This window comes from Phaenicophaeus curvirostris, chromosome 18 (genome assembly GCF_032191515.1).
Source record: "Phaenicophaeus curvirostris isolate KB17595 chromosome 18, BPBGC_Pcur_1.0, whole genome shotgun sequence".
Taxonomy (NCBI): Eukaryota; Metazoa; Chordata; class Aves; order Cuculiformes; family Cuculidae; genus Phaenicophaeus; species Phaenicophaeus curvirostris.
In genome coordinates, this window is record NC_091409.1 from 14062991 (window position 1) to 14207169 (window position 144179).

Genomic DNA, 144179 nt, shown 5'->3' on the forward strand with positions numbered 1-144179 from the left:
CCTATGCTGTGATGACAACTCAATCACATATACTGAAGCCAAGCAATAACCTGGTTTCACATTTTTATTGTGCACCCCATTATCTACCATTAACATGACTGCTGTTAGAAAAAAATTGCATTAAAAAAAAAGCTTCCTGCTAAATATTCTAAGTCTGAACTGTTCTAGCCCACAAATCTATTATTTTGACTCTGAGAAGTTGTTATGATATCTCTTGGGAGCTTCTGTTTTCCCTTCCCAGTATCACTTACCTTGGGTCAGTGACTGCCCTCAGGGCTCCAGCCACATCACCCAGGTCTACAGTCTTTTTCCCACTGCTGGTGGTTTGGCTGCCTGTGTGCTCATGGATAGCTCTGATACGGTGCGATTCCAGCCTTGGATCAGACTGCTGAGGAGAAGGTAAGTGGGTACCCCTCAGTCTTATTACAAGATTTACAAGAAGGAAATGAAGCCTCTGCAAGTGGGAAGCTTGATGTCTCTCCCATTTCTGGCTGTAAGTCTTAAACCACTCTCTTTTTTAATCAATGTAAGAATATCTTCTGTTTAAGGTATCGAATATCTCTTTCAAAACAAATTGCTTTAAGCTCAGATCAGCTCCTAATGAAATTGTATTAGCAAAATTACATCTGATTCCTGAATCATCTCTGGCATGATCGGCACTCCATTGCGCTGTCTCCTTTCTAAGCTACTCATAGAATTATAGAATCACCAGGTTGGAAAAGACCCACAAGATCATCGAGTCCAACCATTCCCATCAATCACTAAACCATGTCCCTCAGCACCTCATCCACCCGTCCCTTAAACACCTCCAGGGAAGGTGACTCAATCCCCTCCCTGGGCAGCCTGTTTGAGTGCCCAATGACCCTTTCTGTGAAATTCTTTTTCCTAATGTCCAGCCTAAACCTCATGCTCGTCTTGGTGGCCATTTCTATCTTTGTCCAGGTCACTTAGGCTCCAATATAGTAGCTGTGGCCTGAGTTGAACCAGAACAATTGATGTTGGTGTGGCAGCACTTGCTGGTGCTCAAAATGCCAAAATGCTCAAAATGCCAAAATGCCATCAAAACCACCAGAATAGAAGACACACCGGAGAACTGCCCAGCACAAACCAGATTACCCCACCTCCCTGTACAGAGTCCACACCTTGACATGTACTTCAGCACTGTGCACGTGTGCTGACAGGGACAGATGTCTAAACACACCATGACCACATGATGGACAGAGAGGTGTCAAGAGCCCTTGAGCAATGCCCAGGCAATCCTCATCGCTTCTCTTTCACCAGCTGAAACACAAAAGCACAGGACAGCTGTTTGCCTCACACCATCTGAGATCACCAAAAGCACTGAGCTGGAAGCCCATCAGTCTATCACCAAGGACAGGGCCCCTGAAGACAAGACAGTAACTCTTGCCAGCTTTCATGAGTTGGGTCCACCCACACCAAAGACCTCTAGCGACAACCTTTCCACGCCGCTTTGGCTTCCAGCTTTCAGAATGGGTTTCTGGCAGCCCCATGGGTTGTTGCATCCTTTCCCCAATCGCTGCATCCCTTCCTGCCCATCCTGCTCCCTGCTGTGCTGCCCGTCCAGCGAGTCCCACTGCTGCAGGCAGAAATACTGTAATTGTTACTGCTGGCACTATTTTCTGTCATACACAGGAACTGGTGATGTTAAACTGTCCCTTCTGGACTCCCAGGACAGGAGTCTGGTTAGAACCACTCTCCCCCCAGGGAGAATGACACCAAAAATCTTTCTTCTTTCCTCTGACTGCATCTCTGTAGAGCATCTCTTAACAGCGGGAGCTGTGCAAGCAGTGGAGCTGTAAAGCAGTTTGCATTGTATGACAGTCACTGGAAGTAAACACAGATTTCCTCTGCTCACAGACTCGTCCTCAGTTATCGAATCAGCAGTGCAAAACAGTCTGATGGAGCAGGAGACAAATGCATTTCCTGCACTTACTGTGCTGGGAGGGATGTGTGCGCAACGCTGTGCTACAAGGAAAGAAATGAGAGATGAAGATAAAGAGAGGACCCCCCAGGGAGAGTATCTGAATTGATCGGCTTTTCAACAGGAGCACAATTTAGTGTCAGGGCCCCAGAGGCTTCTGGATTGCATCTTCTCACTCTGTTCATGGGGAAACCAAACTCATAGAGAAGCTGTTTCTTTGGAAAATTCAGCTGTTGCTTGGAAAGTACTTGAAATTTAAGGGCCGCATGCTTAGGTCAATGAGTGTATGGGCAACATCAAGTTCCTCTTTCTGCTTCTGACAGGTAAATCAAGCGGAGGAAAAATGAACTAAAAAGCAAAGCCTCTCACGCCTCCTGCATTGCTGCTGGTCAAGGGTTTGTGAAGAGGCGAGGTGGCAGCAGGCTGCTGGTTCTGGGAGCTACAGGGGAGGCTGATAGGTGCCATTGCAGACAGCTTCTTCGGTTTAGATACATCCCACGTTCTAAATATTTAGAAATTTCTAAATATTTGTTCCCTCAGCTGGTGCACAAACATGCAATGGGCACTCCCTGAGTCCTCTGCTGAAAAGGAACAGTTTAACCTGTAAATTGTTGCTTTCCCACTATTTACTCAGACACTTGAACTCTGTGAAATTGAGCAGAAAAGGAACATCTCTCAGTGCTCTGCCCAAACCCTCCTCTCCTCTGCTAACAGGGAGCCCCTGGGTGTCAGCACCCTGAGCTGCGGTCACAGAGGTTGTCACTGCCTTTCCCATCTTTGCTTGTGCCACAGAGACGATTGCATGAGGGAGAAAGCATGTCCTGAGGGTGTTTGTGCGCCACTAAGTCTAAACAACCTCAATATGATGACAATTTGCTGAGCGAGGGCTCAGAATGTGATGAAGGCGATAGGCACAGGAGTTTTCAAATCAGGATGCTCATCATCGAAGTCTCCAGTGTCCATAATATGAAGGCTGGTAAAATCAAAGTATATACTATGCAAAGCTATTTTTAGCCTGGTACAGCAGCCCCTGAGCAGCTGGGAATAATCACTTTCCTTTGTGCATGGATTAAATATACTGTTAATTAAAAAATGTAATTACCCTGGAAATACCAACATCGAGCCATACTCTCCTCCACTGTGAAGCCTAAACTTGCAGAGATGGGCTTTCAGCTAAGAGACTCTCTAAAAATATTTAGCTCAAGAACCTGTTTTTTCAGCTATTTAAGATTCCTATGAATTGTTAATAAGCATTTAAGTGCAGTAATAAAGGATGTATATACACCATTACAGAAAAAAAAATTTAGGCACTGCAAAACTGGTTGCCAGGAAATAGTTCAGGGCCCGGTTATTTTGTTGGCAAATAAATGACTTGAGATAGGAGCTGAAAAGAGCAATTTCAAAGCAAATAAGAGAAATATACAGTGGATCGTGTACTGTAACTGTGGTATCAAAATTACAGCCATAAATAAGAGACAAAACGGAATAGCTTGGTGAGGCAGATGGATGAAACCAGGAAGAAATCTCTGCAAATGGTATTTTCTTGTGCATGTGGAAAGTATTAAAGTTTCTGATGAGCTCTCTGCTTCCAGAGATTGGCACGATATTCCTATGATCCCATTAAAGGGTCTAAATAAGTTTGCAATAGATGTCCCCTCAATTAGAAAATAACGCGTCTGTCTTTTGTGCTGACTGAAGTGTCGTGCTGCTACATTTCTGGCAGGGCGGTTGGGAGAATTATACCACACGTCAAGATTTTATTAATAAAGTGCAGCCTTGCTCTTGCTCTGAGGGGTGGCTTTTTTGCTTACGCAGGGGTTTTCGCTTCCCAAGACAGCTGGTGTCAGGCAGCTCCAAGGGTCTGAAGGTTAACATCGTAATAAAGTGGGGTTTAATAAGCATAAAGCAAACGCCACAATTGGTTGATGTTAACCAGTCTTTTTATCTGATCTGAAATGAGGAGATTGCATGGTAAATGCTTTAGCTGAGAGTGAGAAATGCCATCTGCTTACCACAGAGGGCAGGGAGAGACCCGACAATTACAGCTGGTGCTGGGAATGCATGTTCTCCACTCTCCCCTGGCCCTGCTTGGCAGGGCAGGGTCATGGGCAGGTGGAGATGGGCATCATTTAAACGTCTGGAAACACAGTGTTTGTTTAGAGATCCCACATCACAGAATATCACTCCCTTCTTGAGGTTCACACTGAGTGATGCTAATGTCTTGTGGTGGCACGTGCTCTTAAAGTTCTACCCCCACGGTCCCAAGCTGAGGTTGGAGTTGGATGTGTCCATGGAAGATCATAGAACCATTGAGGTGCAAAGAGCTAACACTGACCAAGCTGAGTCCCAGCTGGCCAGCTGGGAATGGTCATACTTTCCCAGAACAGAAATCTCAAAGGCCAGATAAATCCAGATGAGTCAAACATCTTCACAACCTCCATTGATTCTTGCTAAAGCGAGAAAAGCACATTTGTCTTACTGTACCTGCAAAACTATTTCATAGAATCATAAAGAATGGAAAAGAGGAAAAGACCTCTAAGCTCATCCAGTCCAACCAACAGCCCAACTGCACCATGCATGCTAAACCACGTCCTCAAGTGCCATGTCTACATGCTTTTTGAAGGTGTCTCTATGGAGACACTGTCCCTCCTGGACAGCTAGCCCTCCCACTCACATGCACAAGGGATGGGTGGACGAGGCACTGAGGGACATAGTTTAGTGATTGATAGGAATGGTTGGACTCGATGATCCAGCGGGTCTTTTCCAACCTGGTGATTCGATGATTTTGGCAACAGCAGACGTCCTCCCCAGCTCCCAGAAGGGAGGCAGCCATTGGTGGGCACTTCTGGCTATACTAGTTCAGCTCCAGCCCTGCCGCTGAGCTTGACTGAGCAAAGAAGACCAGAGAAGAGCTTTGCTCAACTTGGTTTCCATAGGCCACTCTGGATGTAAGCTCCCAGCAAAATGCACTGCCGGGCAGAAGGACCCAGGGCAGCTCAGACACCAGAACAGTCCATTTGGGGCAACCGGGACACCCATCGTGCCAGTGGGGGGACAGCAGCTCCCAGCACCGCTCTGTTTCACATCCATCTTCATGGCCCAGTACTGTGAATGGTATCAAAGTGGTGAGACCACCTGCCTGGTCAGAGGGCAAGAGATGAAAATAGTGCTTTCTGAAGTCAGAAGCTGCCTTCTGCTGCTGTCATGGGCTTCATGGCAGCACCAGCACAGGTCAGTGGTGGGACCCATCAGTCACACACAAGACTGCAGCCGTACAAACCTTTCCCTGCAACATCATTAACCCGCGAGCTTGGAATTGCAGGGAGCTGCTGTTTAGCACAGGAGCACAGGCTGCCAGGAAACCAGCAGAGAGGGCTCAGCAAAAACATCCTTTGGATGCATTTAACAGTCATGTGGTGGATTTGCATGGTTAACGAGAAGAGGAAGGGGCTAAAATAACTTCTGGCCCTTTGTCCATCTCCACAAATGCTCACAAAATAAGCCTGGGACACCTCCTGAAGTATAAGGGCTCATTTATATTGCTTATTTCACACATTCGGCATCTCATGGAAATAGCTGGTATCTCAGTATTTCCCCATTTCTGTTTATGAACTGTAGAAACCAGTAAATACGGGTATGCAACAAAGAGCTAAAAAGGGAAAATAATTCCAAAAGCAGCTTCCAAGGAACCTCAAGTTTAGAGGTTTTCCACACAGATTCTATCAATAGATCTAAAATATGGAAGTCTATCCTCTCCCTTTCTTGCTACCCTGCTGATGAGCATAGCAGACTATCGCAATGCATCATGATTTTCCTTTCTAGGAGGCTCCTGACAGCCAAACTATCCGCTGTGTTTCATTCAACCCTAGCTTGCCAACTCACCACAGGTACCCAAGAGTCAGATTTTCAGACAACTGCTTCAGGAGCCCCCCTGAGCCTCTGACATCCACCAGCATTTCACATCATGGAACTGCCAGACTTCAGCAAATACTGCCCTCATTTACTTGACCGTAGAAAGTTTAAGCATTTATTTTTAGTATCATTTTGTTCAGTCTCCTCTCCCATAGGGGTTGTGGTAATGCTTCAGCTTCTCAAGTGATGGCAGGGGGACGTCAACTGGATGACACACACTGACTTTAATGGAAGCTGGATGGTTAAATTCACCTCCCATCTGTGACATTTCAAACTGGGAACAGTCGTTTGCTTTTAGAGAAAACAAGCACTTTGATAACCCATCCAGAGTAAATACCTTTCACCCTTTGAACAACAGCATTTCTGACTACTCCAGGTATTCCTTCCACAGCCCTTACTGAGCTACCTTTGAACTAGGCACTCAGCATCACATCTGGGAAGGACCAGGCGTGCAAAAGCAATATATATTTTTCTAAACTGCCCAACTCCCCATTTTCTGTGTAAACTGTTTATAATTCACCAAACAACCTTGATCCAGGCTGAAATGTTTGAGCACAGGTATCCAGTTCAAGAGGGATGTTTTTAAGAACAATTTTGACCAAACATGAGCATTATGAAAGAAACAGAGTGGTGACATTTTGCAAGCCTTTGAAAATTATCAGCTCCCTCATGTTCAGTGGAGCCTTCAGTTCTCTGAAGGTTTGCTGTGCATTCACCATGACGCTCTGACACCGAGAGAAACAAGAACCTGAACAGGTTACACTGGTGAAAGTTATAAGCAATGAAACAAAGGGTTTTATTAGGGACCAAGATGGAATACCATAATTAAATCATATTATGTGATGTTATAGACATTGATTATGATAATGACATCAAGATTTAGCTTCAGAGTTGTGGAACTGATGTTAGGGAAAATGTTTTGACCAGGAGGCCACTGTGGTTCCAAAACAGGTCAGTACAGAAGAAATCTTCTTCCTTGGAGGGTTGCAAGATTTAGATAAATAAAGTCATAACTCATTTAGCATTGGCCAGGTCTTCTCAGGAGATGTCATAGAATGATTAAGGCTGGAAAACACCTCTAAGATTATCAAGACCAGTCATCAGACCAACACCCCTGTGCCTACTAAACCATGTTCCAAAGTGCCACAGTTACATGTTGTTTGAACCCCTCCAGAGATGGAGACTCCACCACTGCCCTGGGAAGCTGGCTCCAGTTCTTCACCACCCTTTCAGTAAAGAAATGTTTCCTAATATCCAATGTAAACCTCCTCTGGCACAACTTGAGGCCATTTCCTCTCATCCCGTCCCTTGTTCCTTGGGAGCAGAGCCCAGCACCCACCTCCCCACAACCTCCTTCCCTTCCAGGAGCTGCAAAGAGTGATGAGGTCTCCCCTCAGCCTCTTCTTCTCCAGGCTAAACAGCCCCAGGGCCCTCAGCTGCTCCCACAACCCCTGTTCTCCAGACCCTTCCCAGCTCCATTCCCTTCTCCGGACTCACTACAGTCCCTCAAGGTCTTTCCTGGAGGGAGGGGCCCAAAACTGAACCCAGGATTGGAGACTGAGCCCAGGGGGACGGTCCCTTCCCTGCTCCTGCTGGCCACCCCATGGCTGCTCCAAGCCAGGATGCTGTTGGCCTCCTTGCCCACCTGAAGCTCAGGTGTCATGGCATCTCATGCTTAAAATCTGGCAGAACCATTTGTTTTGTAGGTTTTCAGAAGTACAGAAGTTCTCGCCCTCCTTTGAAGTGGCTGGATTATCCTGTTGAGGTGTGACTCAGAGAGCAGACCCTAGACCAGGTTCACTTGAGCTTTATTGCTTCCGTTTGTCAGCCGTGTCTCATTTTTATTCTTTAAATTTGAGAGCTCATACCTTTACAACATTATCAGTGATCCTTAGCCCACAATCAGCAAACAAGGACTCTAGAATCCTCAGGAAGTGTCTTTTGAAAGCCATGATTATGCACTGACCTCCGCATTTACTGTATGTGCCCTAATTCATTGCAGTTTCTACAAGATTGTCAGAAAATCGATCATCATTTACATTGAGAAACTCTTTCTCACAGCAAAAATACACAGCAGGTGTTGCCTGAGCTGTATTTATGCCTGACCTGTAGTTTATTTGTTGCACACATCTTACAATGCTGCACCATCCCGGCATGTTTAGTAGGCATCTTCACCGATGTGGCAATTTCTAGCATATGCTTTAGGGTCAAGCCAGCCTCTGTAAATAACCATTTTTAGATTGTTTAATTCTGCAGAGTACATACCTATAGAGTGCAGCCCCCTCGTGCCTCTAATTTCTCTTCAAATTGACAATGTACCACTAATTCCACCACATATGGGGAAAGAGTTTTTCCTTTCTTTATTCAGTTGATTAATCAGAAACTCTCCAGCCACTCAGGCTTCAGGCTTTGGTCATTCTGCAGCATGTTCAGACTTCCTGCCAAGATTCAGTCTTTTTGGTTTAATAGTGCTATTAAACTGCACAATAGGTTATATGCTTTACTCTTCATTATAATAAAGAAAAATGCCATATTTTTTCCCTGTCAAGTCCATCATTCAAACACATTGTTCGAGTTTTGCTTTGTGAGTGGGCAAGATTATTAGTATGTTATTAAACAGATCATAGTTTCCCCAGCTTTACCCAATTTTCCAAAAGAAAAAAGAAAAAATAATAGAAGCCGCATGGGATTGCACTGCATGTCTGCATCTGTCAATTCCTGCCCCTTTCAGTGGCTTTTGAGCTCATCTGGCTCTTCATAGCAATCCTTAGGAAAACAGCCCATTTTCAAGTGCTCGTCTCCAAGTAGAAGCTCTTCTAGACCCCAGCACCTTCCTGAGATGTTCCTGCTTCTTTGGTCTCTATTAAAGGAGGAATCATGACTTGCTAGCAAAGGTCTTTTCTCCTCCTCTAAAAGCCATCACACACATCTGATTATATGCAATTAGATAAAGTCTACAGCTATATAGCAGTTTCTTTGTCTGGTTATCCTGTGAGTACTTCAAAGGAGCTCCTATACTACCCAAATGCTTCCATCCATCCTGCTTCTACATAGATCAGCACATTGTCTTGTGTGAAAGATCTTTTACATGTCTAAACAAAGCAAACAATTCCTGTATTGGTACCCTACTGAAAAAAAGGCTTGTTTTTTTCTTTCTGGGACTCATCCATTGTTCCTGCTTTCTCTGGAAGGAAAGTCAACGACAGCATAAACAACTTGGATTAAAACTACTATTTTTATAAAATGAATGCTTAGCCTTTGAGGGTTTTTCAAGCAAGAGTCTATCTATCAACACTGTTCTGCCTCACACGGGTTCCACAGGTTGTCAGAGTGAACTCCCTGCATATTGATTTTGAGACTGGAGGGTGATTTGTTTGGTTTGGGTTTGCTTTTGCTTTGCTTTTAAAGCAAACCATTGTTCATGCTCCATTTTTTTACCTGCTCCCAGCCTTTTCTAGCCTAAAAAGGGGTTGCAAACGTATCCTCAGGGAGTTAAAATTCATGGTTTCAAACTACCAGTTTGAAACTACTGAAGTACCATCCGCTCACTGATATTAATATTCTTCTCACCCAAATTTGTGATCAGGTTCATGAATTTGTGATCACACATCTACCAGAGTCAGTGAAACCTATCATCGCTTTTTGAATTCACCACTTCACTTCCCTGTGTCTGCTGGATTAACGAAATGGACAGTGTTTTATCAGATGAATTATCAGATCTAACAATCTGGGGGGAAAGAGGGAGTGAAAAATAAATGATTAGTCAGTGAGCGATATTGGGGAAGGCAAATATTGAACTGAACGATTTTCTATTTATTACAAATGGAGGGTAACAAGTTAATAAGAGTGGAAGCAGAATGTGGGTAATAGCCATCACACTGCTGAGATGAACTGTCTTATGTGCATTGAATATATTTGTTAAAGCTATAATGAGCTGTGCTGAAAAATGTCTTGTGGAATTTGGATGTTGGTAGTTAGTGGTATTTGTGTCTTGCCTCGGCAGCTACCAGAACCAGTCTGTTCATCGACTTGTACAGTACTTATTCCTTCTCTTCCCTATAGGGTAGGTTTCCGAGAATCATCAGACTAAAATCCAAGCTGGGTTTCTGGAAGATGTTGCTGACTTTGTAAGGACAATGATCTGCTGCTCCGCACCCAGGCATCCACCCTGCCATCTGGGGCAGCATCTGAGAGTTCTGTCCCCAGCTGGGAAACGGGTCAGGAAGCAGTCACAGCGCCGAGCTTGACAATATTCCAGAAGCATTTGGACAACCTCCTCAGAAACATGGTGTGAATTTTGGGTTGTCCTATGCAGGGACAGGAGTTGGACTCAATGATTCTTGTGGTTCCTTTCCAACTCAGGATATTCTATGATTCTCTGATCTCTGCAAAAGACTAAATGTCTTTTACATGGAAGAGTATAAGAAGGCACTGCTTTACTGCACAGTATTGGAGAACACCAGCTGATGCATTTTCATTACAATTCTCTCTCTGAATTTAAGGCAGAGAAGAAGATAGATTTGCTAGCATTTGAACTCTCCACAGTATCTAAGCGCTCCAGGCACCGATGGGACTTAATTATCTTCTAAACAATTTTAGTTAAAAAATTAAAACAACTAAATGTAATAAAAATATTAATAACAGGGTTTTACTTAAAGGCTGGAACTGACCTTTCATTGACAGCAGTTAATGTCTCATTGATATTGAAATAATAGGTAAGTCTCGTCCCTTTGAAGTAAAGTGTTGATAGAGCTGCCTTGTGGGCGAGATGCCAGCCAGAACACAGCAGTGAGCAGACACTTGCTAACCCCTAATTATAAGGCCTGCCATTGGCAAAAGGCTGTCTGAAATCTTCCTGACACATTACAAAACACATTGTAGTTCCATGAGACATGCCGAAACTTTGATCTATTTGCAGGTGGTCATTTGCATCAGAAATGTCCATGATGATTTCTGTTCCTTTCTCATCTCTTCTCCCACATGCACCCTTCTCTTGCCTGGCTAATAGCAGCACTGTCAAGTCCAAGCACTTGAAAATCATGGCTCAGGTCTAAAAAGCATGAGGAGAGTGGCTTGAAAATCACGGTACTTCTAAAAATAGTACAAATGGGGAGTTCTTGAATTTGCTCTCTGAAGCCCAGCAAGATTAAGGTGACTAATGTGCACTTATTTGCATTAACAGGCACAGAGCTCTTTTTTTAATCGCTATAACCTTGTTGGCTAGCAGCTCGCTTTTCTGAGAAATTCCTGCATCTGCACGGGGGCTGTGCAAGACCACGGAACTTCATTCAGAGTTAGCAGCTGTGTAGGACCAGCTGCTCACTTCCATATGGCTCACGACCAACATGGGGTTTACTCCTGTTCTCTGGCCTCACTGTCAACAGGTCTGCACTGGTATAAAGCTCTTTGTATGCAACTCACAGGGCCGGAAAGATCAGCCAGTCTTGAAGGATTGTTGGTCCTAGCATTCTGCATATAGATCCAAGCCACAGGAAGTTGTGAGGGACACTTGGCTTTCAGAAGAATGCAAACACAGACACTCAGCGCTGACCTTCTGATGCCTTGCTGCCTGGTGGATTCAGCAGCTCTGATAAGCACTTAGTTGACCTCAATGATGCCTTTCGGATGTACACCAAAGCCCTGAGTCACTCCAACTCACTTTGTGAAGTCACAGAAAGACTGAAGGTAAAGCTCTTGCTCACTACCAAGTCAAGTTAGATAAGGATATGTTGACCTTGGACTACTACTCTATATACCTGCTTTTCTGGACTTCTTAAGAAGGTCCAATGTGCCTCACAGTGCCAGCTTTTATTAAGTGGTCAATATAGGATACCAGGTTTTGTGCAGCAGGTAATTCTTGAGTCTCTCCAGAAGATCAGTAGGTCACAGGAATAGTCCCTTCACTGGCTGGATGGTAGAAGACCTACTATCGCATCCTTGATTTCTACCCTTCCAGGGCAACACAGTACAGGAGACAGACATCAAGGTACAGCTGGTGTGTCTAGCCAATGGTTCAAACCCAGGTTCTACCTAAGTGCAAGACTAGCACGTGAGTGGGAATCCTCAAGACCCCAAGGACAGTCGTTCAGATGGGAACAGAGCAACCTGCACTGACAGCTTGAACCTGCAGAAAAACTGAATCACCTCAGAGGAGCAACTGCTTCCTCCCCTTCATCTGAGGCACCACCTCCAACATCAGCAGCATTAACTATTCATTCGCTGATCATTTCAACCATGCAGAATGAGGGAAGAACTGTAGTGAAGCCCTTGGAAAGGGCACAAGGCACACGTTGCTTTGAGGAAGGATGTCAGTTGGCAAAGAGAAAGAAAAACAACAGAAAATCAGTGCAGCAAGGATGGAAAAAGAGCAAGGACAGAAACAATACTGGCCTGGCCTGCAGTGCTATCTCTGGGCAGAGTGGATCAGAAAGGATTTTTTTTTCCTCCTTGCACAAAGTTTTGAATTTCCACTGAGAAAAGAAAAATCTTTAAAAGGGAACTTTGTTTTCAACAACTGCAAACAGAAATCACTTGAAAACATAGTCTAGGAGAGGAAGAAAATAGTTGAAGAATGGTACTTTCTATGGGAAAGAAAAACATCACCAAGGAAAACACATGTCATAAAAACTAGTGGAGGTGTCTGCTGGGGCCTGTCCTCTCCTGGTGGGCAGGAGGCTTTTCCAGCCCCCAGGCTGAGTAGCTTCTAAGCATCAGCTTATCATGCAGCTCACTGCTGGCTACCCAAGACCCAGCTCCAACCCATATCCATGGGCAAGAGCAGCCCTGACCACAGGCAAGGTTTTATGTGGGGTGGTATGAATGGAGTCCTTAAGCTGCAGCAAAGCTTTAGGCAGGAAAAAAAGAGAGCACCAATTTTGAAGCAGGGATAATCTTTCAGCCTTGGAACCACCCCAGGGTGTAAAAGTTGAGCTGAGCCAAGAGGGCTCTGAGTTCAGGAGACAAACTGAGGGGCAGAGGCAGATACTGGGCTACCCTAATGAACCTGGTGTCAATACCAGAAACACTTCATAGAACTTAAAATCTGAACCCCCTCAAACAAATGGAGAAAACCGTGCTACCCTTATTATTACACACAAACCACGGGCTTCACAAGCTTCTCCCTGAAAGGGCAACTCTGTTGGTGTATGCTGCTCGTGTTTGTGGACAGGCACGCCAGGAGAACTGGGCAGTAGGTACAAAGCTGTTGTGTTAGGAAAGGGTAAGCTTAGACTGGATGAGCACGTTGCTGCCAGGGAAGGACAAGTATCACCTTGCAGCAAGGAGGAGTCTGACCAAAAAAAGGACCTGAGAGCACACGGAGAGCCAAGGCCCCTCACCACAAGAAGGATGTTGAGGCTCTGGAGCGAGTCCAGAGAAGAGCAACGAAGCTGGTGAAGGGGCTGGAGAACAGGCCTTATGAGGAACGGCTGAGAGAGCTGGGGGTGTTTAGCCTGGAGAAGAGGAGGCTGAGGGGAGACCTCATTGCTCTCTACAACTACCTGAAAGGAGGTTGTGGACAGGAGGGAGCTGGGCTCTTCTCCCAAGTGACAGGGAACAGGACAAGAGGGAATGGCCTCAAGCTCCACCAGGGGAGGTTTAGGCTGAACATTAGGAAAAAAATTTTCACAGAAAGGGTCATTGGGCACTGGCAGAGGCTGCCCAGGGAGGTGGTTGAGTCACCTTCCCTGGAGGGGTTTAAGGGACAGGTAGACGAGGAGCTAAGGGACATGGTTTAGTGATTGATGGGAATGGTTGGACTCGATGATCCAGTGGGTCTCTTCCACACTGGTGATTCTATGAAGGCTGGGCAGTGTTCTGTCTGCATCTCAAGGGCTGGACGTACTGTGAGGCAGGAGACGATGCAGGACCCGAATCCACGACAGAGCTAGGGGAAATGCTATAAGTTATCCTTGCCATGACAGTGGATACAGTTTACCAAGTTCATAGAGCTGTGGCTCAGAAAAAGAACATTGCACAAATTGTCCACAAATATCCTCTGTGCTACAAAATCTGAAGTAGCAGCTGAGAGCAAACCTCTGATGCGCATGGGGGCAAGACATTAAATACAGAGGTCACAAGTGAATGCCAGTGTTGCTACTGCAGCTTTTCTATCATCTCTAAGTGCATTGAGGCCAACACGGATAGAAGCAAGCTCTCTAGCAGCTGTCAGAAATGAAGGAACACGACAGAATGATAGACTTGCTAAAACTCAATCAACTTTTTGCTGAACAGAACACCTAGAAGACTATTTTATTTTTTTTAAGGCTTTTCCAGGACAAGTTAAAAAAGCAAGAAAAGCAGTGCGAGGACAAGCCCAGCACTCTGCAGTTCCCAAGCAAATCAGGTATAACTTCTTGCTGCCTGTGGCTGTTCTACAGGCTGTGCTAATGGAAGTGTTCTTCAGTAGCTTTGATGCCAGCTACAGGTGAGGTAATGCCCTTGGGGTACCCTGAAGCCTAGCTCTGCACCCATCCCACCACACAGAAGAGCAGCTGTACTTCTGGAGAGCTGCTGTCAGACCCTACCCATTCCCAGACCATATCCTGGACATCTTTGTAAGGTGGGATGGATGCTCTGACAATCCAAAGACTTAATTAAGTCACTTTCAGAAACTTGGAGACAGGTCAGCACTAACCTAAATAAGTGCGCAGGAAATAAGACCTGAAATAGCAAACAAACATGTAAATCAAACAAACCCAAGTGAATTAAAACAAATAATGGCTGTGCTGCTGTCTGGGGGAAGTTGTGCAGTACTATAATTATATTTTATCCTAATGCATCTAAAGAAAGAAGATGAAATGTGGTCGCAAAGAAGCATTTAAGCTTGGCACAAAATCTCACTTCTGAGTCTGGTTTTCCATCTTCAGTAAAATTGGCCTCATATGGGTTCTTTGTGTGTGTTTTCATTTTTCTTAAGCTCTTAAGAACTCTAGAACAGACACTTCATCTTGTGCCATCATCTTTGATCTTCTTAGGGCTCATTAACAGAGCAGGGATAGTTGGATACATTACTCGAATATCTGCCATGGGAGCTCTGAAGAAGACGATAACCAAAACCAATACCGAGTTTTTAAGCTCTCTCTGTGGGGCAGCTCTGGAGATGAACAAGTCATAGGCACAGTCACCTGATTCAGTCTCTGACTCAGTCTGCATCTCTGCCATGCTGAGAGTCTAGCTTTTGTGGCTTACTGAAAACCTTAGGCTAAAAGGAACCTTTGGAGATCTTTGGCCCAGAGCGGAACTGAAAAGGGACGAGGTAGATCAAGTCTTTGAAGGTCTTATGTTTAACTCCAAGAATGGATATTTGATATTGAGCCCCTGCTCTAATATTTGATCAATCTCACAGGAAAATACTTAGAATCATAGAATAACCAGGTTGGAAGAGACCCACCGGATCATCAAGTCCAACCATTTCAATACTTCTAGCATTTAAAAACTTGTGCCTGTGATATAGGTGTTGCTGAAGAGCAACAGGTTAGAAATGATGTATGAAAACAGATACAGGTTCTGCCCGGTATATAGAGAGGTCTGGTAAAGCTTTAGTGGTCACTAATAATCTCCCAACCTGCTCAGTGCAGTCACTGAACATGCGTGCGGAAAGAGCCTTTCGCAGCAGCAGTGAGATAGAACCTCCTCCCTGATAAATAGCCATGAGCAGACCAGCTCCTCAAAGCCTGAACTGGATCAGCTTTGTGTGAGCAGAGGATGGGTGCCAGGATATGGAGTTCCTCCCACCACCAGAGACACCAGGGTAGCTGCTTAGCAATGAGTTCTAAAGCCGTACCTGCACTGCATTCATCCTCTGCAAGCACAGAAAGGCAAAAGCCTCACCCCAACCTGGCTCTTCTTCTCACCCCTTTTAACTTCTCACTCCTTTTTACTTCTCACTCTTCGTGAGCTGGCGTCTGTCGCTCTGTTACGTGCTGGGGCACCTGCCCCCCGCGCTGGCAGGACCAACCCGAGACGGGATGGAGAGGCTGCAGGACAGCCTGTTCTCTCTGTCCTTCCTCCACCAGCAAACAAACTTGAGCCAAGTACTTCTTCCCAGCATGTTGCGTGGGGTGTTTGCTGCAGCTAGCTAGCAACCCTTTCTGAGTCAGTCTACTGGAAAAACAAAGCAAGGTAAAAATTCTCAAGTTGTTTTTTTATTGATTGGCTCCTCACAGGGCTAAGGGGTGAGATTACCAACTCCCTGGTGGGAGGGCTGCCAGTTCAAGGTAAGTACTGTTTATGCAGTGCAGCAGAGAGAGCAAACACTTTGTGCTGGGTCAGAAATGTCCCTCTGCATGTTATCTGGACTGGATTGTAAAGCGCAGATCTTAAAGAAGTGTGAGGTAGCACTAAATGTCTCATCTAATAAAACATCTGCCATGTACCTTCCTACAACTTTCACTTAAAGTTAGCTGTAATACAAGGTTATGTTCTCTGAGATCCTGGGAGAAGAACGTCCATCCTTCATTATTACTCTGCACAGATTGTCTTGATGGTTTGGTAAGTGAATTATGTAGGAGACATTACACTGTGAAGAGCTGACCTTGTCCTTAACCTCAGCACATTCCTCAATTAATGCCCTGCGAGATATATTAATTCTATTAATCCACAGAGTCCTCCAAGCCGCTGAACTGGGATTTCTCCATTTCTCACTAAACTCACTTTTCCCTTCCCCTACCTAATGAATTTTTACTTAGAACCAATAATTAAAGGTTTAGCATTATTTGAAAGCAAAAATAAGCAAACCGGTACTTACAGCCTGGTTGCTACCTGAAACCTTGCTGTGAAAGAGCACGGATCCTGAGAAGCTGATATATATTTTTCTATCTCTAACAGGCTCTGCAGCTTTTCCTCACGATTGTTACAATGAAAGCCAACAGCAAGAGTCACTCCCAGAGCCAGCAGCCTGCAGGATCTGCCCAAGTGAGCAACCTGACCCAGCGGGAGGTGTCCCTGCCCATGGCAGGGGGGTTGCAATTGGATGATCTTTAAGGTCCCTTCCAACCCAAACCATTCTATGAGACTGTCATTCCATGCTTTGCTTACTCTGCCTGTAGTTTTAAGCAACTTGCTCTGCTGTCAGATGTTAGTGCAAAGGGAAAGGGTGGTCCTGTAAGGATTTGGGGATGGAAAACGCAAAGGTCATTGGTTTGGGGATTTGCCAGGGAGTCTCTGGCAGGTGTGTTCCTTGCAATGAACCCCCAGTCAATGCAGAAGACCCTCTAAGCACGCCTGTGTCTGCGTGGCTTGTCCAGAGCACGTGGAGGCAGTGACATGTTTGATATCTCATCCAATAATCTAGCATCAGGGCAGGGGGTTGTACTGGAAAGTTTCAGAGGGTCAAGCTGGAGGTGAAAAAGCTTCAGATTCAGTGCACTTGGAAAAGCTGTCAGCAGAAAAGGGACTAGAGCAGCTTTTTATTATGCCAACAACAAGCAGCCTTGTGAATGCTGCCCCGCACCTGCCACCTCCTGACTCTTAAACTTTTCTAAAGACCATCCTGGTGGCTCGCTAGAATATGCCTGCAGGTACAGGCAGTTCAGGGAGCACTGCTTCCCTCTGGCTTGCTGCTGGTATGCAAACAGGTAGTGCAGGCAGCTAGGGAAGAGAAAGGAACAACTTTGGGTGCCTGATTCTTGAAAAACACCAGAGGGAACCTAAACTTCACCCGAGGTCCTTTGCCCACCGATTTATACGGCAAGCATGTCCCCATGCTCTGCTTTGGCTCCTACATCACCCTTCAGAGAGGTAATCCTCTCCACTACCAGGGCATAGACCTTGGAGAAAATAGGGCTGGCTGAACACAGGGCAGGTGTCCAGCTGAGATCTCCAAGCACAGATGCAGTGCTCAAGGTGCTGGCTTAAGTGTAGGGACCTTGAGAAGACTTTAATGTTCTGTGGCTGTTGCTACCAGTGACATGCTGAGCACTTGTCCATTGAGTGACCTCAGTGTTTTCGTTTATTTTATTCCATTTTATGGCTTAGACATGGCAGCAGTGAGTACTGATAGTATCTAGGATCTGTCAGTGATAACGAGGGAGGCCATTTCTTATGGCATAATAATAATGATTAAAGATAGGATTTTTCAAAAACAATCAGGGAAGTCAATGAGAGTCAATAAGAAGTGGGCGCCTCATTTCCTTAAGGTGCTTTTGAAAATCCTAGCCTAAAACACTGCTATTTCATGCAGACACATTGAAGTTTGTGTGGGAGAAGTCTCAAATCCTTTTTGAAAAGTGATATGCATATTGTAATTGGAACAGATTAAATATGAATATCTGCAGCAGCTTAACCTTTTATTCTCCTTATTTAAAAGAAAAACACTAGGTATTTTAGTCATAAGCAACTGTATCTTGCAGCTAATAACAGACCAAATCCAGACATGTGGGCTGGCAAGGCAGCCCAGAGCAGAACAATCCTGATCTTCCGCAGCCAGGGATCAGAGGCTGAGGATAAGAAGAAACCAAAGCAACATTATCAAGTTGCAAATATATTCAGAGAAGTGCATGTTATCCAGCGCTCAGCATACATAATGTCTCTGTAGGCAACCAACATCCAGACTAGAAATAGGTCAGACATTTCCAAGAGCAGGGGTAATTAACTGTTGAAGCGACTTAACCTGGGAAGGCAAGGGATTCTCCATGGTACAAAATTCCCAGGCAGGGGTGAAAAACCACTGAAAATACATGCTCCAGAGCAAACAAATAGGGTACTATGTGCAGTAGTCATGAGGGAAAACTCGAGTTTGAGTAAAAGAAGAGTTTGAACTTCATTACCATAGTTTTCTAGCCTCTTTGCTGGATATCTGTGTTATCTGGCTGCTGCCGAGCAGGCAACCCAGCAGCCCGGCTTCTGAGGGCACAAGTGAATTTTTCCTTTCCTCTGCAATCACTCCTGCTCACTGATCACATGTGCCTCATTTCTGATGGAACTCAAAGTCTCAGTAGAAAGCCTCATGGAGAAAATCTACATTTTGGGTGGTGTCACACCAGAACTATTGCAACCAGCCGGTGTCATCTGCTTTCTGTGTAAGCACATCAAATGGCTTGGGAATATTCCCTCGACTTCATTAGAGTATCTGGCTTGCAACAAAACCTCAGCACAAATGATTTACCTATAAATATATGTGTGCTTTTTGACTTTTTCACACCATCCTGTCAGCAGACTTGTAAAGTGACTTCCCACATGATACATCAGTAATGAGGAGGAGGGAAGAGACAGAGACAGAGGAAGAGGTGGTATTTGGGCTGATTAACGAATGCTGGGTGAAAATGAATTTACACTTGAACGCTGACAGACTTACTGCTAGCTGCTGACAAGCATAACCTGTGCATTTTAGAGGGTGAATGGTTTGGGTTGGAAGGGACCTCAAAGCCCATCCAGTTCCAGGGTTTCAGCCCCTCTTAAGGGTTGTGGGAGAGTGGGTATGGGTGAAAGACATTGTTCTCTGTGGCAGAGGCTGGTGCGGGTCACACTGGAGATAGAGCAATCCCACTGTTCTTTCTCTGCTCAGGGAAGCCCTCCAGAATAGGGCAAGCATATAGTGATGCTGTACCATAACATATGGCAACACTGCAGCTCATCACAGCAATAAGTTATAGCAAGATGAAGGAGTTAGTCAAGCACGTGCTTCAGGAAAAGCAAACTGCTCCTATCACCTGCCCGTTTAACTAAGCATCTCTCAAAGCACTGAAGAACTGCACCACCTTGGAGCTGAACCCACTGGCGATCCTGATCTGGATTAGTTTTCTCCTCCTTTGCTATGTTGACCTGGGCTGCCCAGCACAGTCAAGCTCCCTGAAAATTTTTGTATCCTAAGACCCTCTGGATCAAATCTGCCTACTGCATCTCCTCTCTCATGCCAAACCTTCCTCCTCGATGTCCCACCAAGTTCCTCACACCTCCTCTGAGCCAATTTCCTGGTCTTGGATCCTTTATAGCATATTATCTATCTACTTTCCCTCTTCCAGGTGTGGTCTTTCAGGTACCCCAAACACAATAAGCTGGTCTACAACCTCTTAACCAGAATCCTGCTGTCATCAGCCCCATATTAATGCCACTGGGACTCTGGGGACAGGTCTGTGCTGTTTCTTGCAGGACACGAACCTTGCATTCTCCCTGCTTTGCCATTCCTCTGCAGCACACCGGAGACAACACTTCCTTGGACGGTGCAACTACTGAGAAGAAACTGCTTTAAAAGGAACTCCTGGACTTTAAACAAACAGTGATGGACTCTGTTGATAAACCCACCCCATGTAAGCACCATGAAAGGCAGCAGTCAGTCAGGTAAGGTCTGGCTTACGTATCAGTTATCCTGCAAGAAAAGCCAGACAGATCCTTGCTCTGCTTTTACATCAGGCTGAGCTCCAGGGACTGGAACATGATTTACTCCAGCATGAGTAAGAACAGAGCTGGGCTAGGAACTTAATTTCTGTCTCTTTCTGGTTTTGTCATTCTTTGAATTATTTTAGGGGCTGTGAGAACATTTCCCATTATGTGTACGTATCACTAGCTTCTTCTCTTTGTATTTACGATTTAATAATTTCTGAATCTGTCACAATCAGTGTTGAAAAGAGCAGAGCTGGATATAATGGAATAATTTGAAATGAAATGCTAAAGCGCAGGAACAGTCTGCATTCTTTTCAGCAGATGCAAAGTGAATAATATTTAGAGATGTGTTTATAAATCAGTACACCCTTTAATTAAGCAAAACATTTTGCTAAGAAAGAATTAATTAGCAATTCATGGCACAAGCCCTGGCCTATTATCAAAGAGCTTGTACACGATAAAGCACAATTGCTTGTGTGTCTTTAGAGCTAATTATCAGTAACTTGTTTTATTTTTATTTCAAAGCTCCTTGTAAAGAGACAAGATAAAGATCTACACGAGGAGTGGTTTGGCTTTCTCTTGATTCTCTCTCAAGTTTGTACTAATTGTCACAAGGGGGAAGGAGCCTGTGGCTGGGATGCAGTCCCAGGACTGAGGGATAAGGGATGAAGGGCCACTGTAGCCCAAGAAGAGGCAGAGCTGCCATCAGCCCTTTGCTGATACAGGCTCACCCCATAGCTTCACACAAACCATTTTAACATCTCACTTTCCCATCTGCAAAGTGAGGACAGCAGTGCTGCTGGCCTGCTGGAGGTTTGCTGGGGATGAACGTGCAAGGCTCCGAGATGTTGGATACTGAGGATGACGCAGAGCAGGACCACGAGTAGATGGAACAGAGCGAGTAGCGCTGGAGAGTCTGGTGGCTTCCAGCCATTCAGAGCCCCGGGCACAGGGGAGGGCTCACCCTGGGCTGCAAGAGGGGGAAAAGCTACCTGCTCTGTCATGAACTCAAGGGACACGGCAAAAGGAGAGAAGGGGATGTTGCTGTAAAAGCTACAAATTTTTGTGTCTCTTGGGCATGTGCCAGCACAAGAGCTTAAACACGCCATACTGGCACAAGTGACAGGATTATGAGCAGCTTCAATCCGATGCAGATGGTCTTCCCATTTGCTTCCTTGTTTAAACAGCAATTTGGCAAGTTTGTCATTCATAAAGCTTTTATAGTGCTCCATACGCTTCTCCCCTGTGGCCCACTAGGAGCTGCCTGAATGTTTGTCAATGCCGGGGGAAACAAGCATTAGTCTTTAACGAGGTTGCATTCGTATTGTTTCCTTTGGTCAGAGGAGCCTTGGGAATTCCATGTTATGGAACATATTTCCATTTAAAAAGTGCAGCTACTCACCTAAGTATCGCTGTGATGCTCAACTAACAGTGTTACCAACCTAGATATCACAACCAACGTACAGCATTTACAGGGAAGAAGGAAGAGCTTTGAGGTCTACAGTTCGCTGAGGAAAAGCCATATGGAGCCACAGGTGTTGCTCAAAGCAGAGGAGTTGGAGATGGCCAGTGACAAGGGCCCTGTGGCTTCTTTGCAAGGGATGGCTCTCAGTCTGCAGGAATAGAGCAAGTAGAAGGTATCACCCTTCATGATTTGGGGAGATTTGTGTAATCACATCAGGGGATGATGTTTTAGAGCTTCATACACACTGGATAAGCTGCCTTTTCATTAACTAGGCAGATGGACTGTAGGAATACTAAAGGGTTGTGCCCACAACTAGTATCTAAGTAAAGCACAATGGAACTCTAGTCAATTAATAGCTTTCATGCGGTTTCATTGACTGTATAATAACAAGGCATCATGGCTTGCATTGGCATAGGTTGCTTAGATCTTAAGGTGAGTAAACATTTATCCAATAATTCTGATTTTTTTTTTGGCAACAAAATGCATCTTCATTCTTCATCTGCTTACTCGTGGTTTTAATTGCAAGGGTAAGATGCACGAGGATATCGGACTGTAACTCTCCTGTGGTAGGGCATCGACTGTCTATGAAGGAACTAGGGAGAAAGCCTTTGGCTTCAAGATTTCCACAGAGTAGATTATTTGCTCTGTAACTATCAACTGTGGAGCTGCCTATCCTCACGTATATCAGTAATGGTCATTGCTGTAAGCAGGACCCACTGCTACAGGTGAGGTTTATGGACAAGGATGCCTCAATTATTTTTCAGTCCCCTCAGAGGAGCCCACCTTGTTCCTCTGTAGATCAGTGTGATCTCTATGCTTCATTCTATGATAAACAGGGTATATTTAACCCTTTTCTCATTTGGATATACTTGCTTGGAAAGAGCTTTTAACGGGACTTACAAGACAGGTGTGACAGAGAGGGTGAGGACACAGAGGGGCAAGGCAGCTGGAGTTGGACAACTAGAGGCAGGTACTCATAAACTAATCTTGCTCTGGGACCTTAGACAATACATTTAACTCTTAATCTTATTTCCTCAGCATGTTAGAAGATAAAACAACCCAACCAGGAGCAGGGCAGGAGCCCTAAGAAGCAATTAGCTAATGAGTATCGCATGACACCTGGATGATGGAGGATCAGGTTTCACTGAGTGACACTGGTGTTGGCAGTTAATCCAGGTGCATGGCAGGGTAGCTCAGAGTGATCCTTTGCCTCTGGAATCCAAATCAGCCCATTTTGGACAGTAGCAGCAGTCAATCACTGGGTAGGCTTTTCAAGGAGATAAGAACAGTTGTACTCAGAAGAGTGGCCAAAGATTCCTCTGGTATCCTGGCTCCACCATAACTATGGCCAGAGGAAGGACATGAGAACAAGGGTGGCACACATTGTACTGCCAACCAGTTTCATTCTAGGGTTTGACTGAGCTGAAGAAACTCCTTAGTCCACTGTGCACAAGGGAGAGCAACTTGAGAGCTGGGACATGTTCATAGAATAGCTCGGGATGGAAGGGACCATCTAGTTCCAACCCCCCACCATGGGCAGGGACACCTCCCACTGCATCAGGCTGCCCAAAGCCCATCCAACCTGGCCTTGAACACCTCCAGGGATGGGGCAGCCACAGCATCCCCTGGGCAACCTGGGCCAGGGCCTCACCACTCTCACAGTGAAGAAATCCTGCCTTATGTCTAGCCTAAATCTGCCCCTCTCCAGATGTTGCTTGTGTCCTGTTTCAGGGGGCAGATGTCCAAGGCACCAAGGTGCAGTTCTGTGGCATGAGTACAGTTCAGCACAATTACTGATCCTAACTCACTGATGGAAGTTCTGCTGTGGGTGTTTCCTCCTGTGCCAGCTCAAATCTCTGCTCTGTGCACCGAGAAGGGCTGGGAGGGTAAAAAGAATGGGGGAAAGCAACTTTTTCCACATTGACATACAAAAGCTACTCATAAATTCATGTCATAGCTCTGGGGTGTCTGCTGGCATACAAATGCCTCTCTTTTTCTGCGGTGCCTTTGTATAGCTCACAGGGAATGTATTATCAGGAGGATGTATAGTGACATTTTTGCAATACCATCCTCTGTAGCATATGCCAGAGCATCTCCTGACAATGGATTTCCTTCACGTGCGGCTCCTGTTATTAGAGCCGTGTGCCCTTCCCAGACAGACATTCTGAGGAGTGATGGGTTTGAAAAGCAGTGACAATATGGAAGTTATAAAGGGGGATGAGAGGTTATACAGTCATCTTAATGGATTTCAGTGGAGACAAGGTTGAAAGCACCACAAGTCTCCATTACTGGGAAAACAGCCCTAGAATTCAGACGCAGTCTGTGCACTTTCTTTTTTTAACATACTATTTCATCTCATCACTGTCATTTACTCTGAAAGCAAATTTGGTTACAATGTAGAATTGACAAGATTTTTCTGTTTATCTGTATTTTGTGTCTGTTTTTCTTCCAGATAAAATAATACAGTTATTAAATTTCATTTTTGAGAGCATCATAGAAATGTCATGCACACACAAACTCTGAAAGACAAATTCCTTGACTGTACATAGAAATATCAAGTTCATAGGGAACCCCACAATGGAAAAGATCTTCACTTCTGTGCCTCTCTGGTCAATTCTTCCACAATAACTTCTCCTGGCTTAGGACATTGTTTTGTGTTTGTGAACAACTGTGGAGCTCCAAACAAGTTCCAAACTTTTTCAGGGCTGCTTAAGAATAACACAAATACATTTTTGTTTTTCAAGTGTTTTTCTATTGTAATCATTCTATTATGAATTTTACACTGGGAGCTGCAAAGACCACAGCCTGAAGAATTCTTCACTCAACTAGGCAAAACATGGGTTCTGGCCACCAAGCAGCACACAGTGTCTCCTGCCCAACCCACAGGTAAACCAGGAGCCCTGTGAGAATTAAGTGATTTTGGAAAAACAGTGATTGTTGACTGAAGCAAGTGAAGAGACATTAAATTGCTCCTTGGGATAACATAAAAGAAAGAGAGCACACACTGCCAAGGAAACACGTGAGGCAAGAGATGGATACTCTCTTTCAGCATATACCCTTGTTGCAGTTTCTCTACAAGCACCACTGCCAAAAAGCACATTATTGCTAAGGAAAAGTCTAAGGGGAATGAAAAATCAAAGGGGAATGAAAAGAAAAAGTCAAAAAAGACCTGTCCAAGAACAAAGGATTCTAAAAGTCACCAAGTAACAAAAACCAAAGCCATCCTAGGATGTGGGAAGGGAATAATCTCCAGCAGTCTTCAGGAAAGGAAGGTATCTGGACCTGCCCCGTCCCAGTGTTGCTAGACACTTAATTGTTTCCAGTTATATGTTTGTACAACGTCAGTGATAATGACTAGGTAAAGAGATGAGGTGTTTTGTCATATCAGAATTCAGCTTCCTTTGCATTGCCATGGCAATGCAAGAAAGATTTTGATCACTAGCTGAGACACTTCAGTTTATATTAATACAGCTTTTGCCAAGGAGAGCGCTGAATGACATCTATGTTTGTAAGTCTGATTTGAACCTTCTGCTTTTTACGCTGTATCAAAAGCCATGTACCCAGACAAATGGGAAGGAAAAAAAAATAATCTTACTTATGGCAGCTTAACAGAAATGCCTGAAGTTGAGAGAATACGTTTAATTCTTACTAAATCGGCATCAACATCTTTAGCTGACTGCAAGGCAAGAAAGACCAAACTCCCTTGAGGCAGCAAGTTCTAAAATAACCTTCTACTGCAGCACTTTGCTGTCAGAAGTTCTAACTCGTGTTTCTGCTCGGCTGTCTCCTTAACATCTTCTTGCTCACTGGGGCAGGAACTGCTATTTTATCCCTTATTTGTATAAGGTGTGACATAATAAGAACACCAGACCCGTGTCTGAGGCCCCTCAGGTCAAGAGAAGTATGAAGAGCCCCAGTTTGTACATCTAATGGATTTAATTTTCCCCTCTTCCTACTGTTTTATAATGACAAGAATGTTCACTATGTCCCTAATGAATATTTTAGGTCTGAGCAGAGAACGCAGCCGATCGTGGAGGGCAAGTGGAAGGTGGCAGGAAACTAGGTGAACAGGTACTCTCAGCATCACTGTCTCAAAAGCAAAGGGTCACAAACCTGCTCCCTGCAGGTTACTAAAGGAAGAGAACATGCTAAGAGTGGTTTCCTAGCCCCAGTTCCCACCCAGAAGGTGGCCAAGTAGCCTGTGTTGTCCAAGAGTCCATATACACATTTGTCCATGATGACCAGGAGTCAGTGGGGACAAGAAGCAGCAGCAACCACAAGGGCTGATAAGCACCACAAGCAGCAAAGGACCTCAGAGAGTCGCAGGAACCTGAGCTAACACAGCCAAAGGATGTTCCCACCACAGCACAGAATTTCTCTGCCCTGATTATTCTAGAATAATTGAGGTTGGCTCAACAGCTGGAGGCAGAACTCCTTTGACAGTAAGATAAAGGCTCTCCAAAAGGTCCAGAGTATGGTAAAGTCAGCGATGCAGGTTGACATCAGCGTGGGATGCAGTGTTCATACCCACAGAGCTTTCCCTTTGGCCATAAACCAGGGTTAAAATGGCAGCAGCGACAGAACTTTTGCCAACAAAAAGCCTTTAAATGTTTTGAGTTGGAGCCACTTGAATAACTGCCGCACATGAAGATGTGCTCCTTGTTCTCTGTCAGATTAGACAGCTTGCCACCCATTTCTTGGTGGCATCTTAGCGTTCCCCAGGTCGACCCTCTAATGGTTAACACACCAGGATCTGCGATCCAGTTTGCTCATCTGGAACAAAGCCACAGCCTGTCCAGCCCATAACTCAGCAGCTGTGACAGCGCTTGAGAGCCAGACTGACATCTCTCTAACTCAGATACACATTCATGTCAGACTTTGTAAGGTTTGCACACTGGGGATCTTTCTCTACAGATGATTCCTATGGGCACAGAGACTTTTGCTTGCAGACTCCTGCCAACCTAAAAAGCCAAACGCGAAACAACAACAATGCCAAACCGAAAACCACAGTGAGTTTTGCTTTGTTTTCCAGATGTGATTTCTTTCTTTTTCCCTACTTAGCACTTCATTGCGAAAGGAAATGTTCCGTAAGGCCACTCACCCAATTAAAAAGATTGCATTGAGTTGCTGTTCTGAAATAAGTGCATTTTGAGTTAACTGTACATGCAAACCAAAAATACATGCGTATGTCTTTCTACAGCTGTTTCCCTAATTTTTGCTAAGTGAGCATATTTTGGGGTATCAAGATGGATTCTGATCTAATGCCTAATTGGTGTGCAGAACTCTTCTTTCCCAAGGAAGTTCAGTTGTGAGAAATGGATGTTTAACTGCATAATCAGTTTGCAAGGGGACTCCCTGCACTGCCAAGTGCTGAGCAGGAATTATGTGGAAAAAAAAAAAAATTCCAAACGTGTACAGCTAAATCATAGAATGGTTTGGGTTGGAAGAGACCTCAAGGATCATCCAGTTCCACTCCTGCCATGGGCAGGGACACCTCCCACTGGATCCAGTTGCTCCAAGCCCCATCCAACCTGGCCTGGAACACCTCCAGGGATGGGGCAGCCACCACTGCTCTGGGCAACCTGGGCCAGGGCCTCCCCACCCTCACAGCAAAACATTTCTTCCTGAGGTCTCATCTCAATCTCCCCTCTTTCAGCTTCTAACTATTCCCCCTTGTCTCATCTCTGCAATCCCTGATTAAAAGACCCTCTCCAGCTTTCCTGGAGCCCCTTTCAGCACTGGAATGGCTGCTATAATCCCTTGAAAAATCTGGTTCAAACACTGGAGACAACGCTTGGATTGACTGACTTCTGTATCCACAGACTCAGCTCTGCAAGGATCGATTCTAAGCACATTAGAGAAGAGAAACGGCAAGAGGAAGTTCCGATCTAACAAAATGGAACTGAGTCACCCAGTATCCCCAAAATATAGCTATTGAGACTTTAAGGGAAGCATTTCCTATTTTGTTCAGCTTTATTAAGATGGAATCAAGCAGTGCCACTATTGTAGCACAGGAATAGAGCCCTGCAATTTCACACATATCCTGATATGCGAGTTAGAGGTTCAGACTTGAGGTTGAGTCTGCTTGGGGATTGATTGAGCTTTCCTGCCTTGCCTTTCTAAAGAACTACCTACGTAAACTCTTAATCCAGACTTGGTCTTATCCTTTATTGTCCAGAAAGTTCCTAAGTCTTACTCGGTGGGAAAACAGACACTGGCCGATGGTACCTGATAGCAGCTGAAGCCATCACCCCGTGCTCAAGCATGAATAGAGTCTTTATGCCAAAGCTCAGCTTTAAAAAGGTTTGGTGGGGAAAGAGTTGTTTCTCTTTTTTCATGTTCTGAAAAACTGAGGTCTTTGGTGAAATGACAACTCAAACCATCTCATTTTGCTCAGCCCATCAAACATGTCAGCACCATCACAGCAATTTGTAAAGCTAATTGACTGATGAATATAAAGTAAGCACTTGTTTGAAACGTGTAGATGTTTCATAGATACCTTTGGCTTCATCCAAGTTGGTAGTGCCTAGAAGACAGACAATGTTCTCTTACCTTTATGTTGTTTGACAATCACTGTCAACCAGAGTTAAAATGACTTAAGTTTTTCCATGACAAAGCCCTGCTTGTCACTGTGTTTAGCTCTGAATTGTGTAAATAAAGTGGAGAACTACAAATACAAAGACTAAGATACAGAGATTGACAAGTATGGAAAGAGCCATCAGAGTCATCTGGTACAACGATCCCAAGCAGTCATGGAGTTGACCACTACTCCCACCAGATCCAGAGGTCTTCCCTTCTGTACGTTCCCACCACCTCTATAAAACATCCTTCAGGAAACTCAGGAGCCCCACTAGTGACAGGATTCCCTGAAATCAAGTAGATCTTCCTTGTCAGAAAGAAGCAGGGAGAGCTTCTCCCTTTCTCTGCTCCTTGTATCAACATGTCACCCAGTCATTGCAAAATACCAGGAATAAGTAGGTAACCATAGAGCACAGGATGCATTTGTCTTAAAATTATTTCTGATGGCATACAAGACATTAACTACCTGGAGGTAGCATAATCAAAGTAACAAACATTGACCCTGGTCATCTTAGACCCTGTTTGCATGAAAGCATGGGTGTTGGTAGAAACACTGCTGTCCAAAGGGAAGGGCAATTAGAAATGGTAGAATTCAACAGTAGGTGGCTCCTGTTTGAGACGAGGAAAAAACATCCCTACTTCATTTTTGCTAGCGTAAAGGTGGCGTATGTAAAAGTCACTGAGAATTCCTTCCAGAACTTAAAGTGAGCCTACAAGAAATCTGGGGAGGGGGGCTCTTTATCAGGGAGTGCAGGGATAGGATGAGGGGGAATGGTTTTAAGTACCACCACTGATAAAATTTGTGGTCGCCCTGTGCAACAGGCATCTCAAAGAGGCCAAGATGAAACGAGCACAGAGGTTGCAGACCCAATATTTCCTTGAAGGCTGGTCCTTTCCTTCTCCCAGGTCCAGCTGGGGTGTGTGGCAGCAGGCAGGACAGGAGCCTGCAGGGATAAATAGCAGAACTTTGGCTAGAGGTCTTTCATTCCAGCAATAAAACCCACATTGGCAATAAATCAAACGGCAGGCAAATGTGTCAATAGATCCTGCCAAGTCATTTTAAACTGCAATTGTCGGGTCTTTTCTGTAACATTTTGATGTATATATTTGGCCTATTAGAAAAATAAATTCATTTTCAACCACACTTTCTGTAATGGAATGATTCCCTACTGCACTGCAGGTTTCTCTGTATAACCAGACCAAAAATGCACAGGGCTTGGCTCAGGACAGAGGTAAACAAGCTGGCACTGCACAAAAGTCTGTTTCTGAGAGCACTGGCAAGACAGTTCAGCCTGCTCTGAAGGGCAGCAGCAGTTACAAAGTGGAGTAAGTAAGCCAGTAAGTGGAGACAGCAAAAGCAGCACCATCGTCCAGACCCGACCTTCTAAAGTATTGATCCAGGTTTTTGTGAAAAGAGCCAGGACAAGCACTCATGGATGAGGGAAGCACGATGCAGCACTGAACATATGCACACATGACCGTGGCTACAGCAGGTGGGTGCTCAGCTCCAAGTTGCTCACTCTGCTTCTGAAGCCCAGCCAGACTCCCAGCTTTAGTGTTCACTCGGATGATGTGCTGGAGGAACGAGTGCCCAGAAGCTGCAAAAGGGCTTTGTGACTGCATTTAGCATGTTACAACACCCTAGCATGGACACAGACCCATTGATAAACCCACGGTCAACTTGTGCTCTGAGGTAGCCTTGGGGTTGTACCAGCAAACACACACCTCTCTGGAAAATGACTTGCTGTGAGATTCATGGATGAGCAGTGCCTATCCTCATTTCCCATCAGTCACAGCATCTACAAGCGTTGCCCTCTTCCCAGCTCCGTGGGATAAAACCACATCTTGAACTGTGTCATGCCCGTGCTGTAGGTGAAGCCAACATGGGACGCCCATCTGGAGAGATGCTGGCACCACCAGCATCCTTCCAACATAGCTACCCACCTCATAAGAGCAACACGGAGATAAAGTAGGAGTAGCATCAAAAAAATCAAAAGCAAACCTGAATAAAAGGCAAGGACTGAGAGCATAAAAGCAATCTCAGGTGCAAACACTGTGGCTGGAAGCCCCTTCAGCGAAATACAATCACTCTCCTTCCCTCCCAGCCTCTCTAGCATGGCCTTGGGAGATGCTGCTTAACATTTTTCAAGCCTAGGACAAGCCAAAGAATCGTTTGGTTGAAAAATGGCCTTTAGTAGAACATGAAAGATTTTATGAAAAACTATTGGCTTTTTAGAAGTGTTTCCCCTTTTTTTGATTTTTTTGGTGACATCCTCCATCAGTCTTTTTTACTGCAGCTTCCAATGTAAACCAGCCTTTGGTTTCTCTTCTGGAATTACTCCTATGTTAAGATACTTTTTCAATCAAAAACTTATCAAAATAGTTCATCTACAGAAACGCTGGCTTTGGAAAGCTAAAGTTTGCATTTTCTGAAGGCAGACACGTGGAGCACAATCATTCAGTTCTGCTTAATTCAATATGTAATAGAGGTACAAGACAAACCACTCCCTAGCCGCCCCATCCAAGCTCTGCACAGTCCTACCCAGACTCTTATTTTCCTCCTGCTGGCTATCCCATTGCAAGCTTATTCTCTCATTTCACCAGCCAAATTCCTTGTTCTCTCTCTACTTATGAATTTCTAATGCAGCTGGTGTGGAAGCAGCAGTCTACTCTCCTACCAGTTTCTAAGCCACGTGCGCTGCTCTCCAATTACTCCCCCTGTCCTGAATCTCCCCAGAGGTTTGTGCAAAGCAAAGTTCCACGCAGGATCTTCAGCCAACCCAGAGAGGTGAAAGGGGCCAGCTAGTTATACCACAAAAGGCTGCTTTGTGCTAATTTCATCGAGCGCTGGGCAGCTGATATTTTAGGAGCAATATCTGAGAAGAGATTTGAAGAACTGCTTATGTGATAGTTTTGTTAACAGCGGTGAGAACATGTACAGGGAAGCTTATTGATTCCCTTTATTGGGCAAAATTTGCTTCCTAGAATTCAGAGTTAGGGATGGGCCATGACTGCAATACCAAACTACCATGAGCTGCCTGCATGGAGGAACCATCCAGAAGGGACAGCTGACCTGAACAAGCTGCCCAAAGAGCTGCTGAAGCACGCCAGGCTACAGCTCTGACCCACTCGAAGAAAGACTCGGGAGAGGAAGGAGGGAAGAAGAGAAAACAAAATGAGAACAACTGAAGATGGAAGGCATTCTCTGTATGGAGAAAGAGCCTGGAAGGATTGCTGTGGTTCAACATGTTCCCTTGATGGATCTGCAGTTCATGGAGATGTAGGATGGCTGGATTGCACAATGCCATAGGAAGACCTTTTCTGGGGGCGAGGGAGTGTCATCAAATCAAACTGCATCCATTTCCCCTCTTTATAAACTTAGATCAGATGGGAGATCCTTGAGGTCTGATTTCTTGTTCAGCAGGAATGAAGCATCAAGTGTCCCCATCACACTGGTGCTCCAGCAGACACACATTACGCATTGGTAGAGTGAGTTACCTTCTCCTGAAATATAACGGAGCAGGGCTCCATAACTGAAAACAAACCTGGAGCTTGCAGTCGTTTGTGCAATTACAAAGACGAGAAGGAAACCAGTGTGTGTGGAAGGAAGGGAAGGAGGACAAGCAAGTATCTTGGAGCAGGGTAGACAGCAAATGCTGGAGGGAAGGGGAGGAGGAGGAGAACTACAGTCAGCCCTCAGTTATTCACAGAAATCACATACTGCTTCATCCTCAGATATTCATGATAAAGAAAGCCCCTAAACACCACAAATACTAGTGTTTTCTTGTCTTCACAAATCACTGACGACCTGCAGTTTAGGAGTATCTGCTCCAGAGCCCCTGTCCCGCACATCCAACCAGCACAGCACACAGGTTACACAATTGGTATCATACTACAGAAACCAGCCAGGCAAAACTCATCTGTATAAACATAGATGGTCCTCCTGCTGTGTGCTGTAAGGGTGATTTTTTTCCCTACTCCACAGCTCCTACCATCTCACAGAAGAGGGTTGCAAGTGCCCAATGCACAGAAAGAGCCAGCCCAGCACACAGGGTCCTCCTTTCTGCCAGCTCCAAACTTTCACACACAATCCAGCCCCAGGCTGCACCTTAACAGACACAGACCACATCTCACCTCCCCTTTCCAGCAGCTCATACCTGCTTCCTCACCGTTCTCTCTTTTCAGCATGTCCCATCCCATCCCCTGTAAAATCACTCCCCAGCTCCACAGCCAGAGTTAACCAATTTTACAGAAAGGATGAGGATGTCCTCTCCCAAGTTATCACTTACCTCCTGGAGGTACAGCCGCACTTTCTGAGAATTTACACATCTGCCTGCTGACTCCTTAATAAAAACCCTGTGCTAACATGGTTGGGGACCAGAAGAAACTTGATAACTGGATAACAGCTTCTCAACGGTGCTGACTCTTCAGTTGTCCTGCACATGAAACCTCACTAGTACCTTGTCACTAATTCACTCGGGCTTTTCCCTTTGCTTCTAGCAATAGCAAAGCTATTTAGCATTACTCGTTATCCCTAGAAGGATCTGCACACAGCAGAAGCTGATAAGTAATAAACTGTCAGGAGCCATCATGCTCATGAGGAGCAGCTGAGCTGGGGTGGGGGAGCTGATCTTGTGAAGGGCTGACCTCAGGCTCTCTCAGCACCTGGAGCAGTGGCAACTGCTTTGAAAATGGATATTTGATTGCTGTATTTTCTCTATAAAATGAACACTCAGCATATTTTAAAAAGCTCCCCAGTGGACCAAAGCAGTTCAACAGGAAACCCTCAATAGGGAAATGTACGGTTGTGTGTTCATGTGCGATAGCTGGTTTGTTTGCTCTAGCTTCTCTTTATTCTTCCACAGTGGAGTAGAATAGAAAATACTCAAGAAGCCAAATTAAAGAAAAAAAAAAAACTTAATTAAAAAAAAGTTGATTTAATAACATAACATTTCCCATCATATTAATATAGGTGTTCACCAGCTTCACATTTCTTCCACAGTATTATATGTTAATCCTTTCAAAGTTAGCTACAATTGTGTTAACTTTGAACTAAATCATTGGAAAGTAAAAATGATTTTTGAGCAGTTTTAAGTTTCCCCCAGGCTAGCAGCGGAAAGCCAGGAAAAAAGACCTGGGATAAGACTTGGACTTGGGGGTTTCTTCTTCACTGCATTTGCAGCCGCCACATCTATGTCCATCCACACCAGAAAGCAAATGAGTAAAAGGTGAAAAGAGAAACAAAACTGCCAGTTCTTTAAAACTCTCTTCGGTCAGTCTGTAATAATAAACATTGTCAAGACCTAATCAACATTCTGTGCTCTGGGACAGGGAACTTAATGAGTCCAGAGGAGACCATGGAGATGATCCAAGGGCTGGAGCACCTGCCATAGGAGGGCAGGCTGAGAGAGCTGGGGCTGTTCAGCCTGGAGAAGAGAAGGCTCTAGGAGACCTTAGAGCAGCTTCCAGTGCTGAAAGGGGCTCCAGGAAAGCTGGGGAGGGGCTTTTACAAGGACATGGAGTGATAGGATGAGGAGAACAGTTTTCAGCTGAAAGAGGGGAGATTGAGATGAGATCTTAGGCAGAAATATTTTGCTGTGAGGGTGGGGAGGCCCTGGCCCAGGTTGCCCAGAGCAGTGGTGGCTGCCCCATCCCTGGAGGGGTTCCAGGCCAGGTTGGATGGGGCTTGGAGCCCCTGATCCAGTGGGAGGTGTCCCTGCCCATGGCAGGGGTAGAGCTGGATGGGCTTTAAAGTCCCTTCCAACCCAAACCATTCTAGGATTCTACGATGACTTCAGTCCTTAATAATCAGGATGTGACTTATTTTTTAAAAATTTTCCTTTCCTTTAGGCTTAATTCCTGAGTTTCTAGTGCTTATTTGTGCAATAATTGCAGCATTCTGTGAGGTGCTTTAAATTTAATTACAGAGATGTTCTATCATCCTTAACTTTTCAATGATGTTTAAGCAGAAATAAATATGATTTTTGGCCCAGCACCGTCCTCAGTCTGCCAGGTCTGTTTCCACAGATGCTCTCCGTTTCTGCTCTGCAGTATCACTGTGCTAATTCATGCAGTCTGTGCACAGCAGTCATGGCCAAATTCTTTCCAGCTGTGGGAAACATCGTTCAAGGAGATAATTCCTCAGGGAAAACCCCCAACTTATAGCCTTTCTTGCTCCAAGTGGAGTCACACCACCTTTCATATAGAGTTGCACGTCCTCCTGCACAGGCCAGGAGCCCACCCCTTTCGCTCTTCTGAGACAGAGGCAATTTCAGCCTCAGTGAGAGTTAAAAATAATAATTTGTCATTAACCATATCCCAGCTGTCACCACGATGCTGTCACAGAGTAGGCCCAGTAGCTTAATGGTATCTCAGCTGGGACTGCACATGACTTGAGCACAGTTTCAGCAGCTGTCATAGAATCATGGAGTCGTAGAATGGTTTGGGTTGGAAGGGACCTTAAAGCTCATCCAGTTCCAACCCCCCTAAGATGGACAGAGACACCTCCCACTGGATCAGGCTGCCCAAAGCCCCATTCAACCTTGCCTTGAACACCTCAAGGGATGGGGCAGCCATGACTTCCCTGGGCAACCTGTTTCAGTGCCTCCCCACTGTCACTGTGAAGAAATTCCTCTTTATATCTAGTCTAAATCTGCCCCTCTCCAGTTCATAGCCATTGCCCCTAGTCCTATCACTACAATTCTTTTTAAAAGGTCCCTCTCTGGCTTTCTTGTAGCCCCCTTCAGGTACAGGCTTTGGCTTATTATGTTGACTATCTGGATGAAGACGCACGCATTGTTGCCCCCAAATCAAAGCTGCTTCAGCTTTGAATCTATAAAATCCTGCTGTCACCATGCAGATCCCCTACTTCAGTCTGATATCACAGGCTATATCCTTGCTGGGTGTCCCTAGACCCATCAGCAACAGCAGAAAAAGCATCATTGATATTAATACTATTTCATTATTATTCCTTAGAGATCTCAGTCTGTGTTGTGTCTGGACCATGCCAGGCACATTTCTGGCCATTTCTGCTGCGCAGGCAAACACTGTGGAAGAAAAAGCCAGCAGCTGCCAGGCATTGCAACATCAGATGCTACCAGAATTTTCTGCTATATTGCAAACAGGAATCTTTCCATCAAATCCTCCTCCAGAGCTAATACCCCATCCTTCATGGTCATCCTCCGCCACCTACATTTCTGATGCAGCATTTGCCATCAGAGATATGAGTAGGGAATTCTTGTTTCTCTGGATACAATCGAAGTCCTGTGAAAAAGGTGCAGATCAGTAAAGAGAACAGTTCAGAATTGCCAGCTGGCTGATTAGGTGTGAAACACAATAAGAAATAATCTCTGAGTTTCTTCCTCCAGATGCGCTCCTCAGGGTATTTGCATTTCTATTATTTTTTAGTTATAGAATCACGGAAAGGCTTGGGTTGGAAGGGACCTTAAGACCATGCAGTTCCACGCTCCCTGCCATGGGGAGGGACATCTCCCACTGAATCTGGCTGCTCAAAGCCCCATCCAGCTTGGCCCTGAACACCTCCAGGAATGGGGCAGCTTTCCTGGAGCCCCTTTCAGCACTGGAAGCTGCATTAAGGTCTCCGCAGAGCCTTCTCTTCTCCAGGCTGAACAATCCCAGCTCTCTCAGTCTGTCCTTGTATGCAAAGTGCTCCAGCCCTCAGATCATCCTCGTGGCCTCCTCTGAACTTGCCCCAGCAGATCCATGTCATTCTTGTGTTGAGGACTCCAGAACTGAACAGTTTCAAAACAATACTTGAACATTTTGCCAAAAAAAAAAAAAAAAAAGCAATTTGATTTTTCCCTATATTGTTTTTTCTAAAGGAGAAACCAAGACACTTCCAGCCACATAGAAAACATTCTCATTTTGGTAAGACAGCTATTTTTGAGTACAGGACTGATAAGCTTCTGCAATTAGCTTCCGCAGACAATTGGATGAATGTTCCTTTGAGCCTGAAAGGGCAGGTCACTCACATCATACATTACTCATTAAAAGTAAAGAAAAACATGACGATATGTCACTGGTACCTTCAGCCAGATTGGCAGGCTGAGCCCTCCCTCCACACCAGGGCTGTGTAGGTGGTGACTTCTGTCAAAGAAGAGCCCTAGAAGAGGTATAATTAATAATCACGTCTTCATCCCATTAATAACGGGATCCCAGGATGATAGATGAAGAACCTGAAGCTGCAATACATCTTCACATTAACCATTACAGCACTTTCTCTCTCCTGCTCCTTTCTGACTTCACTAGAGCACCAGTAAGCTCTCTGAATCTAGGATGATGCTTCTGAAGCAGTAGGTGGACATGGCTTTGCTCTGAAAGCTGTGCCCATATGAGAGAGGCCTGGTGGAGGAGGCAGGTGGGAGGACGTCTTGGACCAGTTCCCAATCCTCTTGCTGACTTTTGGGTTGCCTTGATGAAGACATTTCATTTGCTTGGGACTACCTGCCTGATCAATAGACCAGGCATTTTCAGTGTTTGCAGTCATCTCTAGAATCATAGAATTATACAATGATTTGAGGTGGAAGGGACCACAAAGCCCAACCAGCTCCACCCCTGCCATGGGCAGGGACACCTCCCACTGGATCTGGTTGCTCAAAGTCCCATCCAAGCTGACCTGGAACACCTCCAGGTATGGGACAGCCACGGCTTCTCTGGGCAACCTGAGCCTGGGCCTCCCCAGTGCACATGGAAACCAAAAAGTCTGCATTTTCCCCAAGCTTCTCTGTTGCCTGGGCAATTGTATGAGCTCTATGCTGAGGTTCTTCCTTAGGAAAGCGTCCCATTGCAGGAATGGGACAATGCCAACATGCCAGGTGGGCAGCTCCAAGAATGGACTGTCCAGGATCTATGCCTTGGGAGCACACAGAAGTGCCTTTGTGCTCATAAATACAGAATTGATGATGCTCATTCTGGATCTTACTGTGTATTAAGGGAGGCCCCAGACAGATAAACTCCGGGAGGTGGAAATTTCTCCTTTCCAAATTGCAGAGGGAGGCTGCTGTGAAATTCTCTGGCTACATCATTCCCATTACTTTCTTGAGATTCATAGCTATATGCACCCATGAAGGGGGATGTTTTTAAGTCAAAAGAGAGAAGATTTAGATGAGATCTTAAGAAGAAATGTTTTCCTGAGAGGGTGATGAAGCCCTGGCCCAGGTTGTCTAGAGCAGTGGTGGCTGCCCCATCCCTGGAGGTGTTCCAGGCCAGGCTGGATGGGGCTTGGAGCAACCTGATCCAGTGGGAGGTGTCCCTGCCCATGGCATGAGCTTTGAGGTCCCTTCCGACCCAAACCATTCTAGGATTCTGCATAGGAATACATCGATGTACGCTCACACACACATACATGCACACCTCATGTATACGCATATACATTTATTTATCCTGCCATTTAGAAATTATTGTCAACCTCTTCATAATACATTATGATTCCATTAGGATCACTTCAGCTAACAAACATTCAAGGTACAACTGCCTGAGGTCTCCTGGCATGATGTACATTAAAGTTTAATGCCGTATTGATGTGTGCATTGTGTTCCATATGAGCCAAGCTGTTCCATTAACTATGCGCAAAGGGCTATGAAGTTATAACATTTATCTCCATGGACGCTCCAGATTACTTTTTCCTGTTGCATGCCTTCAAGGCTAAACATCTAGTCCTCAATTTACTTAGAGCTGTTAAAATTTTTAAACCTTTGTAAATGATGAACAGTTTATCAATGTAATAGCATTTTTGTCAGCCGTGGCTGGGGAGGAGAAGGAAACATTGGCACCTTTCCAATGGTCATTTATTTTTGGGTTTTGTTTTCCCATTTAAAGCATGAGTTGGGTAGAAACAGTATCCATTATTAATAGATAAATGTTTTATTAAAGATATAAAGACCACAAAGATTTGTAACTTTAATAATCGAGTTTCTTATTTTAAACTTAGTAACATTATTATTTATTGAATGACTGGGGATGTTCCTTACAGGATCACAGTTAGGTGGAACCCCAGCAAAAAGGATAACACTGCATTGTCTGGGGGGAAATATCCTAGCTGACTTAAGAGCTTCCAGATAGTATTTTGGTTTTTTAATATTTTTTAAAATAAATTTGTCACTGGCAGCTTACAATAAGACCTATAAAGTTTCAAAGGGAGGTCTTTTTTTCTTAACTTTACTTCTGCTGCTGCACATGCTGGAGTGTACTTACAACCCTGCTCACATATTCTGCACATTATTCCAGTTCCTCTGTTAAGCCACTTATTTTTCTTAGCCGTTGCTGCGCTATAGCAGAGTGATAACTGCGTTTTCTCTTCCCTGCAGGGTGATCTGTTGCTCTCAGGTGACAGAGAGAATTGAAAGGGGAAAAGGAACATAATTTTGAACTTTATTTTGCTGTCTCTCCTTAGATTTCAATTCACGGAGGGTTTTTTGGGGTTTTTTTTTATGTTCTTCTTGTGGTTATTATGCATCGCAAGGGCTGTGTGAATAACTTAATTCCTTGGAGTTGGGTCTGGCAGTTCAGAAACTGTATGAAAGTATGAAACAAAGCAATTTGGGCTAATCTGAATGATTATTTCTTTTAATTTCAGAATAAAAAATTGATACTTACATTTGGGCACTCTAAAACAGTGGATGAGTTTTGCAAACAAATAAGTTGAAAGAAGAAAAATAATTAATAATAATAATAACAGCCCTGCTCAGCCGTAGCTGACAACAAACGATTTTGTTACAAAAATCTCAAATTTTGCACTTTCTATTTCCAGAAGAAATTGCAGGGCTTTTCTGAAAAGCAGTCTCTCTCCCCCAAAAAGAAACTTTCTGGGTTTATTTAGCTCCTTGTAAGCCTGTACAAAATCAATACAAAGTGTCAGCCTGCAGTAGTCAGTGATCAGCTGGTGACCAAACATCATTTAACACCCACAACTTAAAAGATCTGAACTCTTTCTGCACCTCTGTTCCACTCTGGGGAGACCCCACCTGGAGCCCTGAGTCCAGTTCTGGAGCCCTCAGCACAGGGAGGACCTGGAGCTGCTGGAGTGAGTCCAGAGGAGGCCACTGAGAAGATCTGAGGGCTGGAGCATCTCCCGTACGAGGACAGGCTGAGAGTTGGGGTTGTTCAGCCTGGAGAAGAGAAGGCTCAGGGGAGACCTTAGAGCAGCTTCCAGTGCTGAAAGGGGCTCCAGGAAAGCTGGGGAGGGGCTCTGGATCAGGGAGTGGATGGGAACGGTTTTAAGCTGAAAGAGGGGGAGATGAGATCTTAGGAAGAAATGTTTCCCTGTGAGGGTGGGGAGGCCCTGGCCCAGGTTGCCCAGAGCAGTGGTGGCTGCCCCATCCCTGGAGGTGTTCCAGGCCAGGTTGGATGGGGCTTGGAGCAACTGGATCCAGTGGGAGGTGTCCCTGTCCATGGCAGGAGGGTTGGAATTGGATGGGCTTGAGGTCCCTTCTGATCCAAACCATTCTATGATTCTGTGATTCTTTCCCTTGATTCAGCCCTTAACCTGAATGTGAAATTCTGAAATGCCACAATAAAGCTCTTAAGACAACACACTTGGCAGTTTCAGGCCACTCCTCCCTGCACATTCACGTCTGCACCGTGTCAGCAAACATAATTTTTGTTTGCTTATTTAATTTTGGGTGTGAATTATTCCTGAACAGATGAGCAGCCTGCTGGTGTAATATTTTATTATTTGAGATTTGTACACATCCACACTCTCACACTTTGGAATCTGCGTACGGGCTGCATTCAAAACCCAAATCACAAAGAATTCATTGTAAAAACCACAAAGTTTAGTTTGCCACTTTCCAGTAGATATCTGATCGGATCCATCTGAGAGTTTTCCATTAAATCTTTTCCACTGAGTAAATACCAGTTACTGGGACCAAAACTGTTCAAGGGAGAGACACATTTTCAATTAGCTTTTTCAATCACATTTATCACAATGCAGTGGGAAATTATAAAAATATTGTATTTCAATATTTTCTGTACAAAAAATTCTGCCTCTACTTTTGGAACACAATGAATTTTAAAAGGCTGTCATTACAAAGAACTATTTGAGACCAACTATTTAACCATCTATCAACCATTAACCATTTAATGATCTATTTAACCATGTAACCACCTATTTAATAAACTATTCTGCAACATTTCAGCAGACGTGAGTGAAAAGGTCTTTCTCAAGCTTCAGCTTATCAGAAAGTTGCTGATTTGGGGCGTTACTCACAGCTTGGAGAGGACCATTTGGTGGTCTTGAAACTGCAGAAAGATGGAATAATGTATCCCATACAGCTCTGGCAGTTACAGGTAAGGAACTCTAGATCTTGCAAGACTCATTAGAGATGTCATGTTCCATTTTTTGCTCCAACAAGTAAAAGCAGCCCCTGTATGGATGGGGCTGATAGCTGTTGTTTCCTAACCGCAACTGTTCGCTGTCACCAAATGAACATTACTTACATGGTACTTTGCCCAGAGCAGTGGTGGCTGCCCCACCCCTGAAGATGTTCAAGGACAAGTTGGATGAGGCTTTGAGCAACTGGATCCAGTGGGAGGTGTCCCTGTCCATGGCAAGGGTTTGCAACTGGATGATCTTTAAGGTCCCTTCTAACCCAAACCATTCCATGATTCTATGATACTTATCCCACCAGGAAATTATCTGAGATAGTGCATCAGATAATTGTTTCGCACATTGTATTTGGCCAAAAACTACCGCAAAAAATGTCTTTGGACACTGACTGTTGTTGTGAGCAGACACACTGGTGAGAGGGCATGGGTGTTTGTGCACTGCTGGCACGCAGTGGTCCAAAGAACGTGGGCCATGTTTTCCACACAACCCTGGCATGAAAGGATGAGCACTGCCTGTGGCTGGTGGCATCTGCCACTTGTTTATATTCTGCATTAAACATTAAACTGGAGATCCTGGACAAGTTTCGAAGCTCCCTCTGGACACAGAATTGTAGGTCATCATCAACCTATTTTGCTGACCCATGAGACAAATTGCATTTCTATTAAATCAAACCTTCAAGGAACATTTTCCCTGACCTGACAGTGACTAGTTACTCTGGCTTGCAGCAAATAATTGTGGAGCGACAGGCATCTGACAGTGATTTCTCAATGCCTGGGCTGTAGTTTTTTCTTCTTTTCCCTGGCCGGTTGCAGAGCAGCAGCAGGATATCAGTGTGTGCTCCTGGGAGGGAGTTTCTGATTTCACTCCCAGCATTTCGTAGGAAACCATTTCTTGATGGCAAAACTCAAGATGTAGCAAGAAATAGGTCTGGGCTGTGAGGAGGAGAAAGACCTGCCTGCTTTACGTGGCATGGAAACAAGATTTGATTCTTTGTATTAAGAAACTTGACACATTCACCAAGTGTGAGTGAAGAAATGCTTGAGAAATTAATACATTTAGTAAATGAACATAAAACCTCACAGGAAGGTGGGACTCTCTGAGCTTTGCCCTGTGATGAACCAACAACGGAACAGGCTGATGCTCTGATAGAGAAGTGTTGTGTTGAGGCCGTAAAAGTCATGTTAGTTCTGCCTCTTGATTCCTGCTCAGAACACCTGCAGTTTTCCATAGTAATTTCTAAGATGGCAATCTGAGCAAAAGCAATGTTAATTAGGCCTTCTCTGCTGCTGGAATAACTCGATGTTGATGGTTGTCTGTCCACTACCATTGCCAACAGTGCTTCTGACAAATTTTGTCACGCTAATACCTGTAGGTTCCAACAGGAATGCCTTGGGCCCAGGACTTGAAAATCTGACATGACAGTGATTTAACTCCAAGGTTCACAACTGCCTCTTAGAGCATCGAGAAAGCTGCTCAAGGAAATGCTGTGCCTTGAAGGTAGAAAGCACCAAGTCAACTGCTGGAAGATGCTGCAGATGTGTGCAGCATAACCTGGCATTTGACTATAAAGGATTATTTCATAATTTAATTGTGTCTTTGCAGGCAGAGGATTTAACTTTATTTACAATGAAGAAGCCTTTCAAAACCTCAAGAAGCTCTCTAAATCTTACTAAAGGTCAAGTACTGGTGTATCTCAAACAACTACTTCATACACTAAGTCAGCAGGCAAAGGAATCAGAATCACAGAATCGTTAAGGTTGGAAAAGACCTCTGTGATCATCCAGTCCAACCATCAGCCCAGCACTCCCGTGCCTGATAAACCATGTTCTCAAGCGCCACGGGCACATTGGTTTCAAACCTCTCCATGGATAGAGACTTCATCACTGTCCTGGGTAGATGTTTCTAATGCTTCAACACTCTTTCAGTAAAGAATTTTTCCTAATATCCAATCTAAACCTCCCCTGGCACAACTTGAGGCCATTTCCTCTCATCCTGTCCCTTGTTACTTGGGAGAAGAGACCAGCACCCACCTTGCTCAATCTCCTTTCAGGAGGAACAACATGAAAGACAGAAGCCAGTAGGAAATAAACGGTCAGGGAAGACCTGGAGAGGGAGAGCTGGAACTGCAGTAAAAGAGCAACAGGGCTGCAGCAGGGGAAATAACCCACCACACTGCCAGGCCTCACTGACAGGATGGCTGGGTTGGGAATCACTAGAACCTCTGCTGTTCCTGGAGGTTTCCTATCCAAGTGAGCCCCCAGGACAAGAGAAATCAGTTTTTCACATTGTCTGCTGGGGAAAGATAGAGAAACAAACAAAGAAAAAAAGGATGAGGCTAGTTCTTAAGTGTCATGAAACAGAAGTAATAGAAGAGCTAGGGGTGATGCTCAACTGGATTATTCTTGCTTCCCTCCCTCCACCTTGCTGCTGGCGTCTCAGGCAAAGGATGCTCCATGTCCCGTGTGCTGAAAGTGCAGGCCTTGTTGCCACCCACCACATCTCCTCAGCAAAAACTGTCCCTCCTCATCAGCTCCACAGCAAAGCCCTTACTGAGGGCTCTGGGATGAAGAGCAGAGCCTCTGCAAAATCTACTGTCCCCAGAGTCCTGACCTGAGGGTTGGAAGAAGGCAGCTCTACCCCAAAAAAAAACCCCACAAGAGCCTCACCTCATTAAGATCTCAGCCTTACCTAAGAAATTCGACAGCGATAATGCCAGCTGGGCTGTAAACATGGGGCCAGAATGCCATGGAGCTCCCATGCCATGGGTAGCATGAGAGTACACAGAGAAGCTGCACCGCCTGGCATCCAGGGCTGCTTAACCTTTCCCCTCCTGTAACATCTCTCTTAGGTAACCTTTATCTATTTACAATATTGGCAACACCAGATATTCAAAACCTCTTCACTTGGATGTCACTCAGCTTTACTGCCCCTCAGATGTTTCTTCTTAATTATCTTCTTGCTTACCCCATCAGCATTGACTCCAAGCCCATACATAGTCCGACACATGCAATGTAGTCCAAGTACAAATGCTTTCCCCATACACAACATGCCTCAAATGAAGCAAGATGAAGGAGGCAGGAAAACTCCAGAGTAACCTGTTGAGGCACTCGGCTGCTGACATGGTTAGGGGTCTGCCTGGAATTTATGACACTGGAAGCACTATCCAGACATTCCTTTTTAGGGGGCTGAGTATTGCATCCTGGGGGTACCGAAAGAGTTAACGTTCCCTCATCCTGGCATGAGCTGTAGCTCTAATTCTCTTTTCCGCTAAGATCAGTAGGGTGTAATTCCAGCTAGTAACATCCACGGAGGACAGAGCAGGAACTTAATATTTCAAGCTGAAGCCTTAGAAAACAAATGGTCCGTCCTTAAGGCACTCTTGGTAGTTATCAGATTCATTTCAAACTGGAACTGCTCGGAGCCAGATCTTCACAATATCTGGATCTATGGACCAAGAGGGACTGGGGAAATGCAGTGCTTACACTTGAACTGCATAACACACCAGAGACATGCCTTGTGGCCACAGCCTGGGACAGAGACATCAACACTTCATCCACAACAACCCCAACACTACGTTCAGGCTGACTAGTACAGCCCTCACAGGGACGAGGCAATACAGCCACCACTGAAAAAGGATGAAGAGGATTTGTCATGCTGAGCAAGTGCTATAAAGGTTTTTATTGCCACTTGTTGGGGAAGTACCTCACTCTTGACAATGACGGAGTCCTTCTGAGCTGAAGATATTTATCTGCAGAGATAAATCAGGACTTATTTTACTGAAGAGATGGGGCCTGATCTCAGAGCACAAAGCAACCAAGTGCTCCCAGGGTTCCTCTCATGTCAGTTCAAAATCACCTGAGCCCTCAGCAAAGCGGTTCTGCATGGAAAACAGTGCAGTGGGTTGGGGTTACGGGCTGGCAAGGCTCCAGGGACAGGACCACTGAAGGTCAGAGTGGAGCAAGGACTGGAGCACTTCAATTCACATCACACCTGCTGCTTACACTTCACTTGCTCTTTATCTACTGTTAATGCAAAGCATCCAGGACCCTCTGTCCTGTCCAAAAGGAACAGTTGTTCCTTTCAAGCCAGAGGTCAGGAAGAGGTGCCAGGCTGGTCCCATCAAGCCTGGTTGGTCCCACTGGGGCAAGCTGGTCCCATCAAGCCTGGTTGGTCCCACTGAGGCAGGCTGGTCCCACAGAAAGACAGTAATATCTTCTCTTTAGACAAGGCTGGGTGAAAAATCACGGACCAGAGCTGCTGTGGAGTCAAAGGTTGCTCTTGCTTGAGAGAACTGATATCCAGTTACTCATTTTAATATCTTAACAATGTAGGTAAGACCAGGGGATTGGGCCCAGAGGAGCTCTGTCCTCCTCCTCCTCCCTCCCTTCCCTTGCCTCATTTTGTGGCTAATACCAAACTTGTTGAAAGGCAGCAAAAGGCAAATGCAGAAGTGCTGAATTGCAGCTTGAAAAACGACAGAGAAAGATTATTGCTGTCCAGGAGAGGAGGATTAATACATCAGCCCAATGTGAGACTCATATTTTGGGCAAAGTATTTTTATACAGGTGAGAATCTACATCAATTTTTTTCAGCTACTTGATTCATAGAGAAACAATGCTGAAGAAACAAGTCAGAAAAAGGAAAATAAAGGCTCAGAGCATACTTTATCGGTTATTATAATAACGTGTGGCAAGGTACCAGTGGCAGGAAGAAACCGATTCCAGGGCATGTTAATAAAACCCATTGAGCTGATGCAGAGGATCTGTTGCTTATTTTCCCCTTCCTAAACTGCCTCTCCTCAGACTGTCAGGAAAGGTGAGGGATCCAGTCCAGCACTTTGCCTGATAGGAAGAGGGGAGAAAAGATCTGTTAAAGCTTGGATGGTGTGCTTCTGCTCCGCCAGAGTGAGTGTGATGGATGAGGTGGTTGCTTAGCATCAGGCAGGGTGCAAAAGGGCCTCAGTAACATCTATTAAAGCAATCCATTTTCCCGGGCTCATCTGGCACTCACTCTTTGTCACCACACTTGTTACCTTTTCCTGATCGTAAATGCTGGGGAACTTCAAGGTATTTGAACAGTCAGAGACGACAAATCCCTACTAAGAAGAAAGTGTAAAACAGCAGGAGAAACATGTTGGCTTCATCCTGAGTGAACATTAAATACACTTCACATTTGTCTAAGGAGACAGTTAATGGGGAAACGGGCTCTTTAATTGAACAGGCTGAGAGTTTCACACAGCTGCATATAACAAACGCGCAGGAGAAAGCCATTTTTCTACACAGGGATCCTAGCCTGGATGAGGCAGGAGGGAGCATTTCTTCCAGAGAATTAACAGCAAATGGAAGTGGCTGGTGAGGACAATCCAACTCAATGCTTTTCCCAATGCGGCTCGATTTAAAGGAACAGAAAGGGGCCTTGGATCAGGCATTCAGCCCCAAACTGGCCTCAGGCAACATAAAAGCAGCGGGTTATTTTTGTTGTGTTTTACAGTTGTCTGGAAGCCCAGGGCATGCCAACTGGTATATTCAACTTGTCTAGGTCGCTGGAGCCCTCCACAGAGGGTTTTTTTTCGCACTGAGTGACTCACCGACAGCATTACTCACCAGGAAGCTGATGTATCTCTGCAACGTGCACTTGTGTCAGCGGTGCACCTTCTGCCAGTCCCAGTGCGCTTGGCAAGAAGCCGTTCATTTCATTTCATGATCCCTCTAATGAAATACTGAGTATTACAGGGCGCCACACGAGCCCCTCCACATCTGCAGCTGCCTCCTCAGCTGGACGGGTGCCTCCTGTACTTGTCCTCAGCCTTTGAAGCACAAAGTATCGATAGCTGTTGCAATAAGGTGACAGCCACCGCAGCCCAGAAAATGCTCAAAAATTGTCTGTGACTTTTCTAAAATGTATTTTCCTTGAGACATGATGCATACCGCACATGCCTATTTGCAGTTACATCAGCTTTTCCATCTCCCCTTGCATCTTCCCTCCCCCTTGCACAATCCTTCAAACTCACTCTCCTGTAGCACAACCACTTCACAGTCTAAAGAGCATCTAAGATCCTGGGATTAACCTGCATATTATTTTCCTTTACTTACTAGGAATGCTGTTCAGGCACAGACTTCAGACATCGGAATCTGTTACCTCTCCAGGGTGTACAGCAGAGGGTGGTGGGACAGTGACACAGCCAAAGCAGCGCACCTGCTTTCATTGTTATCATGCTAATTAATAACATTATAATTAAATGAAGAACCCCCATTACTGGAGTATCAAGGGAAGGGGCACACATTGGAATGCAGGAGGAGAGGGACTTAAGGAGTTTGCTCCACTGTCAAGCCCTGTTCCTCCAACTGTCTCACCAGCTTATTAAACTCTGTCTTAAAACAGTGGCTTCCCCTTGCACCCCTTGGGAAGTCGTTAAAGAGCTTCACTCTTCATATATCAAGGAATCTCCTCATTTGCAACTAAAATTTATAATAAACTCTTCTGTAGCTTAAATCGCCTCTTCTTCATGAGGCTTGATCTCCCCCATGAATAGCAGCAGGAGAGAGGAGCTCTTCTCCACAGGTACCTGAGCATGAGCTCCCTCACTGCCCTTTCCCCACTGTATCCTCATCACTCTTCTCCATGCCTGTAAACCTAAACCCCTCAATCTGTGCAGAAATCCAGCAGTGACACATGCTTCTCCAGGTTGTGAGGACAGCAGCAGCAGCTGGGGAGAGCCAGGCAGCTGCTGGGGCTCACGCCCTGGTCAAGGATGCCTGGAAGGAGCTGGCATGAGAGGGGTCAAGCAACCATTCCAGGTCGTTTGTTTTAAGGATGGGATTTACTTGAACATACATGATAACAACCCAAATGATACTATCTCATTGCAGCTGCCTCTACACAGGTACCAGGAGCCAGCATCATACCTGGGTGCCAAAATGACATTGTGGTCATGCTAACAGGATTTAGGAGCCTTCTGTCCAGCAAACACTGCCTCAAGCACTCCATGGCAGGGCAGGTTTCCAGGGGCAGTATCTCCTAATAGTGGTAACACAGACTTTTTTTCCCACCTCTTCTTTGCTGTTTTCTCTCCTCTTTCACCCTTCTTTGTTTACCTGGAAGCTGGTGACATCCTCATCTGCCTCCATCCAGCTGACACATCAAGGGGACTGGACCACTAATGCCCACAGCAGCATCACAAACAGAAACACTCATCAACGCCAGGAAAACTTCTCGTTCTTTATGTGCCCATTAACTACATTTATTTAGGAACAGGACAGATGTGTGTAGCAGGTCTGAGGTTTGAAAGGCCACAGGGAGCTCTTTACCTGGCTTGCTTTGCCCTGTTAACTATGTTATCCTAATAACTCCCGAACACACACAAACACCATAACTCTCCCAGTTTGAATTAGAGCTGCTCCACTGGCAGGCTGTCAGCAGGACCAGGAGATCTCAAATGAATCATAGAATCACCAGGTTGGAAAAGACCCATTGGATCATCGAGTCAAACCATTCCTATCAAATACTAAACCACACTAAATGAAAACTCCTGACATGGTAGGACACACATGGTAGGGACATGGACACATTCAAGGAGCTCTGCTTCTTCACTGCCTAGAGAGTGTTAGACCACAGGAAACACATTTCAAGGTCCTTGATGCTCCTTTCCTATTCCAGTACTGAACTGGAAGGTCAGTTCCAGTCATGGATGCTAAACAGTCAAGGACCACACATAGAATCATAGAATAGTTTGGGTTGGAAGGGACCTTAAAGATCATCTAGTTCCAACCCTCCTGCCATGGGCAGGGACACCTCCCACTGGATCAGGCTGCCCAAGGCCCATCCAACCTGGCCTGGAACACCTCCAGAATGGGGCAACTTCCCTGGGGAACCTGTTCCAGTGTCTCACCACTCTAATCATGAGGAAATTCTTTCCTCTGTCTAGCTCTCACTCCTCCTAGTCTTCCACGCAGGGCATCCCAGGAGAAGGGGGAAGTTTCTTGCCCAGGATGAGGAGAAGCCTTTGGTACAGAAATAAAAAGAGAAGTCGTTGCCATAAAAAAAAGAGAAGCTGGTACTTTAATCCCTGCTGTGAACACACTCTGCCTGGCTGACTCCATGCTGTGCAGATTGTCCTAGTGGGGAGTGAGGACGTTTCTATATGTCTATGAAACTCCAGCCAGATCCAGCCTGAGGAAGGACCATACACGTCAGGGACATGTGCCACAACTCAGCTGGCCAGGCGGTTCCTCACTAAGATGTGCTCTGTTCATGACCTTACTCATGGACTGTATGTCTCTTAATTTCCATCAAAGGTACAAAAAATACAGGATACTAGATAAGAGTTAAATAAATATGTTCTGCTTCAGCTTTACCATAAGATGGGGCATATTGTTCCCACTAACAGAAGAAGAACAATGAGCCTTAGAGAGTATTAACATGTTGAATGTGCAGTGTAATACGGATTTGTAAGGCAAAGCTCCTTATAAGACTCCAGTGAAGTGAGACTGGCTTTTCCAAGGCATTTGCAATGCTAATGCTTGGCAATGCCACGTATCTGGGGATATTGTATGACAGGGAGGGCTACGGGTACCATGTTAACCAAAGGAAGAAGAGTTATTAGATATGATATAAAGTACATAGCAAAAGAGTAATTTACAAATATGTATGTGATGTAAATGCTTCAGGAATGTAAAAAAGGGTTTTCTTAAAGGGTGAGCTGTTCTCCTGGGAAGACATCTCTGATCTCTCTTATTTATCTACTTTCTACTGAGTCAAAAGGGTTGTGAGTTTGATGATAAACTGTCAGGATTTGCCTGTTAGAAGATGTGATATTAATAAGGAAGAGTATTAAATGTCTGTCTTGTTGCTTTTGCGCTTGGGGGAATAAAATACTTCCTTCATAAGCATTTTATATGGAACGATGGACCTTATTAAGGAAAGGGTATTTAAATACCTCAACTTTACTCAACAGCTCATATTCCACCACTGCAAAATCCACAGGAGTCAGCAAGGTTCGAAATTCTCTGGTTTTGGATTTTGTTGGTCTACGTGCAATATGACAGAAGGTGCCAATCTGGGATCTATCAGGCAAGTGTCTACACAATTCAGTCCACAACAAACCCAAGTGGCCGTGATGAAATCACATTCCAGGGAGGGAGTTCACTGAGGAAGCTCTGAACTGCTCCTTGCGGTGGGCAGAATTTGCAAGTTTAGAGCTAGCTGGGAATTTTCCAGCAGACCACATCTTCAGTGAAAAAGGTCAGTATTTCAACTCTGAAACACATTGCAGGAACATGCAGATGTCAACAAAATTCTGATGGAAAACTGCCCTACTTTTATTGCAGTAAGCTGGAGGGGAGCACAGGCTCTCCTGTAACAAACCAGCTCAGAAGCTGGATCTGACAGGGCTTACAGGTTTCTATCTCATTGGCAGACCATACCGATCCCTGGAATCCCTGAGACTCCTGGCTCCAAACACCAGTTTCTGGGTCCAGGATCCCAGTCTGTCCAGAGTTGGACAGTCTCTCCAGGACTCTGTCCTGGGTCTGGATCTACCATAGCTTCTAGGCTAAGCAGGATGCCAGAAACTCTGCCTTCACCTCCTAAACTGCCTCCTCCCTTCCCCTCACAAGATCCTGGGCTCTGGGAAAGCTGGAGAGCCTGAAGAAAAAGTTTTAAGAAGTAAAAAATGAAATGTCTGTTTTAATATTCGTAAAACAACCTCACATAAGGTTTCTCTCTCCTTAGAAGACAGCAGTTTTCTTTCCACTTTATAATATAGATATATTTTAAGTTATTTCAGGAAAGAAATTCTCATCTCCAGTCAGCTACAGTGGTTGTAAAGATGTCAGTCTTGATGGACTTTCCCTGGCAATTTTCACCAGTACTAGTTCCCAGAAATCAATTCAAACCCCACTGAAATCAGTTGGCATTCAGTTTAATATAATTTTGATCTTTCCTTAAAGAGGAAATTAAGTTTTACAATTGCTAGGAAAAGCCAGCCCCTTCTATTCCACTATTTACTTCCCTGTTGACCTTCCATGCATGGAACTGGAATCATCTAGGAGGTGTTAATTATTTGTTTTATGTATTCCCTTATCCCTTTCCTACGTTAGTGGGAAATTGTATTAAAATGGCATTTTCTTCAGCACTGTTATCACAAACACGCTGTAAAGCAATTTGGCATGCCCTGTTTCCAGAGGCATTCTGAGAAACAATTTATGACTCCACACCAGTGACTAGTATCGTGGCTCTGTTCATGCTTTACTAAACTAATGTCTGCAGCTCAAAAAGAAAAAAGCCCGTGCCCACAGACATCCCCAGCTGGTTGCATTCACAGATCTGGAGATTCATGAACCAGTGAATGCTCCCAATTTGCCAAGCAGATGAATTTGAATGAGCCTGCAGAAGTTCACCCCATAAACTGGGTAATGGGAGCCAGTTATTGTGGTTCATGCAGTAAATGCCCCCAATTTGCTGCCACATGAAAATAGCTCAAACCTTTCATTGCATCTGTGCTGAAGAATAGAATTGTGTGAACTCCAGTCACTGGTGACGCAGAAGTTTTTGTTCATATGCGGCTGCTTTGCAGCTTCATAACCGTGACTCTAATGGCCAGTTTTGCTGGTCTTTTCAAATCCCTACAATTTGTGTGTGCTATTTAATGAGAGCGTCAGGAAGCCCTCCTCTGGTGCCGACCTCCACTTTCCATCTGTCCACGCTCCCTGGTTGTTGAGATGCAAAGATGTCAATGCCAATGTTGAGATGCAAAGACACGGAGATACAGATAATGGCACTCAAAATGTTAGGTCCCACTTCTATTCAGAAGGGTCATCTTTTCCTCACATAGGATGCAAAATTAGAAAATCATGCTCTTCAAGTATCCTTCTCCAAGACCTGAAGGAACAGCTTGGGCAGTTTCTCAATATAGCTGATAACCTGATCCTTCCCCTCATTTTAGCAGCATAAAATATTTGTAGTTCCTGTCCCAAACCACTGTGTAGAAAGGCAAAATAGAGTTAAAAGCTGTAATTTTCAAGAAAATGGCTCTTTAGAGCTGTTCAATACTGGGGCACATCATAATCTCTCTAGAAAAGAAGAAGGAATCAAAAAAGGTGACATTTTCCCTTTATATTTTCTTCCGGCTCGCAGTGGTGCAGGACACAGCTGAGAACAGGGAGTTGCACTGGGCTGGCCTCACATCTCGGGCTTGGCGAGGTGTCTCAGATAAGCTACATGCAGAAATGCGGCCAGACGCTACTTTTAATTGGTAAGAAAAAAAGTGGCCCATGAGATTCCTTCTGAAAATAGTCTTCAGTGTTGCAGAATTTCAGCTCCCTCTGATTCATGGAGCAACCCTGGCTCACTAATGCCTCCCCATTAAAAATTGGCTGGATTCAGGCAGTTGTGGTATAGAAGAAATAGAAGGCAAGACACAGAAGAGAGAATTAAATCCACAGAGATCCACCTTAGTCCTGCTCTTAGCTTTATTTGCTCCTAGCTGTAATATGTTTCCCCAGGCAGGCTTGACAATAGACTACTGAGCCAGAGTCATGTTTCACAGTGCATCCCTGGTACTAAAAGATAGAAGGATAGAGATAAATACTGGTGAATGGAAAGCAAAGGCAGCAGCACAGAAGAAAGGAGGGCAGGAGAGCTTGGCTTGGTGTGTGAAGGAAAAATGAACGAAGAAAAAGTTTTCTCTCACCAATAAAAATCAGTAGAGTTTTGGAGCAGGAATTTTCTCCTTCTTGCTGTCCACATTGCACTTTACAAAAACTGAACTTACTGACTGCTCACAGGGTTTCACATCCCAGCACACTGGAGGCTGGATCAGGGGTGCCTGAGCGCACCCAAAAAGAAAACCAGGTGTAAAGGGGGTGCTCGAGGGAGCACTTTGTGTGTGGACAAGCTTAAGTACACCACATATAAGCCCATCACCTCAATACGCTCCTCCTGCCTCAGCAGCCAAAGGTGGGCAAGATCTTCCAAAATCCTTCATAAGCCCCTTGGGTGTCACGAGGGAAGATGTTTTTCCAGGTAACCTGCAATCAGCTATTTATAAGAACAGGACATAAAATCATAGAATAACCAGGTTGGAAGAGACCCACCGGATCATCGAGTCCAACCATTCCTATCAAACACTTAACCATGTCCCTCAGCACCTCGTCCACCCGTGCCTTAAATCCCTCCAGGGAAGGTGACACAACCCCCTCCCTGGGCAGCCTCTGCCAGTGCCCAATGACCCTTTCCTTGAAAAATTTTTTTCCTAATGTCCAGCCTAAACCTCCCCTGGCGGAGGATGGATGTGTTCATGGATGCAGAGCAGACACAAGTCCTCTATGCTGGTCTGAAGGCAGATCTGAATAACCTGAATTGCCAAAACCAGCTTTTGCAGGTGGAAACCAGGCCACAACACCACCCTATTCTGTCTGGGCTCTGTGTAGAGGAAGGACAGAAAGAGCTGTCTATGCAAGTAGAGAACTCTCTGCTTGAGCTGCCTTTTCTCATCACTGGAAGGTCTCAGGAACCCAAATCCAGACTTGTATAGGGTGATCTTATTTTTCAAAGGGCCAACTAGTTTTATTTTGAATTACATGTTTCATTTAATCTGGAGCAAAACATTTCATTTTGATCTTTGAGGATGTGGAGAACTGATACAGATGAAATGGGAGAAAATTGTTAAAATGAAAATTATTTTCAAAGAAGAAAATCTCAGTTTTTTAAATCTGAAACCACAGAAATGACATTTTCTTCTTGAGAGATTCTCCCCTTACCTTTTTTTTCCTGCTAATGCACTTGTTATAAAGCCAGAAATGATATCACAGAATATTCCAGTATTGCCAATTCACATTCCTTGACAGGAATTGAATTCTAATCAAGAAGGGGGGGTTGTTCAGGTGAGACACATCCTGGTCTCATGCAATGTTTCCTGATCCAACAGCTCCCTTGTTTCTGCTGCTGAATGCGCTTTCTCTGCCATCAGTGATCCAAGCATACGCTGAACAACTCCCACTCTCAAACCTCTCAGATGTCATCACCTATAGACGGGGCTGCAGCTCTGCCTGGAGGTGATGTTTGAGGTGAAATCCTGGTTCTCTGCACCCAGTGATAGAAAAGCTGGTTAATGCATCCCAGCTTACACTATTTCTCTGACCACAAAGGCACAGAACAATCACAGCTTTCCTTTCATAAATAAATACATAGAAATAGGTTTCTAGGCCTATAAAAATAGGCTATAAAGAACACTTTTCAGCATGACAAACATGATGTCATCCAACACCAAGGCTATGTATTTTTTAAAACAGCTGCTAAGGAATTTTTCCAAGGTTTGCTCAGTGTCCTCTCTTGTGGGAGAATTACAGCAGCACGCCACAATGTGTCCCAAAGAAATGAGGAGACTGATAAGAAACATAGGAAATATCCGAGAAGCCTTGGAGAAGTGTAGTGATTTTGAAACTGGTCTTACAATCATAAAACCAGAGAATCCTAGAAGGGTTTGAGATGGAAGGGACCTAAAAGCCCCCTGCCCTGGGCAGGAACACCTCCCACTGGATCCAATTGCTCCAAGCCCCAACCAACCTGGCTTGGAACACCTCCAGGGATGGGGCTTTTGGAAGCCCTCCTTATGCTGGCTGCACAGTAACAGTCTATTAATCCTTTAGAGAGGATTTAATCGTGCACTACTGACTTTGGGCTGAGTTTTTCAGAGAGATCTGCACATTAGCTGCTTCCAGGTGTGAATATTGACCATAATAATTTAGCTTCAAAATCTCAATACTTTAAACCTATCCTACCAAAAAGGAAACAACCCTGAACACACCTACATTTATCTCCCAGATATGCTCTAGTCCTATTACACCATTCTCAGGAGGCTAATTAGTCAGAAACCCAGTCAAAGTGGTATATTATAAGGTTATATGTGGAAATTTCTGTTCTGGGCTGAATGCATAGTAACGGTGTTTTATGATACAAGAAGCCTTGCCCTTTTTCTAATACCCAAGGTGATTATCATAGAATGATAGAATCATGGATTGCCTCCTACTGGATCAGCCCCATCCACCCTGGCCTGGAACACCTCCAGGGATGGGGCAGCCACCACTGCTCTGGGCAGCATGGGCCAGGGTCTCCCCATCATCACAGCAAAACATTTCTTGCTAAGATCTCATCTCAATCTATCCTCCTTCAGCTGGAAACTGTTCACCCTCATCCTATCCCTGCACTCCCTGATCCAGAGCCCCTCCCCAGCTTTCCTGGAGCCCCTTTCAGCACTGGAAGCTGCTCTAAGGTCTCCCCAGAGCCTCCTATTCTCCAGGCTGAACAACCCCAACTCTCTCAGACTGCCCTCCTACGGGGAGGAGGAGGCCACTGCTCTGTGGCCTCCTCTGGACTCGCTCCAAGAGCTCCATGTCCTTCCTGTGCTCAGGACTCCAGAACTGGACTCAGGGCTCCAGGTGGGTCTCACCAGAGCAGAGCAGAGGGGCAGAATCCCCTCCCTCTCTGCTGGTCCCACGGCTTTGGGTGCAGCCCAGGACACGGTTGGTTTCTGGGCTGCAAGTGCACGTTGCTGGCTGATGTTGAGCACGTCATTCACCAACACCTCCGTGTCGGTACAACTTCTCTTTTCAGACTACAGCAAGAAAACTCTCAAAGGGGAACATATTCCCTTTTCAAGCAGAATGCTTCCTTTGTTACAGCAGGTACATTTTCACAATTATCCATAATTTGCAGCAAACTTATCATTTTCATAAAAACTCAGCAAGAATATAAATGCACACAGGACACAAATATAGATGCAGTTCTTATATGCCTGCCTGATTCTATTTCCAAATTAGTTATTTGTTTGCTTTCTTACTCGCTCCTTCAGGATGCTTCAACCTACCCACACCAGTTTCAACCCAGAACCTCAAAACCAGCCAAGAAGAGGAGAAATTGAAAAAAGAAAGAAACCAACATAGGAAAAGTGATCTTATGGTGACAGTGCAGGTTTTTCCTTGTTGTACAAAAATAATCTGAAACTTCATGAATTTGAATCAATCAGCAAGGACAGATTTGTTTCAAAGGCTTTTTAGAGGCCACTCAGCTCTTTGTTGACAATCTGGTAAAATAAAAGCCCAAGAACTACTGCAAAGATAAGGGTGGTGAGCACAGGCTGCTTTATTCACCCTGAAATAACATCTTGTGTCCTTCTCCCTCATTTTCTCTGCTTGGACTTCCTATTAACACTTCTTTTTCCAACTGTTACTGGCACAACTGACCCCCCAGAATTTCTGTTTAAGGACAAAGGCAATTGTGGTTAGTAGCAGAAGATCACGTATTTCATTGTGCCTACAGCAGGGATGAGTTTGGTCACATCTTAATATCCAATGTAGCATTAGTACTTTCACAGAAACAGCTCAGCACGGCGGTTTTAAAATCAATTTTGCAAGAAATCAACTCCATGTAACAACTACACAGCATTTCTGCATCCTCTCAGGCAGCATGGACCTTCTTGAGAGCACCAGTAAGCCCTACCAAAAGCACAGCAAGCTGGTCTTAGCAGGTCTCCTCCTGGCCATTAGAACTTGGAGGTGACAGAGGGGATTTCATACATTCAGTTTGGGAAACCTCTTATTGATAACTATGCTTGAGAAGCCCCTGCGTAGACTGAATGCAGTGGGAGGTCTCTGTTTTCCTCCCTGTTGCAATTATTCCTCTCTTCCCCGTTTCTCTGTCTGTCTCATTTCAAAACAGAAGTAGAATGAAACTAACTTCATTATCAAACTGTGCACTATTAGGTGGTAGCTTCAGAAGCAGTCTGGGATATTCAAAGCAAATTACAAAGTGGTAGAGAGGGAGTCACTCCTGCTTACACTGCAAGGGTCAGATCTGAGAGCGAGCAAGGACCCTGGCATCCCAGCAGGTCCCTAGGGCTTGTGTTTCAGCAGGGCAGCAGCCACCCTTGTCTGCTCCATCTCTGCTCAGCACCACTTGCCTAGAGCTTACAAGCCAACCCTGAGGAAGGCCAGCACAGTGGGTTATTCCAAACACACTGCCTCGTCCCATCCTGTTGCTCTGGCCAATTGTTTTTCACAAAATCCCCCGGCAAAGGAGAGATGTGTTTGCTCATGGATGGCTTTTTCCAGGGCTCTCATCACCATGGTAACTAAGTAATTCACCAATACTACTGGAATTAGCCTTACCACTGAGAAAGGGCAGCGCTGTCACCTTCCAACATGGGGCCACCAGAAGCTGTGTAAGAAGTGGGACGAGCTCCTGTGTGGGTGCAGCTCCAGGCCAGAGGCTGAAGCCCAGAGTCACCCTGGGGCTTTGGGTATCATCACTGCCCAGCACGGCCTCTCACCTGCCTCCGTTCCTACTCCCATCACCCTTCATTTGCCCCAATGCTCCACTACCGCTTTTAAGCTGAAAGAGAGGAGATTGAGATGAGATCTTAGGAAGAAATGTTTGCCTGTGAGGGTGGGGAGGCCCTGGCCCAGGCTGCCCCGAGCAGTGGTGGCTGCCCCATCCCTGGAGGTGTTCAAGGCCAGGCTGGATGGGGCTTGGAGCAACTGGATCCCATGGGAGGTGTCTCTGCTCAGGGGGTGGAACTGGATGGGCTTTAAGGTCCCTTCCAACCCAAACCATTCTGTGATTCTATGATCCTTCAATCCAGCCATACACTGACCACTCTTTTAGGAAAGGGAAGCTGAATAATACCTGGCAGCAACTGCCACCCTCATTCTCTAAAATACATACATACAGGCCTTATGAGGAACGGCTGAGAGAGCTGGGGGTGTTTAGCCTGGAGAAGAGGAGGCTGAGGGGAGACCTCATTGCTATCTACAACTACTTGAAAGGAGGTTGTGGAGAGGAGGGAGCTGGGCTCTTCTCCCAAGTGACAAGGGACAGGACGAGAGGGAATGGCCTCAAGCTCTGCCAGGGGAGGTTTAGGCTGAACATTAGGAAAAAATATTTCATGGAAAGGGTCATTGGGCACTGGCAGAGGCTGCCCAGGGAGGTGGTTGAGTCACCTTCCCTGGAGGGGTTTAAGGGACGGGTGGACGAGGTGCTGAGGGACATGGTTTAGTGATTGATGGGAATGGTTGGACTCGATGATCCAGTGGGTCTCTTCCAACCTGGTGATTCTATGATCTATCTACATGGTCTGTGCTTTCCACACCACTACAGAAATAGAACCAGAGCTGGGCTTTGCCAGGGGAAAACATCCCAGGCAGATCTATACAAACAGGTCCAGGTCTCTATAAAGGGATCAGTTTGCCAGTCTGTGTCAAGGCGGTTGGAGACTAACACCTGGTTTCTGCAAGGGAATGCTGACCCCAACCAGAACTAAGAAAATCCAGCTTTAAGAACGCTTTTCATTTAAAAACACTGTAAGAAATAAATGTGGAAACCAAAAGCTTATGGTTGCAAATTAAAAAAAAAAAAAAGAAAGAAATTGTGAATACAAAAAAGAAAAAAAAAAAGGCAGAGTTAAAAAGCATGCAAATTGCATTATGGCCAGAGGTTGTCAAGTGGCTATAGTAATTTTCATGCTTTTTAAATGTCCAGACTCCTCAGTTTGGACACGCAGGCTGGCTGGACAACAGCTGGCAGAACAATTTATGGGTGCAGTGAGGTCTGAACACACAATCTCCCTGCTAAGGTGAGGAAACAGCACAGCCACAGCACCTTAACCCATGCTATTGTACCTGCTTGCTAGTGACACCCCTCAGTTCAAGCACAGATCTAGGCCAAGTAAGATAATGTAGGATAATCCAAGCTTGCGTTTGGTGTCCTGGACAGGTAGGATGTGTTCTCCAGCTCCGCAATGCCACAGCCCCAGTCCCACACGCCCAGTGGGTGACGTACTGGGGGGCTGGGCTGCCAAGCCACTGATCGGTTATCACACACATCATCCTCACTGCTCGTCTTCTGGAAAGGATCTGCAAGTTCTGGCATCCAGAAGCCTTTCTGTTTAAGCCACTCTCAGGACTGACTGTACCAGGCTACACAGAGTGGCAGTGGCAGTAACTTGGTGGAGATCCACACTGCAGACACTTGGTGTGTCAAGTGTCCCCTGCAGTTCATATACTAACAGCTAATAGCTTGTGGAATTAGCACCAGAGTTCATTTCAAAGGGGAAATGTTGTAATACAAGGGGTGTGCCCACAGCAGTTTGACTGTCAATTCCACAGAAAGATTTAAGCAGCAATTACTTCACAGCGATGCCACATCCAGGGCTGGAAAGCACCTGACCATTGGTTTACAGAAAGAGGAATGAACCGGGAAGCAAGTTGCCATCCAATCTACCACCCAATCTTGTATCATTGGTATTTTTGGCTGTGTATGAGGACTGCAGGCTGAGAAGCTTAAATGTTTTGATGCAGATATCTCCTTGAAATGTTTCAACCAGTTCCAGCCACAGAGCTCTTCAGCTGGCAGAGCACTCCCTAGAAGGTTCCAGGGTTCCAGAAAATGCTTATTTAAAATTGCTCCATTTTGTTAACTTCCTAGGCACTCTGTTTTGCAGAGCAATGGTGAAATGCTTCTCACAAAGGCAAGACCCTCTGTAGGAGCAGCCATTTGAAAGCAGACATGCAGCCAGCTCTACAGCAACCTCTCACTGACCTCCAAGCACAGAGGGTTCAACCTCAGAGCCAGGGGCCAGTTAAAGAACAAATATGCCTAATAAACAATCATTTGGGTGCCTTCCATGCAGCGATACTTGAAGTGGCTTGAATTATAACTCACAGTCCATGTTGCCACAAGTCAAGTAATCACAGTGAGTAGCATGAAGAAAATACTGAACAGCTTTGATGAATTATCCTCTGTTAGGAAGACATTGCAGGAGAAAAATCATGAGAACTTTAGCTTCAGCAAGATGATATGAATAATAGGAAACTCTTGTTACATTAACAAATTACAGTAAAAGTGCCTGGCATTCCTTTAAATAAAACTCATAGAGCAGCTTTATATGTCAATAAATAATAATAAGCATCATCAAGCATTAGCGGACACATCCCATGCTATTGAAAAGTTGTATTAGCTGCCTAATGTGATCCTAAAAATAACTCAATTTACAGCAGAGAAATCTGCACCAATAGCAGCTAGTCATACTTGGCCTGTGCTGGTGACTTTTCTCGTTTTAGAATAAGGGTTTCTTTCCAGTTTTCCACTTTCCGCAGGTTTTTTTTGTCACTCTTCTCTCCGTTGGTCATTTGCAGAAGCGACCTTCAGTCCAAGGAGAGAGTCCACTAGGACTCTTCACAGTCAATGAAGAGAAACTAGTAATTTAGAGCAGTGATCATAACTGGGTCTTCTGACCAAAGCAGCTTGCACCTCTCAAGCCCTTGAGGTGAGCGTTAGCTGCTGGGACCACATCTCTCAGGTGTTGTGCTGAAGAACTGAGTCCTGGTGGGTTCGGAGAAAGCCTCTTTGCTTGCAGAAGAGAGACAACCTAGATTGCTTGTTGGTCCAGAGAGGCAGGATCTGGGGTCCAACAATGAAGGACAGCAGGAGGAAGCTCTGAAGACCTGAATTCATGTCATAGAGTCCTAGAATGGTTTGAGTTGGAAAAGATCTTAAAGATCATCCAATTCCACCTGCCATGGACAGGGACGCCTCCCTCTGTGTCCGGTTGCTCAAAGCTGCATCCAGTCTGGTCTGGAACACCTCCAGGGATGGGACATCCATGACTTCTCTTGGCAACCTGTGCCAGAGCCTCCCCACCCTCACAAGAAAACACCTCTTCCTAACACCTCATCTCAATCTCTCCTCTTTCAACTTAAAACCATTCCCCCTCATCCTAGTCCTGCATTCCCAGATAAAGAGCTCTGATGGTGTCATGCTGAGTGTTGGTAACTGTTGGCAACCTGTTCTCATCTTACCTGTTTCATAAAACATATATGACAGCAAGAGCCATAGTCTGTAGTTCTCAAAGCCAAAGCTGGCTAAGCCTGTTAGGTACAGAGTGACAAGGTGAAGTGCTGACTTCAAGGTAGCTACGCTTCCACCCATCACATTTAAGGACCACAGGGCTGCCCAGTCTCTGCGGCTCATTCATTTGATGGCTCTTCTTCCAACAGTACCAGGTGTGACACTACTTTTGGTGTCCCCAGCTCAATTCACTGAAGCCGTGTACACAGCTGGCAGACAGAAGGGAGGGGAATTCGGACACTGCTGGCCTGGGTGCAGTTTCATACTCCATTACCAATGTCCTCTGCTCTGTGATCACAACTGCCATGGGAGGAATACGTTACCAACTTGAGGGTGGCTGTCCAAAAACCACTGCTAGAAGCTGTCCATAAACAAGATGAGAAAACACAGGCCTTTATAAACAACAAGACGTCTCTGCAATGAGTCTGCTCTGCCTTAGCAAAGCAAACAAACCCAGCATTTCTGCTAAATGAATTTTCTGCTCTCTTTATCAGTACCTTAAAATAGGCATCAGTGTTGTTCAGGTTTGGGTTGGGGTAGTTTTGGAAAGGCTATAATCAGCCTTATTTAAATTGGTTTGGTCTTTCGCCTCGTGGCATCACCTCAGAGCTTGTTCTGTAATGTGGAGGATGATTTTATGAGAGATGTATGGGCAGACACCTTGGATTCTTTCAGTTCTCATTAATTTGATTCCTTCCAGGCAAGAAAAGGCTGTAATAATGTGATAAAAAGAGGGAAGCGGTGACATTTAATATCATAAAAGAGCATAGAGGGGGGTCTCGGTATTTTTAAAGCGTCACTAGCACAGTTTTTGGAGACAGCCCAGCCCTGGGAATCAGAGCACCGAAATAATTTGATCCTTGCATGATAAAAGGAATCACTAGAAATAATTCACTCTTTGACTTATTTCATACAGACTAATTTGAGAGCTCGTTATTTATTTGGCAAGTATTTAGCATAACAAATCAATTTCTAGTGACACCTCAGATGAGGTAATTCACACTGAAAGTTGAAAGAAGATGAAAAAGGGAAGATTAAACTTTGTTATTTTATAAGCAGGCTGTTTGGGTCCTGGTATGTCCTCCAGAGCCTGCAGCAGAACGGACAGAGGGGAGCTGAGACACTGCCTGGGGTGGCAATGTCTCTCCCCCAATCTTTTGTCCCTACCTGCTCTTCCGTCTTTGCCAAAGCAGGAGCAGCCAGGCTGTCTGTGCTCCAGGGCACAGGAGAGCCAGCTCAGGTGCCAGATGCAGCAGTGAGGTTTTACATGAGTTGAGCTGTTCATCCCCATAGGAAGACTTGAGTCTCCTGTTTGGACACGCTCTCTCAATCCTAGAATGGTTTGTGTTGGAAGGGACCTCAAGCCCATCCAGTTCCACCCCTGCCATGGGCAGGGACACCTCCCGCTGGATCTGGTTGCTCCAAGCCCCATCGAACCTGGCCTGGAACACCTCCAGGGATGGGGCAGCCACCACTGCTCTGGGCAACCTGGGCCAGGGCCTCTCCATCCTCACCCCACCCTTAGGAAAACTTTTCTTCCCAAGATCTCACCTCAGTCTCCCCACTTTCAGCTTAAAATCTCTCCCCTTGTTCTGTCGCTGCATGCCCTGATCCAAAGTCCCTCCCCAGTTTTCCTTGAGCCTCTTTTAGTACTGGAAGCTGCTGTAAGGTCTCCCTGAAGCCTTCTCTTCTCCAGGCTGAACTCCAGTTCTCTCAGCGTGTCCTCAGATGGGAGGTGATCCAGCTCTCTGTTCATCTTCATGGATATATTCTCAATCTTAGTCTCAGTTGTTTTGTGTATCCTTTCTTCTTTCTGGTTGCAGGAGTCAGATGAACAAAAACACTTCCACACACATAATGTTGGTTTAAGAAAATTTTAATGGAGACTAAAAGGATCTTGATTAAGCAAAATTTAGATGTCTTCCAAGTGTGGCACTGCAATGTAAGAGAGGGGTGATTTCTCAAGCACAACTCTCCACTAGATTTTTGTAAGCTTGCACAAAGCCATAGCCCTGAAGGTAGAAGTAAGAATATTTGAGATTCATTGGCTTCTGTTGCTGCTGCCAGCATAAGAGGGAGAGCAAATCTATGGGGCACTACCTAGGAGGAGCCCAAGAAAACTAGAAAAGAAAGAGGAGATGAGAAGGGAGCCTGAGGAAAGCAGAAGATGCTCAGAAATGTGCTCAAGTAGTCAATACCCTGCAAGCTGGGAGGAGGTGGAATAAGTCTTGGGTGTCCTGACACAGTGTTGGGTTTGTGCATCTGCTTCTGCATTTTTCATTGCAAACAGTCCTGAGCAGCTGCAAGCAGGCAATATCGGAGCACATGGAAACCTGTATTCCCTGTCTGTCCTTGTCACACAAACCTGGCTGAGAGCACAGAGAAGGACTCATCCTTGGCCACAGCACTGAATCAGAGAGGACCGATTCAGCATCCCATCCTGCTGGTACAGGCAGGAGTGAGCCACAGGGGTTTTCACCAAGTTATAATCAATTCAATGCAAGTCAGGTTCTCAAAAGGATCAGTGCCACTTGGATTCACCTTGCATTGGCAATGCAGAGAAATTGTGTGAAACTGAAACTTTTGAGGCCAATATTTGCTAGTGGAAACCTTTCTTTTTGTTTTGGGTTGATATTTTCAAATCAAAAAGAGGAACGTTCCAAAACAAGATACGAGAGGGACACAACACACTTGGAGGTAACAAAAAGTACTTCTCAGGAGCCATGGCAGCTCTTTAGATTTCAATGACTGCAATAAATAGGATCATTTCCTGGCTTTCTTTGACCTGAATCTTTTTATTCTCTAATGTTTCACTTGGTAAAAGGAAAAAATAAAAAATCATGAGTATTTGTCTAGCTTTAGGCACATCTGGGAATTCACAGCCAACAGCAAGGTGCCCTTTGCCCAGAGATGCTTACAAAATAATATTCTGAGGGACCAAAGAGCCTGTAAGGTGCCCCCGGATGGCCCCGCTCCCTGCCCACACAACACGCTCTGCACCACCGGGTTACAAGTTAACAACAACCTGGAAATGTTCAGCCCCAAAACACCTCTGCAGCGATTTCCCTGTCCGTTTGTAACCTTATGGCATCGATGGAGACCTACACCTACCACTGCCTACTTCAGCATCCTCTTACATTATTAAAACTTTCTGCAGCCACCTGACAGAGCAGCCGAATGTGAGGCCAAAGCAGCCAGAATTGATCAAAGTAAACAGGAAAGTAGCTATTTTTATGGAAACACATTATTTAATTCTGGTGGGTCCAACTGAAATGAGTAAGTGGAAGACTACATTGGGCATTGATCCAATTAGTTGGCAATCCTGAAAATTAAGTAATTAATCCTTTGGTAAGAAATGGTCTCGCGTTGCACCACAGGAGGTTTAGACAGAATATTAGGCATCCAGCAGCAGTTTCTGTTTTGATGAAACATCCCAAGACATCACAGATGTATTTCCAGAAGTATAGTAGTATTTTTTCTTGTGAAGTCTCAGGATGATGCACTGCAGGATGCCAGAGAGACACAAATGATGTCACCCAAGGCAATGCCGATTTTATTCTCCCTCTGCAAAGGAGAGGTAAAACTATTTCCGAATATTTCTGGGACCGGATCTCAGTGCGAACCACTCTGAATTTGGATTAGCTTGGTTCCTGAGATAGAAATAGCTGTGGCCCTTGCCTTGTCACATAAAATTGCTCCCTTGGCTTAATCAACCCCTGCACTTACCATGAACCCCACACACACTTAATCATAGAATCAGCAGGTTGGAAAAGACCCACTGGCAGAGTGGATTTAAGTGGTTGAGTCACCTTTCCTGGAGGTGTTTAAGGGACGAGTGGATGAGGTGCTGAGGGACATGGTTTAGTATCTGATGGGACTGGTTGGACTCAATGATCCGGTGGGCCTCTTCCAACCTGGTGATTCTATGATTTTAGGAACCTTGGGCAGAAATGTGCTTAGATCAAGATTTCAGTGGGTATCTTGGTGAGCTACAGCACCACGTTCCACAAAAGCAAGACCCTCCCTATTGCCAGCAGCCCATGGGAACAAGATCTTTAGGGCAAGCACAAATATTACTGTCAGCAGGGACATCATCAAATCTTGTAGGACAGCACAGGGGTGCGGGGGGAGGAACGTCTGTGTGAGTGCACCCAAAAAGTGTGTGTCCTCGCCTTCTACATATTTGCATCCAGTTGTTAATTAACAACCACAGAAGCTCTGCAAACATTTGAACAGACTTGAAATAGCCATGAAAACACACTTGCAATGTAAAGCATGCCCACCTAATTAATGTAATTAAAGTATCCATTTCAGAGGCTACACAGAGGGACATTGCAGCTCCGTGGGGCTCAGAGCACCCCCTGTATAAGCCCAATCCAGCAGCCCTCACGCTGCAGTCTTTGAGGGATGGCTCAGCAGTGGCTGCAAGCCCGAGCTGCCAGCTGGGGGGTTGCCATAGCTGTGGCTCTGCTTGGCTGTGCTCCACTAGAGAAACGACCAGGCACAGCTCAAAGTCAGGGACATGTCTCTTCCTCTCACTCCCATTGGCTCCCACCCTTCCAGTTTCCCCACTCTTTGCCCCATGCCCCCTGCTTAAGCAGGAGATGGTGATTGACTGCTCCTGTCCTCCTTGGTAAGGATTAAAGGCTGCTCTCCAGGGTTTCCAAATCCTGGAAAAGTCACCAGGTTAGCTTAGAGCTCTTTTTAAATATTGATGGCTAATAAACACCTCTAATTTCTGCATCTGTGGCATCTGTGAGGGGAAGACTCCAGAGTCTTTCTAGAAATCTTGGGAAAAACAATATTCTGCATTTCTTTCGAAGAGGCAGAGACTCTCCAAGTCAGAGAAATGCAGAGCTGGGACTGGAGAAGCAAACCCAACCTCATGCACTGAGAAGAAACCCAGTCAGACAGGCTGCTCATGCAGTGGTTACACGTTTAACCTCAGAAGAGGTGGTGTTACTCAAAACTTTCTTTCTCAAGGCAAAATCAAGGAGTAAAAACAAATGTGAAGAGAGCTGATTTGACTGTGCCCTTGAGAGACATTTTCCTGTACTGCCTTGAGCCACTAGAACACTAAGAGCAGCAGTAAAACCTCTCCGACAGTCCATACCCCTGTGCAGGAGCAGCTGATCCCAGCTCTCCCTGTTCTCTCAGCCAGCTTTTTTATTTAGTCCACCCATTTGCCTGACTTGCCAAGACCACTTCATGCAAGGTCGCTAAACACCCCCTAACAGGAAAAACTCATGCTCATCACCAACTTGGATTAAGTTCAGACAGAAAACCCAGAGGACAAAAGCATCACATTTAACTACCTCGAGTGAAATAAATTCATGCCTAAATCTCATTGTTAGTCATCTGGATCATCCAATCCCCAGAGCAATGCAGATGAATCAATCACCCGAAAGCCCACGTAACCTCCAGCAAGCAAGGGTAAAGAGGTCCAGCGAGCCACTCCTGTGCCATTATCCCTATGGATCAATTTGGGATTAAATGAACCTCTCCCATAATAATCCTGAAAGCCTTGCCTCTGCGTTAAGCCCTGTGCCATTTTCCTCACACATGTGTTTATTTGTTTAGTCCTTTGCATTCAGAACACAAACTTCTGCCTTGGCCCAGCCTTTCTGTCCCCATCCCTGGGACAGGGCCACAATGACAACATCCTGTAGAGAAGCAGAGTCAGGAGCTCTCCTGGGGCCCCATTCTCCACCTGTGACAGACTTGCTCAGTAAAAGCAAGAGTCTAACAAAGTCCTGCAGACCAGCTCCTGTGCCTAGGGTACCAGTTCTCCTGATAAAGCCAATAAACGGTTCCAAGAGATCTGTTCCAATGCCAGAATTCCCCTTTTGTTTTGCATGGAGCTCTTGGTAGCCCCAAACCCTGCACTTCTCACCCTACCTGTCCAGTGCTTTCTGCTAGTGTAGATCACCTAGGCCAGCTCTGGGGTGTCAAAACCTGCAGAGAGCAGGCAGAAGGAACAAGGCTTTTGACCTGAGCCAGAAAGGAGGCTCAGGCATGTGCTCATTAACCTATGTGTACATGATCATCACACTCAATGTGAATAATTAAGAATAACTGATCACATGTCTTCTGACAGATAACTATACATGCTCCCCAGGTCTGAATCTGCCTCTTTTACATTACAATAGGCATACTGGTGTTACTCCAGGCTTCATCTGAGCCTTCCCAATGCAACAGACAAGCAGGTTTCCATCCAGCTCTGGATAAATCTACACTTCTTACTGGAAATGAGTTAGCAGCGCAAGCGTGACTCTCCCCAGTTTCTGCCCTTGGGGCTCAGAGCACTGAATGCTCATGGTTGGCCACAGTAGGTGTGTCACCACAAACACCCGTGATGGGACCCTGGAGACAATCCCACAGCAGTCGAGGTTAATTAAGAGAAAGTGCAACATGCAGAGGGTCCCTTTGTTATATCTTTAGTTGTTTGTGTGATTATCAATGTAATGTAATAAAATAATGACATCTTATTAGCTTTTGAGAGGGGAAAAGATAGGTGCAGAAGCCTAACTATTAATGACAGATAACAAGAATCTACAGCATTTCAAAAGGCAGCAGCATTTATCACAATTTATTTGAAGATGAACTGTCTGAAATTCACAATGTTGTTTTATAAAACTCCAAATGAGTATTCTTGCAATTGTAAAACACGTCAGGATCTTTGTGCTGCCTTTAATCTGTCAGTTCACCTTCAAGAATTTAATGAACTCATCCAGGTTACAAAATGTTTTGTTCGAGAGGAAGTCTGATGTTATCATTTAAGATGTAAATCCTAAACTAATGGAAGCTGAAGTTGATAATAAAATAGCAATTAATCCACGTTCAGTGTAACAAAAATTAACAAACCGCTGTTCAAATATTTATAGCAAGAAGATTTTGTTACTCGTTCATTGATGCGGTTTTGAAGTCTGACTTTGAAAGTACAGACCCCAGCTTCATGTTCTCCCACAAGGAGCTGCCTAGTGGCTGCAGCAACAGAAACAGCAGCAGCAACACTCACTTCCAGGTCATGGTGGGATCATTCTTTTTTAATCTTTCCTGTTTTCCTCCTGCTGCTTGCTGTCCTGAATATTTAACCTCTTCTCCATTGCAGAAGGAGAGCTGGGGCAGGAGAGGCAGGGGAATGAGTCACTGCAGAGCTGTAATTCTGCAGCTGGTGGGTACCACGTACACTTCACTGCGCTTGCCTGCTTTAAAAATTTGATATGCGATATATCCAGAGCAGCTTTCTAACCCTGGTGACAGACTTTCCTCTCTCGAGTTTTGCAGAGCCAGTGGAAAGGAAAAACAGCAAATATGGACCAAGAAAAGGATGTGTGTTTCTATCCAGCAAGAAGCTGATCCATGGAACCCACAGTCATATCAGGTTGTTAAAAGAGAGGCATCAGTAATAGATGCAGTCATCAAAGATGTGGAAGTATATTAAGATGACCACAAACTGGGAAGGCTGGAAAGGATCCTATTTCTGTCTGCATGGTAGATACTAGCAGGGAACAAGAACCTTCCTGCATGGAGCAGTTCTTACATTCCTAACCCTGTATGCGGTTTGCTGAATACTTTTCATCTGCAAACTCTTGAGACACAAAGTACTGGCCTGGAAATAGATGGTCTGGTTACAGAGGTGATATGTGAAGCCTCAAAGCTGCTTTTCAATCACACAGCATTAGCAAGACATACAGCACCAGTTAAGTGGAGAAGAGAAGAGAAGAGGGCAATGCTCCTGCACCCCTACCAAACAAATCTGCCCCAACTAGACGGATCACTAGTCTCAGCTGTTGCATTTATCCCTTTGTGCTTCCATCTGGACTATAGACTGTTCAGTTCAAATCTCCAAGGCATTCAAAATCAACTGTGCACTCCCAATTCCTTTCACAAACCCTCTGCTGGAGTCAGACACCCAAGAAAAGAAAGAGGAGGAAGAGAAGGTGTGTGCAAACACTTGCAGGTGGCTGCTCACCAATCCATGCAGTCATTTTCATCCTGACTAGTTCTCCTAAGCCAAACTAAAAATTAAAGTTGGCATTTCGCTCTGCAGGCAGATGTATTTCATAATGCATGGGCAGGATATATTTTATTAATTCTGTTTTTTTGTAGACCCATGTTTGCATAAGTTTCATCCTTCCATAAAGCCACTTGGCTATGTGGATTGTGTGTTGGCTATTTTTTTTCTTTCCTGTGGGATGTTGTTATGGGCTAATATGGGGATCTCAGCAGATCCCATGGGGCTTTGCAGGTGGGACAGCAGCAGGAGGATCCTTGGACAGAGGAGAGTCCCATCCTCAAGAATCAGGTGATGAAGTAGGTCTTAATATTGTATAAGATCTTTAGGTACAGAGTCACCTTTCCTAGACCGCTAGCTTACATTGTTCCCTTGATACTAACTAAAACCTAAAATCAGGCCTTTTAATATTTTCCTTCAATAAGTCTTTTGGAAGTACCATTTGCTTATGGGATCTAACTGCTGAAGAGGAAAAACCAAAAAGCACGGTGATTGCAGTGCTGAATGCTTCCTCTCTGTGCTCACAGATGTGTGATAAACCCCTATTTCCTATGAGGCTGTGCTACCCTCCCTATACCCCTGAAAAATGCATTCATTATTTTTCAGGAGCTGGAAGCGTATTAAACTTTTAGACAGTAGAAAAGCAGCCGGGAGGTTTAGTAAACCTGATGGGGTCAAGGGAGAGAACTTGAATGGTGTTTCAGCCCTTTTGGCCCCATCTCTGCTGCTCCTCGCATCGTTGCACTGCGGTGCTGGCTCTCGCACCCGTGCACTGCTACACCATGGCAGCGGTACCCCAGATTTGCTCCGATGGGAGTATCCAAAAGGAGAAGCCCATCCTGTTTCCAGTGAATCATAGAATCCTAGAATGGGTTTGGTTGGAAGGGACCTCAAAGCCCATCCAGTTCCAACCCCACTGCCATCAGCAGGGACGCCTCCCATTGGATCAGGTTGTTCAAAGCCCCATCCAACCTGGCCTGGAACACCTCCAAGGATGGAGCAGCCACCACTTTCCTGGCAACCTGTGCCTGTGTCTCACTACCCTCATCATGAAGAGTTTCTTCCTAATGTCCAATCTAAATCTTTTGCTTTCCAATTTAAAGCCATTCCTCCAGATCCTACCACTTCATGTCCTAGTAAGAAGTCCATCCCCAGCTTTCCTGGAGCCCCTTTTAAGACTGGAAGCTGCTCTCAGGTCTCCCTGGAGGCTTCTCTTCTCCAAACTGAAGAACCCCAACTTTCTCAGCCTGTCCTCATAGGGAAGGTGCTCCAGCCCTTGGATCATCTTTCTGGTTCAAGCACCATGCTGTTTTCTCTGCGTTTTTTCTGAACTCTTTGAAGCATTTTCATCCACTCTGATTTGCTGTCAGCCTTCTCCCAGAGCTGGAGCCCTGAACTGGGCAGGCGATGCAGAGTGCTTGCCACAGCAGATTTCACCGCTTTTATTCGGAGTGTATCTCTCATGGGGTCCTTTCATGATTAAGAACCTCAGGAGAGATGCTGTCCCAGCCAAGAGCACCTGTGCCAACGCACCTTCCCCAGATGCCAGAACGGATAGTGGAGCAGCCTGGTTTTTCCCTCTCCCACATCTCACATGAGCGTGATGACTCCCTGCCTGACCTGGGCAGCCAGTTTCTGCCTTCTGAATCCATCACTTCGATTCCCTTTGGTTTTTTTTTTTTCTACAGGTGAAAACCACAAGGTTTAGGGGTAGGCAAAAGCACAAGCTAATAACGTAGCAGCCACTTGGACACATGCTGGGAATGAAACCATTTGCTACTGGTACCATTGGAGGAGCAGCACTTGTTTCAGAAAAAGCATCTCAGGGCCAGGCTTTTGTGAGCTGAGCCTATGTGGGGGCATAACACAACCAATTATTTTTGGAGCAGCGTTTCCAGGCTGGGTTTGTTTGGTGGCTTTTTTTTGTTGTTGTTGTTTTGATTCCCCCTCCTACTTTTCCAAAATCCTTTCAACCATGTTTCAATAGTTTCAATGCTCAAAAGTATGGGCTGAACAGCACAGTGTGCAGCTATTCTTTCCCTCCTGAAATGGCACCTTTTCACAAGGTCAGCCTGTGGAACGTGTACAGAAATCTTCCTGCTCTCCCTTTCTGGACCTTTTACACAAAGAAAGGTACTATCATTCTCCTTCTCTTAAGAAAGACACTCAGCAAGGAATGCATGGCATCTGGGGACATGAACAGTCCCACGTAATGGCAAATCTATGCTTGGAGCAGGCTAGGATTTAGGGAGATGCAAGCTTCCTTTCAGACATACAAGATGTTTTTGAGATTGACTTTTTAAAGTCTTTCTAAAAGGAACTGAAAGATATTTCTAGAAAAAGATGTGTCAAACTTGAAATTGTTGGCATCTTAGTTTCTAGGACCAAAAATATTTTTTTGTCCTTCATTTTTGCCTGTGCCTGACTCAAATTTGCATAACATCCTAAATAATGAGAGTTGATTCTTTTGGCCAGGGCATGTTTTGTCCCAGTAATTACAATCTGCCTCAGATTCTGGTTTTCCCCCAAGTCCTCTTGGGAAAGATGGAAAAGTACACATCTAATTTGCCACAAATCTCCTGAAAATGGCTGCAATGTTGCAATATTCCTATACTGATGAAATACTCCTATACTGCTCATTCCTACACTGCTGCCTCTCAAACACAAGTGAAGGGAGCAAGGAGCACCAACAACTTAAAGTCAATGACAGGAATAAATAGAGCAGATTGATCATAAGGTTAATTAAACCTTCAGATAACTTCATACAGTGAAATCAATGTCTACTGAGCAGATAAACTTCATCTGAGCAAGGAGTAGCGAAGTGACAACACATCAAAAAATCCATAATTGTCCATGCCATCCTGTCCTTTCCCTTGAAGACGTTTGTAGTGGATGGGACATGAAAGCATCCTTGTACGTGCATTCATCCCCTCTGTGAGTTAGGGCAGGGAAAAGTCCCTTTCTGTCAAAATACTTTTACATTCTGGCCCTGAGCAGTCAAAATCTGTTTTACTGTTTGGTTCCTTAGTGGTGAGGTATCACAATACATTTTAAAAGCTGCTGTAATATCCAGGCAGCAGAATCAAGACAAGGCAAAGCAAAACAACATCTTTCATCATGATGAGCAGCTCCCATACTTCAAACAATGGGCACATTTTTGAGATTGAAAAGGAATTTTTCACTTTCTTTTTACATACAGAAAGCTATCAACTATGCTATTATTTCACATTTAATATTGAAGAGTGAAGGTCATTCAGGCCAGGATCTTTTCTGATTCCCAGCACTCCCTGGCTACCTGCATTCCTCTAGTTAATAAATCTCTGATGAAAACCAGACTGGTAACCAAGAGATAAGGTCAAGAAGTCATTGTTTTTTTAAGAACAGGAAAACAAACAAATTCCAAGATAAAATTATGATTTTAAAGTGTAAATTAATATTCAGGATTCTAGATTTCCAGATAACCTTAGCTCGACCCCAGGAAACAACAAAGAAAGTGAGAAAAACTGACCTGCGTTTTCAGAGCTCCCTACTGCAACACTGTCAGGCAACCCGTTCTTTTTTTTCAGAATTCAGACGGGTTTTGCTACCACATTGTTTACAAAAAAAAAAAAAAAGCTATTTTTTAAACAACTCTTCTTCCAACAAATCCTGCACAACAACCAAGTCATTCACAAAGCTGAGTTTCACCCCAGCCAGCCACCTGAATTTCATCCTTGTGTTTCAAGTAGAACTTAGGTGGGTTGCGTGCTGCCCCAGTGTTCTTCAGATGCGATGTTTTCAGTACAAGTTGAAGCAGTACCTTGGCATTTAACCTGCCTTTTATTATTAGCTGGTAACAAAGACGACCTTATTTCAAGAGGACCAGGTGTAGATGGAAACACCCACATTTCACAGGCAGATTTAGTTGCTCTGCCAGCCACGGGCATGCACTATTAACATACAGATGTAATTTACTGCAAGAGCTATCTGGCAGGTACAGCAGGAATTAGTCAGCTCAACAGGACTATTTATGTGGTGATAAATGAGAAATATTGATCACCATGAAGTTCCCTTAACATCTTTCTGACTGTTTTTCCTAATCTTGTTAAACTTATTTCAACTATGGCAACGCAAGTGAGATCCTTGGCCGGTGGAGCACAGAAGCTGATGGTGCTTCCTCAGGTTTTACACCGGCCAAGGAACTGATGTTCAGGTAATTTCAAAAGGAAAAAGAACATCCTCTTTCTCTCTCTCCTCTGTTCTACTCATATGACTGTGTTTCTTGCAAAACATAGTCTTGACCTTGTTTCCCTTTGCTTTCTATTAAACACAACACCATTAGTATCAATGGAGTTATGAGACAAGGAATGGGTTTGAAGGAGGAATGAGAGACCACTCAGAGAATTACAGAATTATTTGCATTGGAAGGGATCTTAAAGACTATCTACTTCAAAATCCCCTGCCATGGGCAGGGACATTGCCCTCTGGATCCAGTTGCTCAAAGCCTCATCACTTCTCTGGGACACCTGGGTCAGGGCCTCACCATCCTCACGGGAAAATATTTCTTCCTAAATTACCTTCTTGATTTCCCCTCTTTCAGCTTAAAACCCTTTCCTCTCATCCTATCCCTGCACTCCCTGATCCAGAGCCCCTCCCCAGCTTTCCTGGAGCCCCTTTCAGCACTGGAAGCTGCTCTAAGGTCTCCCCGCAGCCTTCTCTTTTCCAGGCAGAACAGCCCCAACTCTCTCAGAAACCAGGTTGGTTTCTGGGCTGCAAGTGCACATCGCCAGCTCATGTCTAGCTTCTTATTCCCCAGCACTCCAAGTCCTTCTCTTCAGGGCTGCTCTGAATTCATTGTCTGCCCAGCCTGTATTTGTGCTTGAGATTACGCCCATTTGCAATAGGAGCTCCATTTCCTGTCTAACACATTCTGCTTGACTTACAGAACTTAAACAATGTGCAATCAGACATTGATGGGGATTGACTGAAAGTGAATGTTAGGACCACACAAGCAATAGCATCTTCATGTCCTCATTCAGCCTTTGAGCAGTTTTCCTAGCTGGGCAACAGCTGGCGGGGGAGGATAGCCTTCCCCAGCCCACTCACTCTTATTTTCTGATGACAGCAATTGCATCCAGTCAGCTTCATGCTCAATTTGGCATTACTCAAATGATTACAAGAGAAATAAAATGCTTGGAAATACAAATTTCCATGCACTCATTCGCTAATATGCTGTGCAGATCTGACTGCTGTGAACAAAAGACAGATGGAAGAGGCAAGTATTCATTACATTAAGTTCAATCTTCAGGATCTTCTTTCCTTATTTTTAGCCCCTTTGATTTAATTACTTTACTTCAGTTTATCCACCAGTGAAGCTGCAGAAGAGCAATTCCTAAAGAGAGAGCTTTATCCTTAATCTACAACTCCTGTTTTCTTTGACTGCCCCTATAAATCTATGCCCCTTCCTATAATCACCAGGGCCTCTCTTTTACCTGGTAGCAATGAAGGAAAGTATGTGAACTCACCTAATAACTGCAAATAGAAATAGTTGCACATCCAGGTGGGGATCTGTGCAGAGCAGTTAACATGCTTTCCTGCACAGTGACAGTAACTCCATGCACTGCATTAAAGAGCATCTAAACGTAAAACCACCTTGGGGTGGAAGCCCTCTGCCTGTTTCCTTTGCTTTCTACCTACAGTCATCTCACAGGAAAGCCTTGACTGCTTGATACAGGTTTGGGGAGAACTAAAGCCTCGTGCAGAGAAGTTACAATATTCAAATAAGAAAAATTGACTTCTTGCCTAAAATTTCCTATTCCTCTAGAAATGCCGCTTGCAGGTTTTTCACAGCAAGTACCTGTGGCGAGTTCATGAACAGAAACCACACTTGGTTAAAATAACAAGAATGTCCTTCACTGTTATAGTCTTCTCAGCACCACAGCTATTGCAACCACAGAAATACGAGCCCACCTTCTCACACTTGAGACACTGTGCTAGAAGTACTTCAAATAAAACCACAAGAACTTGTGCTGCTAGGGCCCTTATTGCTGAAAAACTGCAGCATTCTGGTAGCCACAGAGAGCGTTTCCTACTTTAATGACTTTCTAAGGAGCGTCTCTACACATAAAAGAGAAAAGAGGCAGCATCAAAATGAAACTAAATCTCACATCCCCACCACCCCAGCAGCAGTTTCTGGGGTGTGGAGGGTCCAAAGGAGGACGCACACTCTCTTCACAACAGTTTCTGGTATCAGGGGTGGAAGGTTAGAGCTCAAAAAGCAGAGGAAGACAAAGAATTTGGAATCAGTCTTGTACGTGCAGAAAAAAACTCTGAAAAGAACCGTGTGAGCTGAGAGTATGTTTAATTCTCAATGTCACACATACTCTTCCAACAGCTAAAATAAGAAACTATTAGCAAGGCTGCCAGAATTGCTGAAGAGAGTGAAGCGGGGAGTGAGGGGCGGCTTGCAAGAAGCGCTCGTAGGTGGAAACGCAGCTCATGAGTGAGGAACAGCTAAGAAACACATCGCTGCGGCGTTCAGCCTGATGGGACCTTGCTGCCCTGCAGGGCTCAGCTCTTAAGCTGGAAGAGAAGGCCAGTACAGGAAGGTAAAAGCACAGTCTAGCTCAGCAACCAGCCCTCTGGAAGAGGCTATAGGCTGTTTATTCCAATTCAGGTGCTGGGAATTGTCCCTGCCCATGGCAGGGAGCGTGGAACTGGATGATCTTTCAACTCAACCCACCACAAACCATCCTACGTATCATTCTACGATTGTTATCTTTTTTTAACTGCCTTCTAGACATTTCTCCCTTAAATAGAAAGATGTTTGTTAGGTCATTTGATTCTTTTTTGGCAAAAGGGGAGAAGAGATTCAGTGAGCACAGTAAAATTAGGTACATTTCTGCTAGATTTCAGGATGGGAGCATAAGAACTTAGTCCTTAAAGAAAAATCTTACAACGATCATCCATAGCCTAGACTTGACATTGACTTCCCTACCCCTGTCAGTGCTTGTTTCACATCATTGTTTGACCCCATCTGAAACACTGCACATGAAAATATGCATAAATTCCTTCCTTCCCTAGAGTCAGAAAAATTGTTCCGATAGCCCTGGAAAAGGAAGCTGAGAGAACACACAATATCTAATGGTAAGTGCAGACTTTGGAATGGTACACTCTTTTCCCCATTCATCCCTGCTTAATCATTTTGAGGTTGCTGTCACTCAGGATGTGAGAAGCTGTTTGCATCAGTCTGAAAGGCAGCCCTAGCCTCTTGTGCATATCAGAGCTTTGGATAATCTTTCACTCCCACACTGGGAAACCTTGGGACCCAGCTGGTGGTCTAACTTGAGATAAGGTTAGCTGAACGTCCTGAAAGCCCTGTGAGAACAGAAGGCAGTGCCTGACCACCTATTGCTCTTCTTGTTCTTGCTTGCAGGGAGACGATGATGAGAGACCCTGGAAGAAAGATCTGGGAGCAATGAAATCAGGTGGTAGGATACAGCATTCCATAGCAACAGGGCTACTTTGTGTGGCACAAGACCTCTTCCCTTCAACTATACTACAGCCTCAAGGGCTACTGAAAGTTAAAGCAAGTATGAATCTATTGATTCTGCCAGGCCAGCCTCCTGAGGTCCCTGGCTGCTGTCATTCTACAGCCCAAGGAGGGCACCAAAGCCTTCCTGAATGGGAGTTCACACCCTCCAGCTCCTGTTCTTCCACGCCTGAGGAAGAAGACTGCAATCCAAAGGAACTGGAAAGTGGAATAAGGCTCCTGGCACCAGTCCCAGGGCCACCTCCAAACACTCCAGTAACATTTTTAACTAGTTCCTCTTTGAGAAGAAGCATTTGAACTGTGCTGCAGAAGAGCTGTGAAAGGTAGCTCTAGGGACTATGCGTAGCCCTGCTCCCAGCACAAACAGCTTTGCCATCTCTCCTCTCCAGCAGCAGCATTCCCACCATCTCACAGGTAGGTATTAGCTTGTTGATTCCAACAGGGCTCCTTATAGTCCTTGCCTGGGAAAAAACCTTTGGAGTTTCCCTCCAGAAAGGCAGTGAGCAGAAAAGCCGGACAGAGGTCCTTACCCCTGTAGAAGCTGAAGATAACAACTGTAATGCCAGAAGCAGTGGTAGGACACATCCCAGCTTTCATCAACTCCACAGAACTGCTTTGGCCACCAGGTACAAGCAAGGCAGAGAACGTTTTGCCACAGGATACTTGGAGGAGGAGGAGAGGCCATTTCCTTAACAACGTGATGGGATGAGAGAAGAAATCCTCAACTTAATAGGGAACAGTGGGGAAAAAAAATTGGGATAGCATGATAAGAAAGCCCAAATTCAAACACAAATGCCTCTTTTGGAAGGAGCAGAGAGTGGCAAACTCAGCAATTGCTTCTTCACCACCACACAGTCATTTCCATCGGGAACTCGGGCACTTCCTTTGCAGAACCATGATTAAACCATATATCCACAAGCGTAAAGCACTGGAATGAATGCAGGTCCTACGGCAAGTGCACAGAACGATTCATTCCTCCCACAAAAGTGACAAATAAGGATAATTCCACCTTATTTCCGAGATGACTTTTTTGGCCTGGCTGCAATAAAGCTGTAAAATTGTAATAGCAAGGGCACACAAATTATCTTTTGCAGAATTACAAAGCTCTGAGGAATTAAGCATCTCACTGCACATATCTGCTTGGGGTTTATTTTAGGGCACTGTGGGCAATATGGGTTTGCCAGGCAGCACACACAAACCAAGTGAGAGCAACCACATTTTCCAGAGGAATTGACTCAATGGGAAAAGGGACCCAAGCCACAATTCAGCCTTTACTGATGGTAAAGTCAATCTGTCCATCCCTGGGAAAGATTTGCGATAAGGTTCTTGCTTTCCCCTCACATAAATTTACAACCCCAAGGACACCTGCTAGGACAAGTGGAGATAAGAAAGGGAAGTCATATTTCCTTATCTGGAGCGCTCTGCTTTTTAGCAGCGCAGTTTTACAGGACAGAAGCGGTTACGCTCCCCTTGAGCTTCATGAACAGCTTTCTAAACACTCAATAGCCTCCTGAGAAGACAGAAACTGTGATTCACACCTTTAAAAAAGGGACTTCTACCTGGCAGCAACACAAACGTAGGCAGAAAAGCCATGAGAGAGCAGCCCATCCAGCTGCTGCTGTAGACAGGGGGTGATCCTATGAGGTATGATACTCCAGGCTTGTTTTGATCTCAGATACTATCAAACACCAGATCACCCACCAGCTATTTTTATTAGCTATTATTGCTCAATTTGTGCTGGGTTTTAAAGAACTCATGTGGCTTGTAGGGACAGATGAAAGGGAGCGATTCATGACTCACTCCTAAGATCTCTGTTTCCATCAAGCCAGTCATTTCACAAATTTTTAAGCCCAGTGAACACGCTGGTGCAGCTGGTGCAGCCTGGAGCTGCACAGGGTGGAGACGTGGGGATACACAACCAGGCTCTGCACAAGCACAGGAGGGACAAGTTAGAGGCTGGCAGAGATGGTCACACTGATACAACTCCACTGCAGGCAGCCAGAGCTTGTGTAAATCCTTTCTTTGCTCTCAAACCAAGGGAGCTTTCCTCCCACCATTATTCCTCTACTCTCCTCCATTCCCATCATTCTAACTCATCAGGCTTTGGTGGAGGCTTCCATGAGGGATACAGAGCATCAAGACTTTGGCTCTGAGATTGAGCAGTTAATAAAACAGCAAGCCAAAAAGTCCTGCAGAGCCTGTTGCTGTGTAAAATAAGTAAGGTAACAGGACTAACATCCACAGAGCACTGAAAGCCACATGAGTTTCACCAGGGAGCCTCACAGGCTGCTATCTTTTTGCCTGGATTTGGAAACTGCACCTATTTGCATGGCTGTTTGACACCACACTTAATATATTGTTCATATTCTTTCATTATAACTGTACAGAGTTTGGACTCAATGATCCTTGTGGATCTCTTCCAACTCAGGACATTCATGGTACTGTATAAATTCTCTCATAAAAACTTAGAAGGATGCAATCTATCCCTAAGCTTCTCTGACTACATTTGAGGCTGGCATGCACTCTAAAATTAGTACTTTATCGAGGCTTGACAGATGCTAGAACTTTAAAATGAGATAGCAAAAAAAGCTGTGTTTGAGAAGACAATATCAAAATTAAAACATCAGAAAGACTGAGCTTGTATTCAGACCCTCTTAAAGATTATTATTCTACACAAGTAATTTCTTTTTCAATGCAACAATAGATACATAATTAGAATTGCCTCTGATGCTGAAAAGCACAAGGCGCATTGCCCAGGCAGCACGTCTCACTCTCACAGCAGGTATGCTTTAACTTTTCTTGATCCATGAGAAAAACAAGTGCCTTCAGGAGGCAGTGCAGATTTTGGGTGGATTCTCCATGACCCACTGGAGAAGCTTTTCTGTCCGTGGACTGAGGCAGATGCTGAATATTACAGAGATGTCGCAATTAGGTCAGATAAATGACTCGCTAAAAGGAGCTGAGCAGTCTCATTTAAAGATATAAATTGTTAAAGGTTGTTGAGACCAGTCCTGCTCTTAAGGTCACTTGGACACCTGATACCATGCGTGCTGTGACTAGCTCTAGGGTCAGACTCCACAGCTCTTGGTCACCAAGAGCTACCAAGAGTGCACCCTTTTCTTGAACTTAGCCAACAACTTTCCTGTGGGTCCTAAGCATCAAGAGATGTAGAAGAAAGAGAGAACCCATCACGGTCTGCACTGGGAGCAATGGAAAAGGTGGAGGAATTCTCAAAGAGAAGAATTTTGAACTGACTCCATCAAATAGCGACAGCAAAGATCAGCAAATTTAAACGCCCTGCAGACTCCCAGTGAGGCTGAAAAGAGCCTTGAGCTTGTGGCAACTCTACAGTGAGTTTTTCACTTGTTCCCACTGGAAGCTGTTGCTGACATGATGTTTTTCCACCCAACACCTGCAGTGTCTCAGGCTTTCTTGAACAACTCTGGGAGAAAATGGGCTCTAACTTGAAAATAAAATGCCCCTGGAGAGAAACTGTGCTGTCATGAGCAACCAAATAACTGTATAAACACCAAGAATATGCAAAGGCTTGGGACAAGAACCCACATTTGGCAGCTCCCAAAACACAACTCTGTTTGCCGAAATCCTCTGGACTCCTGTACCCTCTGTGGACTGATCCACCGCAGAACATCACCTGATATATTTCTGTTAATACACCCACTATTCTGACTACAACTGTGTGCTAATTCTACATGAGACATTATCTCAGCAGCAGATTATGTGGGTTCTAACCCCAAACTTTGCAAAGAATAGGCCAGCTTCTGCAAAATTCCCATGAGGAACAACAGCTGCTGAAATCCAGGATGGAATTCCCTATATAAACTAGAGTGAGACTACAGAGGAGGAACAATTTTCAGCTGAAAGAGGGGAAATGTAGATCAGGTCATAGGAAGAAATGTATCCAAATCTCCAAGTTTTAGTCACTGGACTAACAACCACTGCAACATTTCTCATTTGTGTAGGCTGCAATGAGTGCATGATTCTTCAAATCACTCCCCTAACTCACTGATTTACCCATAGATATTGCCAAGCCATCATAGGGCTGACAATGAGGTTCTTCATAAGGTATCGCTTTACAGAACTGGAGCAAATTCACTCTAAAACCTCATTACTTTACACTAGCCCTGGAAACCCTTCCCAGGACAACGTTGTCTGAAAAGCAAGTTAAAGCTGAATCCTACATCTGCAAAGCTCTGCTTCCAGGACATCTAATTTTCATAAGAGGGAGAAGATTCAGAGATTTGCCCTCCACTGGCACAGGCTTTGCCATCCGGCCGTGCTGACTGATCCTCCATCCCTGCAAAGGCTCTAAGCCAGCCTCACTCCGTGCAGCAAAACTGCTTTCAACATGCCTGTGTTCCAGGTGAAAAGGGTTGGATTGAGTTTGTAATGTTGGAACAGGAGGAGGAGGAATGCAGGCAAAAGATAAAGGGGAAATCTCTGTTATTTGATCTCCTGAAATAAAAAAAAAATCCAAGAGCTCTTCCTTGAAATGCACAAGGATGAAAGAAACAGGAGCACAATTTGGTGTGCTTGTTTGCTTGCTTTTTAGAATAAAACTGCAAAGAATGGTGAAAGAAGAAAACTCTTTTTGCTTCATTTTGTTTGAGGACAGAATGCAACCAGCAGGGTTCATATTTACCTCTCATTTAGATTCAATAAACGTGTCGTGTGAATACATTTTTAAAAACTATGTTTCTTAGGGAATACAGTTTTTATTAGCTATTATTGCTCAATTTGTGCTGGGTTTTAAAGAACTCATGTGGCTTGTAGGGACAGATGAAAGGGAGCGATTCATGACTCACTCCTAAGATCTCTGTTTCCATCAAGCCAGTCATTTCACAAATTTTTAAGCCCAGTGAACACGCTGGTGCAGCTGGTGCAGCCTGGAGCTGCACAGGGTGGAGACGTGGGGATACACAACCAGGCTCTGCACAAGCACAGGAGGGACAAGTTAGAGGCTGGCAGAGATGGTCACACTGATACAACTCCACTGCAGGCAGCCAGAGCTTGTGCAAATCCTTTCTTTGCTCTCAAACCAAGGGAGCTTTCCTCCCACCATTATTCCTCTACTCTCCTCCATTCCCATCATTCTAACTCATCAGCTTACAGGAAAAATTTAATCAGGTATTTGTATTTTATTAGCTTGTTCATGGGGTCATTTGAGGGAAACACTGTTTTTGCAACAGCAAAACATGTTTTACCATTAATATCAACAAGGCAAGGCCAAGCTGGAAACAGCAGAAAGCACAGAATGCATTTGTCTCCCCAGTGCACTCCGAGTCAGGACTATTGTCCAGGAGGTTTGAATTTCTCCTGCAGTACTAATAACACAGTCACACTGATGCATAAGTAGATGCTCTGCAATGCATATTCTCCATACAAATACGTTTTTAGTGTAAGCATATCTGTGAAAAATATTCTTGTGGGAAATACGTATCTCTCCATGTAAAGATACCACTCTAGATGGCAGAGCTATTTTCTTGGTTGCACTCACCGCTGAAATAAATCTTTATATAAAAAAAAAAAATGCATTTTCTTTCCCCATTCTCCACTGGAGGGGGGAAAAAAGGCAAAAAAACCCAAGCGAATACAACTAAAAGGCAGCAACTCCTGCTCTACCTACTCCTACCTAAGCATCACCTGAAGAGTGGACTTTTCCAAGCAGCTTTGAGAAAGACAGACAGACAGCTGTGCTCCTCATAGGGACAGAGCAGAGCGCAGCAGGGATGTGGAGCAGGGTGGATTCCAGGACGAGAAAGCAGAGGACCAGTGCTGTTCCTCCAGGTCTCTGAGTTACAATACTGAGGAACAGATATGTTCTCTAAAACAATCACCCCCACCCAGAGATACTTTAGCAATAAATCCTGTACGAAATCACTTCTTATCCTGTTCATCCTACTTGTAAATTGTTAAACAAATTGCATCTGAGGAAAGTTCTTTTGTTATCCTTTGAATTAGTTTGCACAGGGCTGTAAATATCCTCCCCCTTTTCTGGAGGAGAGCATGAACAAAAAGAGTATTTAAAAAACCATAAACTTGTAGAACACAAACTGAAAACTACAAAATGTTCAGAAAAAGATAACAAGGAGGACAGGGCTGGTTGCAGAATTCAGTTATCAAGAAGCATATCTGCTCAGTAGAGGACCAATTATTTTCTCAGCTGCTAAAGAATTTTATGGCATTATAATTGAGCTTTTAGAGGCAGGTGTGTGTTTTAATTATTAGCTAAATAAATGAAAGGAACCTGTACTGCACTGAGATGACTGAAAGGCTACTGACATTGGGGGGAGTGCCTGTAATTACGTTATATTAAATTATATTACTTCAGAGAAGATGTAACATGAAAATCAAGAGTTGAATCTGACAATGTCTGATTTTTCTATGCAGCCACTTTAGTCCCGTAAGGAATGAGGCTCAGCAGGAGCAGTAATGGGAGGGGAGGAAGGACAGGCCGATATACAAAGTTCATTATGCAAATAATTCCACTGCAATTTAGCTTCCTGCTTAAGGAAGCTGGTGCAGCAGGTACACTCATCAGTTCTTTCCCCAATCAACCAGTGTAGAGGTTGTGGGTGCCTGGCCAAGCAGCAGCTGTATTTTATCAGCTCAGGAGTACTTCAGTCGATTCCCAAGAGGACCCGTGGAAACTTATTCCTTCAGTCACTGCAAACACACTGCAAATTTTTCAAGAGTGACAAGAGCACCCTTCAGCAGCAATGCCATCAGCAAAGCAACCTTAGGAACAGATAAATACTCTGACAACGTCACTTCATAAGACATATCTCCCTCGGCTCCGAGTCCTCTAAGGAGACTGCACGCTTCTATAAATTACTGTGGCTTCACTTAAGCCAAGGGAAGTAGGGCACTTTCTAGCAGTTAAAGACCTGCCCTCCAATGTTTAGCACTTGGTAAGAGAAAGTAAAACATTTAACTTATAGTTCAAGTTTACTGCAGCTCCATTTCCTGATATATGTAGGCAGCAACACAATAAAACCAGAGGGAATTCTGTCTGTGATTTAGCTGCATGAGCAAAGCACCCGTAAGTGGGCATAACAGCAGATATCTTCTAAATTCTTAGAATCATAGAAAGCTTTGGATTTGAAGGGATCTTTACAAGTCACCTAGTCCATCCCTCCTGCAGGAGAAGGGGCATCTTTAACCAGATCATGTTGCTCAGAGCCTCATCCAATCTGACCTTGAATGTTTACAGGGATGAGTCCTCCACTACCTCCCCGGGTAGCCTGAGCCAGAGCCTCACCACCTTCATTGCAAAATATTTCTTCCTCACATCCAGTCTAAATCTCCTCTCCCTTAGTTTAGAACCATTACCCTTCATCCTATCACAACAGATCTTGCTTAAAAACACTGTTTCCAGCTTTCCTGGAGCCCCTTTCAGCACTGGAAGCTGCTCTAAGGTCTCCCTGCAGCCTTCTCTTCTCCAGGCTGAACAATCCAGACTCCCTCAGCCTGTCCTCATAGGAGAGATGCTCCAGCGCTCAGGTCATTTTTGGCACTCCTCTGGACCATACCCTTCTTCTTGCTTTACACCATCCAACAGCAGGAAATCAGCTGAGGGGCACTGTCACTTCGAAGAAAAGGTTATTTAAGGCTTCAGGCAAAACCTGTATTGCTTCTGTTTCTCTAGAATTCATTGGTTTTGATGCCAACCGTGGCAGCTCCATCTCTTATAATTGTTGGCCAATGACAATGATAACATTTGAAAAACAAATGCAGTGCATCCCAGTCATATGGAAACCACTTTTCCTGCACCTTGAGCTAATTAAAGAAACGTGACTGAGGCAGTAATCTATGTTCTGTAAAGCAAGAAGGAGAACTATGGTCTCCCATAGCCTGTTTCACTCACTTTCTCCAAAATACACGAAGACCTGATGGCAAGTCACAGCAAATCAAGATGACCAGCTCGTCAAGGATGAGAATGGACATACAGACAGGGATGGTAGGTGCAGGGAACCTGGCACAAACTCAAGCAGCAGCAGTGCAGTCTTAGCCAGCCTCACGTGGCAGATAGCACTCAGCAGCATCCTTCCTAATGCAAGGTGATGGTCCCAGAAGCTTCTAACTAATTTTCTAATGTTTCTCCACTCTTGTAACCTGCAGGCTACATCTTCAGATGGAATGAAAGATGCTTTACTTAGTTTAACTTTGCTCTGAGACAAGGCAAACCTAGAAAAGAGGCCAAGGTAAGCTCTCCTGCTCCAAAATGACAGAGTTGGACTATCCTGAAGCACAGAAGTTATATGAGCTTTTTATCCTGCCAGAGTAGTGTTTAATTTTCCATAAGGAAGTTGCTGAGAAACATTTCTGGGATGATGTAGGGGATGAAGGATCTATAAAGTCACATTTTTTCTGCTTCAGCTGCTGGATGCCTCCCCACCAACCTCTTCTTCACTCCCCTCTGTGCCCAACTCTCAGGCTTTACTAGGAATTCCTGTTCCAAGTTAGCATCTCCTATATGCAGTAGCAGAGATTAAGCATGAATTTAACGAGACAGAGCATGAAAGCAGGTATGCTTACTACTATCAGAGTCATTGCTGGCTAAAAGGGGACAGAAAGAAGTGCTGTACAGGGAGAGAAACATTAAAAATACTCTCTTCTGTGTTGCCTTGCCATACATTTCAGGAGTCCTTGTTGTGCAGCACAGTAATCAAACACCACAGTGGGTGAATTAGTGTTCAGCAAGCCAGGATGCCTTATCTGGAGTTAATTTCTGTCCATTTATCCTTGTACAAGTGCCCTATTTTATATAGATTATTTATAAACATGACCCTGTCCTTCAGGGACCCAGAATACCAGGCTCTCTGGTACCTTCTTCATCTGTGAAGATACATATATATAAAATAAAGAAAATAAAAAGGAAAAAAACTTCTGCTAAAACACTGTATTTTAAGAAAATTAAAAAAAAAAAAAAAGGTGCAATATTGACCTTTTAAGTTACTTCCAGATGACAAGGTTTACCCTGAATCTTCCTCTTTCAAGCCTTCTCCCTCACACCATTTCTCTAAAACAGGCCTTTTTTACAACATTTTTCTGTATTCCTTCTATTGTTGTCTGTCTCACAATAAAGGATCTTGATCATTTCAGCTTTTCCATACTCTGCTTTTGGATATTAACTAGAATTAACATGCATCCTCTTCCAACTGCCAACTTTCTCCACACCACCAAAACAGTGGAGCTTGTACAAGATGGGACTTCAAATGCTCACTCCCTTCATTCAGAAGGCACAACAACAAATACAGCTGTGAAATATTCTTCATGTAAAGAGGTTAGACTACCTGAAAGCACGGAGCCCAGAAATTGCATTCCTCTCTCCCCCTGTGCAGCATTTCAATATCTCAGTTGTATCAAGGCATGGATTCTCCAATTTGGTTGTTGGTTGGTTGGGTATTTTAGCATTATGGTCTTTGTTAAATTGGATTAATTACTCCATTTTTCATGTTAATTGAGTAGTTAATCACATGCCCATCACACGCCAGCCATATAATTCCAAATGTCATATTCAGACATTTCCTAGTCCATTTTCACAATGCAATTGCCCCTACCCGACACATCAGACCAGAGCCTTCCTCTCTGAATAGTTCACACTGTGCGTGCTTTCCTCCCCACTCCAGCACTCCTCAGTCTCCAGCAGTTATTTACACAGACAGCTCAGCTCCTTTTCCAGAGGACACAGGCACCTCTCACCTCCCAAAGAGGGATCACCATCAGGTCAGGGTGAGCTAAATCGACATCATGACCTGCACGGCTGCACCACTTGATCATTTTAGTAGGTCTCAGTCTTGCTTAATAGCACTGTGCAGTCACATCTTGCCTCCTCATGGAAACGGGAGCTGATGCCGACACAGTCAGCTCCACAGAGTCAGGGCAGACAAACCACTCAGGTTTTCCCTCCGATGCAGCCAGCTCAGGTAAACCCCAATGGTAGATACAACGCTGACAGAAATGAACCATGCCCTAAATACGATTTGACTGATGATTAAGTTTGCTCTTCCCCAACTCCTTTTCTCATCCTTAAATGTCGTCTTCTTTCCTCTCCCACACAAAGAGCTTTTCCAGGAGAAGGAAGCTCTTGGGCTATCTCATTCTAGTCGGCTTTCAAGATAGCTTGAAATTTCAACACACAATGCTAAGAATCAAAAGCAAAGGTCGCCAGGAGCAGACTTGCCTTGTTTTCTTTACAAATAATTTTTGGCTCTTTAGTTTGCAAAGCCCTTATCATAGCATTCTAGGACTGAAAAAAAAAAAAATAGAAGGCAGAGACAACATCAAAGTCTTCATCAGATTATCCTGAAATCTCAGAACTGTACCATAAATAAAAAGAAATCATTTCTCCTTTCCTGCATGTGTAGATTTAAGAGACTGAATAAACATTTCAGCTGTTAATAAAACATCCCTTTTCTAGTCTTACTGTAGCACCGAGAATTTAGAATCACAGAAAAATTGAAAACAGTCAACTTCAAGGTTAGATCAGGTCATTCAATGCCTCGTCCAGCTATGGTTTGAAAGCCTTCAAGAATGTATATCCCACAGCCAGCCATGGTCAACCTGTTCTGATACTTCACAACACCAGGGCTGAACAGTTTCACTCAAAACTATATAAAAGGTTCAGAAACCTGCAGGTAACTAAAAAGAAATTGCAGAATAAATTGCTTTACAAAAACCTTATGATTAAGGGAGACTTCATCAAAATTCAGGAGCAAAGAGAGATGGCAAACGAGTTCAAAGTGTTCAGCTTTCTTCTATTTATAATTGACCACAAATGGCTACAAAGAGATAAATGTCTGGTTACCTCACCAATTAATGTGCTTTAATGATTGTCTCTTCTACAGTGTTTCATTTTCTCTTCAGCCCATCTCACCAGGGGAGGTTTAAACTAGATATTAGGGAATATTCTTCACTGAAAGGGTTGTGAGGCACTGGAACTGGCTGCCCAAGAAAGCGATGGAGTCACCATCCCCGGATGTATTCAAAAGTCATGTAGACGTGGTGCTTAGGGACTCGGTTTACTGGTGGATTTAACAGTATTGGGTTTACAGTTGGACTTGATGATCCTAAAGATCTCTTCCAACCCAAACAATTCAGTGATTCAATCGTCATCACAGGTTTAAGCAGACAGCTTGCCATGAACACCATTTGAATACTTCCATATGCACCCTCACTTTTGAGGAAGCATATGGGAGTACTATGAAGGTCCAACTTTATTCTGAGAGGTCCTTATCTGCCTACACATCATTGCAGCACCTCTTCAGAGGGTCCAGTCCAAGCCTTAAGGGTATCTGCTGAAAGGCCCTACTGGCCTGAGACATCTCTGGGAAAGCTGCAGTAGATATCTTGCTGGCAGTCATTCCACGTTGCAGTCTCACTTTTAGGCAGTGTCATGCTCTGCAGTCTTTTTTGATGCTCTTATTAATGGCTTTGTTCTTTCACTTCTCAAGCTGACAGTTCATTTTCCCCTCCTACAGGTTCCTGCCATCACACAACAGAATATTTACAGCCATCTATAACCTGTGCCCATTCTTCCAGCAACTGGTTCACAGTTTATGCACTCTCACTGAAAGGAAAAGTAAAGAAATGTAATTTGCATTGAGGCTGAGGCTATCTGGGATTGCAGTCTCCTTATGGTTCCCCCCAATCTGCTCCCAGCCTCTCCAGTGTTTTGAAACTAGCGATCCTTCATTGTGAGAGTTCAAAAGTCACATCTGAAAATGCTCCCACTAAGGTCTCTGGCTGCTGGTACTCAAGAGCCAGCTCTGATATGGTGCAGCTGTAACCAGGTTATCAGGATGTGGGGAAGGAGATGTGAGGACCCTTCTCAGAGCCACCTAATTTGCTCAAGGCTTTGTCTTTGGTGTCTACTTGGACTAACTACAGGTAAGCCTGTGCCTGAGCCTTGCATCTTACTGATCTTGACTTGACTTTGTGGCTGGAGCAAGGATCCGTCACTTTGAACCTGTTTGGAAGTGACTGGTTGACCTTAATGACTACGACTGGACCCACTCGACTTTGTCAGATCCTGTGGGACTGCAACAAGACATTATAGCCCCACATCTGCCTTGCTGTTATGCTCCACTCCTGGCTTGTATTCTCCTGTGGAGCAGCCCATTCCTGCCTCTCCCTGACTGTCTTAGTTGGAAATCACAATGCAGAGAGGGGAGAAACATGGAAGGGGACCTCCCTTCCTCATTATACGTTAGAGTTTCTTCTGGTTTTGCAGAGCTTGTTGCTAATATTTCGCTTCCTGTGCTTTTCCTTTAGGATCCTCCATCCAAACCAAAAATTTCAACCATTTGACTGGAAAGGAGCCAATTGCTGTGCGAGTCGTGCCTGTGGATTCACACTTAAGTCTGCTTGTCACACTGTTGTTGTCCTTCTAACTTGGTAATTGGGATGTGCTATTTCTAATGCAAGGCAGTCTTGGAAAATGCCTGTTCCGCTTGCAGCAGCGACAGGTGCTGGCATACAACAGACTTCTCAGTTGTCAAGACACCTCAGCCCATATCCCAACCTCTCTGTTTCTGCAGATAGGAAGACTGAAATGATGATTCGTGCAAAGAGAACGTTAATTTTGCTGACAGAGTAATAATAAGGCTACTAAATCAGTACTAGGATTTTTACACACACTATTCAAATTACATGTCATCTTTGCAAATTGTAACTAGATAAATGACTCATCAAATGTTTACTTATGTGACTTGCAATTGAGTCTTTCAAGCCACAGAAGTGGCATCAGTGAAGAAAAATGTGCTGGACGTAGTGACACTCCTCAAAATACACCGGGGGGGGGGGTGGGGGGGGTGGGAAATAGGATAATTCACTTATCCTGAATTGGAACTGTCTTTTCTCAAATACCTTAATCATAGAATGTCCCAAGTTAGAAGGGACCCACAAGGATTACCAAGTCCAACTCCTGTCCCTGAACAGGACAACCCCAACATTCACACCATGTGTCCACGTGTGTCATCCAAACACTTCTGGAATATTGTCAGGCTTGGCAGCACATCTGCTTCCCTGGGGAGATGTCCAAGTGTTCCACAACCCTTGGATGAAGAGCCTTTTTTTAATATCCAACCTGTGCTGTGACTGCTTTCATGGGAGATGCTCTAGTGCTCCACCACCCTCTGGGTGGAGAGACTCTTCCTGACAACCAACCTAACCTTCCCTGGCACATCTTCCTGCCATCCCCTGAGTCCTATCATTGGTCACCAGAGAGAAGAGATCAGCATCTGCTCCTCCTCCTCACCTTGTGAGGAAGTTGTAGACCATGATGAAGTCTCCCCTCAGTCTCCTCTTCAACAGGCCCAACAGACCAAGGGACTTTACTCGCTCTTCATACAACTTCCCCTCTAAACCTTTCACACTAAGATCAAAATATGATCTTCTGACCCACAGTTTAGCCTACGTGAAAAGTTGAATATTAGGAAATACGCTTAAGGATTCTACTTTTTGCACCTGGAAACGGGTACTTATAAAGCTCAGAGCATCCAGCCACAAAATGTCAGCCTCATCGCTTCCCACCACCAAGTCTCTACAATAGCAAGAGTCATTTCTCTAAGCAACATTCAGCCTCTCTTCACTTGCTTGAGAGTGAATGACTCAGACTGGCCTTCCAACAGCAGAAGTTGTGCAATATGATCCTCCAGAGGGAGGAGTTATGGTATTAGAAGTTGCTGTGCAAGATCTTCAAACCGTTCTGACCCCTGGCTGGTTTCTGCTTTGCATCAGGCCATGTCTTACAAGAATATCTTGCCCTGCAGAAGTTTCAGTTGGGAGCGCAGGCAGAGCTCCCACCACACGGTGCCGCATCCTTTGGGCAGACGACATTTCTGTGTGCAGTGCAAGGGTTCATGACTGACTGAGGAATCACAGTGAAAAACACAGCATTGTACAAGATCAGCTCAGGGCAGACAAATACATAAGAACTTAGACCCTATCTTTTGGCAAGGTCAGACCTGATTCTTCCATTTTTTCTTCCTGTGGCCAAGTCTAAATCGTGAGCAGGGTTCCCTTCCCCCAGGGATGCTTAGGCATGATAAGGACACATCAGACCTGCTGGCCTTTAGGGCTGGTCCTGCCCCATTCAAGAGGGCAGCAAGCTCACCTTATTGCCACCTCCCTCTGGCCACTTTTCACATAACAGAAGTGGTTTCCTTTCTATCAGAACAGGTCTCAGTAGAAGACAGAAAAGAAAAATTTCCATTTTTCCTTGTCTGTTGGACCAGCAGCTCAACTAAGTGACAGGGAGTTGTGGATGGGCTGACATTTATACCTCTTAATCTCTGTGATGCTCTCATAAAAGATTTTACCTTGATAGTTCTTCTAGTGTGCTTGGAGGGCATTAGATGAAAGCTTCACAGGGGCAACACAAAGTCCTTTTCAATCGAGTGAGTTTCCTGTCTATTTAGCAGCTGAGCCAAGTATTCCAGGAGGAGACTTGCTTGAAAGAAAGAGACATGTCTTTCAAGCCTCCCATTTTAAGCTGTATGAAAGCAGCAAATGTAGTGAAAAGCGTGACCTGCCCCAGCAAGTCTGTGTTTGGTAACAAGGTCCTGAGTTCAGACAGTTCTGGCAGGGCATGACCAGGACCTGTGGCTGGCAGCTCCCTCTCCTATCCCATGCAATAACTGCGATTTCAAGATTCTCGAGTGAGTAACACCTATTGCTCAGTTCAAAACACTCAGAGCTGTCACAGATGGAAGGGAATCACTTCTGGGACTAGAAGTTACTCACAGTGATTTGCTTGGCTCTGCTAAAAGGAGAAAGATTTAGACTGCATGACTGGACACGTCCTGCAAAGCAGTTCTTCCCTGGAAATACCCAAGAAGCCAGAAGAATTTGCTCCAGGCACAGTGACAGAGTGTCAGGATCAGGACTAAAGTGGACAGGTGAGGCAGGAAAGGGGCATCTCTCCTCCTTGCCCTTCCCCTCCCTGTCCTTGCAAACAGAAATGGAAGCAGCCTGCTGGCTCCTTGCCTTTAGAACAGACCCACAATGTGAAGTCCCATCTAGTTTCCTGCCTTGTCCTACCAGTGTGACCAATCAAAGTTACTGTCCTTGCCATTACCTTCAGATCCCCTTTCCCATCCTACACAGCAATAAGATTATTATTCACTATCTCAAATATACAGCACCATGGGGACTTGGTCTGATGAGGTATAGCCCATGGCTGCCCAAGGGCAAATCAATCCTGTGGGAATCACTTGATGGCCTCTCTCTTTGCCAGAGTAAGAGATTCTTACACAGCTGCCTCACAGGAAGCAGCAAAAGTGAGCAATACTCGGAATCTGTATGGACTCTGCATCTGAGACCTTGCTGGTTTTTTACCAGTTTAAACTGTGTTTCTATACTAAGCTGCACATCTCTGATTCACCAGCCTTTCTGGGAAGTTCCCAAGGCTTCTTGCTTCTGGGCTCGTGCTAAGGCAGCATTCCTGTTCCCAGCCAGAAAGATTTTGGAGTTCAGAGCAAGGTGAAGTCACACAACTTGTATTAAAAAAACATCACAGCAACAACCTCCACTTTTACAGCCTCAAAGACAACTGCTCTGTTCAATTCCAGGAGAAAGTCTTGCTTAATGTTCCCCCTGCACGAGCCTGAGCCCCTGGTGTTCACCACCAGCCCTCTCCATCCACTGATTTCAGCTCCTTGCTTGGCCACTCATGCAGTAAAACAGCACTGATTTTTTTGCAACCACTTGACCACTGTGCTCAAGTTCCTTAAAAAAAGTACGTGGCACTGACTGGGATGCAAGCCTACTTCTTTAAATGAGCCTGTCACCTCACAAGTGGTCTGTAGTGTGGTGGCCACGAGTGGCACAGCAGGCTGAGATGACAAATGCACTGACCTGGCTGTGCAGCATCACCTCAGGGACAGGCTCAGCCCACAGGGAACACTTTTCTCTCAGTAAACCACAAGGAAGGTGAAACAGTTCAGTAACAAAACCCCCCATTGAAAAAGGAGCAAGATTTGTCTCACTGCTGTTCTGCCAAAACCGTGCATAAAACTGTTGCGAGTAACCACCAGGTTGGACAAAAGTTCACATTTCTCTTCATTTTTTCTTTCTTTTTCTTTCCTTGTTTTCCACTTGCATGCAGTTGTTTCATTTTAACAACCTCAGCACAGCTTCTGCCTTCCAAAGCACCCAGCTCAGCCCAGCTCACTTGCTTGCAAGGCATTTCTCAGCCCTCCCTCCTCTGCCAGCTGCTCCCTGTACATGGACTAACACATTCCCCAGAGCCGCAGAATGAATTGGGTTGTTACTTACGTGAGCATCATATTACAAGCAAGGGGACTACTGGCACCTCAGCTGTTGCTGACTTAAAATAATCAGAGTTGCTAAGTCTGATGGTTCTGCATCTTGCCGTGACAGTGGCATATTAAAGAAAAGGTCCCAACACAGTTTTGATCCCACTCTCAGCAAAATGCCACAGAAGAGCTAAACTTAGACATCATTTAATCACAGCTTTATAGACCTCTTAAAGCACAGTGAAAGAAATACTTTCCATAGGCAAGGTAGTGCATTTTATTATGCTCATCCAACAGCATAACCTTAGCTTAACTCCAGGTTAATGGAACTTATGGTAGCACTGAAAGAATAAAAACTGCCAATGAGCAAAAAGAATCCTAAATCTACATTTTTCAGAAGCCAGTGAAAGTTGTACAACCTTAGATTTGACCTTCGGTACAGAGTTGCAAAAGCAAAAGCCATCGGAACTAAAAGCATCTGAACTCAAAGCTTCTCCAAAGAGCCCAAAATTATACTGAGTGCAGCAAGAGTTCACAATGAAAAGTGCATTTCCTCTCTTCTACATCACGGCAGTGGGCAACCACTCCCTACCAAGCATGGAGCAGATTTCTAGTGCACAGCTTATACAAAATAAATGCATCCTTCTCCATTAAAATACGTCTGAAAGGATTTTCTTGAGAAATGCTTTCACGGACACTTTTTAAAGGAGTAAAGTTCATGGGACCCGTGAATTGCTGCAGCTGGCCGCGAAGAGTTTGGGGAAGCTTCCTTGTTCTCTGTCACACAGTGACCTGAAGACTTTTGTAGATAAACGCATAAAACCACATGGCTTCATACTCTTTCTATGTCTCTCTTGCTGTCGCAAAGTGTACTCAGGCACACCACCTGGAGCCCTACACCAGAACGCCCAGAGCTACTGAATTTCCAGAAGTAAAATAGAGGCACACAGCACAGGAAAAGCAGCCCTTTCCTTCTTGGTGAGTCCTGGCTCAATACTGAGACACAGACGTGCCCCCACGACAATTTTCCTAACTATTCCCTCCCACAACATTTAACTCCTGTGCCTATTCTTCTCTATTCCTCCAATCCTCTGTCTCAGGGATACAAGACTCCAGAGTCCTCAGCTCCCCCATCCTCCAGCCCCACATAATTCTCTCCCTGGCCACTATAGAACCCCAAATCTCTAATTCAAACTATCCAAAACACCTCATATCCATCCAGAGCTACACCTGCCCTCCCACTCTATCCCAGATAACATCACTGTTTCCAGCACATGGACCCAAATCCACAAGTGACCAAAGAGATGAAGCTCCAGCCAGTCAGTTTAAGACACCAGCACCAGATCCGCTCCGGAGCTGCATCCTCCTCTTAGGAGCAGAATGGTCGTGCTGCCCTTCATGTTAGACCATAAGGACAGTTTGTGTAAGAAGGGGACTTGAATTCTAACACACTTGGCTTGCAACTGATGTCCTTAGCCCTGTGGCTTGCTGAGAATGAGGATCACTTGTCCCTCTCCTGCGGTGACATTTACTGAGCACTGTGGGAATGCAGGGCAGGCTCTGGCCACAGCTACACTCATCAGGCTGGGCAGGAGGTGCAAGAAGATGTTTTTTTTACTGTGGATTCCTGCAGAAGATGGAAAGGAAAGGAGGAAAACAGGGAGAGATGAGTTTCTGCACAGTTCTTAGGCAGCGGTGCAAACGCAGTTCTGGCTTTGTCTTTACCCGATGGTGAGCCCCGTGGAGCAGAATCTCTGGCATGAGGGATGCTGTGCTAAGCTGGACCATGCCATTTATGCAAGCAAAAGCCCTTTGCGTACCAAGGGATACCTGCAGGGATCCTTCTAAATCACACAAATATCTTTGTTCTTCCCCTACCAGCACAGCCGCCTTCCCCCGGACTAACTACAACCCAGTTTGGGTGGGGATTTTTTTTATGCAGCAGGTAAATGTGAACCATCCAAGCCCTTCTGTTCAGCAAGCACGATCTGCTTGGTAATTAGTAAACACTGCTTGGCGAGGCAGAGGACGAGGCTGTTGCAGCCACCTGGCCACCTGGCAGGCAGTGGTTTTATACCATGGGCAGCACTCCCAGGGTCCCGATGAGCACAGGGCTGAAAATATGCAACCAAAAAATCAATGGGAATCGAGCTCTCTCAAGAAGCAGAGCAGATCAGGGCCTAGTGAACAGGAAGAAGGCCCTGTTAGCACTTCTATCACCACAAAACATACGTAAAACAGGTAAACAGAAATATCTGCATAAACATGATCAACCCTGTAGGCTGGTAACATCCATGAACAGAAGCCAATTGTCTTTCCTGACAGTGGGGAGCAGCTTTACTCTTTCCCATACATGAGGAATACAAAATTTGGAGGCACGATGCATGCCAACCAGCTGGGTGGGGTGGTCACACATTCACCTTCACATTACAAAACACCAAAATCTGTTGTGCTAACAGTAAGAAACAAACCCTGTCATGCAGAGTTTACAACCAGGATAAGGGAGAGAATGCATTTACCATTTTATAGACTAGAAACAGAGATGTAAAGAGCCTATTATAGCACATTTAGGTTCCAGCAAAGACTCTCCTTGACTTCCCCAGTTTTTGGATGATGCTCAGGGAAATTAAGCAAGTTGCCAAAATTCACACAAGGAGTTTGTAGAAAAGCCAGAAACCAAAAGCTAGATTTGCCGAGCTCCAGCATTCGTCCTCAAGCCAGCCCACTGCTGGAGGTGCTGGAATGGCAACAACAATCTGCTTGAGTGTGAAATTCTAGCTGCCAACCTGGCAATGCTTTTATTTCTCTGACCTATTCCATTGCCCAGATCCAGGGTTTTCCTTGAGCAGAAAAGAATTACAGAGAAGATTCAGCATCATCATTGGGCAGGCACTAGCATGTCCATGGTAATTCATTAGCTACAGAGAAGAGGGAAAGAAACTCATTTTCAGGAATTGAGATGTACAGCTGGGGCACCAGTGATCCAAGGATGCAGCTTTATGGAGCTCAGGTACCCAGCTTTCTGGGCTGCGAACTCTACAACAGTTTTGCTTTCCTGAAGGTTGCATCCCAAGGATCTTTGCTCTCCTGCTTGACACCTACAAGGATACCTAATCCCAAAGTGGTCAGCAGCCACTTTGCTAGCTCCCCTGACTCACATCCTCACTCACAGCGTGAGAGGATGAGGTGATGGATATCGCTTGGGAAATATATTCATCACACCAAATAAATCACAAGATTTTCCTCCTGTTTCATCCACAAGCGAGTTTGGCCCTGGTTTGTTTGTTAAGCTTCGTATTCTAGCTAAGGGGCTTTCCCCTGAAAGAAAAATAGTTCCTGCCATGGACAACAGATTATTTGGAATCACTTCATATATCAACAAAATGCAGCCTTCTCTGCAGGGAAACACAGCAGAAATTTAAAAACAGCATCCAGGAATGAAGACAATTACACTGCAGAGGGTACCATGTACACATGCACGTACAGACGTTAGATTTTGACTGAGGTACTACAGTCAGTTGTTAAGAAAGCATCACTAAAGGTTTTATGATTAAATGTCCTTTAGTTCTGGATCCGATAAAAGCATCTTCTGGAGAGAAGGCAAGGCAGTGAATCTATTTGAAGCAGCAAGTTCAAAAATAGAGTATTCTGAGGGGTTTTATTTAAAGATCTTCTTGCCACTGTTCTAGGCTCTGAAGAGCTATTTTTATGCCTTTGTTTTCATTTGAAAGAGAACACATTATTCTAACTGCCCTATGACTAGCAAAGATGATTATGAAAGAGAAAAAAGTGCATTTCCTTCTCTACATAGGCAAGGAATTTGCATGTTATAATAAGGGGTATGAATTTTAACAAAGCAGGAAGCATTTGCTGAGTGTGGGGGTGTCTCCCCCACACCACTTTGCTTTGTGTGGTGTATGCAAGAGATTAACAGGAGCACTTGAGAAAGAGCATGTATTTGCGGAGGGTATGTTGAGATTCGAAACAAGCAAATGCTGTGGAATCCCAGCCCTGGCTCAGCAATATAGATTTTAATCCTGATTTTATAGAGATCTGGACTACAGCACAGGTTTAAACCACTGCTCCAAGCTCTATTATGCCAAGCTCAAGGAATGCTGGTGTTTTAATCTGAGTGTGGCTGCCCAGTGGAGAGTCATCTTTAAGACACAGCTTTCAGATGAGTCATTTGTTTGGTCTGTACCACATCAAGAATCATAGAATGGCTTGGGTTGGATGGGTCCTCAGAGATCATCTAGTTCCCATCCCCTGCTACAAGCAGGGACAACTCCCACTGGATCAGGGGCTCCAAGCCCCATCCAGCCAGGACTGGAACACCCCCAGGGATGGGGCAGCCACCACTGGGCCAGAGACTCCCCACCCTCACAGCAAGACATTTCTTCCTATAATCTCAACTAAATTTCCTCTTCCCCTCTTTCATCTTAAAAGCATTTCCCCTTGTCCTACCCTGCAATCCTTGATAAAGATGTTACTATAAATGCAGATTACTTCTACAGAGTCCAATGCTATACTACAACCTACACTTTAACATTTCATGGTTTTTGCCCTGTAGCCAACAGGAACTTAGCATGTGTAATGAACAGCAGATATTACTAAGCTGTACAACACTCCGATGCAAAACGGTGTCTTAACCTCATCAGAACCTGCCTGCTGTCCCCCAAACCCCACAGAACAGCTAGCACAGCCTTGGCAGAGATTCACAGCACACTAATGGGAATGATTTTTTTGATACTCCTACAGAGAGAGAACAAAAACATGAATTTACCTTCGAAAGGGCATGAGCAGCAGGTTAATCAGAGCTCTGAGAGAGCTGGGAGATGGAAAGGAAATGCTTGTCTTTGCTGATATCCAACACAGAAAACAGCTAAAAATCAGTGAGACAAGCTGAGTGGTGCTTAGGGGACTGTCCCCTCCTAAGCGATAGCAGCTCTGTGAGAGTCTCAAACACAGGATGCCCTAAGATTTTTAACTTAGGAAGCAAGAATAAACTTGATCTTTTAATGAAGTATGAATATTCAACACTAAAGAAATATTTTTTTTTAAGAAAAAAAAAAATATTTGCTCTTGTTTACAAGATGCAAACAGACCTCAGCTATCAAAAGTGGGAGGTTGAGGACTTCATACAGACAGTTTAGCCTCTTGCATACACAGGGAGGGAACCTTAGACTTTTCTCTCTTTCATCAGAATGAGGAGATGGAACCTAAGAAGCCTCAGGAATTACCAAACCCCTTTCTGGCAAAGACAGGCAAGAGTGAGATCAGGCGATACAAGGTGAAACTTGTAAGAAAAATCAAAATTGAAGCAGGGAGCTGCGCTACGATTACATAGCTGTTGGATATCAGCACACACAGCACCCCTCGATCTCTTTAAAAGTTCTTATATCTCTTTCATGAAGAGTAAATCAGTCTAATAAAGTACCTCAGCGAAGAAAATGGGATAAACAGCAACATATGAGTCAGTGTGAGCTTGTCACCAATAGATGTAAGCGAGGAAAATAAGGTTAACATTCAGGAAGAAATCATTTTGTCACTGAACACATTGCTTTAGGATAATCAAACCTACACAGACTTCCACTGCATCAGCAGCCAGTCCTATCAGAGAAAGGAAAGAGAGGTGGGCCAGTCCGTGTTATGTTTCAAGTTTTTCTAGATGAAACATTTTCATTTTCCTGAAGTGGCTCAAAAATATGTTCTGCCATTTGACAGACAGTGTCTGAAAAGAAGTACTGAATCTGCTCCAGTTTGAAATGTATGTTGTAAGGGAGGCAAGCAAAGAATAGATTCTGTTTATCTCCATCTGAATTACTCGGGTCTTGGGCCACAGAATTAAAGTGCCAGCTTCTCCACCGAACTATAGTTAAAAGAGTGGTTAGGGTGGATTTTTGGGAGAGTTTAATGCTCCTCTTACCCTTTCTTAATTCTCTGTTGGAGAGCTGACCACCAGCATCACTGAGACCACTCAAGTCTACCTCACATTTCTCCATGGTCTTGCTTAGGTCTCTTAAACATGAACTCTGCAGCTAGATAATCATATTCCTTCAAAAGCATCCTCCAACCAACTTCCCAGACCTACTCATCGCATGACTAATCATGGCTTAGTCCTTCTGGCTCTCCCATTTTCTCCTTGCATAGCACAGAGTATTCCATGTGTTTCAATAGGGCAGAGAAAAGCCAAAAGCCCTGCAAGTGCTGGTTGGAGAAAGAGACATTAGAAGGCAGAGACAGCAGTTGTTATGCACAACCACTGTGCATGCACAGATTTGATAGTTTGGTTCCAGGCAGGGTGTAACGAATCCCTTCCAAACACAGCCATCCTTGTGCCCCCTGACACCCTCCTTCACAGTGAAGTACTGATGCTTTCCCGAGTACAGAGATTGAGAGGAAACAACACGGCTCACCAGCTGCTTCTACAAAAGGTTGGAACTCTTTCTCTTGACTTTCAAACAGGCTACTTCCAAAGACCGCAAACTTTAAAAAAAAAAAAAAAAAAAGCTCATGAAGGACAGCTTAAGTAATTCATGCCTTCAAGTTCTGCAGGTCAGGCTGGGCTTCAAACTGAATCTACTGCTGGTCCTATTCCACTCCCTCTCCCGCTATTCCACAGCTGGATAACCAATAGAAACTAGAGCTCCATGTGGAAATGGGATCGTGAAAGAAATCAATCTACATGAAATCCAGGAAGTCTGTTCCCAGAGAAAGGAAGATCAAAGAGCTTTTTCAAGGAACAGAGAAAACAGGGACTGATTTAATAAGGTGCACAGCTCAGAAGCGCAGCAGGAAGGAGCCAGAGCAGAATCTTACAGCAAGAGGAGTATCAAAGGGAGCCCTGGGGGCTCAGAGACCACCCTCGCGCCTGGAGCAGGCCAGCAGTCTTGAACAGCCTCAGGCCACACAGCTGTGAGCCCCACTATGTGCTTGCCAAGCTCCTTCAGCCACCAGTTCCACTAGGAGGGCGAGCTCTCCAGCATGACCATCTACATCCTGAGACGGGCTTGAGAGTGACATGCAGAATGAAACCAATGCTTCTACCATCCGTGGAATGGTAGAAAAGAAAACAAGTCCAATAAGTCAAAGGCAGGAATGTTAAAGCATACAAAAGGAATCCAGAGACTGTGTCTCCGTATCTTATCCCAAGTGAGTTCAAGCACAATCAACACTCACAAAGACAGGAGAAACCTTAAGATTTGAAAGCAGTCTTGACATTTACATTAATAGAGGATACTCAGAAGTATCAGTTACAACAGAATTGTGAAAGGAGTGTTCAGCTTTCTTCATCAGGCCTGAAACTAATTATTAATCATTAAAGATATGGAAGATTTAATGTGTGGGTGAGTTCTTCCATGCTTGCTTCCATTAAGTTCTCCTACTTCTCACTGAAGCAGCTACTTTGGATTTTAAATCACAATGTAAAACTAAGCAAGAAGAATCTGATGTAGCTTGGCAATTCTTACATTCCTTCATTGGTTATATTAACTTGTGAGTCACCTTTTAAAGTTGCATCATAATCCCAAGGCAGATATTTCAGGCACAACCATTAAGCAAATGCTTTGTGACCAGCACTCTGGGAAAGAGTTATCCCTTAGCTACATAGCAGTTTCCAAAGAGTTTCCCGAGCTACATCCTCCCTTGTGCACTTCCATTAATAAACACTCAATTTCAGTACTGCTATCTAGTTTGTTTTTCAGAAAAGGGAAACCTGAAACAGGATATACAGAGGGCTTTCTACTCTGCCTGCCTTTTGGGGTTCTTTTATAAGCAGTTATCATTCTGCAGCGGCCTGCAAGGCATTTAGAAGAAGGGTGGACTGAAAACCCAGGACACATGTCAGGCGTGGCAGAAGAGAGAGGTGACTGATCTGCTCTGCAGAGCCTTCACGAGCACCGTTTATTTGCTGCGCACACCCGAGCTAGTTCTGTACTCCATCACCATGGCAGCTTATTGACATCCAGGCATCTTCACAGACATCCTCACAGCATCTTCCTGTGACTACAAATGAGGGGAAGAGATGCCAGAAGACATCCCAAGTAGGGGATAGTGCATAAAGGAGCTGATGTAAAGTGGGAATACAACCAAAGGAGTAGTCAGGATTATCTCAGCACCTACACCAGACCTCAGTAAACGCATCCATTGAAAGAAGACAGGTCCAAGATATGTTACAAGTTTCCCAAAACCAAAGGAAACACAATATTATTTTTCTGTTGCATCCATCACGTTCTGATCAGGCATCGCTTCTCCCGAGAACAACGATGCAAGGGCTCATCATGATGTGACATCTGTCCCATTACACACATGAGCCCACTAACCACAGAGAGCAAAAGTGAGAGATCTTGGCCAGGGAAGGATTTAAACACAATATTTCCTGACCTTTCCTCTGAACATCTGCTATCAAGAGCTGAAGGAGGAAAAAGTGCTGAGCACAGACATGAAAAAAGAGCTAAGAAAGATCTGTCTGCAGGTTTGCTTCTTTTGAACAGTCAGAGACAGTTGCAGAAGTTTCCATTTCTAAAAGCACAAGAACTACAGTTTAGAGAAACACTTTTTTCTGGTAAGACGACAGAAGCCAATTCAGTGGCAGAACTTAATAGGAAAAAGCCAAACAAATGCAATTGCCCAAGTTTTCAAGACTCCCTATTTCCTACCAGACCCCAGCCCTGTCTGGTCAGTTGCCAACAAAGCGCAGTGTTATGAACACTAAAACAACAACAATACCTCAAAATGCTGCCCTCCAGTCTGACCCATCTCCTGTGCTGCTGGATACAGCACAGACAATTGGGAGCTCTTCAAGAGCTCCCATCAGATCCCTGAGCCCCTGCTCAGCCTGCTGAATTGTGAGAGAGGGCAGCAGAGTTGCATAGAGGGTTAATTGAATATCCAAATATAAGCCAAAGAGCAGTAGGACCTCGGTTTGGATGTCAACACCGCACCTGCCTTTTCCTGCTCTCCAGAGGCAGCACACCCTAATACTTTGGCCTCCAAGATGAGCAACGCACATGTACTAGGCACAGCTAGTGGGTTTCGACACACGTTGTTCACTTGCTTTTAACAACAGCTAATTTTAGTAGGTCATTTATTCAAGAGCAGGCTCCGGGCTTACCTGTTTCCTAGCTAGCTGGGCAAATTGGGTGGCATTTGCTGTTCACTGAATTGCTAAACAAAAAGCTCCTAGTGAAATGGAGAAACACAAGTGTGGCAAAGGGAATCAGCCTTCCAGGTCTCGCCAAAAAACACAGAGCTCCCTGTGGTCACGTCATCTTGACCAAGCACCTTTACATAGGTTTTGCTTGACCACTGACAGCACTTAGGCTGGTATTGCACCGATTGAGGAAAGATGAATAAAGGAGCAGGGACTGCCCTTCTGTTAGCAGAAAGGTAGTACACAGCAGCTGACTAGCATCTTTTGGGTCTGCATCTGACCCAAAATCCAATGCTGATTTAGCAAGGACTTGTTTCCCAGTATGACACTCCAACTGGAAGGAAATGGTAGACTTGCAAATATTTAGCCCTGGATTTTGGAGAAGGATCCACCCTAGCTCTGTACATAAACCTATCTCGACTGATTTTTATGCTCTACAAAACAAGGGGCAGGAAGGGCTGTGCCCACTGTCCGGAGCCCTCCTGGCTCTGTTGCTGAGCCCTGTACCACGTACACCATCTGCGGCTCTGCACACGCTGCAAGTCACACCAGCTGGTCAGAACTGCTTCGTGTATGAGAAAGTCCAAACCTCAGCATCTGCAGTGCTGGTCCATGGAGGAGACCAAGCCGAGGACCCTTTGAATGCTTGCAGGGTATGGCACAGAGAAACTCCTAGTGCTGCAGCCGTACCACAGGCAGCTCTGAGCAGAGTCAAGCTGGGCACAGCTTGAGCCCCACCACGGCCAGCACACACTGCTCTGTTATTTGTTCTATTTAAGCAACTGCAGAGCAGAGCTCTACTGGCAGCATCCTTTGATGCTGCACAAGAGATTTGCCTCAGTCTCCCGCTTGAGCACCATAAATAATTATTACACCTATTGTTTTATTCATACCATAACGGCACTCCAGCTGTCTTCCCTCCTTTGAGGGCAGCACAGCAGTGGTCTCTTTTGTCTGAATGCCCCATGCACCATCTCTCTGGGTTCCAGTACACAGAAAGACAATCTTCCTATCCATCCCTTACAACTTCCTCCCTCAAACATGTCTTCTCTTCTCTGAGTCCTTTCCATCCCCTCTGAAATTCTCATGAAGGCCAGTCAAAGAGCTCAGAAAGCCACCCCTGCACATCCTGGGGCTTCTGTCTCCTCCTAAGCAGCTGTCCCAGGTCCAGAACTTGGGGATGTCCCTCACTGCCCCCCGAGCAGGAGTCCCAGGGGATGTTCTGAGGAAGCCCACTGTGTTTCAAGGGTAATCTTTCACTCCCCTGAATTCCACTTCACAGATTATTAGTGCAATTAATGAGATACATTTGGCATCATATTTCTGAGTCTTTGTTGAGGAAAGAGAGAAGAAAAAGACTCAAGTCTCATCTGTGGTTTTCTGATTCAACACTGAGACCAAAGCAGCGACACGAATTTAAAACTCAAGTCACATTGGGGACCAGCCCTCCTTACTCTGCTATTTCTTCCTCCCTAAAACGTCTCAGCTCTGAAGTTTGACACCTTGAGTTCCTTTTAGCTGGCAAACACAAGCACTGAGTCCTACTGACACCTGGTCTCCCTATTATTTCTCTATTAGTAGAATTGACAATTAAGGGAACACAAACATTTTCAGACTCAGCTGGAGATGTAAAGAGAGAAAGCCTCCCTGAACCTTTCTGAGGCAGAGCCTCCTCCTCAAACACCAAGTCTTTACAAGATCCCTTGACTTTCATGTTTAAAGTTTCCAGGGTCACTGACATGCTGATAATAAGGTCTGCTGCCACGTATGTCAAGTCCCTGCTATTCGCACACAGACATTTCCCATCCTTTCCTTAACATAAAATATTGAAAGCAAGCTTTGAAAAAGCCCATTTTAATCAAAATCTTGCTTCCATCACTGCTCGCTTTATTCCTTGCTGTGTGGCAGAGACAGCAGCCAAAAGAATGAGCTGGGCACCTGGATGCTCACAAACCAAGAGACATCATCAGAATACAGCAGGGTACGTTGCCAAATGGGGTAATAGAGGACATATGAGACCCAGCCAGGGGAAAGGATCCCAGGTAGCATCTGACTGCCCTCAGTGAACAACATAAAATTTGGAAGTTCAAATCTCAAACTAAGGCATAACCAAGATGACTACAAAGTCACTTAGAGGGGAAGAGGAAAGGAATAGGAAAAGCTGGAATTCATACTTAATCACATATCCAAAGGATGCAACATCGAAAGAGAACAAGTTCTGTAAAGAGATGAACATGGAAAAGTACACCCCTACAAAGGTGATATTTCACATATATCCTTTGGAATATGTCACGTAGAACCAAGATATATTCTGGGCTCCAGCAGGCTGCAATAAACTGCACTGCTGAGTAAAGTTTATCAGCTATAGTGTCAATTAATAGCTTTCCCTTTCACCAACGTCACTCCAGAAATGTAACTCCATTACTCTTGCTCCAGCACAGAAGGGAAGGCTGGATGCTAATCTGTGTTTCAGGAGCTGAGGAAGTCATGGAGAGCGAGCATTGCTCAAGGCAGATCCACAGGAGTCCGTGCACCGCTGAGCAGCTCAGCCTGGCAGTTTTCCCTCCTCTCCCGCATGAGCACGTTACCGATAGCGCTACAGCAACAACCCGCGTAACTCGCCCACTCAGTCACTCAAGGACAAAAATATAGCGGGGACAGAAAGAACAGGCTCAGCAGAAACGGGCCCCTGCAAGAGGAGCGGTGCTGGGAATAAGAGGCAGCTGCAGGGTAGCAAAGCTACCGAGATCCAAAGATAGCAGCTGCTGAGCGATGAGTGCAGCGAGGCCACCTCAGCGGCTGCGCATGGGCAGAGCTGTTTGCAGGCACTGCTTGCTACATCGCTAACTGTAGCCGAGCAGCACTGTGCTCAGAAAATCTCTGGCTTTTCTGTCCCATCCCTACCCTTCCAGGTACAGAGGGTGGTATAGAAACTTTTAAAACCCCACAGCTGCATGGTGGTTGTCATGGGCACTTGGATCAGAGCAACAGCAGAGGCAGAAGCAAACCTCTCCACACTGGGAGGGGACCCCATGACTGCTACCTGAGGACAGTCTTCTCCACAGGCTTCTGGGTCTTTCCATCAAGAAGCAGCAGACACAAACAGCCTTAAATCCATAATTGTTCCACAGCCCTTATAGCTCATAGGAGCACTTGTATACAAAGAGAGCACCCCATGCACATCATCCACACAGGGGACCAACCAAGTCAGTTTTACATGAGTGTCCCCTATGTTCTCCCTTCATACCTGAATCCCTGCACATACAGAACAGACCTGCAAACCCTTTCCAGCACATACAGACATATTTTGTTCCTTACAGACTCCCGTGTCCCAGCAGGACATCAGTGCTGAATGAGCAACTCCTCTTACATTTAAATCTTTTGATGAGTAAGATGCTCACCTGCAGCTGCCAGTCAGTACATCAGGCTCCTCATTAGGTTTTAAAATACAAAATAAAGGAATTGACTGAAATGGCAGGCAGCGGCTTCTTGTTCTGCCTTTTATAAAAGAGTATGTTTAAAATAATAATAAGCAATAATAAAGCTCTGTCATCTCTGTAGTTTTCTTCCCATTACATCCAACTGAATGTGATAAGAATTTGTAGAAAGAAAAATCCAGCCAGAGACCACACAGCCTTACCAACAGCCTTTGGCAAACCCTTTATCACAAAGGGACCTCCCAATACCCTTCGGCAACCCCTTATCACAAGGGCAGCTTGCAGAGAAACACCGCTGCATCCCTGGGCCCAGCACAGATGCGGGCTTGGAGATTTTGCTTGAGTCCCACAGCCGCTCTGCCTCTGTGAGCTGGCTCAGACTGTGCTCCCAAAACACACGTCGGGTAAGAGCAGAGCAAGAAGAACTGCTAATGTCTGGGCAAGATTAGACTGATGAAATTCCCAGGAGCGGAGATTAAGCAGCACAACATTTGCAAATAGCCACGCTAATTACCAACTACTGGGACAGTAAATCAAGTTCACCAGCTCCATATTTCAAAATTTGTACCAATATAGGCTTGGCAGAAACTCCCTTTCTTTTCTTTCAGTTTAATGAGATGAAAGTCCAGCCAGAAAACCTCAGAGCCTGATCCTGCAATGTTGTTTAAGAGGTGCATAGAGTGTTTTGCAGAGTTAGGGAACCAGTCTATGGTCTGGACATTTATTTGTTCAGACTGAAGCTGCCCTTGAAAGAGGAATTAAAGTATTGGAGGTGCCAGGACCAGATGTGAGATACCATGAGCACTTCAAGGGCTGCAAATTTACCACCTGAATCGAGAATTCAAAGCCTTAAATATCCTCAAATTGTTCAAAGTATCAGAATGTTTAGATTAAAAAAAATATCATAACAGTGGAGAAAATTTAACTTCTTTTACTCTTCATTTCAAAGTGCTGGGTTGTTCAGACTGATGAAATGTGACCATTTGGAAGTTTAGCTTTGCACAGTACAGCAGAAAGCCATGCCAATTAAAAGATGAAAAAGGGTTTTGTCATTTTTTCTGTAGATATCAGAATGGCAGCTTTCTAAGAAGATGATCTGAAACAAAAACATTATCGAAACAGAGATGTGGGGAAGCATTACAATTCCAGCAGAACTGCCTTTGGCTATAGAAAGCATTGGAGCTGCTCCTGCCCAGCCCTGCTTTGAGGAGTTGGCTTTTTAAAGAGAGGTTCAACTCCAGACCCAAGGTCTGCAAGGAAGAAGATCTGATTAACAGAGCAGCTTCCCTTTTGAACTGCATGTCAAAATTCTCTGACTCAAGGTAGATGTTGACAAGCACAAGCCTCAAATTCAGCATTGAGCTGAAGAATAAAAGACTAAAAATATGGCTTGGGGGCGAATGGTATTAAGCTGCATTTTGTGTAATTGGTAGCTTTCAGAGGAACTCCCTGGGTCTCCTGCCTTCAGTGAGAAGATTCAGACTTGCTTTGGCTTAACTATTTTATCAAGAAGACAACCAAGAAAATCAGTAGAACAGGATAGTGGTGCCAGCAGTGACAGATGCCTGCAAAAAGCCAAGAGCAGCCTGACAACTGGTGAGATTTGGCTAGACATGACAATGGTGCAGGTACAAAGGAAAGCAAAGGCTGAAAACAGAGGGGAAAAGACTGGCTTAAAAATTGCTAAGATTTGCTGCATCATGCATGGAGCTGGAGAAAAAAGCCAACAAAAAAAAAAAGCAGCACTGCTTGCTACTAGAGTCATTTGAAAGTAAGAGAGTTGTCAGCACAAGAAAACATCTCTTTCATTGGAGTTATCTCGCACTGGTTGGGCAAAAGCAAAGGGGGAGGCATTTTCTTCCCCAGCTGTATACATGGCCCATGATTTATATTCTTTACAGCATTTTTATGAGCTTCTTTAGCACATCATCCAGTGTAATAACAGCATGGTAATTGTGTTGGCTGCATGTCCTGGCACTTAATTATAATCCTGTCATTGTCATTTCCCAGCTTGTCTAACAGAATAACCTTGCCACATGGCTGACATCCAATTAAGAAAAAGGGGGGAGAAGTAAAGAAAAAATATTCCAGTATGATATCAATATAAAAGACACTTGCTTGATGGTTTTGTGATTAAGTCCCTAACTTACGACTCTCCACAACAGCATCCACATTCATCCACAAGCTTTTCACACAGGTTTTGTACATATGAGAAAAATCTCCTGCAATTCAACGGCTTATTTTCTTTAAGATGCCTCTTCTTCTGTTCCTTCTGGACCAGCACAAGTCAAGCTCCAGCCAAGCCCTGGCAAACATTTGCTGTCCTTATGTGAATGGAGATTTTCCCCTTCACTAAGTGCAGGTACAGCTCCAGCCCCCAACCTTAAACTAAAACTGCCTGAAAAAAAGTTGGTGGAAGGTTCAGAAGGGAAAGTATGGGTGAAGAATGAAGTGACACCTCACAGAAGCTTAAAAGTCAGAAGGCAGTAATAAAATAATCCTTAATCCTCTGCATTTTCTATCCGATGTTTGCTTTTTATCTATCTATTCCTGCTTCTGCTGGCTAACAGAGCTGATGAGGCTGGCACCCTCCTCCAGCACATCCTTACTCACCAGCTCCCACCCAAAATCCAATTGAGAAGATCTGCCAAATCCTGCAACATCTCATCTACCACCTCCAGGATGCTCAGCATGTTCCAAAACCCAAATCAGTCCCCAAGGCAGCATCTTAATCAAAGCATCCGACGTGCAGAACTAAATTTACTTTGGTTATCCTGTCTGTCTTTCGTACCATGGCTGTTTCAAGGAAGCTTGCTTGAGAATGATTTACACAAGCAAGTTCCAAGTAACAACTGTGTAACTAAAACCACTCACGTGTACTTCTAGCTCACACATGGACTCTTGTGATAGCTCGGTTCATTTATGTTAACTCATTTGTGCTTCATATGCCAGCTACACAAACCCAGGATGTCCTCTCTAGCACAGATGGGTATAATTTTTCTTACCATCATAGCCAGCTATTAGAGGCTTATGTGCATTATTAAATTATCATTATCCCATCCCATAGCTGAGCACCACAAGAACTGAGGAGACATTGCAGCTGCTTCACAGCTGTAGGAATTCCAGCCCTAGAGACCTCGGTGAATGCAAGATTACTGTGTACTTGATGTCCTTTTCCACAGTGATTATTTATGTAACTAGGATTAACAGAGGAACAAAAAAAAAGCTCTTGACAAATAACATACCTGCAAAATAACAAACTGCAGTGCTGTTCGACACTAGGATTCCTCCCTGCTGAGCCACCACTTACACAGAAGCTTGCAATAAGAAATTCCCTCTCCTTGTACTCCTTTCCTAGATGAGCAAGAGGAATGCGCAATGATGCCTTTCACAGACTCCTCTTGCTCTTGTCTTCTCCCTGCACACATCAGCGTTCAGCAGAGCTGCACCCCAGGCTCTGCCAGGCTCTTGGTTGCAGGCAGAGGAGTAAGCGAGAGGAGTTTGGCACCAAATCATGGTTTAAAGGTTTAATAATTTGTTGTGGCTGTGTTTATTCTTCCCAGCCTGCCTTGGCTGATTAAGTATAAAAAAATAACCTGAAAGTCAACTAAAACAAAAACTGGGGTCTCCATTACGCTGGTTAGCCATGTGGAGTCTCTGCAGATGGAAGCAGGAGTAAACAAGCGTCCTTTTTCCCCCTTCTCTACAGGGCTGATCACACCGTAGTCTGAATTTTGAAGCATTTGCTTCTCTCTCCTAGGAGCTGTAGGAAATCACACAGTCTGCAAAGGGGACTGAGAGAACTCCATGCGGGGAGGTTTAAGTTAACAGAGCATAGCAGAGAGAAGAAAGGCTTGTTTTCCCCCTTTCCATCCAGAAAATCCCATAAGGACAAAAATCACTGAATCAAAACTGGATTTACAAGAGTCTTGAGGTGAAAGCACTAGGATTCAGAGAAGAAAGGTAATCCACAGTTAGCTCTGCCCAAGGCAAAGCTGACACGGTCACATCTGAAAAGAAGGAATTAACACCTTGTGGTCTGTTAAAACAAGGTGGGAAGAAAATAAGGCGAGGGATGCTTTGGAGGACCAACAGGAGACCCACAGCAGCAGCTCCTGTTTCTCTGCTGAGGAAGCTTGAGCTGGAAGCAGACAGGCATAGACAGGACCCCTCACTAGCTGCTACCACTAGCTCTTCTCCATCCTGAGTCTACATTCAGGGAATGCGCGAGCAGCTGCAGCACAACCGAACAGCCAGTGCTGGAGCAATGCGCCACATCCCAGGGAATCTGCAAAGGGCCACCAAGAATTGTTTCCTCTTGATCTTGTTTTTGTTTAAGAAGAAGGCTGGTGAAGTGCTAGGAGGGGTGGGGGCAATACTGTGCTGCTTTCCTGCGGATTTCACTAAGATGATGCAACGCGCGTTTCAATTGATTTATGAGTGTACACACACACAGAGGTCTGCACCAGCTCAACCAAGGCAATTAAAAACCTGATGTTAGCTTAATTGGTTCGAGGTTCACTACAAGCAAAACTTAAATGCATCTCCAGAAGAGTGGCACACCGAGCTTTGTCTGGTGCTTCAAAGGCACACGTCCAGGCTAATGTCCTTGGTCCCTGCCGTGCAGACCACTACAACGATCAACCCAGATAAGACACCTATGTGACAACTGAGGTCTCTTTGCAGGGCATTCAAAGTCTGTAATACTGAATTTAGGGTTCTCAAATGTGATCCATTTGTCCCAGCTGGAATCACTTGACCTGCAAAGTACCTTTCTAGTACCTTTCCCTTTCTATATTAAAACCTCATATAGCAAAAAACCAGTGTCAAAGTCACATATAACTTGCCTCCTGCAAATAGAAAGCCAGGAGATGGTTAAGATCCAAGTTCATCATTACCCACAGTCCTTACGTACAGAGGCTTCAATAAAAGCTTTTGATTTAGCCCATCTTACTTGGTAACTTGATTTTCCTATTCTTAATAAATTCTTTCTGTCCTGAAAACAACTTTCCTTCCCCCCTAGTATAACATAAGTACCTTAATTAAATGGATGTGAACTGAACCTCATACCTGCTAGCAGGGGTGAGCACACCAAACTGGGAAAAATAACATCTCTTGTTCCACTGATCTCATGCTCATTTGCAGATCTGGATAGGAGCCAAGACTTTCACAAACATGCCCTCACTGCTATTTCACAGAAATTGCTGTGTAGTAGCATACTAAGTGAAATCACTAAGCAGGCATTTCTCAAGTACAACAAAGTATCCTTTGCCTTAAAACATTTTTATCTGTGTAGCTAATGTATAGTCTGTAAGTGAGACCATCTCCCGTCATGGATAAGGAGTATAGAAAGATACTCTTAGTTTTGGTCAAGCATAACCAAGGCTAAAGAAAATTTGTCTTAAAGACAAATTTCATCTGACGCCTTTAAAAATTCCTCCATGACCACTGCCTTATGACTATTTCCCTGGTACACATTTCCATTTCATATCAGGCGCATCTCATTTAATTCTGCTTGGGAAGACAACGGAAGCACGCTAGTGAGAACAGGGCTTTGCTTACATCCAGACATGCTGAAAATTGAAATAGCTTTTAAGGAGTCACTTCTTGAAATACTTCTATAGGTCCTTAAAAATATTCAGCTCTTGCAAGATTGCCCATCGAAATTGTACTTTCTCAAGGAAAGGAACTTGATTTTTCATAGAACCACAGAACAGTTTCGGGTGGAAGGGATCTCAAAGCCCATCCAGTCATGGGCTCACTTCAACAGATCCACGTCCTTCAATATCCTTTTCCATGTCCTGATCTATACCATCCATCTACTTAGAAATCTTATATGCAAACACATACTCATCCTCTAAGTACTCCTTAAACCAAGCTGCATACTCAGCATAAGCCAACACATTTGCCTCAGTTCCATCTATCTTCTAGCAACCAGGAGCATTAATTAAACACCAGCGACATCAACACATGCACTTTGCTGAACCAATTTGTGAACACTGATACAAGCAAGTAGAAAAAAAAAGAAAGCAGCTAAGGAAGAGGAAGAGCTGATTACACAGGTGAACAAGCAGCCCAGGGTTGTGAGGATACAACCATTCACCACCATGCATAGGACCAAGATGGCACAATGTACCTGTCCATAATAAAGAAGTTCTGACATTGCTTTGCATTTGCTTACAGAAAAGCAGAAATAAGGCTCATACTCAAACAATTATCATCAGTAACTGTTTTTGCAATTGCAGTTACAGCTTTTGCACTGAGGCTCAGTCTCACATGGTGAGCCAGCTCACACCACAACATTTGGAAAGCTCTTCTTACCCTAAGCTTGCATTGAGGGTTTATTGTTTCTATCCCACTGAAGTATTATTAGCCCTCACCAACCTTGTGTTTTTCTTTATCCTAGTTATTTAAGGGAACTTCTTCCACCTGATCCAGACAAAAGCCTTTCATTCAGCAGCCGGAGATCAAAGTTAATTTGCTTATATCCAAGGGCTTCACAAAAAAAATCACAATTAAAAATATATCCTCCCAATTATACTCTCATTCTCAGAACTGTGAACAGGCGAGACAGAAACATGGCAAGTACCCCCTACACCAGACCCCTGCCTGGTGCCTGTTCAAGGTCGGGATCCTGCCTCCTGCCAAGGTCAGCACTCAGAAAAAAATACAGAGGAGACTTCTGTGGGAGGTGGAAAAAAGCAATGGAGACCATCTCTTCATAACATCCTGCATGAACCTTCAGTCACCTTTCATCATCCCAGATTCGTATTCCCAGGTGTGATGTTTCAGAGCCACATTTCCAAAGATAACACCTTCTTATTTTGGAGAATCTTGATTTTTTTCAGCAACTCCAAGAGCTGACAGAAACATAGGAGGCTTGCGCGTCCTTGGGCACAGCCTTGGTATATACTCAATAACAACCTTACATGGGTGCTGGCTGCTGTAATCACAGAAATCAGGCATGAGATTCTAAGTAGGTGCTATTGAAAAGGCTAGTATCCAGTACAGTATTCTGTACTAGATTTGCTCACAAAGCTGACACTGTCTTTTTTGGGTTTTAATTTGTTAAAATTAAGTTTTGCCTTATTTTAATTTTAATCCCATTTTGCCTGCTGTTGCACCACCTGAGAGCAAATTTGCAATCGAACCTCAGCACTAGAGAACACAGAAAGCCTTTATCAGAACATGCTTATCTTTTTATGGCACAGAATTATTAGATGTTCGTCCCTTCGGTGACGATCCATATAGCTACGATGCAATTTCCAGGCTTGAGTCCAAGCACAGAAAGCTTAACACTTCTGCACTAACCTTTAGCAAAACTCTCACTAGGCTGCAGTCCTCAACTCACACAGTTTTCCACTGATTCACAGTTCTCCAGCTTAGTTCAAGGGTGGGTTTAGAATGATCATAGAATCACAGAATGTCCTGAGTTTGGAAGGGACCAAAAGGATCATCAAGCTCCTCCTCCCCTTGCGAATAAGCTGTAGACCGTGATGAGGTCTCCCCTCACTCTCCTTTTCTCCAGGCTGAACAGACCAAGTGACTTCAGCCGCTCCTCCTATAGCTTCCCCCCCATAAACCCTTCACCAACTTTGTGGCCTCGTCTGGACAATCTCTGGTAGCTTTAGGTCTTATTTTTTATCATTTGGAACCCAAAATTGCACACAGGGCCCAAGGTGAGGCCGCACCAGTGTGGAACAGAGCAGGATAACCATCTCCCTTAACCAGCTGGCAGTGCCGTTCTGGATGCACACCAGGACACAGTTGACCCTCTTGGCTGAAAAGATTTCACAGATTTCTTCATCCTTCACGGTTGGGAATGACCTCATGGTAGCTTTTAATTTCTCCCTGGGGTAACCAATTAAATATTTTCCACTTTATCCTTTAGAAGAGACTTTGAGGTCTTTAATTTTTAAAGCTACTTTCTGATTTGTTGCGAATGCTTCATCTAGAAGCCAAGGGAAGAAGAGCACTCAGCACACATTTTGCTTAAAACTTGTCTACTCCAAAAAATATTTTATGAGTCCAGCTTGATACCTAATGTTAAAAGAGCTGCCTCGGGAATGTGCAAATCAGAGGAGGAACTGCAGACTAGGAGATGGGAACAGAAAGAAAACACATCAGTGTCAATAGGATGTCCTTCAATCCATGACACTCCACCAAGGGAGACGTTGTCAATTTAGCTTTTGCCAAGGTACACCTCGAAATTCCCTTCAGATGTTTCCAAGAAAGAATATTTAATTGCTGTCCAACAATGCAGACTTTGCACTGATGAACTCTCAGTGTCTTTCTGAGACAATTTTAGCCCAGTTTCTAGAGAAAACTGGATTTATTTAGACACACTGCCTATGTTGGTCCTCCCAGACCAATTTTCCCAAGATTTTTTGCAACAGTTGGCTAAATTTTAGCTGAGTTTGACAAAGTAGTAGGTGTTCTGAGGGTATGTAATTATCTCTTCAATCTCCCAAAAATCACATATAGGGCTGAGGAAAGAGACCTAGACTAGCACTCAGAGAAAAAGCTTGAACACCTTGTTATCCTTCTTAATTCAGCAGTTGACCACCTAAACCTCACTCAAAAGCAGTGCTAATAACTGGTGCTAATAGCTACAGGGTGAAGAACAGCAGCAGAGGTGTCAGGAGGGTGAGACAAGAGTGAATAGGGTGGAGACTCACGTAAAAACCAGCCTTGAGAGGCATCAGTGTTTCTACTATCCTGGCCTCTCTTTAATGAACTAAAGGGTTTGTACAGTTGCCTTCCCACCAGGACCTGTGAAACATCAGGTATCACAGGGCTCTCACCAAGACAAATTACAAGCACTAACTAGACACATCTGCTTATCTGCACTCGCTTTCCTCCTTCTGGGCCTTATAAAAAAAAATTAAAAACGCAGTTGGCTCCTTTGTATCAGCTTCAGAAGAAAAGCAATCAGTTTAACAGCACTGAAATTAAGCTTTGTAAGCATTTTCTTCATTAAGGAGCATGAGGCAAGTTGCAGGGGAAAGTACCATTCACACTTCAGCTTGCAGGGCTGCCACTCCAGCCATCAAATTCTCCTCCAAAAATCAGAATACAGACCTATGGTAGATTCTGAGTTTAACTAGCCCTTAAGGGCTGTCCATTAGCGTGCTCTAAAAGCCAACAGGTTGCAAGTGCACTCCAGCTATTTGTGAAACATCAAGTACGAGAGAACTGGAGCACCGACCCAGGGGACATTCAGCCTGTGGGAGCTATGTTTTTGTCACTGAATAACCCCAAGCAAGTCACACCACTTCTGCATGCCTCAGTTTCCCTACAGGCAACTAGAAGTTGTTGGGAAGATCTCCTGATCTTTGGGAGATGTTGGAGGAAACCTGCTCCAGTTCCCTCCAAGAATTAGACCCCAATTGCAGTCAAGCAGCATACAGACTACTAGCATAAACTACTTGAATGGCATTGGGGACTATCTTGCCAGTCACCAAACCAGCACATCACAGGTATGTCATTCTAGGAAACATCTCAAGAAAAGAGGTCTTTCCATTCCACTGTATTTGCACATACCATCAGCAAGTATTTCTGTGCTCCTCAGCTCCCAGAGGAAGTCCCATCATTGGGAATAGCAAAGCCAAAGCACAGACATCTTCCCTTTTCCTCCAGAGTGAGAACACTTGGATTGGTACTTCTGCTTGTTCCTGGGCACTTCCACAGTTTTCCAGAGAATGGTACCTGATGGAAGTGAGGTCCCCCTTTGCTGCACTGCTCCCCTAAGGAGAACAGCTGCTCCCATGAGGCAGTACAGGCATTTGCCTTGCTAATATCACGGCACATCAGGAGAGTCCCTGCCCCAGATCAACCACTGATGGACAACATCTAGTTTAGAACATTGGCCTGCAGGAGAAGAGGAGGATGCGGGAGGTCTGAACTACAGCTCCCAAGAGACACACGGCTTGTGGACAGGTTTGGAGCTGGGATGATTCTAAACCATCCCCTCATCCTTCCTCACACCCCAGTTTTCAACTAAGTCCCAGCAGGCTGTATGCACCCACTTCTCCCTCATAAAAAAAAAGTGCTTTATGAACATTTTTCATAATCAATACAATTTGCTGTTGCTTTCAAAAAGACTTGACCAGCATCATAGTGAGAAATTGAGGTCAGTTCACCAAGTTCACCATCTGTAGCAGAAAGGCATCATCTTCAATAAATATTAGTGTACAGTGACTGCTTTGGCAACCTCCATTGAACTGCATGGAATTTACAGCATATATTTAATTTGGAGGTTTGTCTATTTTCCCGTAAGGCTTTTTAAATAGGTATCCAACATTTATATCTGCATATACAGTACTTTGCTGGAAGTGCTTAGGCATTTATAATGAGATAACAATAAAACGCATTTACTTTATCTGGTGTACTAACTATTTCATTTTGAATGATTGAGTATATATATTGTAATTTGTGTTTATATAAACACTAGGAGTTTCCACAAAAGGTTTGTTCATTAGTTACAGCACGTTATCAGCAGGTATAAACAGGGAATTCTGATACACTCCCTGTGTGGGGTAAGGAGAAGGAACAAGGTCAAGATACCTTGGCAGGGCTTCTTCTGGAAAAATTATGTTGGTTTATTAAAGTCATAATCCATGCTGTGAATTTGTATCAGCACAGCTCTTCAGACACACTAGCTCTTGAGCAAAAATAAAATGCCCCTTGCCATGAATTCAGTGCCGTGCGCACAAACATTTGTGCGCATCAGCATTAGATTAGTTCTGGCCACTTCAGGGGCAGAGGTGGCAAATCTCACCCTGCAGATATTTTTGTTGATAATGTGTTCTCGAAGCAAGAGAACAGCGTGAAGCCATGTGACTCACCAGGTCACCGCATGAAACCATGGCAAAAATTGTGCCTATTGCCTGCGACCAATCCATTGAGTAAACATCTGAAGAGAGACTAAAATAGCAGGAGGAAAATGAATGAAGTGGAGACAGGATGCAAGGCTTCCAGATGCACTGGTGTTAATCACTGGTCTTCTTATCTCACAGAAGAGAAACAGATAAGAAACTGACAGATAACAAACTAATGATGTTCTACACAAATTATGTTAAAATCCTACATGATAAGAGTTAGCCAACTGTGTCCTGGGACGCATCAGAAGTGTGACCAGCAGGTCACGGGGAGTATTTCACTGCTCTGCTCAGATAAATCCTCATCTGGAGTTCTGGAGACCTCTGAACAGGAAGGAGTCCAGAGGAGGCCACAAATATGGTGCCAGGAGGGCACCACAAGGCAAAAACAGGACAGAAGGAAATGTCTTCTGGTATTGACCAGAAATGTCTTCTGGTATTGACACCGAAATGTGAGAAGAGCATTGGGGGGGAGGGAGAAGATTACCAAGACAGCTAAAGGCAGGTGTGTATTGCCCCCATAAAAGGTAACCTACAGAACTGGAAGCAAATGTTATTGGAGAATCTAGTCCAAGACCCAGGTTTGTTTATGCCCTGTGGCGTTTTCCTGCTATTTGCTATGACATGACAGCATCGGGGAGAAGTCGCGAGCCAGGTCGTGCTTGCACAATTCACCCCAGTCACATCCCACTAGCAAATATACCACGCGCGGCTGAACTGCCACTCAGCCTGGGATCTACTCTAAAACCTACCTGGGGACACTTCTGCCCTTTCCAGTCTCTGACTCACTGTTTGGATGGTAACTGCGTTACACAAGCACATATGAAAACACAGTAACAGCCACTGCAGTAAGTGCTGACGTAAGATAACTGCTTTGTTCACGTTTTATGAGGCTATCTGCCCAGGAGTTGTTCTTCTAAATAAAGGACCCTTAGGAGCGAGGCTTCAGCAGCATATGGTCAGTGTGTAAAGCATTAGATGGTTTTTGCTGAAACATGGATAACTATCACCTTCCTCTGTCCCAAAAGCCAGCTTAGCCTGTTACTCCTGTCCTGAAAGAAATACTAATTTTAAAACGCATGGCAAGGGAGGAGGTTTATACAGGCAACCTGCAGTTAAATACCAGAATCCCACAAGACATCAGCTGGAGATGGGCTTATGATGCCTCTGTGCAGTCTCCAAATTTGCCTTTCTGCGATTTAAAAAACGTACTTTTTCATAACTACTACTCAGCTTTTAAAAAGGAGCAGAACTCACCAAGTATGGGAAGGGGAATAGACCAAATATTTTCTGTAATCTAAGTTTCCAAAGAACAGTTCTCTTTTTCCATGTGCTTATCAAGTCATTTCGCAAATCAACATTTTGCAAATTTACCAGTAGGGAAAAAAAAACCCTCAACAACTAATCATTTGAGTAAAAAGAATCCAAATGTGACAAATAGCAACAGCAACCGCCTCTCCTACCCAAATCTCCAAAGGAAACTAGGAATGGACAGAAAAAGGAAGGGCGAAAATGATAGCACAAACACTTCAGGCACAGAATAGAATTGATGTGTTTAAGGCACTGCAGAGACAAAAATGTTTAAAGAAAATTGGCTACAGAATATATAAAGACGGAAAGAAACGATGATGTTCTCTTTTTTCATCTACACTTAGAGAAAAGCTGTAGGATGCTGAGAAAAGGAAACATCCTCCATTTGGTCACTCAAAGGGAGGTATTACAGGATTCAGCTCCTGGAGCCATGTGATTACAAATGCTGTGGCTGCCAACAGTAATTTTCCAGTGCTTGCAACTGCAAAGAAACCTTCAAAAAGCATTTCATTTTTTTTTACCAGAATACTATGTCTGCCTCATTGCAAGTCCACAATGAATTAGAAAAAAAACTGTTGTGTGCCAACAGCTATATATAAATGATGCATGAGTATTTATTTATGTGTGGTCAGATTTGTCTGGAGCCAGCAAGCATCCATCGTACCCATGGAGCTTGGAGATCCTTCCAGATGAGAAGTATTAATAAAGCAAGGTATAGTAGCATTCTCATTTTTTCTGCTTTATTTCTTTAATTTAATTTCATGCTTCACTTTTGTTTTCTTGGAGTTTTGTGTGCTGTAACATTTGTTATCATTCATTATTCTGGTTGATAGAGAATGCATAATGTTTTAGGAGTGATATGACATTTACATTCACTTATGAGTTATTAGATGCCGTCTCATAAGTGATGAAGAATGTCAGACCTTGACATCTTGTGTTTTGCATATCAACTAAGTTTCCTTTCTAGCATCCTCTCAGTTATTCACTATCAATACTCTTACCCTGGAATAGAAGCAAGCACACTAACTTCCTAACATGTACAGAAATAATAATTACAGCCTCCATCTGACGGCTTACGTGCTGCACGTACAATACAGATGCCAGACAAGATTCTGCATCTTTGTTCATGCAAACACTGCCTTTAGAGTCCAGAAACTTACTCCTCTGAGAAAGTACCACTCCAAGTTGCAAAAGAAGGTCTTGAGCGTATCATAAAGTAAAATTATAGTACTATTTAAGCTGGAGCATACAGAGTAATGAAATGGGTAGCTTTCTCACTTAATAAAATAATACTGCCATTACCAACCCTGAAGATGCTCATTAAAAACCTCAGGCACCCGCTACTTGTCTGCAGCCAGCTGCTCCCAGCACCTCCCATCCAGAGAGAGCCAGTAATCCAGTGTCCCCTGAGACCTGGCAGTGCACTCTCCAGTGAGGGGTTAACCCCAACACAAGTTGGTGTCTGGTGCTGCAGGGGCATCAGCCATTTCCCAGTTGAAGTACTGACCCCATTCATACAAGAGCAAGTAATGAGGGATTAGAGATCCCTACAGATATGTGCATGCCAACCTCCCATCCCAAAGCCTGGGAAGTGACATCCAAGCATTTCTAGATGGCACCTCTTATCTCCTCCATGAAACTTACTTCTTAAACAAAGTGATTTCTCTTTTGGCCCCAAGTTCTTTCAACTGTGCAAATGCCCACACTGAAAAACTCGCTTATGACCTGCCTACACAGCATCCACCTTCTCCAATGAGTGAAACCACTCAAGATTTTCATCAGAAGCATTTAAACAGAGTGGCAGGAAGTAAAACTGCACATGAATGTGACTGTTCCCTTTATCGCTATCTCTGCCCCTGAGTGGTACATGAAGGGAGAGGCAGCGTTTCAAGTCTAGCTGTGTAGTGGCTCTTAGTGAGACTGATGAACCAGCTCTATCCACATCCTTGCTCCAGAGTGCCAGGAGACAAGCAACACGTAGACACAAGCCATTTTTCCATGTCAAGCAATTTTCTACCAGCTGTTCAGCTGCTACATGTCTTTGATTTAAGCCACTGCTCCATCTAAAAGAAGCATTGGAGCATCCTTTCTCAAGGCTGCGGGAGGCTGCGAGGGGTTTCATGTTGCATTCATCATAGATACAAACATGATAAATAATGGTATGAAAGCCGCTAGTGGAAACTACAGGCAAATCAAGAACCGATGAAAGGAAGGACTGCACAGAGGAGGCAGAAAGAAAAGCAGCTACATGGGATAACATTCTTGTCAAGCAGTGCACGCTCAGGTAATCCCTTTTCACTGCTGTTTAGGTATTGAAAAGGCCTTTTTTCTCTAAGTCGGTGTTGGCAACAGCTCTCCCTAATTTTGTACCAAAAGGTGGCAGCACTCTAACCACCTTTAACATGATTGTCCCTGTTCCAGCTATTATTTCCCAAGGCACTATGGAGAGAAGGACCCATGGACCACAGCTTTCAGAATCAAGAAGATATTTCCAAATATCCCCATGAACTTAGACCCCGTTATATTAACTTTTGCCTTGTCATACTTTGGTTAGAGTGAGGAGGTTATTATTCTTTTGAGAGGTGCTTTAGATGCAATCCTATTCAACCAGAAGCTACACCACATCTGTAGGCAGCAAATTTGGAGCCTGCAGGTTCAGGGAATACAAGAACACAACAAAGCAGCAGAAACAGGAACGTGGATAAGCTATTAGCACTCCTTCAAATTAAAATGAAACCGTTTCAAACACTTCGTGTTTAAACATGAACAAGAGGTCAAGGGCAAGCACCTTTTAAAACAAACAACTTGAGAAAAAAGCCACAAAACCAAAAGGAACATAACCAAGCAAACCTGCATCACCAGCCCCTAACTCTTCCAAAAAACTTTGGAAATTATTTGCACTGATCTAAAACGAGAGAGCAGCCCATGCTGGTTAAGCAGAGATCTCACTAAAAATTCATCTCTAATTCAGATTTATCTAGAAGCCCAGAAGTAACCATAGACAAAACCAAAACTTAGAGTAAAGGGATTGGTAGCACCCAGATTAGTAGCAGATGCACTAACAGCACCTCAGCCAGCCTCAGGATTATCACACTGCCTACGTGGGAGATGGAGGGGGATGAAACAGAAATCATAACCTCTTGGTCTCAGACCATCTCAGATGTGTATTCAAACAAAACAGGAACACAATCCTGAATTCTAAACAGCTGATTTTTTACTTAGATTAATACATTTCTCTCTCCATTCAGAGAGCTGCAGCTTTGCCCTGTTTGTTGTTGGTTCATTTTCTGCTTGAAAGCAGCAGTCCCAGGCCCCACTATAAGACTTTGCACAGTTGCTCAGTCACAGGTTTAACTAATAAATTCAGCTCTATTTTGCTCACAAATTCAGTTCACACCTTGTGCTTGAAGAGCCTAAGGTGAAAACCTGACCTCATTGAGGTCAGAAGGTGTTTTCTCCACTCCCTACTCTAGCAGATCAATAAAATAAATTTATATTTATTTCTGACCTTACTGTTGTAGGCAAGAGATCTAAACCAAGGACTTCACTAGAGTTCATTTAGTGTGACTAGCAGCTATTTATTGCCTGTGGGGCTTGATCAGACACTTAATGCTACATTTGCACCCACATTTGCTACCAGAGATGCTGCAAAACTGTGCAAAATCTGCCAAGAGCACATGATGGGCACCCAGGTGCTTCTCATACAGATTTTGCACAGAGTGTATGTCATTTCTTGTAATTCTCATTAATATTCATACGCTTCTTTTCTCACAGAAGTTCTCACAAACAATATCTCCTTCTATGAATGCTGATGAGGAATGGACAGAAAGGATCAGAAATAACTTGCTGGAAAATTTGTTGTTCTGATTGGAATAAGTGTTCCCACACATCTCTCCACTCTCTTCATTCAGGCATACACTTGCAGAAGTCGTCCTTTTCATTATTAATTGGGTTTAGTTTCCCTTATTTACAGAAACTACCTTTCTGCCTAGCACTACAAGAGCAAGTCAACATGACACCATTAGGAATAATTACATCTCAGTTTTTGCACAGAAATAACTTATTACCCTGGTGGCTGAAGCAAAATATGTCAGTCACAGACAGTTTTCCTTCCAAGACACTGCAACTTCCTTCATCAGAAGTATAACAGGCAGGATCTGATTGCTGCCTGCAATCTATAACTGGCAAGGGATTCACGTTAGCACTTTGGGAACAACTGATGTTACACTACAAACTATCTTACTCTATCCTATACCCCTCCGAGATCATCACCCAGCCACTTTGAGGGAAGTCACTTCTCTCAGGTTGCTAAACACACCGTCAAAGGCTTCCAAGAGATTATTCCAGACTAAAAAATCCTGTGCAGCAAGATCATTGTGTAACAAGAAATTAGCTGCTGATTAAGAAAGATCATCAGCACTCTTGGAAAGGGCTCTAACCCATGCACCGGGCAGGCTTACATTACATGTGCTGTTGCAACAGAGGCTTTTCAATCATCTCTTGAACATGTTTAATTTGGATCATCTGTTTTGGTCACCATGTAGAATGTTAAGTTACTTGCATCCTCTGAGGCTTCTATGCCTTGGGACGTGATTCCTGAACACATTTTAGCACATGCTGAAATAGTTGCCTGTCAAGGAAAGGTGCCTTGAATCACAGTTAATCACCCATGCAACTTGCTGTTGCCCAGCCACAAAGAAAACAGATGATCACCAAACACCTGCAGGGGTGATGCTGCCAGGAGCACAAGGAGGCAGGAAAAGCAGGTGCAGGTTAACTCTTGCACATGAACAGTTCATTAAAATGAATTACATCCCACAGAGTCACAGAGGCGAATTCAGGATGTAATGACAGTGCCAGATTTTCAAGATCTTGACTTTGCCAACTTACTAATGCCCTCAGCTCACAGATTCCTAAAAAATTAAAAGCCAAGAAGAAAAACTATCCTACAGTCCAGCAGTGCTGATTTCTTACACAATTAATCAGCAGGATTTGGATGTTCAGATCCACAGCAAGTCCTTCAGTTAACCGACAACAAGGAGCAGTAGAAAGCTGCTAAAGCTCTCACCGACCTACAGTACAAAGGGATGGAGATGATGATTGTCAACTGTTTATGAGACAGGAGATACAGATCCTTGATTAGTGGCTCCAACTCCATACACATCAGATACACCTTGCCATCCCCAGCCTCATCCTAGTGTCCTCATCCTTCTCTGCCACCCTCAGCAGCTCCTCCCAGGTCACCTCCCACCTCCGATACCTGCTATTTCACCCACAGCTCTTCCTGATTCTCCCTTTTTCTCTACTCTTCCTCAATAATCAAAACCCAAGAGGCTGCTTTTTTTTTTTTTTTTTTAGGCAGCTTCCTCCACTATCTGGAACAAAAGGTGTTTCCAGCCACCTAGAAGCTCTAAGACTAAAACAGCACATCTATAATCTATTCCTTGGGCTTTGTATAACGCAAATATAGTCTCTTTGAGAATGTATCAGTTCTCATGCACCTGTCACATTTAAGCACAGGCTCCCACTCAGTTCATGCTGTATTTTAATGCTATATTTGGACATTTCCCAGCCTGCACATTCTCCTCCTGTACCACCCCAGGGGTCTTGTACCAACTTCCACTAGGCCTTTGATGGAGAGCAGCCAGACTGCTCATTAGCCCGTTATGAAGCTGCTCATCAGTCCCACTCCCAAGTTCCCCATTACTTCAGTGGTAGAGCTGCAGTAATTGGGCTGCGTATTTTTCAGCCCACGATTAGCATTGCTTCAGCCAAGCGCTAACGGCCCGTCCTGCGGCGTATCCCACCACACCTCCTCAACGCCAATGCAGTTGCAGTTTTATCACCGCTTTTGGGCTCATACTGTCTATTTGACAGGCAAATGGGAGAGTCTTAACAATTTGCTCAGTGACCTTTGTTCTCAGCACTGCTTCTTGCCTCACCTGCCTGGAAAAGGGTGAGAACAGACATGTTATGTCACCCAATGGCTGCTATAAAGGCCTAGACACCTACATTAAAGGACTAAAAGCAAGATTCAAACCTGGCCAGCAAATATTTAAAAGCTTCAAATAGCCATTACACAAAAAGTTTCATGTTAAGAGGGACAGCATGCCCTGAACCTGCCATTGAAAGAATCATAGAATAGTTTGGGTTGGAAGGCAACCTAAAGCCCATCCAATTCCAACCCCCTGCCAGGGTCAGGGATCCCACTGGATCCGTTTGCTCCAAGTCCCATCCAGCCTGTCCTGGAACACCTCCAGGGATGGGGCAGCCACCACTGCTCTGGGAAACCTGGGACAGGGCACCACCATCCTCACAGGAAACAATTTCTTCCTAATATCTCACCTAAATATCCCCTCTCTCACCTTAAAAACATCCTCTCCTTGTCCTATCCCTGCACTCCCTGATCCAGAGCCCCTCGCCAGCTTTCTTGGAGCCCCTTTCAGGACTGGAAGCTGCTCTAAGGTCTCCCCACAGCCTTCTCTTCACCAGGCTGAACAACCCCAAATCTCTCAGCCTCCAGAACTGGATGCAGGGCTCCAGGTGAGGTCTCATCAAAGGGGCAGAATCCCCTCCCACACCTGCTGGTCTCACTGCTTTGGATGCAGCACAGGACACTGCTGGTTTCTGGGCTGCAGTTGCACATTGTGGGCTCACATTGAGTTTCTCATCCCTCAGCACCCCCAATTCTTTCTTTTCAGGGCTGCCCCCAATTCACTCTCTGCCCAGTCTGTAGTTGTGCTTCACTCTCTGCTTTGGCTTTTAACAGCTCAAAGGTAGCACTGGGAAGCTCTGCCCAAGCTCAGTGCACATTGAGGGAAAGCCCTGCCTTGCCCTCTCCCACCACAGCTGGGGCCACAGCTGATGGAGACCCTATGCCAGGGCTTGATGTGAACTCGCATGGCCTCCTCCTCCCCAGAGCCACGCTGCCAGAGCATTCTGTGAGCCCCAGAACCACATCTCATTCAAAAGCAGCTGGGATCCATGAAGCAGGTGAGGCTCAGCAGGAGGTGGGCAGGATAAAGGATCTGTAAATAGCAGCAGTTCGATGAGGACAACTGTGGGCACAGCAGGACAGGGTCAGGCTCATCAGTGAAACAGGACAGCCACAGACAGACCTAAGTCTGTCTGCAGGGACAGGGCTGCCACTGACACCCCTGTCCATCCTGGTGCCCACAGTCTTCGTGTGGGTCAACTTTTTCCAAAGGCAAATGAGCAGTAACCAGGTGCTGTTCATGCTGTTTCTAGCCCACGGTGGGGTCCCTCATCCCTGTATCCCAACTATTTTCAACTGTATTCCCTACTTTCCAGATGGTCAGGGTGACTGGAGAGCAAGCTTAGTGCCACCTGTGCTGGCCCCCACCCTGCAGAGTACAACCCAGTAAGAAAATCTCCCCTAAAACCACTAAAATCAGAGGTATCAGCCCTCACCTCCAGTTCATTTCGTGCCAATGCTGACTGCTCACCACACTCTGCAAAACCTATCCGGTCACTTGTACTGCAAACAGTAAAGATGGAAACAACTTGCTCCTGGATGGTTTGATAACAAAAACTACAGACTGAGCACAGCAAGCCGGCCACCACAGGGATGCAGGTGGACTCCAAGCATTCAGGGCAATTTTACATTGGCCAAACTTTGCTGCTAACAAAGAAAAAAAAAACCATCTTCCACAAATGATTGGAAAGTAAGTGGAAAAGCTTTGAAGCCCAGCTCTAGGAATACGCAGAGCTGGTTCAAAAGAATATTCATGAGTCCTTTATTTTCTTCATGCCTCAGATACCCAGCTCGAAAACTTACAAGAGAGATTCAGCCAAGTATCTTTCTCTGTAGTGAGGAGAAGCAGCAAATGCTTTTGTATTCCATGAGCTCAGGTGCACCAGAGGGTCACAAATTCTGAACCACTGAAAATTAAATTCTAAAACCCATCAAGCTAAAATAAAATTCCTTGCAGGGGTGCTGGAGAGCTTGTTACAGGCAAAGATCAGAACAGCGGAGTTTGCCACTTCCCCTCCAACTGCACTAACAATAGGTCAGAAAATAAGGAAATAACTTCCAGCTCCTATTCCATAATATTTTCGTTCGCCACTGAACACCCTCTGGGCTTTCAAGCTTGCACTCAGCTTGTGAGCTGCTCAAGGCTGCTCAGACTTGCCAGCTGCACTAGCAAGTCCCCAGGCAGAGAGCTCAAACCTCCTCCTTCAGAGGAGACTCCCCACTGTATCCAAGAGTGTGGTGAGAGAGGATAAAGCAGCCTCAGAGCTGGGATGGAACTGTACCTGTCATGGGCCCAGGAAGCAGACTGGAAAGGTCCAATTCTTAGGTCTAATCCCCACTGAGCAAGTTACTTCCTTCTTTAGTAGGAAATACACTGATTGCACTAAAGTTTTTCAGACTACGGAGAGAAAGTGAGTTTGCTGAGCTGGGACTTTGCTGAAGGCAGGTAGGTAAGAATATAACAAATATATCAGAGACAATTTCCATACATAGTTGATAGGAAAAAAAAATATGCCTCTCGGAGCATTCTTTACTGCCACGCAAGCAATGTTAGAGCTTGGAGGGCTCTGAGGGTAGCATGCAGGGATAAGAAAATACCTATGGAACAAAACTGTGCCAAGGAAGCCGCACTGCCAGAGCTGGTACAACACAAAGTCATTCTGGATCTGAAAGGACTTGGTAGATCAGATACTGTTCTGTACCTTCACAACGATATTGACTCAAGCTGCATTGATAGAGCAAGCATTTTCAGTCTTCATCAAATCTAACAAGCCTTTATGGACTGCAGCCTGTCCTCTTTAGCTTCACATGGCTGTTGGAAGCCCAGCACTCATTCCTTGCTTTACATCCCTTGGCACCCTGCTTGACTGATCTGACTCTGTGGACACATACCTGTCCTGCAACTGGGAAAACAGACATTCCCTGCTCTGGGCTGCCCAACTCCCAGCACACCTGCAAGTCCACCTACAACCATTACAAAACCCTTACCCCTCTTGCTATGGACATGCCCTAAGAGACCAAACAGAAACAAGGTTAGTAAAGAGCAGAGCAAACAACCCTCTGGGAGATTGTTTTGTACCAAGAAGCCTCACGTAGATTAAAAATACAATGACAGAGCAGAACCACACATTACAGCTCACCTTTAGAGGGGCGGGCGTGCCAACAGAGAGAAGTGACAAATCTCTACAGAACACATTCCCCTGGCAGGCTGCTCCTAGAGAATGGAGGCAACTCCAAGCAGGTGAAAGGAGATGAATGGATGGTCAAAGTCCAGAGAAGACTGTCAAAGGAGCTTGATAAATTGAGCCCATCATAGCATACAAATGAAGGACATAAAAACACATTAAGACTCACCTATCTTGAATGCAGCCAGAGAACTTGTTGCAGTTCCCGCATCACATTTTCCACCTGCTCTGTTTCCTAGTCTGTCCAGTGGAGAAAGCAAGGCAGATGTTTCCCTTATCCTCACAAGACTCTTTTCAAACATCATCTGCTTTCCTGCTCCATCTAAGGAGCAAAAGGGTCAAACTTTTTCGCTCTCTGCTTGTTATCCCACCAGAGGGCTCACAGGAAATGTGCCCAAAATGGCCCTGGGCAGCTGCACCACCTCTCTCAGAGTAAACGTTGTCATTAATCTCAGCTGACCCAAATAATTAAGTGCCCTGTATAGGAATGCTTTCCACCTGTCTCCTCCACATAACCTGAGAAGGTCCCAGTAAGAAGAGGGTCTGTGTGTATCTGCAGGGGGCAAATGATGAAACTGTTTGTTCATAGTCCCTGGACAAAGACATCTTGCCAAAGTGGTGGTGTAGTTAGGCAGGAAGAGAAAGGTTGTTTGATTCTGTTTTCCTCTCTGCCAGCACTTAGAGTAGCAACTACCTATTCTCTGATATCATATTGAATTGGAGACAGTGCTGAGAACAAGAGGGCAGGTGAAGAAGATGATGAGTCATCAGCAGAGCTGGGAGATGCCTGGGGAGGTGCCTAGCCTGATAGCCCAGAAGCAGAGATGATAGACAGAAAAAGAGCCACAAGGAACTTGTTTAACCTCAGAAAGTCAGGTAGAATTTGAAAGCAAGAAAATGTATGCCGAGGAGGCCAAGAAAACTAACAGCATCCTGGCTTGGATCAAACATGGTGTGGCCACCAGGAGAAAGGAAGAGATTGTGCCCCTGTATTTGGTGCCAATGAGGCCACACCTCAAATCCTGTGTTCAGCCTGGGGCCTCTCACTACAAGGTATTGAGCTGCTGGACTGTGTCCAGAGAACACCAATAAAACTAGTAAAGTCTATAAAGCACAAGTCTTATGAGGAGCATCTGAAGGAACTGGGACTGTTCAACCTAGAGTTGAAGACCTGGCAAGGGGCAGTGCTGACTGATGCAGAGGAAGGTAAAAAAAAACCCAGGGACACTTGCCAATCCACCCTGGGGGAAAAAAAAGCCTTCCTCCCTGCAGCTGCAGGGCATCAGGAGCCATCTTCATGGGGCAGGAGCAGCAGGCAGTAGCCTAGCCAAACTGGGCTAAAGAAATCCTGACTAGTGGTCCTGCTCGATGCTGCAGAGGAAGGCAAAAAACCCCTGGGGACCAGTGCCAATCTGCCCCAGGGGAAAATTCCTTCCTGACCCCAAAGCTGGCGATCGGCTGTTCCCTGAGCATGTGAGCAAGACCTGACTCCTCATCCCACAAGCTGCTCATGCCTCCCAGAAGATGCCGGACCTCTCTTCTCCCTCAGCCTGAAGCCATCTCAGGGGCTTCCAAGAGTGGCAAACTGCTCCCAGTCTGATGGGCCTTCAGGGCTAGAACCCTTCTCCTTTCCTGTAGGGCACCAGTGCGTGCTCCAAAGCACTGGAACCCCTAGCGTCATACTGTTACTGACCTTCGGTCTGCAAGAGATGAAGATAGGGAGCACTCCTGTGCTCCTCAAGAAGGAATTCCCCTGTCTTACCACTCCTATCCAGCTGAAAAGACCTCGTAGCCTCCAGTACCTCCAGGGCTTGGTGGCTCTTCTCATCTCCTGAGGAGCTGGTATCTGCTCTCCAAGGTCTGGGACGAGATTTCACTCCATCAGCCAAGCCTCGAACGTGGCCCCACCAGGAGCTGGGCTTACACTGGAGAACCTCCAGCAGCTGTGTCCAGCCTTCAGCCTTCCTCCCCTATCTCCCTACATGTAATTCCACGGGCTCCATAAGGGCAGCCTCGTGGATGTCTCGGAGCTGTCCCCAGCCCAGCTGTCCTGGTGGCGAGGCTGGGCAGACTGACAGAGGGAAGGGGACGCTGCCCCTGGTACCCTGCCTGGGGCATTGTGACTGCGCGGTGCCAGGCACCGGCATTGTGACATAGGGGGGACAGGCACTGCCCGCCCACCCACCCCTCTGCCCAGCATCCAGGAGACAATGGGGACCGTCCCTACCCTTGGTGGCCTTGATCTGGCTGGGCACAAACCATTTTCTGGGGCTGTAAGGGGCTGATTTAAGCAGCCACAGCCTGGAAGAAAGTCAAAGCATAAACACAGCAATAGGTTGCAAAGGACGGTGCCAGCAGAGCCCCACAGGCTCACAAACCAAGTGTACAATGATGACACTGCTGTGGTGGATACATTGGTCATTTTCAGACCTGGAACATTTGCTTCCATGCCCAAACCCCAACCAGGCAAACGATGTCTCATCCAAACTGCACAAACAGCCCAAGCCCACCACTGTTATCAGCATCACATCCCCTTGTCCCACTGAGCAGCAGCAGAGCTGGGAGATGCCTGGGGAGGTGCCTGGCCTGATAGCCCAGAAGCACAGATGATAGACAGAAAAAGAGCCACAAGGAACTTGATTCAGTTCTGAAAGTCAGGCCGAATCTGAAAGCAAGAAAATGTATGCCGAGGAGGCCAAGAAAACTAACAGCATCCTGGCTTGGATCAAACATGGTGTGGCCAGCAGGAGAAAGGAGGAGATTGTGCCCCTGTATTTGGGGCCAATGAGGCCACACCTCAAATCCTGTGTTCAGCCTGGGGCCTCTCACTACAAGGTACTGAGCTGCTGGACTGTGTCCAGAGAACACCAACAAAACTAGTAAAGTCTATAAAGCACAAGTCTTATGAGGAGCATCTGAAGGAACTGGGACTGTTCAACCTAGAGTTGAAGACCTGGCAAGGGGCAGTGCTGACTGATGCAGAGGAAGGTAAAAAAAAACCCAGGGACACTTGCCAATCCACCCTGGGGGAAAAAAAAGCCTTCCTCCCTGCAGCTGCAGGGCATCAGGAGCCATCTTCATGGGGCAGGAGCAGCAGGCAGTAGCCTAGCCAAACTGGGCTAAAGAAATCCTGACAAGTGGTCCTGCTCGATGCTGCAGAGGAAGGCAAAAAACCCCTGGGGACCAGTGCCAATCTGCCCCAGGGGAAAATTCCTTCCTGACCCCAAAGCTGGCGATCGGCTGTTCCCTGAGCATGTGAGCAAGACCTGACTCCTCATCCCACAAGCTGCTCATGCCTCCCAGAAGATGCCTGACCTCTCTTCTCCCTCAGCCTGAAGCTTCCAAGAGTGGCAAACTGCTCCCAGTCTGATGGGCCTTCAGGGCTAGAACCCTTCTCCTTTCCTGTAGGGCACCAGTGGGTGCTCCAAAGCACTGGAACCCCTAGCATCATACTGTTACTGACCTTTGGTCTGCAAGAGATGAAGATAGGGAGCACTCCTGTGCTCCTCAAGAAGGAATTCCCCTGTCTTACCACTCCTATCCAGCTGAAAAGACCTCGTAGCCTCCAGTACCTCCAGGGCTTGGTGGCTCTTCTCATCTCCTGAGGAGCTGGTATCTGCTCTCCAAGGTCTGGGACGAGATTTCACTCCATCAGCCAAGCCTCGAACGTGGCCCCACCAGGAGCTGGGCTTACACTGGAGAACCTCCAGCAGCTGTGTCCAGCCTTCAGCCTTCCTCCCCTATCTCCCTACATGTAATTCCACGGGCTCCATAAGGGCAGCCTCGTGGATGTCTCGGAGCTGTCCCCAGCCCAGCTGTCCTGGTGGCGAGGCTGGGCAGACTGACAGAGGGAAGGGGACGCTGCCCCTGGTACCCTGCCTGGGGCATTGTGACTGCGCGGTGCCAGGCACCGGCATTGTGACATAGGGGGGACAGGCACTGCCCGCCCACCCACCCCTCTGCCCAGCATCCAGGAGACAATGGGGACCGTCCCTACCCTTGGTGGCCTTGATCTGGCTGGGCACAAACCATTTTCTGGGGCTGTAAGGGGCTGATTTAAGCAGCCACAGCCTGGAAGAAAGTCAAAGCATAAACACAGCAATAGGTTGCGATGGACGGTGCCAGCAGAGCCCCACAGGCTCATAAACCACGTGAGCAAGGATGACACTGCTGTAGTGGATACATTGGTCATTTTCAGACTTGGAACGCTTGGTTCTTTGCCCAAACCCCAACCAGGCAAATGATATCTCATCCAAACTGTAAAAACTGCCCACCACTGTTATCAGCATCACATCCCCTTTTCCCACTGAGACCATATCCCTTTGCACCTCATCCACCTGTGCCTTAAACACCTCCAGGGAAGGTGACTCAACCACCTCCCTGTGACTTTAAGCTTTCTGAAACTTCTTTGCCTACCTCGATTTGTGGGAAGATGTACAGACCTTATCTAAAACCCTGGAAAATCTCTTCTTCCTTTAGGATTTAGTATATTGAGCACTGAAAGTGTAAGCAAGGCACTATTCTTGTCATTTTGTACATCAGTACCACAATTGGCATGTACTTTCAGCCCACAGAAAGGCCATTTATACCCTTACATCCTTCTGGTTGTGGTGATGCCAGAAGTGAAAGAAAAGGGATTTGTTTCTCTCTGCATGAACCTTGCAGAGGTGTAGAGAGGATGCACAATTTCCTCACCATTCCTTATCAGTGTGTCAAGTGACATCTGTTACTACATAGAATCATAGAATCACCAGGCTGGGAGAGACCCACCAGATCATCAAGTCCAACTATTCCCATTAATCACTAAACCATGTCCCTCAGCAGCTCGTCCACCCATCCCTAAATCCCTCCAGGGAAGGTGACTCAACCATCTCCCTGGGCAGCCTCTGCCAGTGACCAATGACCCTTTCTGTGAAAATTTTTTTCGTAATGTCCAGCCTAAACCTCCCCTGGCAGAGCTTGAGGCCATTCCCTCTCGTCCTGTCCCCTGTCACTCGGGAGAAGAGGCCAGCTCCCTCCTCTGGTGAGGTCTTCTTCTTGGAAAGAAGGCATGAATTGTTTGGTATTCTTTACCATGTTTTTCCTTGCACTTTGGAGAATTGTAAAGGTTGGGAAAGACCTCCAAGATCATCTGGTTCAACCATCACCCCAACACCAGAGTGCCTTCAAAATTGTCTCTTTGGGCACCACCTGTTCAAAAAGCTACCAGGAGGTTGAAGATCACACTCTGAGTATATATTTGTCACTGAACAGATTTCCTTGTCCATGTCTAAACTCCTGTGTGCCCAGGGACATGGGTTAGCGGTAGAGTTGGCAGTGTTAAGTTTACAGCTGGACTTGATCTTAAAGGTCTCTTCCAACTTAAACAATTCTGTGATTCCTGCTAGATAGGACCTCTAGGTGCTCCTACAGAAATGAGCTCCTTAATGAACAAAGTGAAACCCCTTTGGCCTGGAGCTTGGCTACGTTACATGTGTGTGTGGCATAACCTGACCTCCTATGACTCCAATTATGTTTTCAGACCTCTCTGTACACACCTGCTGCAGACTGCGTATCTCAAATCTACTCTGTGGACTGGACAAGTGAATTTGCTCAAAACCATTGATCTAATTGGAAATCAATATGCTGAAAATGGAACTATCAGTTTCTGCAAAGTATGACATACAGTGGCATTTAAGGCTGAGCTAAGTAGAATTGCTTCTTTTGCACTGTGCAGAATACTAACGGGAATTGATTTCACCCTGTGAAGGCCTGTGTTTGTTTATTCAACAGCTGAGGGGTTTCTAGTTGTTCCTCATTTTGAATGCTTTGCCTAATCCCATGTTTGAAACAGATAAGAGGGTGAACCAGGAGACTCTGTAATATCAAGCCAAGATTGCACAGGCAAGAAGGACTCGACTGTAAAGACAGTGTTAGAAGCTGGAACCCAAAGCAAGTTCTACATTTTATCTCACCTTCTGCCAGCTCAATACTCTCTCTGAAACAAGAGCTACTCCTATCAGATGTACAAAGCAGGAGAACAGCCTTGTTATACAAGTGCATCACAGTACAACATGCTAGAAGAATATGTGCTCTAGAAAAGCTGCTCACACAGCTACTTACCTGGCACTGCAGGTCCTGGGGACTCTGCTGGTCTCTTCAAGGTTCTTTGCATGAGGCAGCACTTCCAGAATTTTCCTTCTAGGGTAGAGCAGGCAAGGTCTGCTGAGAAAAGCCCATGTAAAACCTGTCTGAGATAGATACTTTGGCTACCAATGAAGGAAGGGGATAAATAGCTACAAATAAGGGCTGCTACCATCTCAATAATGCAAACCACACATTCAGGAAATGAGCAACCCTTCAGCAGTGACTGGGCTTGGAGGACTAAGGCTGAGACAAGAACTTCCCTGTCTGTTCTTAGTCCCAGCCTGGACTGGCAGGGGTTTGAGGCTGCAGAGCAATTCCTGAGCATTGCTCAGTGCTCACAGGTCAGGCTGAAGAATACTGCAGGATGCATCTGTCTGAGTTAAGAGCCTAAACCTCTAATCCAGTGCCCACTGGCATTAGTGGAAAAGCTCCTAGTGGTTCTCCAGGTCATTTGCTGGCTGCTCAGCAGCTGTGCACTGAAGTCACTAGCATATAGTGGTGCTCTCAGTTTCCCTACATCACAAATTATCTATCGTGATCTGCCTAACATCCCTGAAGTCCAAGGTGAGAACCAGTAGACCCCAAGCTGCCAGGCTCCCATTTTCATGAGGATATGGTACCTTTAGGTAGCAACTTGGGCACGCAGAGACAGTCAGAGGGGAAGCTCACACATCTGCTGCTGTTAGTCTTATGCTATCAACCAAAAAGTTCCACTCCAGCCTCATAGGTAGAGGAAGATCAGTGATTCTTGAGATGTGTTTCATCCAGTGACGATTTGCTCATCCTTTTGTTCAGAGAATATTCATTAAGTGGGGAATAGAAGCAGGTGGCAGCACTGTAGTTTGACAGAGGCTGCAATCCAGAGGGGGCTCATTGCTTTGCTCAGTAAGGTCTGTCTTTCCCATGGCATATCTGTTGCACTGTCTCCCTTTGTCCCCTAATGCTGCAGGGGCTCGTGGGCCCATCGTTAACTGGGTTCAGCAGAGAGCTGAGAGTAGGTTTAGTCACAGTTTTATCTCATCATTGTGGGGAGTGCTCAGATCTCACCTTAGGTGGGTGTTCTTATTTGTGATCTTGCACATATCTTTCCTGTATTTTGAGACTAGAGGAAAGCATGGTTCATTTTTTGCATCCCCCGAGGCCGCAGTCTCACTCCATTCACACTCACAAAAGCCTAGAGTCACTCCATTAGTTAGAGTAATTCCAGCCTGCCCAAAATCAGAGGGGAGCCAGGCACCAAGAGGGCTGGGAGCGAACCTCTGCTGTCAACAGTTGGAAAGAGAGAACATAATCCACTCCGTTGATTACATCCCTAGCACGGTACAAAGCAATATTTTGCAATAATTTTGCTCCGAGTGTTTTGCACAGACGCTGCTCGGGTACGAGCTGCTGCGCCGATTCAGCTGCTGTCAAGTATCTCCATCGCTCAACTCTGCAAAAGGAGAGAGACATTAGTGTCAGTGTTGAAAAATTCATACTCAGATTCACTGCTTTAGCTTGCCAGAGATTTTAAGGCCAGAAGGGACCGTTATGATTATCTAGCCTGATCTTCCCGATAACCCAGGCGAGCGAAGTTCACACCAGGATTTCTACATCAAAGCCGGTGACTGGCAGCCCAACTGGGTATTTGAAAAGTACACTGGACTTCAGTTCAAAAGTCTCCATGTGCATCTCTTAGTAACCTGACTTGGTGATTTAAGAGCTGCCACTGCCCAAATGTGAACTTTATTTCTATTTGAATATATCTGACTTTTGCTTGCAGCCAAATTCCTGTTGTTTACAGATTTTACAGGGAACGTTCTCTTAAGTTCCAACTTAAGAGAAGTTTTAGGAGTTATGGATGACACCTGCTTGTCGAAAAAAGGAAATTAGAAGGCATTTTACCTGACAAAGGATGAGTTACAGACTGCAGGTCACCTGTGCCAAGTGCAAGGACATTGATACCTAAAGCAGTGGGAAGAGTAGGAACAGTGCTCCTGTGGTTGAGGGGAAGATCATGATTGATACAGGTGTAATCCCATGAAGGCAAAATGATTGATATGTTTATTTGAAATTCAGATCCAACCATTTTGACTCAGCCTTAAATGCATTAAGCTTATTTCCACTTTAAGGGAGACACTGCTCAGCTAATGGTATTTGGAGTCTGCGGGCTCTGACTCTGAATTTAGAGAAGGTCCAGCTCCTAGAAGTACAGAGTGCTTCCCAATAAGAAATGGCTCAGGCTTTACAGCATCGCAGTGTGTTTCTGTAATGAATAACATTCAGGAATATGCAGCAGCAGTTTCATGCTAAATGGGATATTGTTTCAAAAAAAAAATTGAGATAGAAAGATGGAATCTCTTTTTCTACATTTTTAAGGCTTTTCATCCAAACCATCCACCATCAAATGTTTTGTCAGACAAAATCTCAGTACTCACAGCAGGAAGGAACTAAAAAAGGCTTATGTTAAAAAATATATCACCTAGCAAGGGTTAAATACCCTTTTAATTTCTCACTGTTGTGCTCTCTGGGCCACTAATCAACATCGAGTTACCAGCTGACCTTCCCAGATTTTTAAGACAGTCCTCTAGGAATGTGTGATTAATGCATCATCTTCTTCCCGAAGCAGTTCCTGCTGCAACCCCAACACACTCAGAAAGGTTAGTCAACTAATGAGACTTCATCACAAAACGTGTGAATGAAAGGGAGGAGGGAGATGATTTATTTAAGTGGGTAAACAGCTGCAAACAAAAGAAGGCATCTTCAGCAATTCCTTAATTTATTTACTTCTTAGGAAAAACTGTTCCGTCTCCTTTAAGGATGACACATCTATGACAAGATTTCTTTTTAAATGCTATTTTGTTTAATAAATCATGTAAATTCCAGGATGTAAACTAGAGCATTACAGACAGGCTTGTAAATAATTAACTGCTCGTTTGCATGAAGGGGGAGAAAATACCCAATTCAGCAAATCAGGCAGGAAGCTGATTATTCACCCTCCTGAGGAATAAAAGGGTGGCTCCTAACATTCTTATAGGTCTGCTGGTGTGAGCTAAGAAGTGGGGTTTTGGGTTGTTTTCTTTTTTTTTTTTTTGTTAGAGATATTGTTTTTGAGCTGGTTAGTAAGTGCTTCTCTATGTTTAAGCTTTGCTAGGGGTGATAATAAAGATTTTCTTGCACTTAAAGGTTGTTGGGGGTTTTTTTGATTGTTTGTTTGTCTTTTTCTGGTACCCTTTTAGCCAACTTTTTGCTTTGGGAGGGATGGTGATATCAGCAATGAAAACATTCAGGACTTTAGAGAAATCTGTGTAAGAAAAGCTTCTCAATGTATCTGTCAGAATCTCAGAAAGCCCAAAACCTTCATTATGTTTGAATTTCAGGTTTTTGGTATTGCTGGGTAGAGTGTTAAGTCAGTTAATGCTAAAGCTTAAGATACTGAATTCTTCTGTGATGCTGGATTTTGTTCTCTGCCCCTTGAAGCTTCTAATTGTTGAACATGTTAGAGCAGTAGCCTCTTATTTGGACGATAAAAACAACTAAATGGGGAGTTACACAGATTGTAGGGAAAATAATCTGCTTTGCCTTTGCAGGGCTTTCTGCATAAATGCCTCTAGACACGTTAAAGTGAAACATGCTAGTCAAAGGTGCTACCTCTGTGGTTAAATAGCTGCGATGTAATTTATTTGTCAGAATCACAAGGTGCTACTGAGGCATTTACTGTAACATCTCAGTGAAAATAATACAATTATCAAGAAGTGAAACACGTTAGAACGAAAAACTTGCCATTGTTTGAAGAAGTCCTTGGCTGCTCTGGCCCTTACTGGACCAAACGCTGTTCCTGCTTCTCAGGCAGCAGTTGGTGGCTCTGTAGTGCACATGCACATCACTTGTACTGACTGGAAACTGGATGTGGAAATGAATCCCAGTATCAGTCCAGGCTGCCTGTAAAAGGGGTTGTTCTTGGGCAAAACGGTTGGACTCGGTGATCCGGTGGGTCTCTTCCAACCTGGTTATTCTGTGATTCTGTGAAAACAGCATACGTGAGGTATCTTTGGTGTGACAGAGTTGTATCTGTCAGCGTGACAAAGGTTTACATTTCTACAGTGCCAAGTAACTAAGGATTTAATGACAGTATCTAAACATTGATTAGTCTGCAGCTAATTATGGAACAGCCTGGTAGGTCAGTGTTACTAGTGGCTGCCTTTGGAGGACAGAAATCGGCTAGTGAGGTGATGTGGGGATAGAGCAGATGTCTGGTTGGGCTGTGATAAGAGCTTACACCTGCTGATGCATGGTGTATATAACCTGTCCTCTGCTCTGAACACCTCTAGCTGAGGGCTGCAGCACCTGAAAGTGTTCTCAGCCACTGTCCCTTTAGATAGGCAAGGTGTCACAGCAAAGCAGAGCAGCTTCAGGACCCCTGTGCTGTGCCTGGGGGGGCAAATCAAGATGGGGAGATGGGATTTGTGCAGAGTTTGCTGACTTAGCCCCACTCTGATGCATTCACAGCATCCTTTGCGCAGGTTTTCTGGTGAATTCCCTTTATTTGGGAGCTTTGACATGCAGAAGTCTGGTACTCTGGTTACAAAAATACCCGTATCTGCTCCTCTGTAGCATTTTGTGTGGTGTTGTGCTTTCCCTATTCCCTCCTTCCACCTGCTCTTCCAAGGGGACCATAGTCCTGCTAGCAGGATCAGTCTGTTGCTATGGAAATCTTGGTCACAAATGAAGATTTCACAGCAAGGTGGTGGTATTAAAACCAGACTTTTACATATGCCTCTGGCTCTGGGGGGAATTGGGTCTCATCACTGAGCACAGTGAAAGATGCAGCCGTTTCCCTCTTCTTCCCAAGGTGGTGCTGGCTAAGGAGACCCAGGTTGGTGGAGGGACCCTGTAGAGGCAGCCAGGGAAGCCTCCCCAGCTGCACTGCGTGTGTCTTTTGCATCCGTCTGCTGGAATGTGGGTCAGCAACCAGTCCTGCAGCATTAATGCCTCCTCCTCAAAGCACACTCCAGCTTTTCTTCCGAAGTGCTGTGCTGCAGAGCTGTAACGTCAGCAACCAGCGGAGTGAAGTCTGGGAAGAGCACTGGAAAGGGGTCTGTAGGGAGGGTAGTTGTGGAGCCCCCCGAACATCAGTGTGAGGGATTAAAACTTCCCCCTGGGAAGGGTGGTTGGGGTAACAAGAGTAATGCAAAGACGGTAGGGGTAACAGGAGTAATCCAAATACGCCGTCTTCGCGTTACTCCCCCCTAAGCATTGCTAAGTTTAGCTGTATTGCTTCCAAGAACTGCTCATCTAAATCCCAGGGCCTGCCTTTGAAAATTTCAGCACGTCCCCTGTACTGCAAAATCAAAGCTGCTTCCCTGCTGAATACACCTTTGATCAGAACTGTGAGAAATATTTGCAACCATGTGAAACTTGAATGATTTGGGGTTTCATTACACACTTGAAACTCAGACCATTTTCATCAAAGGCATTGCGAAAGTTCACCAACCCTCTAACGGAACCTTTGATGGTTTATGGCCTGCATTTTGTGTGAAACTCGCAGGTTTGCTAGATTTTTTTTTTTTTTTAAGTGAAACTAGCTAAAAGTGGCTCTGACTGCATTTTGAGATCAGAGAGTCCTCGAGAAAAGAGCCAGCCAAAGTTTGTTGCACTTACAGCTGCTGCATGCTGTAATCCTGCCATAAAGGGTAATTCTGCTGGGAACCAGAATCTGAGTTTGTGGTTGCACCTGGGAGAGAAGGTGGCAGGCAGTGCTTGTGTGGCTGTCCTCTACTCTCATCCCCTCTGGTCTGGAGGTCCTATGGCAAGAGCAGGGCTGAGAATTCCCAGGTGCCTAAAGGTTCAGCGTTGAAAAGCTCAACATGAGCCGGCAATGTGCACTCACAGCCCAGAGGGCCAAACCGTGTCCTGGGCAGCATCAAAAGCAGCGTGGCCAGCAGGGCAAAGGAGGGGACTCTGCCCCTCTATTCCTCTCTTGTCTAGATCTCATCTGGAGTTTTGTGTCCACTTCTGGAATCTTCAATATAAGAAGGATATGAAGCTGTTGGACCAGTTCCAGAGAAGGTTACAAAGATGATCAGAGGGCTGGAGCACCTCCCACATGAGGACAGGCTGAGAGAGTTGGGATTGTTCAGCCTGGAGAAGAGAAGGCTCCGAGGAGACCTTATAGAGACCTTCCAGCACCTGAAGGGGCTACAAGAAAGCTGGGGAGCGGTTTTTCACAAAGCTTGTAGTGATAGGAATAGGATCAATGGGTATAAACTGGAGAGGGGCAGATTTAGGCTAGACATAAGGAAGAATTTCTTCACCATGAGGGTGGGGAGGCCCTGGCCCAGGTTGCCCAGGGAAGCTGTGGCTGCCCCATCCCTGGAGGTGTTCCAGGCCAGGTTTGATAGGCCTTGGGCAGCCTGATCCAGTGGGAGGTGTCCCTGCCCATGGCAGGAGGGTTGGAACTAGATCATCTTTAAGGTCCCTTCCAACCCAAACTCTTCTATGTTTTTTTGATTTTGCAGTGCTGACATGGGCCATGTCCTATATCAGCCTGGGAGCTGCACCTCCCCTTCTGTGAGAGAGCTTGCAAGGGCTACATTTCTGGGAACATGGGCCTGTCCTTGTCCTGGCACTCAGGTGGCTATCATCTCTGATGGTCTAGTTCACCAAAACATCACCCACTCCGCACTCCCTTGCCTCATTATGAACTTAGAGGCCTCCTCTCTGCTATAGCCACCCTCCCATGGCCTATGGGCTGTGACATGTTGCTGCTTGCACAGTGAGGTTCATTTCCAGATTGTCAGCCAGGGCTGTTCCTGACTATGCATCTCAGAAAATCTGGTCCAGGCAGAGGGTTTTTTTCCCCCACTGTTCCTCTTTATCCCTGGAGTGGAAGGGGGATCTCTCACGGAACACAAAATGCTCTGACTACAGCATCATCCCAGCCAGCTGCTTCTGCTATGCTCGCTAAGTAAGAAGCTTGAGGAAAAAGCAGTAACTCATTAAAAAGGGACAGAGTAGATGGTTGAATGTTAGATTTGCCATTTGCACAGGCATTCACGCTGTGTATATTGTATTTGCAAGTGTGTTCTCTCTTCTGGAAATCAATGAAATGTTCAGAGCAGTGTTTCCTACCTGACATCATTTGCAAAACCTTCAGAAGTCAGAGCAGCCAGAGCCTCTGCTACATGTTTGCATCTCACCTTTTTAATTTATGGATCTTGCTTCCCTTTGGAAAAGCTGGAGCTTGATTTTTGGTCAACCCTTGGTCAAACCTGAGCAAATTGAGATGTCATTCCTCTCTTCTGGGTTGGAAAAGAGCTGGGAGAGTTATGTTTACCTGTGTTTACCATGTGTCTACCTGAGAAACCTTTGAATGTTTGGATGCAAACTTTTCTATCAACTGAAATATAAGCCCTGGAGAATCACGTATGCAACCGCACTACAGCAAATGCTGGTACCTCGCTGCCTAGGGCAAGGGCTGCAGGGGATGTGCCAAGGGATGCCAGAAACGTCTAGCACATTTTACTTTCTGTAATTCTTATGCTGTTAAACTTAATCCTTGTCCTTATGTCCTTATTCTCCACAAGCAAAGAACCAATGTTTTATATTAATTAGGGGTGTGCTTAGCTTGAATCAAAGCATCATGCTTTGAAATGCAGCATTTGGTTTCAGATGTGCATTAAGATGGCCCCTATCTGGTGCTGATAGTGCTGAGAGGATGCTGTTTACTTCTTTACCTACCTTCTTGTCCAATTGTTTGACCACCCCATCCCACATGAGGTGTTTGGTTCTTGTCTCAGTGGAAGCTGCAGTGCATTCTAGCACAGTTCAGAGCACTCATCTATGGTGAAGAGTAGAGCTGCAAAAAAAAAAAAGAAAAAAGAGCCCTGGTGAAGCATGGTAGGAGGGTGTATCATGAAATGGAGGGTCCTCTGATTTTGATGGGCTCCTCACAATGCCTTTCTCCTCTAGAGACCAGGCAACTGGGACGTGGAATGTGCCCAGAGCACCTTTGGTGCACAGTACACTGCCTCTGAGATGTTAGCCCGGCATGTGGGCTGCTTCAGCAAACGGAGCTCTGGATTTCTGGGCAAGATGAAAATCTTGCACCTCCTTATGGTGCTCCTGTCTCCATGTCTCCATGGTTTAGGCGTGCTCAGGACCTGTCGCTAAGCCGTTCTTCCTCGGATATGTCCGAGTGCAGCGAAGCAGGAACCCAGACCACCCAGGGCTACTGGCGCTGCCTCTAATGAAGGCATCAGGGACGTGACCTCCCTGTTGCTGATGTTAACATACAGAGCAGACAGGAGCAAGCCTGATTTGCATCAGCTGAAGTGACGTGAGAGCAAAGCAAAGTCACGTGTCCTCATTAGGAAGCTCAACAGATAGGGATGAAAGTCATAAGGGATGACAAACTCTGCAGGGCTTGTTTAGTTAACATGGTTACAGCCCGCCTCTCCATCTTCTCTGTGCATGTCCTCTCCCATTACAAGAACGCTTTCCTGCTATATGTCTTTTCCTTGTTTAATACATCAGAAGGAAAGCTACTCTGATTTACTACAGCTAATCCTCTTCGGCTGACTCTTCTCAGCACCATACTTGAGCCGTGAGTGACCAGTGCTTTGCATAACAGACAAACAGAACAAATAAATAATGAGCCAGTGGCAAGAGATATGCTAACTCTTGCACCAAAGAAAATTTATCGAGTCTGCACTGGAGCAGGCAGTCAGGAAACACCGTTTGTATCTTTTTCCACCCAGGGCATTGCGTGCCTTATAGGGACTGAGTTGTCTCCAGCTCCCCAGAAGGCGGAGGAGGCAGATGGTGCTTGTAGAAGCCAGGTCAATGCTATGCAATGTGGACACAGCCGAAAACTTTTTCCCTGGCATCCTAATGGGATAAAAAACACAGGAAAAATACTTTAGTAATTACTCTCTACTGCTCACTTCCAGTTAACATTTGGGGACCCTAACGTGAGGTTTTCAGATGCTGGCTGTGCCCAGCAGGTCTTCAAGGCTGCACATACCCAAAGCTAGAAAACTCTGGAGGTGCAGCAGCTTTTGAGGGTTCTCATTTGGGTGTGCAATGCCCCAAGTGCGTTGAAGTCTTTGCGTGAAATGCATGTTGAGCACGGGCTTTGGGAGGTAGAGCCATCACAGCTGAGGGCTGCTTGCGTGAGTGCACTCCTGGCTTATCACAGCCATGCTTTGCTGCCTTGGAGATGTCCCTCTGAGAATGAGAATTCGTAGCAGGTGCCTGCACTCACACACAGTGCACAAATATTTTTGTGGGGGTGTGGGTTTAATGGGTGGACGTAGAAGTCAAACTAGGATAAATTGTTCTGTGAATCTAAGAGCACAGGAAAATGCAAGCAGCAAATGCAAAGGTAGAATGAGGGTCAGTTATTGTTAGCCAAGCTGATCTGAAGTGGTGAGATGAAGAGGGACAGCTTCTGTGTTACCTCTGGGATGCTCTGCACGCACTGGGATGTGTGAAAGAAGGCATCTTGACAAGGCAAGCTAGAGATGCGAGGGCATTACGGGTTTTTTAACCTGGCAAGAAACACTAGCAAAAAGGCACAGGACATGGTCTAGCAATCTAAATTAACAGTTGAGTACGGATTCTGTGTTTTCAAGAATACACAAAAGCCCTTGCTGTCACCTAGTTACTGTGGATGTTAACTGAGTTGATGAGATCAAAACCAGCAAGTGACTGGATCCTGAACTGCATTCCTGCTCAGTCCCTACCTAAAGATGTGGTTTGGCCAAGGAAAGGCTGAACTAGTAAGAAAGAAGAGTGCAGCTGAGGAGCTGTAGAGGAAGGGAGAAGGTCAGGAATGCAAGGGGGAACTGGTGATGATCCCAAGAGAGCTGGCATGCCAGGAAGGGTGCCAAGACTGATTGGAATCAGGATCTGAAAATTGGGGCTAGAAGAGAATATGTGTTAAAGTTAATAACCTAGAAAGTGCTAACTAACATTTACTGCCAAGGCTGTGTCCCAGAATAACAATGAGTGCCTGTGTCAACAGCAGCAAAAGGCAACAAAAGGACGTTGCACAATATTGCTCTCATGCAGGCTGGAAAATGGAAGAGGGCAGAGAAGCATCTTCTCTCCACTGCTCAGACAGTGCCATGTAATCCCATATGTGACAGTTCAGGGTGAGGCCACTCCAACTGATGGATAAAGCTTAGAGCTGCGCTAGAATTCGTGTGGGTGTGCGCACATAAGGTGCGTCCAGATTTGCTGCGACATGTGTATGTGGTTGCTAACTCGTGTGTGCAAACCATATGGCATGTGAGAGCAAGTCAGCACACGCATTGTCAAGAGGACAGTCGGAGAAAGCAATCCCCCCTTCCCCCTGTGAAGAATTTGTACCCTACCTTATGCCAGAGGAAAGAAATTCAGAAGGAGCTACGAGAAAAGCAGCCGGTCCACTGGGAGATGAATGCCTGTCAGACTCAGAGATTAAATGGAAGCACGACAAACCTCGATTGTTCCTGCCAAAACCAACTTTGATTACTTTATAATTCAACATGTGTTACCAGCTCCTATTATTAGAAAGCCAAACTTCCTCCACTGTGGGAAGAGGCTGAGATGGAGCTCTCTAGCCTTGTGTAAGTTAATTACAGCACACATGTTAAAAGCAGCATCTGTCTTAGTCAATCTAGTTGATTATCGCAGCACTTTATTTTTAGTTATCATCAAGGTGAAGGATGACATGAATATAAGTGGAGAGCTTCCGCAGATCTTGCTCAGCTCTGTATTGTCCCAAACCTGCTATGTCAGATCGGGTGGGACCTTCTCTCCTGGAGCTGGGCCAGGTGAAGCCCTTAGTGGACTTGTAGGAAAAGACGCTGTGTAAACACGGTTTGACTACAGAATTACAACAAAGATACTGAGACCTGGCTATTAAAATCAGCTGCGAAAACAGTGGGGTTGATAGATCTTTGTGGTGCTCCAGTAGCCAAATCTTTGACGCTCCACTTCTATTTTGAGCTCCCTCTGATGCAAATGTTTATGGCCTCGTGGCTGAATGCTTTGATTTATCACATGATAGTACCCTGTACCTTCCCTTATGCCTAATTCTGCTGTCTAGTGTTATTACAACTTCTGGACAAGATATACCACATGTGAGTGTCAGGGTGACACTCAGGTGAGCCAACAAAAGCTCGTCACATGAGTTTTCTTTGCAAATGTGGGAAGCTTTTCCTAAACAAGTGAGAGGTCTTGAGATTTGGCCTTGGCTAAGAGCTCAAAGTACAGCAACAAGTCCTTGCTCCTGCTTTAGGGCCAGTGGGCTGCTGTGATGCTGGTGTCACACAGGGGGTATGGAGTTAGCACTGATGGTGTGTTTGAGTGCTCTTGGCTGCCACAGGGCTGATGGAGCTGGGATGCTGGCACTGACACGATTCCTCAGGACATGCAGGCCTGTGTGAACCTTGATTTGCTTTCTATTCATAGCACAAATGAAAAGAATCTGTCTCCTTCCCAAACTCAAATGAACAGGTAAACAAGAAATGAAAAATCTTGAGCTGTGAAAACCCCCTTCCCTTTAAAGGCTTTAAAGCAGCAGCCAGACCGAGCAGCAGCTCTCGGAAAGCCCAGTTAATGAGCAGCTTGGAGAAGCTGCAGCCTGATGGGCAGAGACTGTCTCCAGGGACGCTCCTTGTGGACCTGGTCTTATGTGGTCAAGAAACTGAGTTAGGTGGTGATGGAAAATGGAAAGAGCATTAACAGATCCCCATCAAATTAAAGCAGTGATACTCTGTGGACCTGTGTTTATTCTCATAAGAACACTTCTCAGAGATCTTGGCTTTCTGAGCTTG